This window comes from Ruditapes philippinarum, unplaced genomic scaffold (assembly GCF_026571515.1).
Source record: "Ruditapes philippinarum isolate M1 unplaced genomic scaffold, ASM2657151v2 ctg1538_1_1_1_1, whole genome shotgun sequence".
Taxonomy (NCBI): domain Eukaryota; kingdom Metazoa; phylum Mollusca; class Bivalvia; order Venerida; family Veneridae; genus Ruditapes; species Ruditapes philippinarum.
In genome coordinates, this window is record NW_026863188.1 from 1 (window position 1) to 144,179 (window position 144,179).

General features: G+C 31.5%; 4 protein-coding genes across 6 annotated transcripts in view; 2 read left to right on the forward strand and 2 right to left on the reverse strand.

The window, feature by feature from the left end:
• Positions 1–2,247: 2,247 nt before the first annotated feature.
• Positions 2,248–91,251, forward strand: LOC132721418 (caskin-2-like; the record flags this gene model as incomplete). Its single annotated transcript, XM_060705722.1, is given in 14 exon segments — positions 2,248–2,356; positions 39,823–39,917; positions 49,509–49,620; positions 51,116–51,337; positions 51,739–51,801; positions 60,007–60,095; positions 69,894–70,073; positions 78,480–78,674; positions 80,998–81,108; positions 82,290–82,391; positions 82,898–83,036; positions 83,726–85,855; positions 87,875–87,947; positions 88,489–91,251. Coding segments are annotated over 14 exon segments (3,738 nt in total), but the record flags the coding sequence as incomplete, so codon positions are not given.
• Positions 91,252–97,538: 6,287 nt separating this feature from the next.
• Positions 97,539–103,499, forward strand: LOC132721420 (cysteine-rich and transmembrane domain-containing protein 1-like). The gene is made up of 3 exons (XM_060705724.1): positions 97,539–97,698; positions 97,922–98,101; positions 102,747–103,499. The coding sequence occupies exons 2-3, from the start codon at positions 97,944–97,946 to the stop codon at positions 102,859–102,861; spliced, it is 273 nt and encodes a 90-aa protein (XP_060561707.1). The 5' UTR covers positions 97,539–97,698; positions 97,922–97,943; the 3' UTR covers positions 102,862–103,499.
• Positions 103,500–104,196: 697 nt separating this feature from the next.
• LOC132721419 (uncharacterized) lies at positions 104,197–106,327 on the reverse strand. The gene is made up of 2 exons (XM_060705723.1): positions 106,204–106,327; positions 104,197–105,902 (listed from the first exon to the last, which is right to left on the reverse strand). The coding sequence occupies exon 2, from the start codon at positions 105,697–105,699 to the stop codon at positions 104,380–104,382; it is 1,320 nt and encodes a 439-aa protein (XP_060561706.1). The 5' UTR covers positions 105,700–105,902; positions 106,204–106,327; the 3' UTR covers positions 104,197–104,379.
• A 10,304-nt stretch (positions 106,328–116,631) lies between these two features.
• The window catches only part of LOC132721421 (pro-neuregulin-1, membrane-bound isoform-like), a 53,543-nt gene continuing 25,995 nt past the window's right edge, over positions 116,632–144,179 (reverse strand). Inside the window, exons 1-10 of one of the 3 annotated variants that reach the window (XM_060705728.1) lie at positions 142,728–142,841; positions 139,878–140,061; positions 138,656–138,774; positions 138,058–138,244; positions 137,437–137,555; positions 131,429–131,528; positions 128,933–128,997; positions 123,700–123,802; positions 121,974–122,121; positions 116,632–120,966 (exon numbers count right to left, since the gene is read on the reverse strand). In XM_060705728.1, the coding sequence (XP_060561711.1) occupies positions 119,596–120,966; positions 121,974–122,121; positions 123,700–123,802; positions 128,933–128,997; positions 131,429–131,528; positions 137,437–137,555; positions 138,058–138,244; positions 138,656–138,774; positions 139,878–140,029 (2,364 nt within the window). In that variant the 5' untranslated portion in view covers positions 140,030–140,061; positions 142,728–142,841 and the 3' untranslated portion in view covers positions 116,632–119,595. Of the gene's footprint in view, positions 120,967–121,973; positions 122,122–123,699; positions 123,803–127,858; positions 127,915–128,932; positions 128,998–131,428; positions 131,529–137,436; positions 137,556–138,057; positions 138,245–138,655; positions 138,775–139,877; positions 140,062–142,727; positions 142,842–144,179 lie in introns of those variants that run through there. The other 2 variants (XM_060705727.1, XM_060705726.1) reach the window with 2 other exon arrangements.

Here is a 144,179-nt window from a genome sequence, read left to right on the forward strand (position 1 = left end):
CCCTGACAAATATGATATTGAGACAAGCTGTTTATATATATTTTCAGTCCTGTATTATGTTGTATTTATCTCCATCTATTAATAATATTTCTAAGTAATAACCTTTCATAATTGGCAGTTAAAAGTTGAGACTTGAATGTAATAAAATAGTTGTATGTTATTTAATGATTTACATTTCTGTACTGGAATTATAGTAATGTTAACCATCTGGCAGCTCTTATATTATTTATTTGATTGGCAGACAGCCATACAGCCATCATTTGTTTACACCAGCAAACAATAAGCTAGAAACAACAGCTACAAACAGTTATAAAATACACATAATTCATCAAGTTTAGGTCATAATGTATTAAACATTTCCTTCCTTGAAATATTATTGACTTGTATTTATTACATTATCTCAGGTTAGTAATGTCATTTAACATACAAAGTAGCGGCAACATATAGTGATCATTTCTCCGTTGTCTGTCTGGCTCTTTATTCCAATTCTGTTGCATATCATTCCGTCTGTCCGTCACAAAACATATATATTTTGTGACATGGTCTATACTTAATTTGACAATGTCAAATCCTATAGTATTTTTGCTATATCGTCTTTATGTTTACCTCTTCTGTAAGGTATAAGATTAATGCCCTGCACTTCCTCCTTTTCACACCTTTTCCCCTCCCATTATGATTATGTATACATTTTTAGCTCACCAGAGCCGAAGGCTCAAGGTGAGCTATTATTATCAAAGGGGGATGCTTCCGGCGTCCATCGTCCGTCCTCATGCTTCACAATCGTCTTCTTTCTCTCAAACTACTTAGGCAGATTTTTTCAAATTTGGTCTGTAGCATCCTTGTGACAGGTCACACTTGAATTTGCTTTCATGTCAATCCAATTGGCCCCTTTTAGGGGTCAGCAGAGCTAAAAATAGAAAAACCTTTAAACATCTTCTCCTACAGAACTAATTGATGGATGATCACCAAACTTTGTCTGTAGCATTCTTGGGTAGTCTTTTATCAAGTTTGCTAATATTATTTTGATTGGCCCCATTTTAGGGGTCTCTAAGGGCTAAAAATAGAAAAACTTTTAAACATCTTCTCCTACAGAACTAATTGATGGATGATCACCAAACTTTGTCGGTAGCATTCTCGAGTAGTCTTTTATCAAGTTTGCTCATATTAATTTGATTTGCCTTTTAGGGGCCGCAAAAGCTAAAAATAGAATTACTGTTAAATGTCTATATCTACAGAACTAATGGATGGATGATCACCAAACTTTGTCTCAGTAGCATTCTTGGGTAGTCTTTTATCAAGTTTGCTAATATTATTTTATTGGCCCCATTTAGGGGCAGCTTAAGCTAAAAATAGAAATACCTTTAAATGTCTATTTCTACAGAACTAATGGATGTTTGATCACCAAACTGTGTCTGAAGCATTGTTGGGTAGTCTTTTATCAAGTTTGCTCATAGTATTTTGATTGGCCCCTTTTAGGGGCCGCTAAAATTAAAAATAGATATACATTTTAACGTCTATTGCTACAGAAGTAATTGATGGATGATCACCAAACTTTGTCTGTAGCATTCTTGGGTAGTCTTTTATTAAGTTTGCTCATATTAATTTGATTAGTCCCTTTAAGGGGTCAGTAAAATTAAAAATAGAAATACGTTTAAACATCTTTTCCTATAGAACTAATTAATGGATGATTACCAAACTTTGTCTGTAGCATTTTTGGGTAATCTTTTATCAAGTTTGCTCATATTAATATGATTGGCCCCTTTTAGGGGCCGCAAAAGCTAAAAATAGAAAAACCTTTAAACATCTACTTCAGAACCAATTGATGGATGATCACCAGACTTTGTCTGTAGCATTCTTGGGTACTCTTTTATCAAGTTTGCTTATATTAATTTGATTGGCCCCTTTTAGGGGCCACTAAAGCTAAAAATAGAAAAAACCTTCGAACATCATTTCCTACTGAAATAATTGATAGATGATCACCAAACTTTGTAGCATTCTTAGGTAAACGTCTATCAAGTTTGCTCATATTAATTTGATTAGCCACTTTTAAGCTAAAGCTTAAATACCCCAGGTCATGGCATTTCTTCAAATTATTGTTTAAACATATTCTATGCTCAAATATTAGAATATATTGACATTCCAACACTAAAAAGCAGTTGTTTCTGGTGAGCGACTCAGGGCCATCATGGCCCTCTTGTTAAATTAAGTAATGAAATATAGAAACTATGGAACATTTTCTATTTTCAGTGTGGTGTTGATGTCAATAAAGTGAATTCATATGACCAAACTGCCTTAGATATAGTGAACAAATTTACAACTAATCGTGCTGCCAAAGAAATTAAACAGATTTTAAAAGGTAAGAATACTAAATGCTCTTGTTCAAGGTGACAGTAGACAGATAAAAGTCACATGTTTGAGCCAGAAAATTTGTATTTCCTAGCATGTTCATGATACATAATACAATGGTCAGAGGACTCACTCTTAATTAGATAATATGCAGGTTAGATAATCCATGAGCTAGTATCAAGGTCATTGTTAAAATATTTAAAGTTTCAATGTCTCCTCTATATCTTTTGAACTGCTTGCATCATTGTTTGATTTTAGTTACTCTAGTTTTGTAATGTCCCCCATGGGTGTCATACCTATAGTTTTTACTAGCTTGTATGTATGTCTGACCCCATTGTGATGATTTCTAGCTAAAGTTGAAATATGCATCACTTGGGATCCAAAACAGAAAATCCTTGATGAAGTGGGGTTAAAAATCCTTGAAACATTGGAGGTTGATTAGCTTTGTGCAGTATATACTTATTTGTTGTTGTCAAAAACTTTAATGTAGCCCACAATTCAAACATTTTAACATCAAACTTGGCATACTTGTTTATCTTGACCAGGCACATTTGTTAGACAAGGGGGAATCACTCTGAAAGTAATATTTTTAGGACTAATGTCCCTTTTTATTTTAGGATGTCTATACAAATTGGTTATTGATAGACATTGCCCTGAACACCCCATATTATGCTCTTTTTTAATTTATTCAAACATTAAAACATTATGTCCTGTGTTCCCTCTGTAAATTTTGAAAAGTTTAGTTTTATTTTGGAGGTCTACTTAGGAAGAAAACATAATTGTGTCAAATTAAGATGACAACCTGCAGTATGGCATGTTAGATTTATGCACAGTTTTACAATATAACTGCTATATTATCATAGGTGTGGTGTATGATAATGTTATTTATGATCACATACAACATTTACCTTTGCATGTCTCAAATAGCCGAGTCATGTAGATCTTGTTAATCTTTATTTCTTATTTTATCAAAATACATTTAATTATAAGTTAAAGAAAGATGACAACTCTAGTATTAATGTTAGATAATAACTTCAGAAACTGCATAATTACATTTCAAAATGGGGTAGAATGGGCTGAGATAAAAACTTTCTTAGAATTTAAAACAAAAAAAAAGAATTTAATTGAAAAACGTGACAGATACATTTAAAATGAGATAGAGATTGAGGAAAGGGAAGTAACTGTTATCTGTATGATACAAAATCATTTTCAACAAAACAATCAAGCTTTTATGATCACTGCGTCGTAGTTGCGTAAAAAACTTATATGTAGCCAATTTCAATTACAGGGAAGTACAATTTCATGTTATCACATTTTTATATGTAGAAAATGGTGGTCTTGTTTTTCCTGCAAAATCAATATATTTAACTAAATTGATACTGATATATTAAGTATATGAGTATAATCGTTCATATGGCAACAGTAATAAACTACTGTCTATGTCAGATTGGAAGAGATTCAGTCTACATTAGATGGCTCCATACAGTCAATATCTCATTATTTAGTCTAGTGTCTGTACAACTGTGAGGCATTTCTCTACCAATAAATTGACTTATCTTAATGATTACAGAATTTAGAGTTTCTGTATAAAATCTACCTTCATGTTCTAGTTAAATATGTCAGTCATTTTATAGCTTGACTATACGATATATGTATTTGGAGGACTGTCCTATTCACCCTGGTGTGCATGTCCAGATATCAGATTAAAGTTTTTGTGCAGTGAAACTTCAATCAACTGCATCATATGTTACAGGTTCAAAACTCTTGAAGTAATATTTTCAGAATATTCAATAATCTCCCTTTGAAATTATAATATTTCTTAAAAAAATTCTTCTTTTTCACTCTGACTTCTTTATTTCATAAGGGATTTGAACTTCAGACTAACATTTAATTCTTGTCAAAAAAGTAGAAACTTTTATATATCAAAACATCATTTATTGTAAGTTAAATATTAACTGGAACAATTGAAATGGCAGAAATTTGATTGAAACTGCACTTTGGTATACAATTGATATATTAAATGGAAAGTTTATTTTACAGTACATTAATAGTTGCTACAAAAATGTTTATGTAATATGATATAAAATATGTTTATTGCTTTTGAAGTTATTATCCGTGAAATTATATTATAAATTATATAAGTATTTTATTACAGCTGTGGATAAAATATATACAGTGTTCAGATATATAGGTTATACATTTATAAAATGTTTTGTTGATATTCAAGAGAAAGAATACAAACAATTTAACTTCACAAAGGGAGATGATTCTGTGAAAATATTAAAGCTGCATGCCTCCAGATGAGCCAAAACATTTCAATAAAATCATTATTGAGAAAAATGCACTAAAGTTTTAAGAAAGGTAAAAAACATTCAAGGTCCAAGTTATATTTTACATGTAATGTGCGGTTTAACACTGATTTTGCAGTATTTTATCACCATTTTTCTACTGCGTTACAAATGCAGTTAGGGCTGTTTTTGCATATGTTGGCCACTTTTTAGCTCGACTATATGGAGAGCTGTCCTACTCGCCCCGGCGTCGGCGTCCGCGTCCAGATTTTAGATTAAAGTTTTGGTGCAGTAAAATATTTTTCACTATAACTTTGTCATTTCTTAAGGTATCAACTTCAAACTTCAAATATATGTTCCTTATCATCAACCACATCTTATGTGACAAGGTTCATAACTCTAGCACCAATATTTTCAGATTTATCTCCCCTTGAACTTTTTGAATTTTCCTTAAAAAATACTATTTTTTACTGATACTTCTTTATTTCTTAAGGGATCATACTCATACTTCAAATATATGTACCTTATCATCATCCCCATCTTATGTGACAAGGTTCATAACTCTAGCACCAATATTTTCAGATTTATCTCCCCTTGAACTTAGAATTTTCTTTAAAAAATACTATTTCTTACTGTTTCTTCTTTATTTCTTAAGGGATCAACCTCAAACTTCAAATATATTTACGTTATCATCATCCCCATCTTATGTGACAAGGTTCATAACTCTAGCACCAATATTTTCAGATTTATCTCCCTTTGAACTTAGAATTTTCCATAAAAAATATTATTTTTTACTGTAACTTATTTATTTCTAAAGGGATCAACTTCATACTTCAAATATATTTACAGTATCATCATCCACATCTTATGTGACAAGGTTCATAACTCTAGCACCAGTATTGCAAGAATTATCTCCCCATAAACTTAGATTTATTTACTAGATAAATGTTATTTTTTATTTTAACTTTTTTATTAGCTCACCTGAGCTTGCTCAGGGTGAGCTTTTAGGATCGGTGAATGTCCGTCGTCCGTCGTCCGTCCGGCCGTCCACAATTGCTTGTGAACACTCTAGCGGTCGCATTTTTGCCTCAATCATCATCAAACTTGGTCAGGATGCTTATCTAGTTGAAAGCTCGGATGAGTTCGAACATGGGTCATCTCGGATGAAAAACTAGGTCACAAGAGCTAAAAATAGAAAAACCTTGTGAACACTCTAGAGGTCACATTTTTGACCCAATCATCATCAAACTTGGTCAGGATGTTTGTCTAGGTGATAGCTCGGATGAGTTCGAACACGGGTCATCTCGGATGAAAAAGTAGGTCACAGGAGCTATAAATAGAAAAACCTTGTGAACACTCTAGTGGTCACATTTTTGAACCAATCATCATCAAACTTGGTCAGAATGCTTGTCTAGTCAATTGCTTGGATGAGTTCGAACATGGGTCATCTCTGATGAAAAAACTAGGTCACAGGAGCTAAAATAGAAAAACCTTGTGAACACTCTAGTGGTCACATTTTTGACCTAATCATCATCAAACTTTGTCAGGATGCTTGTTTAGATAATAGCTCAGATGAGTTCGAATATGGGTCATCTCGGATGAAAAACTAGGTCACCGGAGCTATAAATAGAAAAACCTTGTTAACACTTTAGCGGTCACATTTTTGCATCAATCATCATCAAACTTGATCAAGATGCTTGTCTAGGTGATAGCTCGGATGAGTTCGAACATGGGTCATCTCGGATGAAAAACTAGGTCACAGGAGCTAAAAATAGAAAAACCTTGTTAACACTCTAGTGGTCACAATTTTGACTCAATTGTCATCAAACTTGGTCAGGAAACTTGAATAGGTCATTGCTTGGAATAAATCGAACATGGGACATCTCGGATGAAAAACTAGGTCACATGAGCTAAAAATAGAAAAATCTTGTTAACACTCTAGTGGCTACTGTTGTGATCCAAATATTCTGTTAATTGGTCTGAAAGTTTTTTTTGATGATTTCTAAGTCAAGATCAAACATGGGTCATCTTGGACGGAAAACTAGGTCACACCGCCCAAATATGGAAAAACCTTGTTAACATTCTAGTGGTCACATTTTCGACTCGATTATCATCAAACTTGGTCAGGATGCTTGTCTAGGTAATTGCTTGGATTAGTTCGAAATCGCATGTGAAACTAGGTCACCGGAGCTAAAAATAGAAAAATCTTGTTAACACTCTAGTTGCTACTGTTTTGATCCAAGTATCCTGGAAATCGGTCTGAAAGTTTGTTTTGATGATTTCTAGGTCAAGTTTGAATATGTGTCACCTGGGTAAAAAACTAGGTCGCACTGCTCAAATATGGATAATCCTTGTTAACACTGTAGTGGTCACATTTTTGACTCACCTGTCATGAGACTTGGTCAGAATGCTTGTCTAGGTAATTGTTTGGATGAGTTTGATAATTCAGGTGAGCGATCTAGGGCCATCATGGCCCTCTTGTTTTTAAAGGTATCTACCTCAAACTTCAAATACTTATTCCTTATCATCAATTACATTTTATGTGACAATGTTCATTACTGTTGAAGCAATATTTACAGATTTATCTCTCTTTGAACTTAGGATTTTCTTTAAGAAATATAATAACTTCTTTATTTTTTAAGGTATCTACTTCAAACTTCAAATATATATTTCTTATCATTACACAAATGTTGTGTGGCAAGGTCCATAACTCTAGCATGATTATTTCTAGAATTATTCCCCTTGATCTTGGAATTAATGTTAACAAATGTTATTTTTTTACTATAACTTAATACATAATTATACATAATTGATTTTCATTCATAGTTTTGTCCTCCTTACTGCGTCCAGTATTTTATTAGTCGAGCTTCGCTGTCTCCTGTGACAGCTCTTGTTTGTTATATTCGTGGGTTGTAAGTGCCGATTGCAATATGTAAATTACTTTATTTGTTCACCTCACATTATTTTACTTTTAAATACATTTTCAAAATTTTTATGAAAATTAACATAAATCTGGAGGCGTGCTGCTTTAAATATTATTTAATGAAGATCTATGTGATAACAGAAGAAAGGCAACTCTCTCACAAAGCAGAGAAGAAACACATATTATTTGTTTTGACTAGAAGTCCATTAAATCAGGTACCTTATTATCAATAAGTGAAGAATTTGAACTTGTTGAAATATATACACATATATATTAAGATCTTTCAAGGAGATAAAATTTCTATTTTTAGGTATAAATGAAATATTTTGTTCAAATATTTTTTCAATATTTATACATGATTGAAGTAGGAAAAATTTTGTTGTATAGGTAATTGATTATAAGATGATATCATGATTGTAATTGATTTATAGTTGAAGGGGTATACTATTTGGTTAATGTAGGAGGAAAACATTTAATTTGTTTAATATAATTGATTGTATCGAATATTTTGACATATGAACTTCATTATTTTTGTAACAGTTAGAATATAAACTACATTAGGAAATATAACTGATTACACAATAATAATAGGACCATAGATTTATAACACTTTCATAGAAATAAGTCAAATACTGACTAAGGGTAATACACTATTTACATTAATATAGACCAAAAGTCATAGATCTGACATATTATACTGGACCTAGGACCATCATATGATTTTAACATTAACATAGAGTATAAGTTGTAGACCTAACATTAACACGGACTTACAGGCACAAACAAAGACCTAGGACCATAGATTAGAACCTTACACATAAAGGAAATAATAATACTGACACAAACTTACACCAAGATTTCCATTTCATTAGTATTGTAAACATCCTAAAAATTATGTCCCTTTTTCAATTTACCTAAGTAAAACTTCTTGTTATGGTCCAATTTTCTAAAATTTTAAAGGTATTCATGTCAAAATTGGTCAACTTACAACAAAATACAATGGTAAAGATAAACCTAGAAAACAATAAAATCATGATGTAAGAATTTATCCAGAAAACACTCTAAAATGAATAAACCATCTTGACCAAACATAACTGAGTTGTGGGTTATACTTGTGTTTTATTTATAAGGGTCATGTCATGTGACATGGTGACAGTTGTATTCTTGTCTATAAACCTGCAGTTACTGTATTAAAGTCAAGATAACTTGTGAAAACTAGAGGCTTTATTTAAAATAATGGATGCAGTGTAATGTCTGCAAATAGGTCTTGTATTATACTTACTTTGTCATCATTTTGAAAGATAAGTTGCTGTAATATACACAATTCATTCATTCTTTTCATCTTTTTAAGAAAATTAGAAACTACATGTAGTACCAAAGCTATTTTAGATAGTTCGTTATTGAATTATTTATAGGAATTCAATAGAATAAAAAGTTTTGATAAACCTTCATGTAACTGATAAAAGAACCATGTACTAGATATATAATTGGGTAAGAGTTTGTATTAAGATATCCGTAATAGACTAAGATAAATATCATAGGATTATTTCCTGTTGGCCTTTTGTAATGTATTGATGACATGAACTGATCAATGTTAGATTTTAATGTCTGATTTACCTGTAATCTAGGTTCATTAAGTGTAAATCATTTAAACTCCATGTTGATCATGGTTGTCACTATTCAAAGAAGTTGTGCTGGCTACACTCATACATTATCCAACATATCATTATAGTTAGAACTGAGCCTTTTCATTTTTATTTACATTGTCAATGTTGTACTATCATTTTGTAAAGGAATGCAAATAAATCAGTGTAAAGTGTTTTATACCCTTATATCATGATAAGAGATCATGTTATATCTAAATTCACCATAATGTAGTGACATAATTATGTTCTTTATGTTCAAGTAAAATTGTTAACATTTGTTTTTCATGTTGGTTATATGTAAATTAATCAATGTTTAACATTATTATGATGAAAAGCTTTTCATGTTTAGTATTTTTGCAACAGTATAATGTTATTAGCTTGACTATTTGAAGCATAGACTCATCCCAGCGTCAGCATCACACTGGGTTAAAGTTTTTACTTGCAAATCTGTATTTCCAAAACTACCGAATTATGAACTTATTTGAGTGGATAAAAGGCACAGAATCTAACATGGAGTTTGAAAGACTAAGGCCCTTTTTGAATTTTGAAAATTCTACATTATCAAGGCTCATGTTTACTTTCAAGCTGAGCACACTGACCTACCAACAGCTCTTGTTTTGTATTCTGTATTTGAGAAAATATAAATTATTCATTATATGATATGAGATTGATATTTTTTCGTACCAGGTTTCTTTGATAATAGAGTTTATTGGTATTTTTTTCAACAATTTTGGGACCAAAATAAAGCCGAAACATACTTCATTCAAAATTGTTTATTGAAAATTTACAATTGCCAAATTGTAGTTATTGCATAAGAAACAGAGACATTTATATAATGTATTATTTTGTGTTTACCCTCCATATCACAGCAATGATTATCCACATTGAATTTACCATAGCACACTTGTTTAACCAGCCATGTTGTCAATTAGTTTACCGGTATATCCACATTGAATTAACCATAGCACAGTTTAACCAGCCATGTTGTCAAGTAGTTTACCAGTATATCCACATTGAATTTACCATAGCACAGTTTAACCAGCCATGCTGTCAAGTAGTTTACCAGTATATCCACATTGAATTAACCATAGCACAGTTTAACCAGCCATGCTGTCAAGTAGTTTACCAGTATATCAACATTGAATTTACCATAGCACAGTTTAACCAGCCATGCTGTCAAGTAGTTTACCAGTATATCCACATTAAATTAACCATAGCACAGTTTAACCAGCCATGTTGTCAAGTAGTTTACCAGTATATCCACATTGAATTTACCATAGCACAGTTTAACCAGCCATGTTGTCAAGTAGTTTACCGGTATATCCACATTGAATTAACCATAGCACAGTTTAACCAGCCATGTTGTCAAGTAGTTTACCAGTATATCCACATTGAATTAACCATAGCACAGTTTAACCAGCCATGTTGTCAAGTAGTTTACCAGTATATCCACATTGAATTAACCATAGCACAGTTTAACCAGCCATGTTGTCAAGTAGTTTACCAGTATATCCACATTGAATTAACCATAGCACAGTTTAACCAGCCATGTTGTCAAGTAGTTTACCAGTATATCCACATTGAATTTACCAGAGCACAGTTTAACCAGCCATGTTGTCAAGTAGTTTACCAGTATATCCACATTGAATTAACCATAGCACAGTTTAACCAGCCATGTTGTCAAGTAGTTTACCAGTATATCCACATTGAATTAACCATAGCACAGTTTAACCAGCCATGTTGTCAAGTAGTTTACCAGTATATCCACATTGAATTAACCATAGCACAGTTTAACCAGCCATGTTGTCAAGTAGTTTACCGGTATATCCACATTGAATTAACCATAGCACAGTTTAACCAGCCATGTTGTCAAGTAGTTTACCAGTATATCCACATTGAATTTACCAGAGCACAGTTTAACCAGCCATGTTGTCAAGTAGTTTACCAGTTTATCCACATTGAATCAACCAGAGCACAGTTTAACCAGCCATGTTGTCATGTAGTTTACCGGTATATCCACATTGAATTAACCAGAGCACAGTTTAACCAGCCATGTTGTCAAGTAGTTTACCAGTATATCCACCTTGAATTTACCAGAGCACAGTTTAACCAGCCATGTTGTCATGTAGTTTACCGGTATAAGTTGCCAGGAACAGTTACTGATAACTTCTGTACATACCAGAGCAGAGGTACAGTGTGGATGATTGTAGAAATCTCAAGATTACAAGGAAATGACTTGTGCCATCCGGGAATCGAACCTGGGTCGTCTGATTCACAGTCCAACGCTTTTAGCCTATTGTGCTAGCCTGAGACGGCTGTTTGTGTAAAAGTACACTACCTTATCACAATTTCAATTGGCCTCTTGTCATTGAAGGATGTTGCTTAGTGCCAAATTTGCTTGTCATATCAGAATAATGTGTTGCCACTGGCCCATTACCTTTATGTCATTTAAGACCTGCAGTCCACTATGTTTGTTGGGGGAAATTAATGTTTGATAATTTATTTAAAATGATAATGTTGTGCTAATGACATGAACCTATTTATATATACATAAATGTACAGTGTATTTTACCTTAACTTGTATAAATGACTCATGTCCCTGTATATAATATACAAATAGACTTGTGCTACTCCACAGGTATTTAAAAGTGAATTTTAAATGTACAGGACATTTCATTAAATGGTTTCTACCTGTGAATTTTGATATTGAAAGTTTTGCATGAGATAAATAAAATGTTAAAAAATGGACAATGTTCTTATAAATATATGATCAATTAGAGTTGACTGAGGTGTTTGAAATCTTTTTATTTAGTAGATCAAGCATAGCATCATCATCATCATTATCATCATCATCATCATCATAGAATCATCACCATTTTTATCATCATCTTCATTATCATTATTTTCATCATTCCTTATCTTCATTTTCTAATTATTATCATTGTACTTCAAAAAAAGCCAGAGACTGGTCATCAAAATTAATGTCGAAATGTTTATTGTTATACAAAATGCTGATAAAAGATATTTAGCCATTTTAAATTTTGTTGGTAAAATAGTTAGTAGTATTTGTTCTATATTACAATGTACATTGATTTTACGGTCATATAATTTGTAGTGCTTTTTTTTAAGTATAAAATTTGAAGTGAAAATTTATGTTATATCAAAGTTGGTGACATACAGGAGAAACAGAGATTATGAATAGGTGTATACGTCTGGTGTATATGTTTAAGTCAAAGATAAACACAGCTTGTCCTTAAGTGTCCTTGTTCATTTGATATATACAGAAATCTTGTCCAAATATAGAGGTGAGATTTCATCTTTGAGTCATCTATGTTAACCAACAGGATCTGCCTTGTCATCTGGTCACACATTTGACCACCTGGACATAGTTTTGTTGTCATAGTATAAACAATCTTGAGGATTTTTAATGTGGGCATTGACTGCTACATTCAGATTTTATTCATGACTACAAATAAAGTTGTGAAAATCTTGAAACCAAGTCGGAGTCATTAAAGGACAGCATTTATAAAAGGTGCATATAATGATACTTCATCGTTTAATTAGCCGTAAAATGATTTGACAGACAGGGATAGTATCCAAGTTGAATGTTCAATGGACATTATTGTTAGTGTTAAAGGAAGAGGTTAGATCTAAGTTTTTATGTTGGTGTTAATTTTTTGTGTGTTAAAAAGGTCATCTTTTAACTTTTCTTTTCTTGCCTTGAGCAATTGTTGCAGTGATAAAAGGAAAAGGATTAAAACATAGATATAGCATTTAATTGATCTACAATTGTTCATTCTTGGATTTTATTGGATGATAGAGGATTTAAAACATGATTGAATGATTATGGAATGAAATAAGAAAGGTGAGAGGTCATAAAGTGGATTATGTGTGATTAACTAAAATTCTACATGAAGGAAATAAAGCTCTTCTCTTCATTTAAAGGGAAGAAAGGTAATGTTGAATATTTTAATTTAATCTCCAAATACATTTTACTTTCCTTAATCACCTGATTTTGGCAGGACTGATTATCGAGGATTTCAGAAGATTTTTAGGTCATAATTATAAACTAATTAAGACAACTTTAAAATGTGTGACAACTTTTATGTAAGAGATAAGGTTAAACATTCTATTGAGGTCGTGGAAGTATGATAATATTAAACAAAATATCATCATATTTATAAGCTTGACCATGATACAATTGTATATTTAGATAATTAGATGCTATGTCTATGGAAGATACATACCTCTAATGTAACCAGTCCTTGCATCAAGTTCAAATATTGTTAATGCAATTATCGAGTTCGATTACATAAAACATGCAGTATATACAGTAATAACACTGCCAGGGAGCGTCTGCTGCACTAAGGTTATTCAGCCTTTAGTTTCATGCTTTATCGTTTTTCATTAATTGTTACAATAATCACTTTCCTCATGCATTTTATATGTGTGAAGGTATCTTTGGTCCTTCTGTTCCATAGCTATATAAATATCCTCTCAATATCTTGAAAACTATTAGGTATGCAGTTTTGGTTATTGATTGATGGTCATTAGAAGACCCTAATGATTTTCAGGTCTTAATATATCAACAGTGATTTGTCACCTTTTATAACTGAGGCCTTTTAAAGGCAGCTCTTCCAAATTGATTTTTTTCTCCCCAAATTTGAAATTTTACCTAAAATTTTTCATAAAATCAAGAAACTAAGGCCTCTTTCCAATTAAGTAAGAAAAATTGCTGATAAAAGGTCTAGGTCACAGTGACACTTCCTGTAGAATCCTTTTCCACACAGTAACATGAAGAAGGAATAAGCCTAGGCATATTCTTTTTAGGAAAGGACGTTGTCCATGGCCTGTCAAGGACCCATTTGATTTTGAAGTAATAAGGTCAAAAGTCAAGGTCACGATGACACTTAGTGTAAAATATTCTTTTGCTCAAGCTGAAAAAGAAAAAAAGCCTAGGTTTATGAAACTTGGGTTAAGACATTGCCCAGGGTCAGGAGAGAACACCTTCTGATTTTAATGGTCACTGGGTCAAAGGTTGTGGTGACAGTGACACTTGGTGTAAAATTCTTGTCAGCTCAAAAACTTGAGAAGGAATAAGCCTAAAACCTTGACCCCAATATATTAATAGGTCAAAGGTCAAGTTCAAAGTGACAGTTTAAAATCTTTGTCCACTCAATAACTTATGAAGAAAATGATAAATCTATGTTTGCGGAACTTGGTTGATATTGTCTATGGCAAGTAAATGACCCATTATAAATTTTAGGTTATTCTGCCAAAACTCAATATTCTTAATAACTTATTCTGATGGTTTATATTGATTTTTGATTTATACCTGTCACATTTTAATATTGTACATCTTTTTATGTCTGGGAGTATAATTCTTTTATATGTGGTGCTCTTGTTATTTAAACATAAGGGTCTGTATGTTGACAAAAATGCTTGTAGCTTCTTATCATAAAGAAGTGCTGAATTTATGGTTATAAATATGTCTTTTAGTTACAGGCTCAGGTATTTTGTTTTTGGCAGTAACTGTACCATCCTGAAGTTCATTATACCCCCACCACAAAATGGGGGGGGGGGCTATAATGGATTCACATTGTCGCGTCGGTCAGTCAGTTCACCTCAACAAGGGGATGTGCAGAACCCATGTTGCCCATGTGTCAGGTCAAGGTCACAATTGAAGGACAAATATCAAACAATCAAATATTAGACAGTATGTCATGTCCGCTCTGTTAGTCCTACACTAATTGAAAGATTTTCTTCAAACTTGGCTCAAATATTCACCTCAACAAGGGGATGTGCAGAACCCAAGTTGCCCATGTGTCAGCTCAAGGTCAAGGTCACAATTGACGGTCAATTATCAAACAATGAAATATTAGACTGTATGTCATGTCTGCTCTGTGAGTCCTACACTAATTGAACGATTTTCTTCAAACTTGGCTCAAATGTTCACCTCAACAAGGGGATGTGCTAAACCCATGTTGCCCATGTGTCAGCATAAGGTCAAGGTCACAATTGAAGGTCAAATATCAAACAATCAAATATTACACAGTATGTCGTGTCCACTCTGTAAGTCCTACACTAATTGAAAGATTTCTTCAGTTTATCTTGGCTCAAATGTTCACCTCAGCAAGGTTATGTGCAGAACCCATGTCACCCTTTTGCCGGCTTATGGTCATGGTCACACTTGCAGGTCAAAAATTGACTTAGAAAATATTCTTAAATTTTAACATGTATTTGAATATTTCTGAAACTAGAAAAGGTATTTGCTTGAAACTTAAAATATATATGAAGTGTCATAATTAAGATATGCTGGTCAAGTTTCATAACTCTGTATTGCATTTTAACAAAGTTATGCCCCTTTTTAAGTCTTTAAATTTACATACAATCAACACTAGACAATATGATGTGTCCTCTCTATAAATTCTATACTTATGAAAGGATTTTCTTCAAACTTCCCCAACTGGGCAATGTGCAGAACCGATCTTACACTTGTGCTAGCTTAAGGTCAAGGCCACACTTGAAGGTCAAAAATTGACTTATAAACTGTTTCAAACATGATTTGATAATATATATTTATACTATTACCTGTACAATTAGTCTTTTTTCACCAGAGATAATTTCTTTTTATGTATTTGTGCCACTTAAGTTATTCCCTTAACCACCTTTCCAAGTCGTCTTCTGTCAAGGACATTGGTGGGGGTATGAATCGCATTCAGTTATAGGTCTAGTTGTTTTTGTATATCATTGTCCTGGTAACTCAATGTAAAAGACTTCAACATTATTTGTGTTCCATGCTATTTGTCATTGGACCATTTTTATGTGCATGCTTGAGGTCAGGCTGATGATGATGGTGATGATGATGATGGTGGTGGTGGTATTCAGGGTGATCCAGTCTGTACACAGTCATTACAATTTAAACAACAAGTCATTTTATGTGAAAAATACCCTTTTATTAACTACAAGATGTTTAAAAAAGACCTACATCATTTAAATATAAATTATCACAGTTCAATCAATGTCCTCATCCCTTGTTTACCACAACTATTTTAGTAATAGGGTTAGAGATATATCAAATAACAGCCATTATGTGGTACCACCATGTCCTACAAGTTGAGTCTTATACCGGTGCAATGCTCCTAATAAACAGTTTTTTCTGCTCTACCAAAGTATAAAAAGAATTCCCAGAGGACATTTTGTTGGTTCTGCCTATAATCTATAATGATGTCCCAAAATTACATGTGACATAGTGACTTTAAATGATTATAAATGATAAAATTTATTCAATATGTGTTATATACCTTGTTTAACAAGTCAATGTGATGTTTTGGTATGCATGTGAGTCTGTTATAAAACAAAATTTTCATTTTTTTTCCTGCATAGCTAGATGAGTAATAGAATTAAAATGCAGGGAAACTTTAATTTTGAAAGACTTTAAAATTTAGTGTTATAGGGAACTGTTATCAATTCCATTTTACCTTACTTTATAATTTAATGATATGTATTCAGTACAATTTTGTATGATAATTAGTGAGGAGCTTCATTACAATTGCTAATGTTAAACATCACATGCCCTAGACCGTAAAATATTTTAGTGTATGAATGAACTTTGTATAATAAATTATGTATTTCTTGTTATATATAAAACTGGTTACTAATTTAGAGTTTCTTGATTTTGTTGACACGGATAAATTATTGTTACAAATAATTTATTCATCATTCTGATATAAATATAGAATTATAAGATGAACATTGAAGATTAAAATAAGAACTGTTTTACACTTGCATCCTGTTCTTTATAGATAACCTCAATCATATCACTTCACACTGGCTTTAAGGTATTCTTTTGTTAAACTATTATCATTTTAGTAGTTTCCTTTTCACATATTATTTAAAATTCAGAAAGTTTTACATATATTAATTTGCCATGAAAACTAGATTGCATGTCTCATATTTTTGAAAGCTTTCATACATATAAAAAGCACATAAAACATTATTATAACAGTTTCATTTTGAGCCCCTTCCCAGCATTTATTCAAATTATTATAGCTGCAGTTACTTGAGGAAATTAAGGTAGTTCTTGTTCTGATTTAAACAGCACTTATTTTGTAATGTTGACCATGGTTCTATGTTTTTGTAAAAAGATGGAGCCATACACTGAAATATTGTTCAACAGCTCAACAGATCAAGCTACTTGGCCACTAATACATTTTGTTCCAAGTTAGTAAACAGTTTTTGTACCTAGTCCAACTAATTGTACTGCAGGACAGATATTGTGCTATAATTTGTGTCTGGGCAATATCTCCCCTCTGTTTTTTTTCACCACAAAAATGTCTCCTTTTGGTTTTGATGTGAAAGCGAGATTCTGACTCAGAACGAAAATATCTCTGAATCTAGTTTTGGCACGTCAATATATTTTGACTGTTTAGTACCATGAGACTCTCCCCTACTAAACTGAATTTTATCATAATTCAAAATGGGTATAACAGTTGACTTGTCACTAGCTTTAAAACTTCATTGTCCAGTGTAAAGCACCAAAAGTCACATGGTGAGAAAAAATGTACAGTCTTACCGGGATTGGAACCCTCACAGGACAGTCCCTTGGAATACTCTTTCACTCACTCAGTCCTAACCAGTTCTACATCGTAGTTATCCAAGTGAAGGACAAAAATAGCAAACATCTTGTTTTCATGTATATAAGGATAGATTTTCACTTTCTGTTTGAACATTTTAAGATTGTAGAGAGATCTCTTGGGAAGCAAAGAGAAACAATATCTTGTGTATATCTCTTATTTAATGCCACCAAACATTTGCTATACTTCTTTAATGTTTAGTAAATAATACCTACAGCTTAATGGGAAAATGCTTTTATATGGTTTTTATGGACTTTATTGTTGGTTCCCATGATTGTTTTGTGTAATTTACCATAAAAAGAGTGCAAAAATGTTTAAGAGGCTTTATTCTGGATGAGTGATCCAGAAGTTACAGCCTGTCTTACTTTGAAGGAAGCTTACCTTTACCAAATAAAACAAGGCAAGCTGTAAAAGTACTTGAAAATAATTTAATGACTTAAATGTGGTTCTTTTTTGTAGCTTTTGCACTTTTATTTTGCACAATAGGTTTTTATGCTAGTTAAATGTAGAGAGTTATTCTATTGATACAGATACAGCAGCAATTTAACTAAAACCATGTAAGGTATATTATGACCTTATCCTACTACTCAACAAACAGCATCACAAACAAAACAATGTATTCTTTTGAATAACTCTTGAATGGTTCAGGCACAGTTTTAAAACCTGCCAAATTATTTATTCGCATGTGATTTGTTGCAACAGATACTCAATCTTGGATCCATGGCAATAGTAAATCATTCTACATCATTTTGGCCAGCTTTCTAAAATCCAGTTTATGTATGACTGCTCAAGTTTGCTCCATTCATCTCTGAGAGCTCATGGTATAAATCTTGTGTTTCTGTAGCCTACAGTATAGTGCCTGAAAGGGCAGATGTACCCTCATTAAGCCTACAGTATAGTGCCTGAAAGGGCAGATGGACCCTCATTAAGCCTACAGTATAGTGCCTGAAAGGGCAGATAGACCCTCATTAAGCCTAGAGTATATCCTAGATACTTAAGTCCATGCCAGGACCTGCATCTGGGCTTTTTGGCATCCATTCTGCAGGTATTATGTAATTTATGTAACTCACTTTGCATTTGTTAAGAAAGTGAATGGTCATCTTAGCGGAATGACTGGAGGCTGAGTCTTGATGGAATACCATAACATTAGGGCTGGGGCGAGTATCCGAATACTCGGATAATCACGAATCAAAGTAAAAAATCGATTTTGAATATTCGTAATCCCAGAGATCGTGGATCGCGATCTAATTTTTATATATACATTCACTGTTTCTCACACTCTTAAAATCGAGAAAAATACGATTTGAGTATAAATTATATGAAATAACAAGAATAAAGATCAACAAGGCAAAGGCAACGTTCACAGGACGTCGCCCCCGGACACACCCAAGCAGGACACCCAGAAGGCACCAAACAAGTACTTGGAGTGGATATAAGGGCGAAAGGAGCGGGACATGTAATGTGAAATAATATAAACAAAAACAGGCCCATAAGGGAATTAGATGGAAAAGGGCTGTACGGGTGAAAAGGTGGGGGGATTAAAAATGGAGGGGGGGGGGGAGAGAAAATACCTACCGTTAACAACAATCCAACAAGACAGAGATCACAAAACATGTAAACATCCAAAAACAAGTAACAATACAGACAAGAAAAACATGTGAAGGAACACAAAGGGGTACCGCCTTGGAACGGTCAGTGGTAGTTTAACCACTGGGGAGTTTAAACCGGTTTTAGGCGCACCAAACCTCACTCTTAGCCCCAATTTGTTCCTGAATGACAGGAAAATGTATATAAAATTAATCCCCGCCAAGTGAATTCTAACAATGGTCATGTTTACATTAGACGAAATAAATAAAACACATACAAAATTATGTAAATATGTAGAAAAAGTTACTGCCTAGTGACCATTACCAAAGTACTCGATGCCTTAAAGGAAGGCAGAGCAACAAGAAAATCACCTACAAGGGCCCGACGAAGCAAGGCAGAAGATGAACATTAAGACAATTCAGTCCCCAAAGGGCTTTAAGAACTGTCCATCATAGAGTCTCCCACTTGGTCCGTCAGATGTAATCAAAAGAGGAAAGCGTAGCGTCCAACTGTAAAAGGGTTGAACACCAAGCATGCGGTATGTCTTAAAATAATTGGGTCATAACCTCTGAAGTTAACATTCATACAATTTGCCGGTTAAAGACCATGTACCGTGATGCTGAGCTAGAAAGTAATTGGTTTCAAAAAACAAAACAAAAATACTCATCCAAAGAATAAAAACATAAACATAGTTTATATGTTTAATGTTAAGTATTGTTTTTTTTTTTTTTTTTAAATAAACATGTTTTATTTTTAACTAATGTACATGTTTTTATGGGTGTCTTGATAACAAAAGATCTGTGGTTCGATTTGTGAATCGTAAGTGCTGAATCGTGGTTCTGATCGGATCGTCACTTATTCGACGATCCACACCCCTACATAACATTATCTCTTCCAGGAAAAGTTGCGGAAGATCTCTTGAGAGAAATGGCTTTAGAACTTTGTCTATATAATATTTTGCATTGCATTTTACCCCTTTATTGATAAAAATTATGATATCTTGTCCTAGTTTTACTAACCCCAGCCCAAACCTTAAACCCAGGTGCAAATGCATCTTGTTTTACAATCTTCAGTTTGTTCAGGTCTATCATATTAGTTCAATAAATTCAGTATTGAATCTACACTCATTTTAAATCCTCTATTTATTATATTTATTATGATGATGAAGCTGAAAAGAAGCTGGCAGTAAATGTAGATATAGATTACAAGAATAAATAAAGTACTCTAATGAAAGTTAATTGTGAAGTTGTAGGCTAGGTTGGCAGGGAAACAATTGTGTGTGTGTGTGTTAATGAACGTATTATGACAGGAGAATATTTCACCTGTTGATTCCTACAAACAATGATTCTATGTGTATGATATTGAAAGGAAACAATTAGTGGTGTCAGATAGTATTATTTCAGTGTAAAGTTACTTATACATGCATATATAGTATATGAATAATGTTAACAGAAATTCTAGTGATTTTAAATATTGTGATAAAAACTTAAAAGATATTGAAGAAATATGATTAAAGTTTGAGGACTAGAGAGAACTGACTAAATACTATGTCAATTCTTGTGATGTTTCAATGTTTTCAGAAAGCGGTGTATAATATTAATAAATAATTACGAGAATTGTTTTGATTGATTGATTTGTGTTGATATTGTTTGGAACTTCATACATATGTTTGATATGTATTTCTTGTGCAAGCTTATTATAACCAGTGGTGGTAGATTGTTGTTTCCTAGATATTTGCTGAGACAGACATTATATACATGTATGTGTCGGATATAGTGGAAGTATAAGAGTGCTATATATGGGGAATATTGTATCAAGTTAACATGATATTTAATGGTACCCTAGAGAACAATTCCTGCTTTATTGTCCCTTTGTACATTCTCAACAAAATGAATATTTTAAGAAAATCTACACTATAGGGTTTGATATATATATGTAACACAAATTCTCACAATAGTCTACAATAGTATTTTTTAAGTGAAGGGTTGGAAATAGCATTGTTTCAGTATTGAATGAGCATGGTGTTTTCTGTTTAAATATTGATTTTCAATGGTGGGAGGAGCAATGTACAATATTTTCAATCTCCCCTAAAAAGGTAGTTGGATGACTCAACTCAGAAATTGGTTTTTATAGATGATTTTCTGTTGTGATGAAAGTACACTGCAGGGGAAATATTGTGCAGTTATGATGTAGGGAAAACTTGGGTAATTGTTGTGAACGAAGGTCGTGACGATATAATGCTACAAAAATATTGGAATTCTTTCAGTTGCTCTCACATGCTGAAATGATACCATTGTTTGGAATATTTTTTTAGAAACTTAATTTACTTTAGAAGTTGAGCTGTATTTTCAGGAGGAAATAAAATTGGACAATTATCCCTGGCATTTAGGAAACCCCATGGAAGCAAGTGAAATTCACTTTAGTGTATGATCTCTGTGTTGAATTGTTGTGTTCTTTTTTTTTTGGAAACTATTAAACGGATTGCCAATTTTGGATGTGTTTCAAGTAATTTAAAAATCATATGCTTGGAAGTTCATGCAATATTGCAGTGGAATATTGCCAAGTGATTTGAACTGGTTTCAATGTTTTCATGAGAAATTAAAATAGAAAACTTAACTTTGATTGAATGGAGAAAAAGTGTAAGTTTAGAAAATTAGATGCTTATATAAAAATTACGATTGTTTTTAAGCAAGAGATAGATCTACAAATATAGTTCAGAAACAATTATTACTTCTAAAGAGATTAAATACATTGGCAACATTGATTGAATTATTACTTAATGAAGATGAAGCTCTCCCATGTGTATTGTTCTCAATAAATTGATGAAAGATAAATGCAATATTGAGAGATGATTCAGGGAAAAAAAGTTCACAGAGAAAAATAACCAGATAAAGTCCTCCCAGACCTTAAAATCAATGTGTTTGCAGTGATTTAGTTAATATCAATATTAACAGAGATCTATGAGATTGTCATAACTGGTATCACCTCATCAAAAACACTTGGCTTTATAGCACTAGTGCTCCATATAGATTACATGATATTGATGGAGGAAAACAAGTTACATCTAGAATATTTAAGACAATATTTGAGATTCTAAAATAAACTTGTCTTACTTACATGTAAATAATACAAAGTGCTATTTAATTTTTATGTCCTAGAGTGCAAAAATGTCGCTGAAATGGAAAAAAAGGATGGATTAGTGATGTTTGACCACTATTAAATAATAAAACCATGGTTAAGAATGGGATATCTATTTAGATTAGGCTGTTTATCTTGTATTGTAGGTTAAAAAGATGTTTTTAGTATAAATTACAGATAATGATGTATATTTTCATGATTTCTTCAAATTGTGGGAAAGTATTTTGAAATTCTTTACATTAAGTGAAAACAAGTGTCAGTTATTATTTTAAAACTCAATAATTATGATAATAACACAACTGTTAACATAATGAAAATTCTTGATGCACTTACTGTATGACGTCTTTCCAATCTAAAACTGAGATATAAATACTGTGTTTTTATAAGTAAGTATATTGTCAGGAAAATTGTATTAACTGTATGAGGAAAGGAAACTCATATTACAGCTTTAACAAATAAAACATTTGTGATACAGAAAGTGTGGGTCTTTGGACAGAAATAAAGAGTTAGTGTTTAAGACAATATTTCTGTATGGGACTACAATTGTTTTTGTAACAAGTCGTGCTGTTTTGTTGGAAAAGTCAACATAGGATTTATTGATACATTTTATTCTGTGCCAAAAAATGTAGAACCCTTGACGAATCAAAAGTTTTTGTAGTGTTCAAATTGTTTAAAATAATGAAATTTTGTATACCAAATTGTGTGGATGGGAGTCTGTGTTCTAATGGGGCGACCACACCTGGCAGCCAGCAGACCACACCTATAGAAATATTTAATGGTAAGTCTGTATTATACATAAACCGTGTTAAAATATATTGTAATGCTAAAATTGAGCTATTTACTTGTATCACTGCATTAAGTGGCCAGTAAGTGTTTGTATAGAAAACTTGGTTGTTGCATGGGTGTGCAAGGTGGCCAATTTGTGGATCTGTGAAGAAGCTTCATACAAAGTGGTTTGTTGTATATAACGAGTCTGCATAGCTCAATTTGTTACAGCTTGGATTCCCGGGCTGGTCAACTAAGGTTACTCTAAATCAGTCTTTCGGACGAGACTTTAAATCGAGGCCCGTGTATGAGTGCTTAAACATATGGCACGCTTAAGAACCAGGGGAAGCTTCTGGAATTGGGGCATCTTTCTGTATATCTGTGTAATGCACTATCCTCCAAAATCTAAAATGACTAATACTCTTCTGGAGAGCTCACCCATATGGGCAACCAGTGGCGAGTATAAATAAAGTGAAATACACATACACCAGGGGTTTATTTAAGCGGACGCCCGCTTGCCCGCGTCGGGTAGAAATCGCTGCGGGCAAGTGAAATTTGAAAGCAAATTGCCTGGCGGGCAAGTGAATTTTCGTTATGCCTTCTATTAGCTTTGATATCCTTTGCCGATAATACTTTTCTTTCCGTTCATATTACAGTCAAACAAGTGTATTTGTAACTGTTTCTGATTGTATTTGGACTCCTATCAACCAATCAAATTACGTAAAAAAAAATTTTTCAATTTTGCTTTCCTTTCAAAATGGCGGGCGGCGCCGAAAGTTTTCCCATTTTTAAAAGAAAAAAATCTACAGCAATTAAAGAAAAAGCCAAGGCAAAGAAAACATCTGATTTTCTGAATAAAAAGCATAACATCTCAAAAATTTAAGATGAGTTATGTCAATAAAGACTGACACAACTGCAAGATTCAAGAAAGAACAGAAAAATCGGGCCGTAAAAATCTACTCCTTTGAATCCAGTACGCTATTGTTTTCTTCATACAGTCAAAATTTAACTAACTGGCGTCAACTCATTTGCAATAGGACGATAGAATTTTTTAAAAATTCGTCACCAGTAATCTTTTTTACACAAATCTTGACGAAAAATCATAATAGTCTTGAACTGTTGTTAATTTATTTTCCTTTCTCCCCTACGGCAATGTTTAAAAATATTCTTACCTATTAATAAACAGAATAAAATAATCCATAAAATGTTTAAAATCCTTTTTGGAAAATCACAGCATATTGTGTAACTATAAGTTATCTGAGGTCATTCTAGGTCATGCCTAATTTACGACCAAAACAGAAAAAACCTCCTTAGGTGAAACATACAGCAAATGACGTATATTTTATCTGACAGTTCTTTGAACCAGTCAGTGCTCTGAACTGTATGATTACTGCATGGGGTGAGTCCCTTAGATGTGACATAGGTTAAAACTTCAAATAAATTTCAATACACACAGGGAGGATAGGAATCAGACAGATCAATTTAAATTGAGTATAACACATCCTGTCATGGACTTGGAGCAACTTGTTGTTTTTAAAAATGAAATAAATTTGAAAGGTACATTACATAGAGGATATTTGTTTGTTTTGCATGTAAGATTGAAATATAATTTCACTGAGTGAACACCAGGTGCAATATTTTCACGAGTGGCGTAGCCACGAGTGAAAATATAAAAGCTGGTGTTCACGAATGAAATATATTTCAATCTTATATGTAAAACAAATAAATTTTCTTTTTATTTTATGGTTTTTAAGTGATTTTAAGTATTTTTTACTGATTTTTCCGCGTAACGTCGCGCATTTTCCTTTGTGACGTCATTATATCATGACGTTACATCATAAGTTTTGAAATATAGGTCTGTTAAATTTCTCTAATTTTGTTACATTTTAAACATGATGTATGATGACATTGACTTTCTTTTCCTAAATAAGCAAATTTACGTATGACAGCATTTATTTCTGCCTGTTATTCCATTTGGTTATGATTTTCTTTTTATCCGCATTGAGATATAGTCCGGCTACAGTGAAAATTATATTTTATAAATTTCACTAGTGGTTTATCAGAATATAATCATCTGATATATTGTAGTGTACACTGGAAAGCATGAAATAATAGTTTGGTAATGCAAACAAAGCAAACATATTTTTGATATTTTACATTGTTTGAAATCAACAATAAACATTTAAAACCTAGCACAATTTTAACAATCAATGTACTGTTTCCTTTTTAAAGTTGTAATAGGGAATAAATATTTTTAAGGTGTTAGCATAGATCTGAATGTTAATATATTTTAAAAGTCATCTGGAATAGGGCCTAATTATTACCTGTAATTTTTATAAGCCTTAACAGATCATGTCGGACATGACTATTGTTAATCTTCACTTTCATTTTACTATTTTGATGTGAGGAATCCCTGACATTTAGGAGTTTTTGTGCCCCCACGTTAGTGGCGGGCATTTAGATTTACCCTTGTCCGTCCGTCTGTCCGTCCGTCCGTCCTTCCGTCCGTCCGTCCGTTCACTTTTGTGTCGCACGTAACTCAAAAAGTATTTGACCTAGAGTCATGAAACTTTACAGGAATGTTGATCAGCATGTGTAGTTGTGCACCTGGGTATTTTGGTCTGGATATTTTTAGTATTTTCAGAGTTATTGCCCTTGACTTAGTAAAATTTTGCAATTTTCAACTTGTGTCGCATGTAACTCCAAAAGTATTTTGACCTAGAGTCATGAAACTTTACAGGAATGTTGATCAGCATGTGTAGTTGTGCACCTGGGTATTTTTCGTCCGGATATTTTTAGTATTTTTCAGAGTTATTGCCCTTGACTTAGTAAAAATTTGGCAATTTTCAACTTGTGTCGCATGTAACTCCAAAAGTATTTGACCTACAGTCATGAAACTTTACAGGAATGTTGATCAGCATGTGTAGTTGTGCACCTAGGTATCTTGGTCTGGATATTTTTTAGTATTTTTCAGAGTTATTGCCCTGACTTAGTAAAATTTTGCAATTTTCAACTTGTGTCGCATGTAACTCAAAAAGTATTTGACCTAGAGTCATGAAACTTTACAGGAATGTTGATCAGCATGTGTAGTTGTGCACCTGGGTATTTTTCGTCTGGATATTTTTTAGTATTTTCAGAGTTATTGCCCTTGATTTAGTAAAATTTTGCAATTTTTTCAACTTGTGTCGCATGTAACTCCAAAAGTATTTGACCCTAGAGTCATGAAACTTTACAGGAATGTTGATCAGCATGTGTTAGTTGTGCACCTGGGTATTTTCGTCCGGATATTTTTAGTATTTTCAGAGTTATTGCCCTTGACTTAGTAAAATTTGGCAATTTTCAACTTGTGTCGCATGTAACTCCAAAAGTATTTGACCTACAGTCATGAAAACTTTACAGGAATGTTGATCAGCATGTGTAGTTGTGCACCTAGGTATCTTGGTCTGGATATTTTTAGTATTTTCAGAGTTATGCCCTTGACTTAGTTAAAATTTTGCAATTTTCAACTTGTGTCGCATGTAACTCAAAAAGTATTTGACCTAGAGTCATGAAACTTTACAGGAATGTTGATCAGCATGTGTAGTTGTTGCACCTGGGTATTTTTCGTCTGGATATTTTTTAGTATTTTCAGAGTTATTGCCCTTGATTTAGTAAAAATTTTGCAAATTTTCAACTTGTGTCGCATGTAACTCAAAAAGTATTTGACCTAGAGTCATGAAACTTTACAGGAATGTTGATCAGCATGTTGTAGTTGTGCACATGGGTATTTTCGTGTGCATATTTTTAGTATTTTTTAGAGTTATTGCCCTTGACTTAGTAAAATTTTTGCAATTTTTAACTTGTGTCGCACATAACTCAAAAAGTATTTGACCTAGTCATGAAACTTTACAGGAATGTTGATCAGCATGTGTAGTTGTGCACCTGGGTATTTTCGTCTGGATATTTTTAGTATTTTCAGAGTTATTGCCCTTGACTTAGTAAAATTTTGCAATTTTCAACATGTGTCGCACATAACTCAAAAAAAGTATTTTGACGTAGAGTCATGTAACTTTACAGGAAAAATTGATCAGCATGTGCAGTTGTGCACCAGGTATTTTCGTCTGTATTTATTTAGTATTTTTAGAGTTATTGCCCTTCACGTAGAAAATTTTTGCAATTTTCAACTTGTGTCGCAAGTTTCTCAAAAAGGATTTGACATAGTCAATAAACCTTATAGGCAGGTTGCTCAGCAATATTATTTTAGATTTGCACCTGGGGTTTGGCTTGTGGATTTATCCAGTATTTGTAGAGTTATTTCCCTTGACTTAGTAAAAAGATTGACAGAACAGTGTCGCGGTGGGGGCACCCGTGTCCTATGGACACATTTCTAGTTCTAAATTAAATCTCAGGGATTTCTGTTGGATCCCTGGCAAAGGAAGTTGTGTCGACCCCTAGACTATTGTGAATTAGCAAAAAAACATATACAGTAGGGAATTTAGGACTATTTTACTATCTGAGGCAGAAGTTGATAGGATCTGCAATAAATCTTATTTTTACACATAATTTTTGCTTTGACTATTAACAAACTTCACATTTAAGATCGGGCAACCTGTTTTTCCTGGGGGCAAGTAGATTTTCAAAGTTACTTGCCCTTCGGGCAAGTGAAAGTCAAAACCTTAAGTAAACCCCTGTAATACATACATTTGTTGTATAGCATTGTTAATTGATCTTGTAAAAACCCGTCCCTAGATTTGCCACTAAAATGCCACCCTTTTCAATGGTGGAGTATTTAGACAATTTTCCACCAATAATGCCACCAAAACGCCACCAAAACGCCACCCAAATCATGAAAAATGGTGAAAATTTGAGCAGGACTGATGTTATATAATTTTCCAGTTAATTCCACCTTTTTTACACTAAATGCCACCAATGAGTGGAAAAATTGGTGGAGTAGTTTAGACAAAAAACTTTCACCATAATGCCACCATTATGCCACCTTAGGGTGGCAAACTCATTTTCCACTAGATGCCACTTGTTTCCACTTATTGCCACCATAATGGTGGAAAATTGGTGGAGTATTTAGACAAATTTCCACCATTATGCCACCTTAGGGTGGCAAACTTATTTTCCACAAAATGACACTTATTTCCACCTTTTGCCACCATAAGGCGTGAAAAATTGGTGGAGTATTTAGACACTTCCACCATTGCCACCAGATAGTGGCAAATTCAGTTTCCACTAAATTGCCACCTATTTTCAACCCTTTCAAAATTTCCACCTTGTGGGTGGCAATAGCTGGAAACTGCCTTGAAAGTCACCCTGCTACCCTAAATTGGAAACAAACAAATTTTAAAAATAATCCTTTTTAATGTTTCCATATGAATTATATATTGTCTCAAAAAATAGCAAAACATTAGTCCATTTATTTTCTTCAGTTTATCTTGCTATTCCTGGACGGTTTTGAGTTCAGTCCTTTAGGTTGTCGGCAATTTTCGAGCGCACAATCTAAAACAAAGAAAAAAAATTATGAATGATTAATACAATAATTAAAACAAATAAGCTTACATTTTTATATGACTATTGGATATTTCTATATTCAATTTGAGTGCCATAGATATGATTAAAACACTTTAAAAAACAGCACTGCAGACGTGGAAGAATCAGACTTTTCTTATTTACTAGAAGGCAGAAAATATACGCAGAATCAAAAATGATATTTTCATTCAGTTCATTAGTTACCTTCCAAGAACTTAAGTTTGCCTTGTCTGCACAAGAAGGTCTGGCGTCAGACTCTCTGTTCCCTTTCCTCATACCAAACAATGAGCGGCCTTTAATCTCTTCTATATTGAATAGCATTCTGAAGAGCTTTGCTGTACCTTTCTCTTTTGAGGCATATGGCTTCAGTTCTGCCATCACTTGGTCCAAAAATATGATTAACAATATCAAATAAGTAAGACAGAAAATGATTATCAATATCTAATATGTAAAGACAGAAAATGAAACACTTTTATAAGACCTTGGTATATGTATACAACTCTAAAATTTTTAAAATAAGAAAGAAATAAAGAAATACAACACATCAACACCAGTGCAGGTTGAGTAATTAATAATCTTCCAGTTTCAGTTCTTAACGAACCTTCATCAGGATAAATATTTGATAAAATTTTCAAGCTAAAATGTACAAAAACTCTAAAATTTGTAAAACAAAATGTAAATGCAAATTTAAGTGTAATAAAGAGTTTGAATTAAAGTAGGTTTGTAAATAGTGACTAATAGCTATATTTATCAAGAACTGAAAAGTGTCTTATTGGGTACTGTGACACTTCTTTCCTATTAATTCTAAAATAACTTTGAATTAACAAGATACCTTTTTTAAGCCACTGAAGATCAAATGTGTTGCTCCAGGCTGCTCCTCATTGCTTTGTGTCTGCAAAATAATAATTCTTATTTAATGCTTCTTCTGTTATGAACTGTCATTCTCCTAATAGCATGTTACTCTAGACTGTCTAGTTATGGTTATATAATTATCTACTGCACCATGAAAGCTGAATTACAACAATGAAGGAATGAAACTTACTAATAAATCAGTTACTGTTAATCTGCTCCACATGTGACACACAAGGAAAATTGTTTATAGCATGAAAAGTTGTAGTAATAGGTACCTCAGGTATCTATAGTTTGATTGATGTAATATTGTACATAATGATATTTACTTACTGATTAATTTCTATAATTTTTTTTCTCAAACTTAAAATTTCTAAACATATTGTATTTAAGAAATGATGAAGATCTTCCTACATTCTTTATATTCCTACATTCTTTATATGTACATTGTACATGCAGCTTTCTTTTTAGTCAAGTTACAAACAAAACGAATTATAAACAACAATTTTATACAATACCACTTCATATTTTTACTGTCAAAAAAACTAAACAGTTTCTGCATAAATAACAATAATCATTGTATGTAAAAGTTGTTTACCTGAAACATTGACTGGAATGATTCTGCCTGTTTATCTTCTTGTCTACACATTCACACTTCAGTTAAAACTTCTCATTTTCTATTTATCACACTAATAAGACTTTAAATGTTTTTTCTTTGAGAAATCAAAAATATGCACCCTTACATTTTAAACAAAATATCTCCAGAATTGCTACAATATCATAATTTCCTTTGTGTTTGCAAGCTTTTAACTGACCTCAATTCCTTTGAATTCAAACTTTACAACGGTGTAACAGCATGGACAGTCCATTATAATTTTAAATTGTGAGGGATTTTCCAAAAACCATAGCATCCCATCATTTTATTTTTTACATTCATTTGAATGTATAACTATATCTAATACCTAAATAGATTGAGTAGAAATAAGCTTTTGAAAGATAATTTAGCATGCTATTTTAAGACAAATTCTACATAAAAACATGTATAATGTTGCCTCTCCCAAAATAATCAAATGGAACATTCTGGTCAGCATGAGTAAATTACCATTAACCCCCATTCATAGGATTACTAGATAAGAGGCAGTAGTTTTATCAGATCTGAGATGTATGCTGTGTTGTTAAATCTTAGAGGATGCAGTATTTACTAGCTAGTATTTACTTATCCTGATTGTAAGAAATTTATCAGACATTATGACTTATTTACTTTTCACATATTAATTTTTACAATAGATTTAAAGCCTCTGAAAGCATAGCACAAAAGATGTTAGAGACAATAATTTTAAACTCCACATATAACTAAATCTCATTTATGAGAAGTAACAATGCCAAGGAACCATAACTTTTTATTGCATGATTTGGGGTTTTAAATTGCCATTTTTTACTTCTCTATGCTAAATTTTTGTCTTGATCATTAAGCTTAAAAAGTACTGGAGATATTAATTTGAAACTTCACAGATATAGATCTTTTTGAGTAATGTGTTGTGTTTAAGAACCATAACTCTTTGCATACTTTTGGAGTTATTGCCCTTTGCATTTTTCACTTTAATTATTGTTAGCTCACCAGATATCAGTTTAAAGTAATATGGAAGAGACAATTTATTATGTCAATTAGAAGAAAAGACAAAAGTCAAACTTTATTCAAGATTGACATTAAATATCATAGAAGAAGCAACAAACTTTATGCAGAGATATGCATTTTCTGGGCATAGAAGAACATTTCAACTATTTAATTAATGTACAAATTATAACTAAAGAACAAAGTACACTTTAAAAGCCGTAATTTTATTCTACAAGCATAGAATGGAACATAAACATTTTGACTTGAAAGTCAAATTTTACATCCCTAAAGAAAAGTACTGCCATAAAAAATGGGAAGTTAAGTAACCCCATACTTTTCTAATTTCTCCTGATCATAATTATGTGTTTAACGCCTGGAAAAGTGATTTTACGTCCAATTTCTGTGTCTTTTCCTGCTACTTTACAGCTGGAATTATCATACCGTTACTGTGAGGCAGTGACTTTGCATCAGAATTGTGTTCATGGCATTCTAGTATGTTTAAGAAATATGAGTTTCTGATAAAATTTTCTAACTGTTCAACTTCAATAAATTATATTTTTGATAAAAAGTTCACTTGATGCTTTGGTAGAGTACAAACTATAAACAGATTTATTTCAGTTTGGAGCTTTGACTTAAATAAATCTTAAACCAATGCACAATTATTCGATTTCTCAGTTTTTTCCACCAATTTTAATACAACCCAGAAAATAGTTAAGAGTTTCCCTTTCCGACTAAAAGTTATTCACAAAATTTTCTAAGTTTTTTTCCACTATTTTGCCACCCAGAAAATAGTTAGAGTTTCACTTTTCCACTAAAAGCCACTCATTTTCCACCTTCAAAATAAACTAAGTTTCATTTTTCACCAATTTCCACCCTTTTGCCACCATAAAAAAAGTCTATGTTCAAATTTCCACTCAATGCCACCTAAATGCCACCAAAGGATAGTGGCATTTGGTGGCAATTTTGCCACTACAGTGGAAAAAGAGTGGAATTTTGTCATTTTCCAGTTAATGCCACCTTTTTTACACTTAATGCCACCCTTTTCAGTGGAAATAGCTGGCAAGTAGTGGCAAATCTAGGGACGGGAAGGAAATATAAATCAATTGCCTCCTAGGTCAACAATTGTTATATAACATTGTAACTAACATTTTAACGCGTCGGATGAGTAATCTAATGATCGCTAGAGGCATGGGTTCAAACCCCGTCAGGGGCAAGTCGTTGTTTCCTTGAGCAAGAAACTTAACACTCATTGCTCAGTACTGGTTGGTTCCAGGAACGGATTCGAAAGTGTGTCTATAAGCTTATAGCTTCCTACACAATCGAACTAAAATAAATTCTGTATAAACCCCCAACTAACATATTATCTATTTTACTCAGGTGAATGATATAGGCCAAGATAGGCCTCTTTTTTTTGGTGTCTATATCTTGTTATTTTAAAGTTTGCTATTATTAGTTCCACATAGGGAGGTACATTGTCTCAAAAGAAAAATTGTCGCAATACAGTAATATTTGAATGGATGACAATTTTATTATCAGGATATATCAGGAAATAGTTTATGTTGGAGAACAAATCTAAAACTCTATAGTTACTTAACAGTGCGCCAATCCACGATGGATATGATATCTTGATATCACAATGGAAACACATCAAATTACATCATTCCATTTCTGGCATCAAACTGACAAATTGTGCCCAAAATAATGTTTAGTATAGTTATTTTATGATCCAGCATTTGTCCGGTTATAGCCTATGATAAATTGTGAATGTCTGTAATACGTTATTTCCAACGGCAACACAATATTGATTACATATAGTTTTGGACAGAACTCAAAGTGTTGGCCTTATAGTGAGAGGTGGAGTGGTAATTGTAATGTGCATGAAACTGTTACAATAATGTAATTGTCAATACTGATTATAGATAATGCCACAGATGGGATAAATAAGATGCTAGTGTTAACCAAGATATTTACTATAAGATGCTTGTTAATCAAGAAATTTACTTTGAATTATTTAAGTAGGTACATTGTATAAAAGTAAATGAAATGAAAAAATCAATTCACAACAAATTAATTACACTATGTTCTATCAAAAATTGTAAAAATTTCAGAAAGATAAGATTTTCTCAATTCTGAGGTAATCTATTCTACTTGAAATTTCTTTGATTTAAAATAAATGTTATTATCTTTGAATTGGTCACATTTATCTTGATGTTTATATGCCTGAAACAATTTGACATATCTTGTTATGCACCTGTTTGTTTGTCTGTCAGTCTATCTGTCTAGTCCGTCTGTCCTCTTTGAACTGATGATAGGAAAGTGAAATAACTTGGCAGAAATATTATAAATGAGACAATGTGCAGAAAGCAGGTTATAATGGCTTCCTCAGATCAAAATTGGCCCCGCAACTGGATTTAATAGTCTTTATATAGAAAACGCATATACCTCTTATTGTTTGAAACTAAAATGCCAAGAGCTTAGATATTTTACATGTAGCTTTGCCAGTGAACATGTCCCATGGGTCAATATTGGCCATATCCCAGGGGTCACTTATGATTTACATAGACTGGTATTATAAAAAAACATTTAAGTGTTATATATATTGTATGAAACTTGTAACAGTACTCAGAGCTTAGATATTTGGCATAAAGCATTGCCTTGTAGACCTCCACAAAACTGGTATTAATCATTCCCCTTGGATAAATATTGACCCTGCCCCTGGGATTACTTGATTATTATAGACTTATAAACTAGAAAATACATACACTAAGTCTCATTTTGTGAAACTATTGACTCCCAAAGCTTAGATAGTTGGCATATAGCATTGCTCAATGGACCTGTACAAAAGTAACATTGTAAAGCTGGGGTTAAAATGGCCCCACCCTGGGGGTCAATTTGTTTTTATAGACTTATATTATAAACATATGAATTTTAATACTTTTTAACTATAAAGCCCAGAACTTAGATACATGTGTATTTGGCATGTAGCACGAACTTAGTGTAGTCTCTCCGACACTTATATTAACCATGACCTTGTCAAAATTTGCTATACCCTTTTAGGATCATATGCTTTATGTTTACTATTGTATAGGAAAATACATCTTCCACCCCTAGGGGTCATTTAGTATTATAGGAATGATTAAGAAAAAACAAATTCTCTGTAAAGTTTTGTGTGTGTCTCTTTCATAAGTAAACACTGCGTGTGGTGCTGTTGTTCATGTAATGACCCTAAACCTAAATGTTTGACCATCAAAACTAAAATATACTTAAAGTCTTGTATAAAATTATAAAATTGTTTTCCAAACATTTATAAGAAACTTAAATGATGGATTGCAGTTTACAATATTCTCATTCATTTATACAGGACAGCAGTGTTATCTATTATTCATATTATAGAATGCATTATTCATGAATTGAAATCCATACGCATTTGGAATATCTTGTTTTTGTATGAAGATTTGGGAGGTTTAGAATTTTAAATTTTGCTGTTTCACTGTGTGGTATAATGTCAAGTGAAATGTTTTGGTTGTTTTGTATTCCTCCCATCGGAAAACTTTAAAATCTCCTATACATTTGATACAATTGTAATTGGGGATAAATGAATGTTAATTCTAGCAATCTTTAAGTCAAAACATACAAAAATAAACCTTAAGACAAAATAAGTACTTACAAATAGTTAATTACGATTAATTAGATTACACATTTTATCAAATTTATAAATTGAGAAGTATCCTTTATTTTGAAATAAATAAAATCTTACTAGGATCACACAAGAACTAATGAGATATAATGATTTAAGTAGTTTAAGTTTAAGTACTTATATTTGAAAGAACTATTGGAGGGAAACATTTTACATAATAATTAAGTGTTCTTGAATAGTTCTAGAACAATTGTTCTTCAGGTTATAAATTCTTCTCTCTTGGAATAATAAAGATTGTTACATCTTTCATTGTCAGATCCAAAGTGTGACTCATCCTATTTGAATATTCTTTAAATAGGACAAATAGCAACTGAACTGTCACAGGATATAATAGCAACATGATAAACGACTCTCTGAAAGACGAGCAACTTTAAATGTTGAATCAATAACTAACTATATTGTGAATATGATAGAATTTAACAGATAATGACTACCAGTGATATAAGTTATGATTTAAGTGGCTAACTTGTAGTTTAAATATCTTTGTTTGATTACAATTTAAGTCATGATTTTAGTGGCTAACTTGTAGTTTAAATGTCTTTGTTTGATTACAATTTAAGTCATGATTTTAGTGGCTAACTTGTAGTTTAAATGTCTTTGTTTGATTACAATTTAAGTCATGATTTTAGTGGCTAACTTGTAGTTTAAATATCTTTGTTTGATTACAATATGTAAACAACACAATAACAGAATTAATGATTTAAAACATTTGGTCTTCTCTTAATTTAACTTATAACTGATGCTGACCAATTTTGTTGTCAAATTATATTTTTATGTGCTGCAGAAGTTTTGCAAAGGAATAGCTGTTACTAAGACAACAGGAAATATAGAAGAAAATGGCATTATTGGAGAGGACATTTGTTGAATAATGGTTGTAATTATAGACTGCTGGAAATAGAGATTGATGACTAATTATATATAATAGATATGATTGGTTATTGTCTTAACCTTTTCCCTTATATAAGCGTGTTTCATGAGGAATGTTTATTTTGTTGATATGATTTCTGGAGGATATTTTGTATATACATTTTCATGAGGATGTTTATTTTTGGTTGATATGAATTTCGGGAGGATAATTTGTATATACATTTTCATGAGGATGTTTACTTTTGTTGATATGATTTCGGGAGGATTCTTTTGTAATATACATTTTTTCAATGAGGGTTTTAGGATATGATTTTAGGATAATTTGTATATACATTTTCATGAGGATGTTTATTTTGTTGATATGATTTCGGGAGGATTTTTTGTTTATACATTTTCATGAGGATGTTTATTTTGTTGATTTTTGTTGATATGATTTCTTGAGGATCTTTTGTATATACATTTTCATGAGGATGTTTATTTTGTTGATATGATTTCGGGAGGATCTTTTGTATATACATTTTCATGAGGATGTTTATTTTATTGATATGATTTCGGGAGGATATTTTGTATATACATTTTCATGAGGATGTTTATTTTGTTGATATGATTTCGGGAGGATATTTTGTATATACATTTTCATGAGGATGTTTATTTTGTTGATATGATTTCTGGAGGATCTTTTGTATATACATTTTCATGAGGATGTTTATTTTGTTGATATGATTTCGGGAGGATATTTTGTTTATACATTTTCATGAGGATGTTTATTTTGTTGATATGATTTCTGGAGGATTTTTTGTTTATACATTTTCATGAGGATGTTTATTTTCTTGATATGATTTCTGGAGGATTTTTTGTTTGTTTAAATAAATCTCTGAGTCAGTGAGTTGATAAAATTTGTTAAAAATATTTTGAATATTTTATTTATACAATAATTCTGAGGATGTTTATTTTATTGATATTATTTCTGGAGGATATTTTGTTTGTACAATTTCCAGAAAACATATTGTGTATACATTTCCTGGAGAATAACTTGTGTAAGATATTTTGCAATTTTAGGAAGATATTTTGTGGACATTTGGTTTCATAGAATAATTATCATCTCAGTCTGTGTAAACAGAAACTGGCCTCTAAACTGCTCCATATTTTCCTCTATAAACAAGCTACTTTTCTAATGATTCATAATTTAATTGCTCATAAATTTTATATGAAGAAATGAACATGCAGTTATACAAGTTACTGTCATTATATGACTCAACTGTCATATGGGAAATATCATGCACAGCACGTAGCATGCAAGGGCAACAATGATGCAACTTATTATAGATTTTTATTCAAAAGGAAAATGCATGTTTCTACAGGTGAGATATTACATCTCAATTTTAAAATAGATTTTGTATTTTCATTAGATTAACTGGTGATTGCGTAATGAATAGATTTATAAGATACTAAGCCTAATTTTGCTAGTGACGGTGGTGTTCTTTCAAGTTATTATGGGAAATTACCCTGATATATTTTTAATCTGTTGCACCTTATTGTTGTTGCATCTGAGGCTGTATGTGTAATAGGTAAAAAGGTAAGAGTTATAGACTGTATTTGTGTAAAGGGTAGGGTTTTCAGTTATAGACTCTATTTGTGTAAAGCATAGGGTTTTCAGTTATAGACTCTATTTGTGTAAAGCGTAGGGTTTTCAGTTATAGACTCTATTTGTGTAAAGCCTTAGGGTTTTCAGTTATAGACTCTATTTGTGTAAAGCGTAGCGTTTTCACTTATAGACTCTATTTGTGTAAAATATAGGGTTTTCAGTTATAGATTCAGTTTGTATAAAGCGTAGGGTTTTCAGTTATAGACTCAGTTTGTGTAAAGCATAGGGTTTTCAGTTATAGACTCTATTTGTGTAAAGCATAGGGGTTACAGTTATAGACTCTTATTTGTGTAAAGCGTATGGATTTCAGTTAAAGACTCTATTTGTGTAAAGCATAGGGGTTTCAGTTAAAGACTGTATTTGTGTAAAGCGTATGGATTTCAGTTAAAGACTATTTGTGTAAAGCGTAGGGTTTTCAGTTATAGACTCTATTTGTGTAAAGCATAGGGTTTTCAGTTATAGACTCCATTTGTGTAAAGCATAGGGTTTTCAGTTACAGACTCTTTTTGTGTAAAGCATAGGGGTTACAGTTATAGTCCTGTTTGTGTAAAGCGTATGGATTTCAGTTAAAGACTCAGTTTGTGTAAAGGGTAGAGTTTTCAGACATAAGCTCTATTTGTGTAAAGCGTAGGGTTTTCAGTTATAGACTATTTTGTGTAAAGCGTAGGGTTTTCAGTTATAGACTATTTTGTGTAAAGCATAGGGGTTTCAGTTATAGACTCTGTTTGTGTAAAGCTTATGGATTTCAGTTAAAGACTCAGTTTGTGTAAAGGGTAGGGTTTCAGTCATTGACTCTATTAGTGTAAAGCCTAGGGTTTTCAGTTATAGACTTTTTTGTGTAAAGCATAGGGGTTTTCAGTTATAGACTCAGTTTGTGTAAGAGTGTGTGTTAGTGTTGTATACAGGGTAGGTGTTAAATTGTAATGGTTAAAGGTTAGGAACAAAAGTTTTTTAAATGTTCTCTTGTAATTTATTTGACAGATGCATGAACAACCAATGTTTACTAAACAACTTAGATTGAAATCATAAATATTTGAAAGGTTTTTGTGTATGCTGAAAATAGCAAATATCTTCCATAAATCATTAAACTTTAAACAACTTTACAATCTGTTGATCCTGGATCTAATCCAGGAAAATGTTCAAACTTTGTATAATGTTTATGTTGATAAAGCTACTGTATGTTACATACAATGAGAGGTTATAGATAGATACATGGAAACATCAATTTTATACAACACTATCACCATCATAAACACTGGAATTTATGTATGATCTATATTGATATGATAACAACCTTTACAAGAAGTTCAGTAATCTGTTTAATGTGTAATCTTTATTGTCCAAATTATCTTATGTTTTTGAAGAAGAATTTGAAAGAGAAGTAATTTTTGAAGCATTGTAAAGAAAATGAGACTCTTTGATTTAAAAATAATAATGCTAAGGAAGTACCAAATATTTCGAAATATTGAAGAATGAAATTTTAACAATATTATAGTTATGAGACAATGTACTGTGAGAGACTAATCAAATTAGGTTAGTTAAAATTTCAAATACAAAATGCATAACTAAAAAAAAAATGTATCAAGCATAATCACAATTGGTTGCTGCCATGAATAAAAGTTATTAAGGAAAGTTGAAGTAAAATCAACTGTTCCATAAATATTCCAGGTCTCTGGAAGAAAAAAACTTTATTGTCTGATCATATAAAGTTTGAAGTATTCTGTCTAGAAGAAAAGGTGATTTTATTATGTGTATAAATGCTCCTAAACTCTTTGACAAAAGACAATTTGACTGTCTCAGTATGTATATATAATTATACATGTATGTTAATATCTTAGTCAGCTTACTTTGAAAAACCTTGTCTCATCAAATGTTAGTGTGTTGATCAATAGTAGACATTATACACTTTTATAAAGAAAACATTTCTTTAGTTACATTTTTGTCTGAAAATTGTTGATTGAAGTATTTAGTTTCAAGGATATTTATCTGTAGTGAGGCTGTAAAGAAAATTTCATTTAAAAGTTATAAGATAGATGTGTTTAAATTATGATGCAGAAATACAATGGGGCATTGCCATGTGGTACCAGAGGGATTGCCATTGTTAGATATAGTGCTCTAAGGGCCATAGGCCAGATAAATTGCCATTGTTTAAGATGATTGTTTGATGTAAGTCTACTATCCTTAAATCAGAAAGATTGCCATTGTTTGACATTGTGCCCTGTCTTCCCTTTTCAATATTTTTCAATTATAATTATGTAATGTATCATTTCAAGGATATTTAATGATGTTGTTTTTGTATATTACAGAAGCAAGTTTTTGTGTGCAGGCAAAAGCTGTAAGAGACCATTGCAACATCTATGACCCTAACTCTCTGACCTTCAAGGATGGTGATATTATAAAGGTAAATTTTAAACCTGTTATGCTGTTTAATATCAAGATCTAACATATTAGTTTTATAGTGTAACTGGACAGATATGCTGATGACAGCCCCATAATAGCAAGTTGGTATCTCCAATATACTGATAGGAATAAGTTAATACTTCACATAATTGTTTTCTGTGATTATGTAAGAAAGACTATTGACACTGGTCCCATAACTGAGTAAACTTTTTAAAGAGTTATGCCCCTTTATCTTACTAATAGTGAAGCACTTGCTACTTATTACACTTGACAGACAAATGTTGGAACCACATGATGCAGTGCTCTTGTTGAATATGTATTTTACAATGTAAAATTAGTGTAAAAAACTTACTTAGATCAGGGGTTTACTTAAGGTTTTGACTTTCACTTGCCCAAAGGGCAAGTAACTTTGAAAATCTACTTGCCCCCAGGAAAAACAGGTTGCCCGATCTTAAATGTGAAGTTTGTTAATAATCAAAGCAAAAATTATGGGTAAAAATAAGATTTATTGCAGATCCTATCAACTTATGCCTCAGATAGTAAAATAGTCCTAAATTCCCTACTGTATATGTTTGTTTGCTCATTCACAATAGTCTAGGGGTCGACACAACTTTCTTTGCCAGGGATCCAATAGAAATCCCTGAGATTTAAAAACTCCTAAATGTCAGGGATTCCTCACATCAAAATAGTAAAATGAAAGTGAAGATTAACAATAGTCATGTCCGACATGATCTGTTAAGGCTTATAAAAATTACAGGAAATATTAGGCCCTATTCCAGATGACTTTTAAAATATATTAACATTCAGATGCTATCACCTTAAAAATATTTATTCCCTAAAACAACATTAAAAAGGAAACAGTACATTGATTGTTAAAATTGTGCTAGGTTTTAAATGTTTATTGTTGATTTCAAACAATGTAAAATATCAAAAATATGTTTGCTTTGTTTGCATTACCAAACTAGTAATGTACCTTTCAAATTTATTTCATTTTTAAAAACAACAAGTTGCTCCAAGTCCATGACAGGATGTGTTATACTCAATTTAAATTGATTCCTATCCTCCCTGTTTGTATTAAAATTTATTTGAAGTTTTAACCTATGTCACATCAAAGGGACTCACCCCATGCAGTAATCATACAGTTCAGAGCACTGACTGGTTCAAAGAACTGTCAGACGAAATATACGTCATTTGCTGTATGTTTCACCTAAGGAGGTTTTTTTCTGTTTTGGTCGTAAATTAGGCATGACCTAGAATGACCTCAGATAACTTATAGTTACACAATATGCTGTGATTTACCAAAAAGGATTTTAAACATTTTATGGATTATTTTATTCTGTTTATTTATAGGTAAGAATATTTCTAAACATTGCCGTAGGGGAGAAAGGAAAATAAATTAACAACAGTTCAAGACTATTATGATTTTTCGTCAAGATTTGTGTAAAAAAGATTACTGGTGATGAATTTTAAAAAAAATCTATAGGCCTATTGCAAATGAGTTGACACCAGTTAGTTAAATTTTGACTGTATGAAGAAAACAATAGCGTACAGGATTCAAAGGAGTAGATTTTTACGGCCCGATTTTTCTGTTCTTTCTTGAACCTTGCAGTTGTGTCAGTCTTTATTGACATAACTCATCTTGAATTTTTGTGATTTTATGCTTTTTATTCAGAAAATCAGATGTTTTCTTTGCCGTGGCTTTTTCTTTAATTGCTGTAGATTTTTTTCTTTTAAAAATGAGAAAACTTTCGGCGCCGCCCGCCATTTTGAAAGGAAAGCAAAATAGAAAAAAGTTTTTTTACGTAATTTGATGGGTTGATAGGAGTCCAACTACAATCAGAAACAGTTATAAATACACTTGTTTGACTGTAATATGAACGGAAAGAAAAGTATTATCGGCAAAGGATATCAAAGCTAATAGCAGGCATAACGAAAATTCACTTGCCCGCCGGGCAATTTGCTTTCAAATTTCACTTGCCCGCAGCGATTTCTACCCGACGCGGGCAAGCGGGCGTCCGCTTAAATAAACCCCTGTAGATATGACAGTTTGTATTGTGGGATCTAATAAAGTTATGTTTGATGATATTTTGCTCTAAACTTATGATGGAAAGTTTAAAAATCATAATGTCATTTTTCTATAGAAAATATTATGAAGACTTTAATATGGTGACCTGTGATATAAAGTATAGAACATTAACAACTACAAGATAGAGGAGAGTGTGTACATATAACTTTGATATCTGTATAGTAACCATGCTATATAAAAGAATGTTGATGATCTGTAAACAAAATCATGATGATAACATTTAACTGTGAAACCAATAAGTTTCTTCACTGTTTGAAATTTTTGTGAAATTGATATAACAAAAACTTTTCCTGTTTTTAAGAAACTACATCATTGAAGTAGCAGCTAGTACGAAAAGGGAGACAATTATCTGCTCACTTGTTTTCTTAGCATTTGATTATACATTGTAGTTGCTTCCCTTATATGACAAAACAATATAGATATTGAATTAATTTGTTTGGTTTTACCTTTTAAAACCATGTTAAAAAACAAATTTCTACATAAATCTTTGATTTGCTTTAATTAATGATCATTAAAACAACATGAAGTCTGAACTGTAGCTATTAATATTGTTTAATGGACAGTTTTAAAAAAAATCATTTTTTTTTCCAAAACGCTTCATTATTGTCCTATAACATACACCAACATTAGAAAAACATGAAATTAAAGTATGTGGGAAAAAAATATAATGATATATATCATAGCTTGTTTAATAAAACTGATTTACAAGTATGCTAGGTTTTATTACCCATGATAAGGAAATTCAGTTAAAATAAATGATTAATATTAACCCATGTCAATTTATAAGATAGTTAGCCATAGATAGTTATTAATATAAGCAAGATATATATATGCTGATAATTAGAGCAGCTGGCTAATAAAGGTTAGAGATATGAGGAAGAAATCCTCTAGCCAGCCTCCCACCCTGCTGTGATCTCTACAGGAGCAGTGTACATACCTTACAGTAAATACCTTACAGTACATGTGTCCAGCTTGATAAACATCTGTAGAAGTAACCTATCTAACAGTCTGGCAACAGTTTACTGTAGATCTACTAGTGTACAATACAGTAGTGTTAGAGGTAACCTATCTAACAGTCTGGCAACACTTTACTGTAGATCTACTAACCTATCTAACAGTCTGGCAACACTTTACTGTAGATCTACTAGTGTACAATACAGTAGTGTTAGAGGTAACCTATCTAACAGTCTGGCAACACTTTACTGTAGATCTACTAACCTATCTAACAGTCTGGCAACACTTTACTGTAGATCTACTAGTGTACAATACAGTAGTGTTAGTGGTAACCTATCTAACAGTCTGGCAACACTTTACTGACGATCTTCTAGTGTACAATACAGTAGTGTTAGTGGACAGTAAAGGATATAATACATGTATATAGTGTATGCTGGAATATTCACTGTTGAACATATACAGGACTCATATATTAACACATCAACCAGCATCTGTAAAGTTTGTAGACATCATACTGTTCATGAAGTGTTACAGAACAGATCAATGTGGGAATTGTGTTCAAATATCACCTGGTACAGAAAATGTTAGACAAGGATTATCAAGACTTGATGAAGACAAAATGAAGATTCTGTGTACCGGGAAATAACGTCACAGGCAAAAGTCTTCCTTAAAATATTCCCTAACATATTGGCTGGCTGTAGAGATTCTATGCTTGTTAATTAATAAGACACAGATTAAATTGTGTAAAGAGAACATTTTTCCTGGTATTGATGTTCTAGATATTGACACTGTAATTATACATGTTTCTGTGTGGACTGGTGTAGTATCTTGATTAAAGATATTTGTCACAGATTTGTTAAGATGATTTTGTTCTCTGCACAGCATGATATTTTGCTGTTAAAAAATCTGCTGACAGAGAATCAGCTGTCAAAAACATGAGCTTGCCTGAAATGACAGATGTTATTTCCAGTACAATTCTGTCTCTAGAATAGTGAATACACACTGATTGTTGTCATTCATTTTAATAAGTGAAAGGATTTACATGTATTCTTGGCAATTAATTTATGACTGTTTTAAGTTTGATCATTTTACATCAGTGTTACATTGTCAACATTAGTACAGTGATATGCAAGATCATAGATTGCAACATAAAGGACTTGTTTACTTTGTAGAATAATGTTGTGAGGTTTTCACATTCAGTAGACTGTATTTCTGTAGAATAAACAGAGTGACTAATGTTACATATACTGGTATAACTGGTGAACATTTATCTGTGAGAGACATTCTGGAAACATTGCTCACACCTTGATGTCAGAACATTCCTGCTGTCACAATTATCTCATCCTGCCAACATATTCTATGACATTATGTTCACTGTATAATTTATTGACCAATGTGAGCTTTAGAGTAGAAAACAGTGCCTTGTGTCTTAAAACTTACTGTTGCAAGTGTTTCCTTTAAAAATACTTTATATACATCTTACATGTAAATTTGTGTTCAGCTAACTTTACAATCTGGATTTACAAGAAAAACAACAAGTAAGTATAAGATTATTGTAAGGCTGAACATTTTGATATTTAATGATTTATTAAGCTAATGAACTCTTAATGTATAGAAATTGCTGTTATAATATATGCACAATTAGTAACAATCTATGAAGTAATATTTATGTGACATTAATTTGATTGGCTACAAAAGTTATAAACTGGCTTAAGATGAAATGCTATGTTGATAAAATTTTATGTGAAATCAAAAAATCATACACATTTTGGGTTAAAAGAAAGATACCACTAGGGTGAACACTGAACTACCAACAGTCTATACTGGTGGGTAAGGCCCTACAGGTTAAAGGTTTATATATGATATGTTAAAGGAATAAATTGTATCCTTTGCATGCACCTATAAACTTGCATTATTGTTTCACACTAAATTTGGTGTTGATTTTAAGATCAGAACAGCTAATAAAATACAAGCTGGGTATAACCTGACAAACTGTAGGCTGGCATAGTTGTATTCTAGTGGTGTTTTTCTGTTGTTCTTCAGACAGTTTATCAGCTGACCAGCTGTCTATGTCAGATTAACCACCATTTTCTATGCTTGATGCGAATACTTTCCTATGTAAATACACATCTGGATTTGAGATTGGTCAATTGAGTACCAGCAAAACATGATTTATTATCTTCCAAGAAGGAAAGAATTTCCTTAAACCATTTTATTCATAACATAGAACAAGGTAATGGAAAGAAAATATGGTACAAGATGGCTAACACTTTTACTGTTTCTGTTAGTATAATTAAATGTGCCTGGAATAAAGTGAAAACATTTTGTAAGAAAAAAGCTTATTTGTATATTAGTTACACTTTTTTGATGTTGATAAAAAAAAAACAACACATTTACGTTACAAGAATCTGGCTCCACTGATAGTCTTTATTTTAAATATAGAATTGATGGCTTCCCCTGCGAGAATTCCATGAATAATTCATGAACTGTTCATGAACATATTCATGGACAAGTTCATGAATGTGCATGAACAACAAATGAGACTTTTTTTAGTTCACGGACAATTCATGAATCAAGATATTCATGAACATATTCATGAATATATGTTCATGAACATTCATGAATATATTGATTCATGAATTGTCCATGAAAGAAAAAAAGTCTCATTTGTTGTTCATGCACATTCATGAACTTGTTCAAATGCACATTCATGAAATTGTTCATGAATATGTTCACGAACAATTCAAAAACATCTCCCAGGGGTCATAATAATGTGACTTCACTATCAATTTTCATTTAATTCTTAGAGACTGCTGATTTGTACCAGCCATAAAATGCACAATAGACAGTGTTTTAGTACAAATACAAAACACAAAAGCCCATTACACAGGTAATGAAACTTGTTAAACACTGTGCTCATTGATTCCCTATGTACAAATTGAATTGTCATTAGAATTCACGACTTGCCAGTTTGTTCTTCAATTTATTTCTTTGACACAATTTTCCATAAGATTTTATATAGTCCATTAGGTAAATACATCACTTTTTCTTCATTTTGCTAAGTCATTGTTATTTATTCCATTTTTAAGTAAGTTTGCACCGAAAGTTTGTTAAAACACATGTAGAGCTTTGTTTCTGGCGGCCATGTTGACTTTTGCATTATGGGTGTTACCAAGGTCAGCCAACTCTTGTTGATGATCAGTGAGTTCATGAACTCACGAGAGTTCATGAACTGAAATTTTTCAGTTCATGAGTTCATGAACTGAAATTTTTTCTAACAATAAAAAGTATTCACATGGGTTAAAATTGTAAAGACAAATTTGTTTTTAAAGTTCATGATTATTGTCAGCTTGTTCATGAACATACCAAAATGTTCATGAACAGAGCAAGAATGATGCCAAAATGTTCATGAACACATCAACATGATCGTGAACAGACATACATATTCATGAACTTGAATGTTCATGAATATTTGTTCATGAACATTTCTGCCAAGATGATGAACAATTGAAAGATGTTCATGAATATTCATGAACTGTTCATGAAAATTCATGAATTGATGAACATGCTTTCGCAGGGGTATATGCCTTCTTTACAAAATAAATTACTTATCTTATTAAGATTTTAATTTGTAGATAGCAAAATTCAACATTGAATGATAAGTAAATTATGTTAATTTTTTTATCAATGAAAACAGCAACATTACTATTGATATTTAATAGTTATGATGATAGAATAGATAGGGAGGGTATTAGAATGTCATGTCCCAGGCGGGCAATGTTAACTATGATGCTATTATATTGGGGGAATATTTGGACAGATCAATACATGGAGGGAATATACAGCCTGGTTTTCATCTGTTTGTTAAATTGAGCCACTCTAAATTGGAATATTGCTGCTATATCCATACAGAATGGAGTAATGGATGGAGCAAATATTTTCTCTGAGAGAATAAAGCAGGAACATTTAGTTGATGTTGATAATTGTTTTTGGATCCTGGATCAAAGGCACTGTCCATTATAAATTAGATCATGTATTCTTCCATCCTTACTTGTGGTCATCAAAATTGCTTCAATCTTTTAAATAGATTGCATGTAAAAAAAAAAAGAACCTAGTATTTTATATTAGGATAATGATAAATCTTTATACACTAAATTGTCTAATGTTAACACAGTCACAGAATCAATTATTGTGATAACTGCTTTATAATCAATGTTATTGTTTACTTTTCTCTCATCACAGCCTCAGGGTTACACATTTGTTTTACTAAAGTCACTATTTTAAATCTTCAAGCATCATAATAATAAGAACTTGTAAAACCAGTTGTATATAATATAAAGGACCACTTATATTCTCATTAAACACTCCATTAACTTGTGATACCATGTCTAACAAGAAACACATGTATAATATAGGTATAATCTTTATCTTAATTTGTCATCATAGTTAATTATCTTTCCATTGACTTTTTAACTCACCGGAGCACAAAGTGCTGCAAGCTTTGGTGACCGCAAGTGTGTCAGTCCTTCAGGATTGCCAGTTATTATCTACAATTTCTTAAATAACAGCTTGATGTATTTTGACCAACCTTAAACTTACAGAAGTAAAAAAAAGAAGAAAAAAAACTGTTTATAACCAAGACTAATTATCCTATCTCAATGATGATTATATTGGCATAACTGTAGAAGTAAGGCATGCTGAAATAGCACCTGTTGTATCTTAGGAAAGATTAACTTTGAGAGATACCTCTCTAATGATGCCATTAATTAGGTAAGATAATACATTGATAGGATCTTAATGATAATGTAAAAACAAATAAACATTAACACACATTTCTTTTGATGATCTGAATATTATACTTGTATAAATATACTTGTTAATTATTGGCAATAATGTTGGGTTATATATCAGGTTATACCACTTTATTTTTAGAATGATAATAATGAGAGAAAATATATATATTAGTATGTTATAAAGATTACGATGATGTTGTCTTTTCTGTGTACTAGATATATTGCAATATTTACAGACTTATAATATTATACATGTAAATAGTTGATTACTGTGAATTACATGTAGTTGACATTATAAACATGAGTACTGAATCTACCTCCTTCAAACAAGAGAAACAAGTACAGATTTTGATGAACAAGATGATTCTGTCAATGTATTTGTTAAGATACCTTGATCTGTTTCTTAGAGGGTTCCCCCTCAATGACAACCAAATCCCTCCAGGGAGTTTTATTGTGTTGTTAACTAGTGTTAGTCAACCTGATGAAAGTCTTTGGCCACTTTGTGTTTATTATATAGAAACCATATGGTGTAATGAGACTAGCCCTTTAACTAGATACTGATTGATTTGTTATAGTGTTATATTACATAACATTCCTTTGCTCTGTTGTGATTAATGAATCAATTTCTCTCTAAGGATTCTTGGGTTACAAAATGTTTAGGTAATCACCTTGTACAATTTACAGGTCAATAATATAATTGCTAATGAGACAGTCAGTACTGTTTGAATACTAAATGTTTATACAAGAGTTACTGATGGAACAAGCTGGATTGTTATGTATGGCAGCAGTTTTGGATGGCCATACATATTAAAACTTTTGTCTTTTTTTCCAAAGGAACACAAGAATCCAGCAAAATGTAATGAATGAAAATGGATATTTATGTGTGTGTTTATTGTTATTTGATGCTTCTTGTCAACACAGAAGTTTGATGCTTCTTGTCAACACAGAAGTTAGATGCTTCTTGTCAACACAGAAGTTTGATGCTTCTTGTCAACACAGAAGTTAGATGCTTCTTGTCAACACAGAAGTTAGATGCTTCTTGTCAACACAGAAGTTAGATGCTTCTTGTCAACACAGAAGTTAGATGCTTCTTGTCAACACAGAAGTTAGATGCTTCTTGTCAACACAGAAGTTAGATGCTTCTTGTCAACACAGAAGTTAGATGCTTCTTGTCAACACAGAAGTTTTGATGCTTCTTGTCAACACAGAAGTTTGATGCTTCTTGTCAACACAGAAGTTAGATGCTTCTTGTCAACACAGAAGTTAGATGCTTCTTGTCAACACAGAAGTTAGATGCTTCTTGTCAACACAGAAGTTAGATGCTTCTTGTCAACACAGAAGTTAGATGCTTCTTGTCAACACAGAAGTTAGATGCTTCTTGTCAACACAGAAGTTTGATGCTTCTTGTCAACACAGAAGTTTGATGCTTCTTGTCAACACAGAAGTTTGATGCTTCTTGTCAACACAGAAGTTAGATGCTTCTTGTCAACACAGAAGTTTGATGCTTCTTGTCAACACAGAAGTTTGATGCTTCTTGTCAACAAATAAGTGTGATGCTTTTTGTCAACATATAAGTATGATGTTATCAAAGTTAACAATAAGAAATTAAAAATAAGATTTGGTTAAATGAAAAACAAGGTTTATATTCATTTATTTCAGCTGATTCAAAGTTTTGTTGATTGATAAACATAATACATGTATGTAGGAATATTGTTATATATCTACATATATATACAGTATATATAATTTATATTTCTAGATAATTGAGCAGAGACAAGATGGTATGTGGAAAGGTTGTCTAATGAAGGACGGGTGTATGGCCAAGCCAGGATGGTTCCCAGCTGATCATGTTGTGCTTATAGACAATACAGGTAAGCTAGAAACCAAAGGACAAAAAATGTGATACACAGAAGTCTGCATTAACTTATACCATTTTCATTATCAGAGTCATCTTTCGTTACACAGTTTTTGGATATGTTTATTTTTCATCAACTTTCGAAGCACAAAATGTACTCAAACAAAGATGTTTATGTATATATATATAAGATGAAACCTGTCGTGTACAGCATGATTATTGTGTATATATATAAAGCATGTTACTATTAAATCACCATCTGCTTCAAATCTCTCTTATATATTGTGCTGCTTACAGCTAGCTCCACTGAGGTACAAAAGTCTTAAGAACATGAAATTAAAAATTCTTGTTAAGATCAATTTGGACACTTATATGATAATAAAGAAATAAACCTAAAATTAAATTGAACATCACTATAATTCTGTATGATTCTAATCTAAGCCAGATTTGACCTAAGATCATATCAATACTTTATTTTCTGGTCATTTAGCACAATTAAAATGATAATTCTTGAAAAATGAATAGCAAGTGAACAAAACATTTGAAATTTTACAAAGAAATTATTGGTCAAGTCCAACGTTAAATGGTACACAAAATATTTCCTATCCAGTAATATCAAAAAACCTCAGTTGAGTTGTTCTGATATACCGTACATGTAAATTAATATTTCCTGACTTTATGTTAGTATTGTACCAGTTTTTACTTTCTGGTAGATTAGTGAAGGTCAAACTACCTTGTGCTGTTTTATACATTATGTTGAATACTAAAATTGCTTTATAAAAATGATCTAACTCAAAGACAGGAGCATATATCCCAGTTTATGCTACATGTGACATCTATTATTGTACATATATTTCAATCATCATTTAATGTAATATAGAAATATTTCAATTCTAGATGTGCTCACTTGTAGTGTAAGCAGGGTACATAATTATATTGTCAAATAATGTTATTGTTTATTGTTTATTTTAAGTTTTAGCTTGACTATATTAAGTATAGTGGAGCTTTCATTCTCACCCTGGCATCACTGTAACACTTGCTGAATGTTTTTTTGTGTTACTTCTTATCTTAGTAACCAATGAGGGTATTCACATTAAATTCCAAGTCTGTTTTTGGTATCATAAGTGTAAGTCATTGTCTCAGAATACCCAAAGCATAAGTATGAATTTGACTTACCGTAAATGTCTTTTGAATAAAATAAAAAAGCCGTGTCAGTAAAATGTTTTGTATGCACATTCTACGATCACAACCATTTAAGTAATTCATCACAAATACCTTCACTGTAATAACTGAAGTTCAATGTCAGACCAAGAACCATAATTTTAGCATAGATTTTCTCTGAATGATTCCAATTTGTGAACTTGGAAATTTCCTGAATAACCCTCCTTGTACTATAGTCAAGACAGCTGCCGTAAACATTACATTGTTACATATTTTTAGTTTGCTTTATTTTATTTATGATTTTGTTTCTTCAGTTTATTTTTCTTTATTTTCTCTAACACATATTGTAGCAGGTAGAAAGAATGCATTACGAAGTACTTCATCTTATACAACGCCACCTCTAACACCTGACAAGTTACCACCACGATGTAATAGTTTCTCTTACAACGGTGTACATACTTCCTTTACATCAAATCGTAGCTCGTATGGCAGTATAGGTGTAGACGAGGCTTTCCCTCCTCCTCCTTCCCCAACATGCATGTCTAAATTTGAGCATATTAGTAATACACAAGGTGAGTCTCAAGGTCATCGTTTAGTCCTTTGAATTGAAGTGTATCTGACTGACATGTTACATGTATTGTTGATGCATGATTGCATGATAATATATGATATCAGAATTTTTCATTTCTGTTATTTTGCCAACTTTTACTTTATGTTTTTTAAATATAATTGCATGTAAAATAACCATTGTATAATTTAATGTACTGTAATAATGATCATGTTGGATTAGTAGTCGGTCATTTTTGGATGAAAATTGTAATTAAGCGATCCAGGAAAGCCGGTAAGGTTGACCGACTGCTGAGAATTATGACCAAAACAAAAATGTGCAAAACCAAAACAAACAAAAGATTTAAGTCAGAAAAGATCAGTATTAAATAAAAAACAACATTGAAATGATTTGATAATTTTGTAGAATTAGAGTTCCCACCTCCACCAATATTTGTTACTGAGCCTCAAGAAGACTCTGATGTTACAGGTAGATCTTGGTCTTATAGATGTTTATTTGGGCTGTGTTTTACTTTCTGCTTGGGTGATGGAAAAGTACAACTGTCATTGATTTTTTAAGTGATTTTATTTACCTATAATATTGGGAATCCATTTCTTTAGTAATACTGGGTATTTTACAATATATTATATACATTAACGTGTAAAAAGTAATAGTCAAAGAATGGAAGTATTTTAAGTAGGTACAAAACATATGATGCCGACTGTCAGTACATTTTGTAATTGACAGGGAGTCAGCCCACAACTTTTGTTGTCTTTTTGTGTTTGGATGAATTTAAGGTGTTTTTCACAATATTTTTGTCTACGGGACTAGAAATCAGGTTTGAGTGTTCAGTGTTGGAGTGATCTGTTATAGAACAATATATTATAGAGGGATTTTGCCGAGAAAGGGGGGTATCTAAGCAAGCAAATAAATTTTAGCTGTCTTATAACATTTTTCGATTATTTTAATGTCAGGGTAGTTGAGGTAATCATTTTTAAAGGAAAAAACCAGCATTCTGTTTCATTTATTATGTTATATTGATCGTGGTAGCTATTTGCTGGATAATAACATTTATCTTTATATAAAAGTCTAGACACATAAATACATTTGTCTGCAAAAAACTGAGTTTCTCAACATAAAAATTCACACAACATAAAACCATAAAAACTGTTTTCTTAATGTGTATAGTATAGAACAAATGATTTATTCAATAATTAAACTAGTCTGTTTTTGGGCCCACACTGCATGGTCAGACCTCAGAGTGCTAATGACCCTTCTGTCATGATAAATGTCATGAGTAAGGTCAACCATAGAAATTAGAAGCATCTACATAATTTAAATGATGTTAAGCATCTGTATTTTATTTGTACAATATGTCAATATGGAACTGATATATGTTGAAAAGATAGGCCAAAAGTAGATATGATTAGCTAACTTATCATGAATTTGTTTGGAATAAAAATTTTACTTCTTCATTTTAAAAATGTCAAGTGTGAATGAATAATCTTGCAAAACAATATAATTATGTGAAACCTGTTTATGTATGCATACTCCTCAAGGAAGTGTCTAATACTTTAAAACAAAGAAGTTACACTAAAGTGTACTTTGTGATGCTGTTGGTAGTTTTCATTCCGGATCACGGCAGTTAGCCACATTGAATTATCCACAGCACAGTTCAGCCACCGATGTGCATCAATCCTGGGCAAGCTGTCAAGCAGTTTACAAGTACTAGTTGCCTTTACTTTCACAAGAAATTGAAACTTTTGTACATGCCAAACTAGAGGTACAGTGCAAATGACTGTAGAAAAGTTTTCATGATCAATCACAACGAAAGTGACCTGTGCTTGTCCAGGAATTGAACCCAGGTTGTCCGACTCACAGTGCAATGCTCTACCTATTGAGCTAACCAGACGGCTTGAAGTGCACATTTTATGTGTCACAAGTTATACAATAGTCAGCCCTCTACCAAATTGGTACACTGGTCAACTTACCACACAATGGAAATTCATTTAATAATTTATTTAATGTGTGTGTATTTCATTAGTAAATAATTTAATATTTTGTAGAAAATAATATGTGTAGCTATTTAAGATACTAATGTTGTTATGTCAAACAAAGTATGTTGGATGTATGTTTCTATAATATAACTTGTGTAGTATATCTTGGGTAGTGTTATCTTAACTCTGCAAAATTAATTAACTTCCATGCTTGTCAAAGATTCAGATAAAATATTATTAGTCATTCTAGCTAAAAAAGAGAGAGAAAGGTGAAAATGTTGTTCTGGAAAATTAAAGGCACATTCCTTCATGTTTTGTTGTAAATTGACATATCAGAATGTTAGACAGAATGCTAGCAGGGACATTATACCAGTAGACTGTATGTCTGAGAGGGAGCAGTCATTTATGTCAGGCAAGTGTCCAATGGATTCTCCCTAGGGGCCGATAAATGGAAAACTGTAATGTGTTTTATGTGAAGATTTTGGCTGTTGGCATTTTGTGAATCATTGGTGCATTGGATGTTGTTTATCAATAAAGAAAACGGATTATTGCCTTTTATAAGCTGCCAATTTCTTTTGATTTCTTTCATGCACAAATAAAAATGAGAAAAGCAAGACATATTTGTATTGTGGAGCAATAGTTCTAGAAATGGGAGAAAGTGCCTATAAAATTAGTTTCTATTCAAATGAAGATGGAATGGATAAAAAAATTAGGTTGGATTACAAGAATGACTCATACGTAGTGCAGATATTAAATTTTGAAAACAAACTAGACTGGCTTTTCTCTCCCATGAAAGAGAAAAATGTTTGGCATTTTTATGATATCTTTTCCTGATTGTCTCTTGTATTGCTAACTCAATCTTATCTCATTGTTAAAGAAAAAACAAATCTGATTAATTTGTGTTGGCTTTAGCTGGAACTTTAGCACATGTAGTTAGAGGTAACTCATCGACAAGTGCTCTGTTTTAAAACATGCATGCAGATTATAATAATGTCTCATAACTTATCACTGAAAATCTGTGTGAAAAACTGCTGAGATATTACTCTGTAGAATTTTTAATTGGCAAGTTATGGTTGATTCTGTGGCTTACAGTGATTAAAAGTTATGATTAGAATGTTATTGGCACTAATTGGTAAAGACCTGATGAGTATAGCATACAGCACTAGTTCCATGTTAGGTTACAACACAGTAGCTGTCCTCCCACATATGTTATCATACCACACCAAAACACAACATCCTGTCATCATACAAGGACACATTTAACACAATATTATGCCACACATCTACCACACAGTCATGTTATCATACAACACTTTATTTATAGCACTGGTTGTAATACCAGGTTTATATATCACTGATTGTTATAACAGGTTTATATATCACTGGTTGTTATAACAGGTTTATATATCACTGGTTGTTATAACAGGTTTATATGGCAGTGGTTGTTATAACAGGTTTATATAGCACTGGTTGTAATAACAGATTTATATGGTACTGGTTGTAATACCAGGTTTATATAGCACTGGTTGTAATACCATGTTTTATAGTACGTGTTGTAATTCTGGGTTTATATAGCACTGGTTGTTATACCAGGTTTATATGGCAGTGGTTGTAATACCAATAAAATGGTCAAAGGCTAAGTTAAGTGAGAATATAGTATGATAGTGAAGGGAGATAATCTAATCTTGATAGAATTTTGAGTTTGTTCCTGGCAAATATTTTTAAATTCCAATAGTATGTCATTTCCAATGTAGCTTTTGTATTTTTCCTGATATATTTCTAGAATTTCATCAAAATCGTTCTGCATGCATAACAGGGAAAAGTAAAGAGCTACAATGGAATGTACCATTAGAACCAGCAAATGTTTGTCTGGAAAATAGTATATGTTTTTTATTCAAATATTTAAACTTAATAATGAAAAATTTGATAAAAACATATAAGTCATGGGTGTGGCCATTTGCGGTGACCCAAAGTTTCCGTAAACAAATGTCATGTGATCGACCACTGTGTTAATTAATTTATGCTGTTTCAGATATGCTACCTTTCTTCTATCAGGAATATATGCAAATTTAATGGTATTGATTGTTTGAAAAACGCAGTGACATACTTAATGGACACCTTTTATGTAAGAAAATATTTTTTCTGGAAAACAATCAAATAAAGAATTTTTTAATCATGTAACACTCTGGAAAGGTTATTTCAGTTGAACTAGGCTCAAACTTCATACGATTTATTTACTGCAGTAGTTGCTACTTATTCAATAATAATTATATTCTCATTTTTCAAAGAAAAAATCAGGTTATTTATTATTAGCAGGAGATTTTTGTTCAGACCTTGAAGGCATTTCCATAGACCTGGATGTTGTTACATTTGTCAGATTAGCCTCACCAGAGTTTGGCATCAACTTATCTGATTGTTTTACAATAAAACCTATTGCCAGAATTTAACGAGTATCATTAACTAAAATTAAACTTTAGTTTCTGTATACGCAATATACCACCACAGCTATCACCATATCAACACAGTCATCTTTTTTATTTCAAATTTATTATGTTGGAAGTGTTTAAAATCTGATAACTGTTGCAAGTTGAATGGAAATCTCTTCAAAGCATATATGTATAGTTTTGATTTAGATTGGTTTAAAGATTACTGTTGTTATCGTTCAAGTGAGAGAAATCATGAAACCTCCTCTTCTTGTGAGCATTGTATACCGGTAATAAGAAAATGAAGTCTATTTGTAACTTGACTTTATTGATGTATATCAGGTCTGACGACCCAAACAAATAAAAACTGCAACATTACATGTTTAAAACAGATGAAAGCATCAATACAGGATTTTATAATATATTTGAAGAAATGCAAGTTGCAGGAGGAATTCAAAGGGAGAGCATTCATCAAAAACATGCACTGAACATATTTTATGTTAATTGCCCTTGCATCCTATTATATACAAATAAAACATCGACCAGTACATGAGTAAAATTGTCTTTATTGATATCATTATGCATAATGTCCTCTTATTTGACAAACCATCAGTAACTGTTTCACTATTATATTTAAACCAAACATCTCACCCTGTTTATGTTAGTGGTGTTTAGCTTATTATCAGAAACTGTTTTGGCAATTTTCTTCACTTCTTATCAGAACTGGCCTGATAACAACAATTCCAGATAGTAGGTCAGCTTGTGTAATGATAACTTTATTTATTTATCTTCAAGAAGTAATACAGCACCAGGCTGAGGGTAATGAAAAAAAATGTAATTGAAATGTGCTGTAACAAATGCATTACATTTTTCAAAATAATTGCAAGAAATGTATAATGCACAGGTGTACTTGTAATTGTAATATAATCCATTACAATATGTAAATTGTGTATTAATGCATACAAATGACAGTTTCCAAGTAGCTCTCTTCGCTATCTATATCATAAGTTAAATTTGTCGATAGACATTTAGCTTAAATTTGAAATCAGTGACCCCAAATTATTTAAAGATTGATCTATTATCACAGTATAAAGACACCCTGTCTATTTTATCTAAGCTTATCATAGTATTACGCAATACTTAGCAGGTTTGATAGCAACAAACACAATAGTTATCTGAAGTTATTTTCTATACTGACCATATACAGTTTCTACTATTTAATTACAGAACTATAAGGCAATACACAGTTTCTACTATTTAATTACAGAACTATAAGACCATATACAGTTTCTACTGTTTAATTACAGAACTATAAGGCAATACATGGTTTCTACTCTTTAATTACAGAACTATAAGACCATACACAGTTTCTACTGTTTTATTACAGAACTTTAAGGCCATACATGGTGAATCCACTGTTTAATTACAGAACTATAAGACCATACACAGTTTCTACTATTTAATTACAGTACTATAATACCATACACAGTTTCTACTGTTTAATTACAGAACTATAAGGCCATTACATGGTTTCTACTGTTTAATTACAGAATTATAAGACCATACACAGTTTCTACTGTTTAATCACAGAACTGTAAGGCCATACACTGTTTCTACTATTTAATGACAGTACTCTCGGTATAAGGCCATTCACATTTTCTTCTAAAAGCAGTACTAATAGTAAGCTGATGTTTTTCTATTGTTTTATAACGTGAATGATAGTTTACAGATTTGATGAAGCACTACACAATTGTTAGCAGATATGATTACACCATACAAAATAGTAACCTGTGGTTATTCTACTGTTTTAATAACAACACTAAAAAACATTTAATTTTAAATATTTGACAATAGTACTATAAGACAATACACAAATTTTTACACTAGCTTAACCAAGATGATGAGCAAATAGGAAAAGATTTACAAGTTTTTTTTCGGATGTTATGTTTTTGCTGAGTAAATGATTTCAATACCAGGTCTTTTCTGATGTGCTAAATATAAACTGGAGTGAATATTGGTGTGTGTGTATCTATCATCATGTATATTATTGTGCCATCAAAAACGTTTACAGATTCCTCTCTTGATACGCTTTGTAGATTTTCTCATTCACTTTATTTCCAGATTCTTTTAAAGTTCTTGGGTTTTTTTTGGTTCCCATTTTTTTTACCTTGGATTTTGTGTTGATTAAATATTGAATTGTTGTGTGGTATTTATTAAAATTGATAGTGTTTATTTGTGAGGAACAATTTATTAAATGACTTGAATTTGTTCCTTTGTTTGAGTGTTTTTGAAATGTTTGTGTTTGAAGTGATTTTATGGTTGCTGGATTTGTTTATTATTGGATTATTAAACATGTGATTTTATGTGAAGCATGTCTGCTAAGAAATTGGGTAAGTGGTTGATGAATGTTTTATAAAAATTAATATAGAACAGTGATGTGATATCATCAGGTATTAATTCCCTGTACAAAAATGGTTAAAAACAGTTTGTTTTGCCAGTACACACCATGTTTTTAGCTCACCAGAGCCGAAGGCTCAGGGTGAGCTGTTAGTATCAAAGGGGGATGCTCCGTCGTCATGCGTCAACAATCGTCTTCTTCTCTGAAACTTAACTAAGCAGATTTACTTCAAATTTGTTCTGTAGCATCCTTGTGACAGTCACACTTGAATTTGCTCATGCCATTCCAATTGGCCCCTTTTAGTGGTCAGCAGAGCTAAATATAAAAAACCTTTAAATAACTTCTTCTACAGAACTAATTGATGGATGATCACCAAACTTTGTCTGTAGCATTCTTGTGTAGTCTTTTATCAAGTTTGCTCATATGAATTTGATTGGCCCCTTTTAGGGGCCGCTAAAGCTAAAAATACAAAAACCTTTAAACGTATATTTCTACAGAACTAATTGATTGATGATCACCAAACTTTGTCTGTAGCATTCTTAGGTAGTCTTTTATCAAGTTTGCTAATATTATTTTAATTGGTCCCTTTTAGGGGTCTCTAGGACTAAAAATAGAAAAACCTTTAAACAGCTTCTCCTACAGAACTAATTGATGGATGATCACCAAACTTTGTCTGTAGCATTCTTGGGTAGTGTTTTATCAAGTTTGCTCATATTAATTTGATTGGCCCCTTTTAGGGACCACTAAAGCTAAAAATAGAAATACTGTTAAATGTCTTTTTCTAGAGAACTCAAATTGATGGATTATCACCAAACTTTGTCTGTAGCATTCTTGGGTAGTCTTTTATCAAGTTTGCTAATATTATTTTGATTGGCCCCTTTTAGGGGTCTCTAGGGCTAAAAATAGAAAAACCTTTAAAGAACAAATTGATGGATGATCACCAAACTTTATTTGTAGCATTTTTGGGTAATCTTTTATCAAGATTGCTCATATTAATTTGATTGGCCCCTTTTAGGGGCCGCTAAAGGTAAAAATAGAAAAACATTTTAACATCTTCTACTTCAGAACCAATTGTTGGATTATCACCAAACTTTGTCTGTAGCATTCTTGGGTAGTCTTTTATCAAGTTTGCTTATATTAATTTGATTAGCCCCTTTTAGGGGCCACTAAAGCTAAAAATAGAAAAAACTTTCGAACATCATTTCCTACTGAAATAATTGATAGATGATCACCCAACTTTGTAGCATTCTTAGGTAGTCTTTTATCAAGTTTGCTCATATTAATTTGATTAGCCCTGTTTAAGCTAAAGTTTAAATACCCCAGGTCATGGCATTTCTTCAAATTATTGTTTAAACATATTCTATGCTCAAATTTAATATAAGAATATATTGACATTCCAACACTGATAAGGAGTTGTTTCTGGTGAGCGACTCAGGGCCCTAATATTGTTTGTCAGAATTAATGTGAACTATAAAGTTTCTGAAACCCCAAGTGATTTAAGCGTTTGTGTCCAGTATAGGGCCAGGCAAGCCCAGTATATCTATGCTGTCTTCGTTACCAGTGGGTTTTTATTGCTGGCTGATTAACTTTGTCATCTTGCTTCTTCCAAAAATGATTATGGACTGTTAAAAACTGTGATGACAGCTCAAGAACTTTTTATAAAAAAATCATAGCAGATTAAGGGATAAAGATTGTTATATCATTGTTACAAAAGTATAATATATACTTAAAATTATTTCAAGAATAAAAACAAAGTAGATTATAATTGATTGGTGGCTATCACAAAAGGCACAGATAAATATGCACATAATTCATGTTTTATTTGAGTCTTATGCATTAAAATCAGTTTATTTACGAAATGTTGTTATTATTGCAGATGAATGTTGTAAAGAGGTGACAGTGTTACCCCCACCACCTCCACCATCATACCAAAATGTTGTCAACAATTCACCAAGTCACCACCAGGTAAACTTACATTCTTTTATTATTTTAGATAGATATATATAATTATATACTAGTGTAAAAAGTAGAAGAACAATAATATAAGTTCTATAATACTGGTCCAGAAATTGTAATATAATGAATGTTTCAAATATGTTCAAGATAGCTAATTAGCCTATGCTGCCATTATAAAGTTAACACTTATAATGAAAAGCAGGTAAACAGGACTTTGCCAGTAGTACACAACCAGGTCAATGTATTCATGTTGTCTGTATAAAGATAGGTTTGGGAGAGTGTTTATGGCAGGATCCACAACAGTGTTGACAAGTTTTCAGCAGCTTTAACTCCTTGGTTAATTTCTAACCTTAACTCTTTGAAACAGAAGATGGCTATCTGAACCTATCTCAAACCTTACAGATGTTAATCAACTTGTGCTGACTGACTCTATAAAATCTTTAACATTTAAAGCAGTTCAGTATATAAATATATGTTTGGTTTCTTCAGTATTCTGTGTGTAGATGTAACTCCTCATTTTGTCTATTTATGGAGAATCTGTTAACAGAGAGATACCATTTAGACAGATCATGGTTTACTATTGATTAACTGACTTCATAAAAGTAAAAGCTAGTGTTTATATTCATTGTGGTAACTAAATTAGCAGATAATCACACTATTGTCATTTTTTGGCTCCTTTTACCTCCGTATAATTGACAAGGAAATCATTTCACTGGAGACACCAATCACTGCAGTGTCGACTACAATAAGCACGTTCATTGTAACTTCATTTCCTTTTATATTCCTCCTTTAGATTGAATTTTAGTTTCTTTGGGTTCTGTACTGGCAATCATTTTGATGTAAAAGTTTTGAATTATGAGATATGTTCATGAGTCAAGAGTTAGGTAATTTAGTGTCTGGGAAATTATATTGTTATATTGTTATTTCTATTACATTTATATACATTACATCATTATGCAGACATTTTCTCAAAAAATCAAAATTAATATGTTCTTGGTTTAGCTTATTTGTTAATATAAAAAATGAAATATATATCTAATAAGATTGTTATTCAATGATGAAATATTAAAAAAGTTTAAAATAATTCTGTATCCAAAATGCAATTAAAACATTCCATCATTATTTCCCTTTCATTTCATGATTGACTGTTGATAGAATTCATGACTTACATTTTATATTTGTGTATGAAACATGCTTAAATTAGTGACAATATTTGCATTAGATGACATTTATGATGAACAAAGTTTAGTCAGACACTTGACAGTCTTATATATAATATTTCATGTGTAGAATCTTTTTTTGGCCTAGATATTGTGCACTGCATATTTCACAGCCTATTTGGCTTAGTTATTGTGCACTGCATATTTCACAGCTTATTTGGCTTAGATATTCGGCTCTACATAAATTAATTTCACTGCCTATTGGGCCTAGATATTCGGCTCTACATATTTCACTGCCTATTGGGCCTAGATATTGTGCACTGGCTATTAGGTCTAGATATTATGCACTGGCTATTAGGTCTAGATATTATGCACTGGCTATTAGGTCTAGATATTATGCACTGCATATTTTGCTGGTCATTTCAATGAATATTTGGCAGAATATTTGGCTTGATATTGCACTACATACTTCACTGGATATTGCTTTGGATATTGTGCTGCATAATTTACTGGATATTGCAATGCATATTTTACTGGATTTTTTTTTGCTGGAAACAAAAACTTATCATGTTTTTAATGTTGACAGTGTTTGCCCTTGTATTTAAGCTTTAAATAATTACAATCAAATCATATCCTATCAGAATTCAAAAATGAGGTAAGAAATAATCAAAACTGATTTCCAAGAACATAAGGTCCTTCACATATAACAACATCTAGATACTGTAGACCACCTGATATATATCCCTGTCAGATAAATCTTGGCATCTTTGCCTCAAAAACAGGTCAACAAGTCATCTCCGACCTATTTTTGTTTCTCTGAAGGCAATTAAGAATTTTGATTTTGTTGTTTTATTACGATAATTAGTATATACTATGCTGCCAGATTCTGATGAAAGACAAGATACAACCTGGCAGTCTATTTGTAGAAAAAAAGTGTGATCTTTTAGGTAAAATGCTGAAATGTTAATGATTGCTCAAAGGTTTGAAGTCTGTTTAATGGTTTTAAAAGAAGGAATACTGTATATTGCAAATACAGTTTTATCTTTAAGAAACACAACAGATTACAGTATTGACTGATTTGAAATAAACTCACCTGGTTATAAGTAAGCAATATTACTATTAAATGGAAAAATTGAGGTATTTAGGTAATGGTATTCAAAGTTTATGGTTAGGGATATATTATAAGCACATATTATTTTGTGAAAATGATTTTACACCCCCTGAAAAAATTATGGAAGGATATATTATAAGTTGCCACTTTGTCATTCTATAGTTTTGTCTCACTTTCTACAGTTTTACCTAGCATTATGGGCACATTTGGGTCAAGTCCAATACATTTTATAAATTTGAAAATTATTTTTGTTAATACGTATTATTAAACACTAACCTATACTTAAAAGGGACTATATGATATCTTCCATATTTTTGGTAAATACATACTTTGGAAATATGGGTTACTGGGGTCAAGGTCACTGATGCTGAAAAAACATTTATACATTTTTGCTCTTACAGTCTTCATTCATTGACCAATGTCTTTCATGTTTGTGATATATCTAAGTTTGTCTTGTGACATATATGATAAAGATTTAATCTTTGCTTTGTCTATGCTGTGAAATACATAATATAGATTTGTAAGCTTGTTCTATGCTGTGACATATATGATATTGATTCAACAACTTGTTCTATGCTGTGACATATATGAGATAGATTTGTCAGCTTGTTCTATGCTGTGACATACATAATAAAGATTTGTCAGCTTGTTCTATGCTGTGACATATATGATATTGATTCAACAACTTGTTCTATGCTGTGACATATATGAGATAGATTTGTCAACTTGTTCTATGCTTATGTCAACTTGTTCTATGCTGTGACTTTAATGATATAGATTTGTCAACTTGTTCTATGCTGTGACATATATGATATAGATTCATCAGATTGTCCTATGCTGTGACATATATGATATAGATTCATCAGCTTGTTCTATGCTGTGACACATATGATATTGATTTGTCAGCTTGTTCTATGCTGTGACATATATGATAGAGATTCATCAGCTTGTCCTATGCTGTGACATATATGATATAGATTCATCAGCTTGTCCTATGCTGTAACATATATGATATAGATTCGTCAACTTGTTCTATGCTGTGACATATATGATATAGATTCATCAGCTTGTTCTATGCTGTGACATATATGATATATATTTGTCAACTTGTTCTATGCTGTGACATATATAATATAGATTTGTCAACTTGTTCTATGCTGTGACATATATAATATTGATTCAACAACTTGTTCTATGCTGTGACATATATGAGATAGATTTGTCAACTTGTTCTATGCTTATGTCAACTTGTTCTATGCTGTGACTTTAATGATATAGATTCATCAACTTGTTCTATGCTGTGACATATATAATATAGATTTGTCAACTTGTTCTATGCTGTGACATATATGATATTGATTCAACAACTTGTTCTATGCTGTGACATATATGAGATAGATTTGTCAACTTGTTCTATGCTTATGTCAACTTGTTCTATGCTGTGACTTTAATGATATAGATTTGTCAACTTGTTCTTTGCTGTGACATATATGATATAGATTCATCAGCTTGTCCTATGCTGTGACATATATGATCTAGATTCGTCAGCTTGTTCTATGATGTGACATATATGATATTGATTTGTCAGCTTGTTCTATGCTGTGACATATATGATAGAGATTCATCAGCTTGTCCTATGCTGTGACATATATGATACAGATTCGTCAGCTTGTTCTATGCTGTGACATATATGATATAGATTCATCAACTTGTTCTATGCTGTGACATATATGATATAGATTCGTCAGCTTGTTTTATGCTGTGACATATATGATATAGATTTGTCAACTTGTTCTATGCTGTGACATATATGATATAGATTTGTCAGCTTGTTCTATGCTGTGACATATATGATATAGATTTGTCAACTTGTTCTATGCTGTGACATATATGATATAGATTTGTCAGCTTGTTCTATGCTGTGACATATATGATATAGATTTGACAACTTGTTCTATGCTGTGACATATATAATATAGATTTGTCAGCTTGTTCTATGCTGTGGCATATATGATATATATTTGTCAGCTTGTTCTATGCTGTGACATATATGATATATATTTGTCAACTTGTTCTATGCTGTGACATATATGATATAGATTTGTCAGCTTGTTCTATGCTGTGACATATATGATATAGATTTTTCAACTTGTTCTATTCTGTGACCTATATAATATAGATTTGTCAACTTGTTCTATGCTGTGACATATATGATATAGATTTGTCAGCTTGTTCTATGCTGTGACATATATGATATATATTTGTCAACTTGTTCTATGCTGTGACATATATGATATAGATTTGTCAACTTGTTCTATGCTGTGACATATATAATATAGATTTGTCAGCTTGTCCTATGCTGTAACATATATGATATAGATTTGTCAACTTGTTCCATGCTGTGACATGTGAACATGATGACATCTTTATTGTTATTGACCACAAACATATTGAATCATGTTTGACATGTATGCATTTTGTACTGATCATTGTAAAATAATGATTATACCTTTTATTTTATAGTTATTAAGCATGAGATCAGCGTTTCATTTTTACCAGATTTTAAGCAAAATATATGAAATGACAATGAAGACTTCCTGTGGTATAAGAATTTACTTTAAGAACTTACTTATATGTTTCATTAATTGGGTGCTCCAAAGAACTGTTGGAATATAAACAAATATGCTAGAAATATTCCTGCAAGTGTCAAAAAGTATCCACTGTAAGTGGGCAAGATATTTTTTATTGGTGTAAATGCCAGTTTTTGTAATAAATCAAGCACAGCATGGAATCTACCAGGAGTTCTTGAGTAGCAGCTACCTGTGGAATATGTTCTAGTATAAACATTCCCAGATTGCTATACCACCTGTTTATACAGGAGATTACAGGTGATGCTAAAAATATGGTACAAGAAAACTAAATACATAAAATATGGCTTTAGTGCTTCAGTGGCAAAGAGTTTTATTTCTGATTGTATGTCAATGTACCCACATCCTTGCAGTGGTAAATGATTCAGTCCATGGCAAAAGGTAGCTTTTGCTTTAGAACATGTCTCAAGTCATGGCCTTAAGATATTGACATTGAAGCAGGAAGTTGTGATATTTTACATCTGTGCAATTACCATAGAGGGATGAAGTTTAAGCAGAAAGTAGATAACAATACAGTGGTCAACCAGTGACAATAATGATCAGGTAAGGTAGCCCTGGTAAGGGCTGTTGTTGGCAAGTAAAGTGCCTACCTTTCAAGCTGTCACTAACCCTATTACCCTTACTTGTCATCGGCCACTGTCAGGACATTTGTAGTTGAACAGCAGACACAAGTTATGGTTTTCATTTGTCTCAAGTAGTAAGGAGAAAAGAAAGTGACACAAAATTTATTTAAAGAGCAAATTGCCTCAAGGCATGCAGTATTTGTGGCTGACAGGAAGCTCAGCCTGAGCCAAGGCTCAAATAAACAAGGATTTAGTGAACTAATTATTATTTTATGCTAATTTTGGCTTATTAAAGCTCAACTCTTTTTTAAGAAAAATTTCAAGTTGTTGATACAGTCAGGTTGTCTTTCCCGTACAGACACTTTATTGTTGGCTTTTTTTTTATTTATGAATGAATAGTCATTATACTTAGACACAACAACCCTTTGGGCAAAAGCTTCAAGTAGACCAGATTGAACTTGACCTTCTCTCATACATGACTGTGACCTTCAAGGTCAAATGTCTGAACTTTGTTTGATTTTTGCTATAGTTGGCTTTAACCTAAATGTCATTAAAAATTTTCTTCATACTAGGACATGAAAATTTTTTCTAGAACAAATTGAAAACGAAAGTACAGAAAGGGAAACAGGCTATTTTCGGATTTGTTTGGCAGTTTTTGCTAGGTGAATTATGGTCCAAGATATTGAAAATACGCTAGAGTATCAAAACAAATTGGGTACTGATATTTTGATTTGTGTTTTTATTACGCAAAGATTTTATTTTATTTGGGTAAGTTGGTCAAAATTATTGGGTAATTACGCAGATACGCTGCTTATCTGTAGCACTGTTACTTAATATTCTTCCTGACATAAGAAATAAAGAAAAGTCAAGGGTGGCCATGGCTAGGCAGTTGCTCTTTTTGTGTCGCCTCTACAGAGTAGTAACCACATATAGGGATCACATCTCCGTCTTCTGTCAGTCTTTCAGAAAACTTGTGCAAACTCCTCCTCACAAACTATTTGTGTAATTTTATGCAAACTTTATGGGAATGATCAGTACCAAGTCTATTTGTGCATAAATGTCGGCATTTTCCGGGTCAATGATTTTTGTCAGGAGTAATGCCTTTTAAAGTTGTTTATTTTTAAAGTTTGTCCGGACTACTCCTCTTATACCATTAATGCAATTTCAATGAAACTTTACAGGATTGATCTGTAGCTCAAGTATGTGCCCATAATACCCGTTGATTGGTTATGGGCTGAGTTATGGCCCTTGAATAAAAAACACCTTTTGCCCTGTTAATGATTTCTGTGTCTTCTGCTACACAGTTATGCTGCAATATGCAATTGGCTATCATGAGGTGACACATTGTGATCACTGATTGCTCTTGTTTTAGAATAATATAACTTTCAAGTAGCTATACTTTACGTAAGTGTGATAGCAGTCTTCATTTTATAACAGTATTATGTTTATTTAGTTTTGTTATTCTAAGCATTACAACTCAAGGTTAAGTGTCATAATCATTTATATTATTATTTAATACTTGTTTTTTTATGAGCAAGTTTTATATCTAAATACTTTATATTGATTATTTCTATGGCAACCAATCTAACAAAAATAGATTGAAATCTTGCAGAAGGCTCAAGGGTACTATAAGTTTCGGGAAGTTAAGGCTTGGTAAGAGTGACATAGAATTATAGGATCTATTAACTTCTTCCTGCTCTAACATGGGGGGGGGGAGATGTAATGATGATGTGATTGAATAATTGGCAGTGTTTGGATTTTTGTTGTCTTATTGTTACATCTTGTAGATATTTATATGATTTTAAATTAAGCTCATCACAAATTTATAAAGAAAAGTATTATAATGCCATGAAACTGTGTACAATATACTTATTTTAATTGTCCTTATAAAGAATAAGTTATTTTAAAATAGAAGTATTTCTTTACATAATTGAGACTGAATATGGATACTTTTGAAAAGTTTTGTGATTACAGTAACAACCCTTAACAAGTATGTATTCAGAGTTATTGCCCTTAACTAGGCTTATAAAATAACTTTTAGCAGTATTTCTGTAACCAAGCTACATAATGAAGGACATGTAAGGTCATTATAGCAGCAAAACCTGTGTATGAAATAATATCATTTTATCATGAATTCAGGAAAGTAATGTACATTAAAAATATTTGGTACTTAGAACAAGAACTGAAAAATACATCCTAGGTATATATGTACATTAAGATGTACACTGATAGGAAATATTACTGATCTACAAGGAAAGTTTGTGAGCAGTTATTCAAATGCATTGATCTTTGATGATAAAAAGAAACAGAATAATTTGTTACTATTGACTGAGTCTGTTGCTTATATAATGTCACTCCCCCTTGGAGAATCTACTGTAATAACATACAACAGAAAATATAACAGCAATGTGTCTAGACCAGAAACAAAATGACCATTTTCCTGTGATTTATTGATCAGGGAATTTTTTTCAAATTTGTTGCTATGTAGGTTGGCAGTGATAATATAAGTGTTGTATGACTAGATGTAATGTCAGGTTATAAGGATATGACTGACAGTCTGCTATCATGATTGTAGCCAAATGTCTAATGCAGCAGACCATATTGTAGACATAGTTAATACACAAGATAGGAGCATTTTACTGGAAATTGTGACCCAAAATGTCTCTGAATACCAGTTTTTAAAATGGTAAATTTAAAAAAATAACTGAGGAATGTTCTATATTATATTATAACAGAATTTTGTTTCAATTAAACTTTTATGTCTTGTTTTCGTGACTGTCATGCTGGCAGTAGACATTCTTGTGCACTTAAGTAAATTTGTTACACATGTATTTACTGCCAAATGGTGTTTTACACTTAATGTTTGCTTATTTCAAGAGATTGGTGTATCTCAAACAAAAGCAAATTTCAAATTAGTACATGTATATTAAATGTATGGTTATATTGAGTTATTGGCTGATGTTATATAAGGTTTCCAAAGGTATGCATTAACTTAATAATCTCTCCGTTGGTAATACTTGAAATTTTATTGTTTTGTTTATTTTCTTGGTTGGGCATTTCTGATGTTTTTCATGGTGAAATTATTAACAAATATAGGTAAGCAAACACAGTCATGTATCTGTGGTGTATTTGTTTTCCTGTATCTGTTGTTTTCCTGTATCTGATACATTTATAGAGTAACTGTTAGTTGTCACACAGGCAATTAGTATAATGATGCTTTAAGAGGCCTTATATTCCAATTATAGTCCAATTACAAGTGACAATCTAGTGTCATTTTAAGAGTGTATTAATTCTGTGAGTGTTAGCCTCAATAATGACCTGCTGGACAGCCTGTACAATCTTTAGCTGTTTCAGTAGTCAGTATTCTATTAAAACAATTACTTCAAGTTCAAAACACAGTGAAGGCCTGTACACAAATGAATTGTTCACAATAATTGTTTATATTTTATTGTAATTATACAAATGGCAAGCTAGTGTTATAAGTGACTATAGAGGTATGATATAAACCAAGCATCAAGTAGCATATGTTTTATGTTTAAACTGTGATCAAGTACTTAGATATGTTATTGTCAGATTTTATGTTCTTGATGTTACCTTTGATATACTGATATAAAAACTGTATTTCTAATGCTTCCAATAAAACCTATAGAAACTAGTTTCTAATTGTCAGGTAAAAAGTTAGATTGTGCAGTATCTGTTTTATCATTTAATGTTCCTTTGATAATATAGTGAATGTTTACATTCATCAACTGTTCCAGACTTTGACAGACTTGTGTTATTGAATAGATTATGTTGGTTGTATGTGATGATTGTTGCTATGCTTCCTGAAGGGAGAGCATATAGTCTCACCTTGTCTGTCTGTCAGTCCATCCGTTGTGCTTGTCCAGAGCATATCTTGTTAAACAAGTTGCATGTTGGTTGTCTATGTTATGATTGTTGCTATGCTTCCTGAAGAGAGAGCATATAGTCGCCACCTTGTCTGTCAGTCTGTCCGTCCGTTGTGCTTGTCCGGAGCATATCTTGTTAAACAAGTTGCATGTTGGTTGTCTGTGATGATTGTTGCTATGCTTCCTGAAGTGAGAGCATAATATAGTCGCCACCTTGTCTGTCAGTCTGTCCGTCCGTTGTGCTTGTCCGGAGCATATCTTGTTAAACAAGTTGCATGTTGGTTGTCTATGTGATGATTGTTGCTTATTTAATTGTATGAGATGATTGCTATTTAGTTACTTGTATGTTGATTGTATGTCATGATTGTTGAGTAATTTTTACATACGTATTTAAGTATAAGCAAGCTAATTTATAATAATATTTTAATATATTTTCAGAATTTAAATGGGAAGGTGATAGTGAACCATATAGGTGAGCATTGTTATGTTGACAATGTTGAACCAGCATACCAGAACTCATGGGATATGAGGTCATCAAGTCCAGCTGGTAGTAACAGGAACAGTGCTGCCAGTAGTGACAGTGGTCGAGGCCTATCAGCTAACTATCTTGATCCAAAGGTAAGAGGTTTCATTTTATACTTTCTCCTTTGAATTCATTTGTCTTGAAGCTTTAACATGGTCAAATTGTGGTGCTTCAAACATACACTGGAATTTGTTGTTTAATTTTTGAACATTTTAAGTCTCAAAAGTGATTATGATCTATAGAAGACATTAAATACAAGTATAATCAAGTTCATACAAGTCAGATTTTAGAAGGATTTTTATGATGTTATATGTATGGTAAAATACTACAATGTTTGAGGTATGTGTCTTGTTACTTCAGTATAGCTTCAAGACATGAAGGCCACTTTTGTTGGGTTTTTTGTCTGTGCTGAGAGTTTTTACATACCAAAGTTTCTTGTTAAATATTTTTGCAGCAGACATGAAATGTTAAAGTAATTATCACAGTATGGAAGATATTATGAAGTCACCTGGAACATTAGATATTTGTTCTGGCACAAGAAATGTATTAGTCTGAGGAATGTTTTCTATCAGAAAATATCATTTAATTGAAATTATAAAATGTCACTTTCTGTTACCTTGGTTTCTCTGTGCTGAGATTTTACAAATTTTTTATTTTTTCTTAGTCAATAGAAAAAGCATTTGATAAGTATTGCAGGGGTGGTTGGTTTGATCTTTGGAGGAGGCAACATTTCTCTGTAACTGTATTGAAGGTTAAGATTTATGGTCATTTATTGCTCCCTGCTTTTTCAAAAATCATTTTGGATTATTAGAGTTCCCATACATTTTTTTGAAAGAACAGTGTATGCAATAAAAATTGAATGGTTACTGTTGTATCATCATACATGTATATAATTATATGTAAAACATACACTGAGCCATGTTATGATGCATCAAACCAATGCCAAAAACAGTCATTATTCAGACTTAAAATTCCGATCAGTAGGTCTGTAGTACTGTTCTGTAGTACTGTTCTGTGGTACTGTCATGTAGTACTGTCAATATAACACACAGTCCCTTCTTGTTGGCAGTGAAAGGTGTGTGACCAAAAGTTAAATAATATCATATACCCCCAACACCTATTTTGTGTATTAAGTCAGATGTATTTTAACAAGAAGCTTCTTTAAAAAGAATCAACAAAACATATTGACATATTTACATTACAAAAGTTTTATGTCCAGTTATAAAATGACTGACAAATTATTAGATTTCCCAGGAAAAATTGAAAAATTTAAAGTCATTTATAAAAGCATAGTTTGTGTGTTTGAAGTCAATAGTAGGACAATTGATGATTATACTGATATTGGCTGGAAAATATTACACTGACAATGTCTTATATCCTGCTATATATTTATTCATAAAGGCAATGAGCCGTATAGATTTTTCTGCTATTGTAATCTCGCAAAGACTAAATGATGGAATAAATGCATAAGAAATGACATAAATTTCTAGATCCATTTGTACGACAATACATGAGATATAAAGTCCTGTGACTGTCTCTAAAATATATATTGTCTTGCTGAGTGCAGGGGTGTGGATGTTAAAACTTACTAGAGGTTGGCTTTATTTCTGTAAATATGTTTTATTATAGATTATATAGACTATTGACTTTTAAAGGCTGAATTATAATTTGAGGATTTAAAGGATAGAAACTGTGCAGACTGTTTAGAATCACAGGAGGATGTAAAAGTAATGGTGTTCTAATATTGTGTAGGGATTTTATTATAAAATAAACTTTATATTAAAGGTACCCACTAAAAATTTGAGATTTTGACTTAAACATTGTTACAGTACTGAGCCATATGATGGTCAAATTTGTTGTGAGGTAATTGCAAGTTCAAAGTTTACTATTATTATGGAGAAAGATTTTGTAAATTATTAATGTTATATTGATATGGTATATCTTTTTACATGAGGATGTATATAATGTCCATGTCTTGTCACACAAGTGATTTCTGATTTGAACAAATTTTCTTTACTCAATATCATCCGGATATAACTTGTGATAGTTTTACTTAATCAATATCTCTCTCCCTCTCTCTCTCTCTCTCCCTCTCTCTCTCCCTCTCTCTCTCTCTAGTAATTGTTCTGAGATTTCTATACATTCAATATACAATTTGTGTTTTACATCTGACAAGTTACGTCTTTTATTAGAATGGTTGATTGAAACTTTTTGTTGGTTTGAGTTGAGAGTCATCATAACTGTCAAATTGGCGTCTTAGCAACATTTCTAAATTAAGGCAACCAATTTCATGGCATGGAATTAAATCAGATGTGGTAATGATATATAGGTGATAATAATGCTACAGTGAACTGGATATGACTTTTGGATTACTTAATTAAGTCAGATGGATATGCTGGTTTAAGTATATAGACAGTTTCATAGCTACAGATTGTTGATATCTAGTAAGATATTTATTTGACATTTAACATCATGTACGGTACCAACTATTAACAGACTAACAAATATTATAAATGATGTCTAAGAGATGTATGGATAAATATAAGAATTTTATAGTAATATTTTGTTGCATGTTTATGTCACATTACATCACTTGTCTGGAAGTTTTATTTCTCATTAATTTCTATATAAATAAACTGCAAAAACTCATTTCTTTTTAGGTATAAATTATGTCTTTTAAGGTTGATTTTTTGATAAAAATTACTTCTACTTACTACAGGCAAACCATTTTAAAAATTGCCTTATTCACAAGATACAAGTATTTTAAATATTATTTTTGTTGCTATTTAGGAGAATCATCATAAAGGTTTAGAATTTTCTCAGAAATCAACATCTCATATAAAGAAAGATCAATTGTGTATAATCAAGTCATATATTTAAACATGATATAACTCTCTGTTCTGGTTATTTCTGATGGTTTATATCCTGACCTCTTTTTGAACAAATTCCAAACTTTTCCTTGATTGAAATACACAGGACAAGATAGTAGAAAAACAACACATGTTACATGTCTGCAGTTATCTTTGCTTCAACATATTCTATTTCATTGAAAGTCATGTTTGCTTTAAACGTAATTCATGTAACAGCTGATTATATAACCACCAGGTGCATTTTTGAAACATTTAAAGTCAGGTCTGATTGACAAAGCATGTAATTCATTCTTTTGATGAGGATCAGATATTTATAAACCAATGAGCTGTGTGATAACAAATTTATTACATTCTCAGTCTGGATTATGCAAGTGTTTGACTGGTACAGCCAGTTGATGACACAGATTAGTCTTGTGATTTTCTTAAAAAACATCAGATTTGATTGACTTTGTATAACTTGGGGGAAACAAAGTGGAATAAAATGAGACTATTTGTTGATTTTGAGTGATGTGATGGTGTTTATGGAATATTTTGTTCATGTGGATTTTCTCTAGATGAAGTGGTGTTTAAATATTTGTTGAAGAGTTGTAAGGTCTGTCATGTAGTTTTCTGTCTTTATCTGTTGCAGTTCTGCTGGAAATTGTTTTTTAAGGAAAGAACTACTAAATAAAATGAATGTTATAGTTTTACATAAAGTATGACCTTTTGAAAAGTTGTTTTGTGTTACTTCACCCAGCATGCACCATGTTGATTGGTTGATGTAACTGTCCCCAGCATAGACAATGTTGATTGGTTGATGTTACTATCCCCAGCATAGACAATGTTGATTGGTTGATGTTACTGTCCCCAGCAAAGACAATGTTGGTTGGTTGATGTTACTGTCCCCAGTATAGACCATGTTGATTGGTTGATATTACTGACCCAGCATAGACCATATTGGTTGGTTGATGTTACTGTCCCTAAACATAAACAATGTTGATTGGTTGATGTTACTGTCCCTAGCATAAACAATGTTGATTGGTTGATGTTACTGTCCCCAGCATAGACCATGTTGATTGGTTGATGTTACTGATCCCAGCATGCACCATGTTGATTGGTTGATGTTACTGTCCCTAGCATAAACAATGTTGATTGGTTGATGTTACTGTCCCTAGCATAAACAATGTTGATTGGTTGATGTTACTGTCCCCAGCATAGACCATGTTGATTGGTTGATGTTACTGATCCCAGCATGCACCATGTTGATTGGTTGATGTTACTGTCCCTAGCATAAACAATGTTGATTGGTTGATGTTACTGTCCCTCAGCATAGACCAAGTTGATTGGTTGATGTTACTGATCCAGTTAAGACGATGTTGATTGGTTGATGTTGAATATTGATTGGTTGAATTGTTACTGATTTCCAGTGAAGTCGATGTTGATAGGTTGATGGTACTGTCCCCAAACCATGTTTACACTGAACATAATGGATCTGGGATTGTTTATAGCTTTCATTATAATAATTGATCTTGTTATTTTATAGGCTACACACTGATTACTAATTTATTATTATAGCTTTTTAATTGATTTTATACATATTTATTGGAATTGTGTGCATTAAGCTACTAGATTGTTATCTTGGTTATCTGAGCTTTGTATTTACTGAACAAAACTGGTTAGATATTCTTTTGTAAGTAAAATGAAATTTTCACTGACAATAAACAGATTGTTCTAGTGGGACTCTGTGAAAAGAGAACAGGCCAAAGTCAATGTTTGTTTTAGTGGAAATAGAATAGACTGTATATAGACAACATATTGACCAACTAGAGAAGATAAATGAAGGAGACTTCTGGGACTAATTCTAGACATTTTGGCATTCTTGTAAGGTTGAGTGGGAATAATGAACTACTGTAATAACATCACTCATAATTATACAAGTTTCATTTTTGTAGAAAGTTCTGTTAATTATATACCAATAAAAGACAACAGTCAGTATAGTTTGGATGACTATTTTTAAGGTAGAAATAAAGTTTTGATATATAACCTTCCTTCAAAGTCAGTCTGGTCAATATTTTCACAAGGTCATTGAATGTACATTCTTATTGACATTGTTGGTTAAACTTAAAAGGACTTTTCAGGAGAAATCTAGTTTCTAGTTAAAATAATTCAGATAGATAATTAATTATTTAAATGACATGGAGATTGTCTACATAATCTAGTGTGCTGACGTGTGTTTGCTACTTTCAAATTAAAATGAAGTAAGTCAGTATGATGAATATTTTATTTTTTACTTTTAAATGCTTACTAACATAATTATTATATTGTATATATGATTTTTTATTAAAAACTGGTAAGATACAGATAGTGATTTTTAGGTGATACATATATTGTTCATTTATAAATCTGCTGTTTACCTGACAGCTACATTGAAAGTTACAATGTATACATATATAAACTGAGTGTTAAGTTTTTCTAGGACTTAGTGGGGCTTTCATTGACACCAGTTCATTCTTCATCTGCTTCACATTTCTTCAAAATTCACAGCTGATATATATATGTTATTATTTAGTTTAAGGAAGTTAGATATTTGAGGTAAAAGGTTATATGTCTAATTCCAGGGAGACATGGCAATAGCTTGTTCTATTCAAATTGTATTTATCTGAGTTGTATAATGGATATTTGGTGTAGTATTCTACAGGGACATCGTAAATGTTAACTTGTAGTATTCTCATTATTCTTGTAATCTTATTATTGTTGCTTTCTTCTTTGAGATCTCATTAATTAATCTTTCAATCATCGTAATTCTGTTATATCAGTCCTTATATCATAGCTTCTAGAGGCTTTAAATATTCATAAATAATTTCTGACTGTACACTTGATGTTTGGAGATTATATAATGATTTCTCCCTTAATGTCTGTTTGTAATATTGCTTACATGGCAAGAAAAGGGATCATTTATTATTTAGAATTTTCCATGGCATTGCAAATGAATAATAGAGTGATAAATATATAATATTGAAATGACTGCTAGTCTTTGCTATTAAAGCATGTAAAAGATATAAATGTAGGTTATTTTCTTCCCTTAATGTTTGAGAAAATAATAAATAGTTTTGATTGAACTGCCTACTTTATCAGTAAAGCTCAGTTGTTTTTGTTCTCTGGCTTTAACTCACATAAAATAATGAAATTTATGGACACTTAGTTTTATGTCAATAACCAAATAAGGAAGCTTTGAATAAACTTTAATATAAAATCATATTTTAAAATTGTTATATAAGAGATATTGGTTTTGTAATGGGAAGAGTTGACCGTATAGCAATATTAGAAGATATTGATCATAGATAAGACCAGTGCTTTCACAGCTATTCTAGTGCACCAGCAATATTAAACCACAGCATGTCTCTCTATCTATAATATGAGTTTTCTGTTCCTAGAAAATTGAAGCAGACGTCAATTCTTTTCTGCTGGATAATTAAACCAAATTGCCGGAATTAAACAAAATGGTGTATAAATGTAGGAAAAGATTATAGTGCACACCAGGTAAATGTGTTTATTCAAGTGTTGAATTCAACAAAAATTTTGTTGGAAGGATAAAGGATTTTACATAATTTAAAAGAGAAAACTTGGTGTAGGTCTTGCTGAATTAAAGGAGATGCATCATGGGAAATCAAGTTTCATTGCTTATTATATTTTTTATCTGCCACTTCTGGAATTTGTATGATAAGTTTGCATCATAATTGGAATAGCCTGTTGTTTGTTAGAGATGAAAACAACTAATCTAAAGTGAGAGACACTGTTATTGTGGACAAACTGTGCACAAAAACACATTTTATGTCAAGTTTTTGTCTCCCAAGTTTTAGCTAATGAGAAAATAATAACATCCTTGTCTTTTGAAGAATTTCTGTCTGCATTAATTATCTGTTGTTTGGAACAATTATTCTGCCTTCAAATAACAGTTTAAAAGAGATGGTGACTAGGTGATATAAAAGTAGATTTCATCATAAAATAACAGTATGTATTGCATCTTTATTCTTTGATGATCATATTTATCTAAATAGTATGACAATAAAGGGATCAATTAAAAAAACTAGAATGAAGATATCTATTATATAAACCATTGTGAGAACTTACAGTAGTGTATTCTTAGTAAAACTCAAGGAGGATATAGTTATGCACATTTTCATACAAAATACGTCTTATTTTATATGACATCTTTTTGATATCTGACCTAGATTCCAATCAATTTCATGCTGCCACTATGACTCATTTCCTGTTAACTTTGAATGAAAAAGGAGAATATTGATATTCAGCAGTTTTTTCTGTGGATTATTGAAAAATTCTCAAGTAATATTGTCAGTGTTCCGGACAAAATGAAAATAATATTGACATTACTGATACTGGACTCTGAATACAGAATAAATATTGTGTGGGAAGGAATTTCTATGTGTTTATTTTTTGTTAGATATTGGTTTTATACCAATAATGGTGAAATCAATTAATATTGCTCATTTTGAATGTGTATAGGTGATAAATCAACACTTGAAGTAAGCTTTATGAGCTTCAATAGATTAATTATCTATTTTAACTGAACTCTAATACGTTTCTATATTTACATGATGATATTGTCATGTTGAAATGTTACTGGTTAATTTCAACCCCAAAATACCAAAAGTGTGCTTTTACAACAAGGATGGCAGCTGATATAGCCATAAATTAAATGTAAAAATTTTAAAAATGTAAACATAATTTATAATGCTATGTTAGTTTGTCAGGAACAGGTTTTAGTATTGGTTGAAATGACCTTCGTTTTGTTTTTGTATAATGAATTTTTTATGATTTGGTAACCTCTCTAATACTTGATTCATATTAAACTTTTGATATGTTGAAAACATATTGCAGACTCGGCTATTAAAAGAAATGGGAGAGCTGTTGTACTCACCCCTACCTCAATGTCACACTTTGGTTAACTTTGTCCATGCAAGTTAATACCTTTAAAACTACTGGATAGAATGGATTTAAACTTCACACTTATTTGAGAGCATAATAGAAGGTCCACAACTCTTAACAGTGATTTTGACAGAATTATGGCCCTTTTCAACTTACAAAATTCTACATAATTTACTATCAGGCGCTGAGAATAGTTGAGCAAGCTGTCATATCATATTGACAACAGCTCTTGTTATAAGATACAAATTATTTTAAAAAATTTAACAAGCATATACATGTATGCAGAAAGGTCAATTGAGAATGAGTGGATTGCATATATTGAAGCAGGCTTAGAACTATCATAAGAATTGCGAAAAAATAATAGAGGGTCAAACTTGAAGTTTGTAGTTCATTCTGGAAGCTGGTTAGCTGGACCATTGTCAAAATTGGAGACCGGACAGATACATGATTCTGGTTTTATAGGTAATTAGTGTGTTAGCATAACATCAAGGAGAAATGTTTGTTGACTGTTTACTTTGTTTATGGCGATAACAAGGTTGATTGAACTGTCATACCCTGCATACATTAAGTAACAGGAATATAATGTTCTACTATTTGAAGACTTAAAATGTTTTATTGTGACCGAAACTTTATCTAATATAATAAGATACATTATGATATATATTTGTATGTAACTGGTCTAATACATTATGTTATATATTTCAGGTGCACCACAACTATGTTAATGTACAGGTAAACAATCAGTACAGGTTATCAGGTACAAGTTATGAGAGTGGTGTATCATCACGTCAGAGTTATCACAGTACATCAAGCTCCAGTGTGGGCAGTCTAGATAGACTTGAAGAAAGTGGGTACTCTAGTCAGATAAACGTGGCGGAGCTCTTCCAAGCTGGTGTTCCTGTAAGATTTATTCTAAATATAGCTAGCTTATACCATCGTTAGACAGCCAGGCAAACTTCCTATAACAACATCATCAGTATTTGTTTCATTATGACAGATCAGTTCTCTGTATGTAATATCTGACCTGAGATTTATCAGTTATAGTCATGCTTTCTGGAAATTTTAGAAATTCATAAATTCTGCAATGGACAGTTTATAATTGAAAGCTAGATTAGATGTTTCTACAAAAGAAAAAATGTGACATCAGAGTTATTTACTTACATAAACAAACATTTTTTCCCATCTATTGATGTTCACAAGCTCATAGGTTCATCTTTGTATTCATCAAAGCATTTTAAATTTGTTTTATATCTGTCAATGAAAGCTTGTAATAAGATGTTTATCTGGCACTTTTTTCTATCTTTCCTAAAATCAGCAAAAATTATGCATCAATTCATCTCTTAGATAGAAAAAAAAACAAAAGGTCTTGTCTCATGAGAGATTTTATAACAGGGAAATAAATGCCATACTAATTGACCTGGTGGTTTATTGTGGAACATTCTCCAAAAGCAAGTTTTTACATGAAGATCCATCCCTACACTGTATATACAGTATTGATTTTATACTGTTAACTTATGACTGCGAAACCCTGATTATGGAAATGTCTTTGAGCTTAATTTCTCAAGTAATTAAAACAACAGAATTGTCTAGACAGTTGTATAAAGACACTTGGTGCATTGAAGAAATTTTGTGTTATCAAAAACCAGGGCATGACGATGAATCATCCGATAAAGGGGTGTATTTGTTTTCCTTTTAGTTCACTGGAGCAAAAAGTGCTCAGAAGTGAGCTCTTGTGATGGTGGTGTGTCCATCCACCTTCATTTAATATTTGTTGTTATCTACAATTTTTTTAAACAACATCTTCTCTTAAAGAACATGGTGGATTTTGACCAAACTTCACAGGAATGACCCTTGGGTTGCCGTTACTACAAGAGTTATATAAATGGTTCCTGTCTGATGTATATGTAGGTGACAAGAGCCAAAATATACTTTAAAACTGAAATTCATTCAAAACAAATTAATAATCATATATATGTAGTAGCTTAAGATATAGCATGTTGCATTGCCTCAGTTGGACTTACTCTATAAAAGATTAAGCATTGTATTGTTATGTAACAGAGGTGACATAATTCATCATGTAATGGGTATATAATATGTAGAATAAAGTAATGACTCATGACTTGGATTCCACATTCATATAGGATTCATGAATTAATTAATTCATTAATTATTATTTAGTTATTTTGTTTACTTACATGATATATGTAGTTGACCAGTTCTCTCAGAATCTGACTTGACTTTAACATAAGAAAGATTGTAAACCACTTGTGTCTACCTGAAACTTAGGCAGAGATACAGATCATCATGTTAATTGGGTATAATTGGCCTGATATATTAAAGAAGAGTTTTATGACTTGTGTAATTTATTGAGATCATGTCTGTAATCTAGTCTTGTGAATGCAAACAAAGGGGGTTTTCTCAGTTTGGATAAGGAATAGTTTATAGACTTTAGTTTCCAAGTTATTTATTTCTCTCAAAATGTATACTAAAGATTTAGAAAAGATATTTGTTACAAGGCAGAACATTTTTCATTTCTTGTAAAAGATGCAGTAATGTACACAGGCAGTGTAGATCATTTGATGAAGTAACCTGCTATTTTAGCTATATATATATATAATTATTTTATGTGTACATTTGCTGCACAGTGTAAGCTATTTTATAGTAGTAATATAACATTATGTGCTGTAGTTGTACCCCATTTACTTCCTGAGAAACATTGCCAGTGCAGGAAAATCAATAGATAAATAACCTGTAATAGTTTCTTTTTTGACATGAAATAAGTGCAAGATAATTCTAGACTTTATATTATAGACAAAAGCCAGATATTTATCTTGGTGAAGTAAATACTGCTATATTCTAAGAATTTAATCAATTTTCATTGGTTCCACCAAAGGAAGTCTAGTTCTTGATGTATCTAGTTTTAAATAAATGGTAAAGGTGAATGCTTCATTTTCTCCTCAATTTCAATCAGTTTGGAGAAGGAAAGAAAACATAGAAATCCCAGGGTAGGAAACTTTATATCGATGAGGAATGCAACTAATATAACTGAAATAGTTAAATATGATAAATAGCCTGTATGAGTGTGTATAAATGGTAACCGTATATTTATAATTTTGCAGAATTCATATTCACAAAAATATTAACCCAATATACAGTATTGATGATCATTTGACATTTAATGTAGAGGATGAAATATGTAATAATGAAATAATATATTTTAAAGGACCATGAAGTGTTGCGGGCCTGGTTGAGGGATCTCAACTATGAAGAGTATTACCAGAATTTTCTGTCAGCCGGATATGACATGCCCACAATTACACATATGACACCTCAGGTAACATTTATTTCTTTGCTATATAATCACCTATACTGTATAAATAGGCAACTTTGTCAGAAAGTGTTGGTGATTTTTATGATTATAGAGAATAGTATGCATAGATTATCTTGTTATTTCTAATACATTAAAAATTGCATACTTATTAAATAAACTGTTGTAGACATGTGTGTCTGCTAAACTATGTGTTATATAATATGAGGAAATTCCTTTGTGTAAGAATGAAACTGTCAATACACAATTGTGGTTGTGTGATAATATATGCATTAAATATTCGTCTATGTTATAAAGGGAGTCATAAAATGTGTATAAATGCCAGGGTTTATTTTATCCTAGTCTAACACAGTATTGATGTTGTTTATTGATTATTGTTGCTACATTTGCTGGATGTTATAATGCTATTTGGTTATCTTTATTCAGTTTGGAAAATTTACATCATAACATTGTAATACATTGTTTACATAATTGTATAAGTGCATAGAATTGATGACTCACATGCAAACATTCTTTTTATCTCCCCAAACTGAATGTAAAACAAAAACAAATTGAAACAATAGAAATGTGTAAAAGCATGTCATTGGAAAACAGCAAAACTCTGAGCCAGTTTCTATGGTGTAGCCTTCAAAATAGTCACATGTCAATTTCTAGTCTTGTGACATTAAGGAAGCACTGCCAATCAAATCACTGTAAGGAGTACGAGCCAGTAGATGGCCCCCATTGATTTTGTGTTCAGTTGGTCAAAAGTCACGATGACATTTACTTTAAATTAAGTTACCTATAGTATAGACTATGCAGGCTGGCTTGGCTCTATACATTTATAGATAGAATACTAACAGTACATTGATGGTCTTTTCTTGTCAACATTTCTGTCACTACAAGTGGAAAAATATTTAAATCAATTATTGAATTCTCATCATACAATTGATGAAATATTCATTCAATTATATAAAGTTTGTTTTATTATGTATTTGATCATGACACAAATTTTCTTACATAATGACCATGAAATAATATGATTGTGTGTTTAATATTTTCTATTCAAATAAGTAAGAAAAGGTCATAAAAAGTAGAATATGACAATCAGGCAATAAAAAGGAAAGCTGAATTAGTCCACATTGATTTCTAATTATAACATTTAGAATAGCCTGTATATTGACATGAATTTTTATTTTTCAATATAGGATCTCACAGCCATTGGCATATCAAAGCCGGGTCACAGAAAAAAGTTAAAATCCGAGATTGCCAGACTGAATATTCATGATGGCATACCAGATTTTAAACCTGTAAGTACAAATATTTCTTGATGAAAATACTTTTGTGATAAAATCATGTAATTTCATTAGACATCTAAGAGATAAGTTCTCTCAACATTTCCCTAACCTGTCTGTCCACACTTTACTGTATTAAGGTGAAGACAGGCAGGTTAGGAATATATAAGAAATTTAGGAAATGGACAGGCAAATTAGGGTAATGTTCAGGTATAAGGGTGTGAAGTGACAAGTTTTGGTCATGTTTAGGCATTAGTTTGTGTATGGACTGGTTAGATTATTGTTGAAAACTGAATAAACTATAAGAAATGTTTTTGACAATATTGTTATATAATCAGCAAGATTTAGAATCAGCCAAATATAGATCAAAATAGATAAAGTCCAACATAGAAGGTTCTCACATCACAACAAAATTCACAATGCTGCAGGCTCAGTTAGATTGAACCTTTCCACTGACAGCATTTTAGAAGAAGTTCAATGGTTATTTTAAAAGTATATAAAAAAAAACTTGTTTCTTTTAGAATGATCTTTATGACTGGCTGAGAATGTTGAACTTAGAGCAGTATTATAACACGTTAGCCAATCAGGGCTATGATAACATTGATTATGTAACAGACATTATGTGGGAGGACCTGGAAGAAATTGGAATCCAAAGGCTAGGTAAAAAAGATGTTGTTTGTTTACAAACTTTTTATTACAGGTGTATGGACATTGAAGTTATAACATGTAACTTGCTTTTACAACATTATTAAACATGTGTAAGCATGTTCCACAGAAAGATAAAAGAAACAAATCATGACTTTTAAAATCATAAGTGGATCAACGTAGAACCCATAACCTATGATGTTTTTATTTAATTATTAAAATACAGAAAAATTCCGTTAATATTTTTTGTAACTTTTAACATTTTGTAAAAAACTCTAAGAAAAAAAAGATTTTTAACAAATTTACAAAACCCCAAAAACTTCCCGCGAAGATTTGCATAAATGTTTGGGTCCTCAAACCCCTAAGTTTTCATCTGGGCTCCTTTCCGAGTGCTTAATTTTTGACTTCAAACACTTGCCTTTAAACTGAGGTTTTTAGTCTCACACTAGGATTTTCTGTGAAAACTACAGCTAGCTACCCGGTTGTGGTTCACTAGGTGCCCGTTTTCCAATGATGTACAGAGGGGCCATAGGTCTTCCCAAACCCGAAAGTTTTGGGAAAATCCCATAAAACCTATATTCTGTTGGTGTGATATAAACCCAACAATAAAGGTATCTGGTCATATTTTAAAACATTGTGTTAAGTATGTTATGATATAATGTTACATGACATTGACAAGTAAAGATATGCTGATGTATTTTCAGGTCATCAAAAGAAGATCATGTTAGCTATAGACCGACTGAAGAGGATTTTGTCGGGAACAAAAAGATTGTCAACAATAGATGGTCGTGAGGGAACAGAAGTGCTTGAACCTCCAATGGCTAGTATAAGGTGGTCAGGAGAGAGGTCATCACCGCCACCACCAGCACCACCCCAGTATAATGAATTACCACCGTATCTGAAACCTCGCCGGTCATCCTCTGGGGATAGTCTCAGCACTAACAGCAGTGGAGGAGAAATGAAGTCATTAAGCCAGCCACTTGAGAATGAGTATGCTAATACCAGTCATTTACATCAGAAACCACCTGCTATTGTGCCCATAAAGGTCAAAAGGTCAATGTCACAGTCTGCGCCTAATGGGATGGCAGACGGTAAAGATAGTGGAACTCACCAGAAGATGTGTCAATCATTTCATGCACCACCTGATAGAACCTCGGATTATTCAGACAGAGAGAACACACCTACTGGTGATGACTATCAGATGTCTAGTTCACCAATGGCAGGAGCACATCCAGTTGCTCCAGTTGTTGCTGCCAAACCTAAACCTGTAGCTATGATTGTGGCTAAATCCAAACAGCCTAGTCGAGAAGGTTCACCTGATATTATAGATGTAGAAAAACATGAGGCTGAAAGAAATAATGATGGATACAAAAGCCCTGTAAAGAGTCTGGAAGGTTTTAAGTATCCCCTTGCTACAAATGGAAGTTTAAAGCGAAGAACATCAGAGCATATTTATGATACTCCTCAGACGGGTACCCCTAGAACAGTTAGTAATTATGTGAATTATCCTCCAATGTCAGGGCATCAGGTCCTTACTGGACCAGTTAGTCCTTTACATGTATCAACTCAGTTCTCGTATTCTTATCAACAAAGTAATTCACCAAGAAATTCACAACAGAATTCTCCAGGTGGCAGAGCTAAAAAGGCCCCACCTCCCCCACCAAAGAGGAATGCTTCATTACGTCAAAATGAAAGTACAACAAACAAAAATGGCCCAGTTAGTCCGAGTCATAATGTGACAACGTCTACAAGTCCCGGGATGACTTCTGTGTTGTCTCCGCCCCCAATTCAACAAAAACCTCAGATTTCCACTCCTCAAGCACAGGCATTTGTTAATTGTGTTCAAAGTCTTTCAGAACGTTTTGGAAAGAAAAGTGAGGAGAATAGTGCTGGTGATAATTTAAGTTCAGACAATGAAGATTTACCTCCAGCACCTTTAGTTGCCATGGAAATAATTGAACCAAAAATTTCAAATTATGGTTTGTTAGGGAAATCAGACAAAATAAGTTCAGGAGAGTACATGTTACAACAAAGACTGAAAAGGGAAAGTTCTTCAAGTTCAAGTCCGACATCAAATGGTGTCGAAAGTGCTTTTGGTGTCAAGTTGCGTCAAGCTAAAACAGAGTCTCAGTCACAAAACCAGTCTGGTGAAAGTATAGTTACTGTAAACCAGACTGAAGCAGTTGTCTCACAAGACAGTGTTCAGGACAAAAATGGTGTAAATGTACAAAATGCTCAAAATTGTGTTCAACAAACTGAAAATACAAATGTTACCAAAGAATCTAATGGTCAAGTTGATGATAAAGACAAACAAAGGAAAGATTCAACAGGAAGTGGTAAGGGAGAATTACATCTTAGTTCTTCAACATCAAGTTTGGACTCTAACACTTTACCATTTGCAAATGAAAATGTTGGCACAATAAAGCAAAGGGCTCAGCAATGTAAACCATCTCTAGTCATGATATTGGATGATGGTACAACACACACGGAGGAAGATACTACTGAACAATCTTTTAGTGACAATACAGACACTATTAAACGAACACCAAATAAGTTACCAAAACCTCAACAACAAACTGTACAAAAACTGCAGCAACCAAAAGTACTGCCCAAGCCAAACCAACAAGGAAATAATCAGCTGCAACAACCACAATCAAAGTCACAACAACAGGATAACCAGCAACAACAGCAGAAGACAGAGCAGGATAGACTTGCTGCACAACAGCAGAAATTATTAGCGAACCAACAACATAAACCCCAGCAACAGTATAATGCGAGTGTAACAGCCAGTTTTGTACCAGGGGCACAGTCATCCCCACAAAATACTAGCAAAGGTAAGGGATGTGAATATGTTTCCTTCATTTTCTGTAAATTAATCTTTTTGCTTAAAATGGCATTTAAAATATTTTCTGTTTTTGATGGTACAACATGAGTATAGTTTTGAGCAACCAGCAGTACTTGTCAGACTTCACATGGAGCAATTGTCACCACTGAAAGTACTCACTTTTTTAAATTATATAATATTATTATAAAGGCTCATTATGTTTCAGAATTGGTTTTATTTTATTCCTGAAAAGTTTTTTGTGTCCTGTTACAGTTTTCAAAAAATCACTTATTGGCCAATCACCAGAATCATATTTTGTGTCTGTTGCTGTCTGGGACCAAGTTCAATTATAGTGATTTTGTATTGAAGTCAAAATACTACTTTGTTTGCATCTTGTTACTTTGATGATCAATATTCTCACATTCAGTGCTATTTTCTTCAGGTGATAAGCAGCTAACATGCTCTAAAACCTTTATTTAAACATTTTCAAATTCTTGTTTGCCCTTTCTAAATACATAAAAGATTATTTGTTACTGAGACATTATGTGCCTTTAAATTAATGAGAAACTGCAGTTTTGATGTAGATCAGATTTACCATGCCATACTGTTTTGTAAATTATAGTAAAAGAATATTTATCACATGTTTTAAATCTAACTTTGTGTGGTTGTCAGAAATGACATTACTTTTATATTCATAACAAACAGATTAGTCAGTAACGTGATTTTATTTTTCATGCTGTTTTAGAAATGTGATTGCATGTTAAAACGAGAAAAATAAACATTATAACTTGCAGATATTTCAAGTAATGGTAAATCTCTTTGAACTTCTGAGAAAAGCATAATTGAGGCATTTGCTCTTCATTAAATTTTATGATCTTTTTTTTAAACTTTCTGTGAAAAATATGTTGTTGTCAGTTTTTTATCGTAACATATGTGATACTTTGTGTGAAATGCTTATATTATAAACTATAACTCCCTTGAAGTATCAGCATATAGTTTCCTCACATTGACCTCCTATAGAGAAACACTTTAAAACTTTATATATTATATTCTCATGCACTAAACTAAATCTGCTTAAGCTGGGCATTATTATTACATCAGAGGTTTCTAGTATTGTAAGATGCCTGGTGTCAAGTTGTTCTCTCCTGTAAGTTTTCATTGACTGTTGGAATTTGGTCATTACAGAAATAGGTCATTACAGAATTAGGTCATTGCTGAAATAGGTCATTACAGAATTAGGTCATTGCTGAAATAGGTCATTACAGAATTAGGTCATTGCTGAAATAGGTCATTACAGAAATAGGTCATTATTGAAATAGGTCATTACAGAAATAGGTCATTACTAAAATAGGTCATTACAGAAAGCTATCTTGATTAAAAAGCATTTATTTTGTATGTCCCCTGTGTCTGAAATAAAAATGAAGATATATATGTAAATGTAAGTTCAGATTATTATATAGAGGATATTTGTTTGTTTTGCATGTAAGATTGAAATATAATTTCACTGAGTGAACACCAGATGCAATATTTTCACGAGTGGCGTAGCCACAAGTGAAAATATAATAGCTGGTGTTCAAGAATGAAATATATTTCAATCTTATATGTAAAACAAATAAATTTTCTTTTTATTTCATGCTTTTTAAGTGATTTTAAGTATTTTTTTCTGATTTTGCCGCGTAACGTCACACATTCTCCTTTGTGACGTCATCACATTGTGACGTCACATCATCAATTTTGAAATATAGTTCTGTTAAATATATCTAAATTTGTTACATTTTTAACATGATGTATGGTGACATCAACTTTCTTTTCCTAAAGAAGCAAAATTTACGTATGACAGCATTTATTTCTGCCTGTAATTCCATTAAGTTTGATTTTCTTTTCATCCGCATTCAGAAATAGTCCGGCTACTGTGAAAATTATATTTTATAAATTTCACTAGTGGTTTATCAGAATATAATCATCTGATATATTACAATAAAACACTGCAAAGCATGAAATAAAAATTATCTCTTTGTTCTAATTTCAGATATTGTACGTCCGTCTGTCCCCCAGAAACCCACTGTAAAACCAGCAGTGTCACCTAAACCACAAGCTAAAGGGTAAATTACTTCTTATTTACTAACTGTTACTCTTTATCATTTATAAAGTATTTTACTTCTTTGAATGTAGAACTGTTTGTTTAATGGATTTGATACATAAATAACTAAAATTGAGCTACAGACAGTACTCTGTGCTTGGAGTTGATCTGTTAGTTAAAGTAAGAATAGTTAGTCTATACAACTTACATGTGCGTCTGTGTAGGGGTAAATTGTATGCTACTTTCTTTCCTATTAAATTGTGAAAGTATTTAGTTTTAATGTCACTCCTGTGTTTGGAATCATAAATCATAACTGAAGAACTCTTTTTATGTTCTAACATGAATTATCAACTTTCCGTAATGTAGGATTTAATGAAACTGTAACTATCAAATTTCTAGTTTGTTAAACCTGTTTTCTTAGCCTTGTATGTAACTATTATAGTTGAGCATTTCTAGTTTGTTAAGCATTGTGTATTTAAACTGTTACTATTATAGTTGAGCATTTCTAGTTTGTTGAACTTGTATATTTCACTTGTATATTTCACTTATTTGTATGTTTGCAGACAACCAGTAGCTGGTCAGAAACAGAAGTCGGGAGATGTGCTCAGTGAAATTGATAATATGTTACAGGGCCTAACAGATGAACTTGATGCTATGTTAGAATTTGATCTGGCAGAATGAAGATAAAATATGACAACTTGTTGTTGTTTAACTTATTCTGGTAAACTGCTGAATAAACTGTCATCAACTGACTCACAGGTCAAGGTCATTTTCTAATTATCATTACAACAATCACAAAGGACTGATGTGAAATGATCAGTAGATAATCTGCTGTATTTAAATGACCTTAAAATGTAAAAAAAAGTGCAATTTTTGTATTGTATGATGAACAGAAGAAGTGCATTTCTTATCATAGTCATATTACAGTGATATATGGCATTATATAGGCAGTACTGTGATGTATCTGGAAGGATTGTGCTAGTCAGGGTAAAGGAGGAGAAGTTCAAGGACAAAACTGTCAAAGTTGAAACAATCTCATAATAATAAATGGTGAAATTATCTCATTGAATTTGAGTGGCCAACTCCAATTGGTATATATTATTGGAGTATTGTCATGACTATGATCTGATGATAGAGAATGATATTGTAACCGGATTACAAGAATTTATAGGAAAATAATATTTGCAGAACAAAAGTATACATACTGTTTATTTTTACTATAATTATAACGGGGAGAATTGATTATGAGATATGACTGAAATTAAAGTAGGTGTTTTATTTTGCTTCCTCTCTAAAGACTATTATTAAGCTCTGTTATTAAGCTATCATTTTGTTTTAAATTATTTGCTTTACTCTATCACACTGCTTTTTTTAACCTGTGTAATAGCACTGAGTCTTAGTGTACTGTGATAGTTTAATTTACCTCTGTCATAAATGAAGTGTACATGTATATACCTATATTTACCTGTAAACTCTTGTTGCTGTTTGAACTAAGATTGTAGGTTAAGATTGTGGGATATTTTCTGGAGCCTATTAAATCTTATCTTCTTTTATAGATAAAAGATGGAAGTTAAACAGGAAATGGGGATTTTAAGATAGTACTATATTTTGTTAGGAATCTGATTCACTACAGACATCAGTCCACAGGTCTCTGTTTCCTTTCTCTTTCATTTTAACAGAGTCCATAAAGTGGAACTTTGATGGTCTCATTATTGATCCTGCTACTGCAAAAATATAACACAATGTTTCTTGTGTCCGCCTTTAAAGGTTAGTTTATGCCAAAACTAATGTAGAAAACAATACCTTGGTATGTCAGTGAACTTAAACAAAGATATTTTTGCACCAGTATCTCATGTTGAGAATAATCTGGAAATTTTAATAGTGCTTAACATGAATGTTGTTTTTTTACACATTTTATAAATATGTAAATGACTTAGATGAACTTTCCAGTTTGTTTTTTTTGCTATTTAATCAGCAACATATTTAAAATGGTCTGATATATACATGCTAATTTATCAGATGCATCTTATTATGTAAACATGTTGTTATCTGGGCTTACTTTTATTTTAGCTTAAGTTATTATTGTATCAAAGTTGAATAACCTATGCTCACATAATTAAGGTAGCACTATAAATCCATGATTGTCTTAATGTCAGGATTTATACTGTATACAGCCATGTTATATACTGTCAATAACTGAAAGAAACTTTAAGAATCAAAGCAGACGAAATTACATATCTTTAGACTACATGAGGGAAATGCTTCAAAGAGTACATATTGCCCTGCACATCAGTTGGTAGTGATGATTTTTGTATGAAGACAGGTGTATGCTGGTATGGTATCATACTGTACAGAAAATATTCCTGATTTTATCAAAGATGTGAGGATTCTTATCTTTCAGTTTAAATTAATACCTCTTAGTCATATGCTGATTCTTCTTCACATACAGTTTCCTATCTTTGACAAGGAGGGTATTAACTTCATTTTCCAAAGTTAGACTAATCATTTACCTGTTAATGCAAGGGAAACAACTTCAAATGTATCAGGTTGTCAGTGACAATTGAGTAACCTTTCTTGAGTTTTTAATAATTATCTGATTTCTAGTTAATAACTGAAAATGTTTGTCAGAACTGTTAAGAGAATTGGTCATTTGCTTTTCTCAGAACTATGCTCATCATTGTTTGTCTCTTTTCGACTTTCGCACTTTCATTTTTCTGCACAGTCTCAAATTTTGACTTTTATTTATCAGAATTCTAGCGACAAATATCAGCAAATTTTGTCATTTCAGGTGTTTGCAATGTCATATACCTTGTAATGTTACATGTTGTATAAATATTTAATTTCATTGATAATTTGTTCAAGAGTTTTAGTTAATGTGAATAAATTGTTAGGTAGTTTCAAAACAAGATTTTTCTCTTCTTCAGTACTCTGTACCAAAAATTATTTGATATATCAAAGAAAAATATTTATGTTACTGTTTAATGAATAACAATAGTGTTTCTAAGGTGTTTTATCCATAACACAGACCAATTTATGTGGAATAAGGTAATCAATAAAACAATTTAAAGTTGAAATGGAATACAAGTTGGATATAAAATATTTTGTAGTTTAAAGGGACTCCACTGAAAACATAACATTAGAATTTCTTACATAAATGAACTGGGTGCTTTAAACAGAAGTATATGCAAAGATAGTAAAGAAATTTAATATACTTTAAAAAAATCGAAAATCGTAGTTTTATGCTTTTCTTAGCCTAATTTGAGTGAAAAGCCTTTAAACGCTTTTCATTTTGGGTCATTTTTTTTTACAATTTGAATAATTATTCTTGAAAAACAAAGTGCGCAAATGATCTGAAAGTTTGCACAAAGATTTGTGGTCTACACCTACATCAAATGGTACATTTATCTGGAAAAAAATATTTTCAATCCCCTTCATGTCAAAAAACCTCAATGGAGTCCCTTTAATCAACCAGTGAGAACAAAATGGCCAGTGACATAAATGATTATTTTATACAAAATATTATAAAAATGTACTCCTTTTTCATGAAGAATTAATTGTGTTAAGAGGGTTTTTTCTTTTTCTTTGCAGAATAGCCATTTGGGTAAATATATCTGCATATGTTCTACTCTTTTAATTATAAATTTTACAAAATTATCACTTCACTTTCAAACATAATATTTACATTAATGGTAAATTTAGCAAATGTATTGACGATTTCACTGTAAATTATAACAGTCACATCTCTTACTTTTTATAAACTATGTGCACAAAGTTTTTCAATATAATGAATGAAAAAACATGAATCTTGTATTTTTGTCTTTATCTTATCACTGTATTTTCTGTAGCAGTAATTCTTGCTATAATGCCTTAATGAAAATGCAATAGTTTATTTGAAAGCTGTGATGCCAGGCTATTTCTGTATCATTTTAATTAAGTCAATATGTAAACTATTTATATATAATGTATATGCATGAATATTTGTGTGTCACCATGCAGGTGGGAATATTCTTACATTTTTGTATTTGAGAAAATGAAAATGAGAAAGAAAATGCAATAAAATATCTTAGAAATTGAAATACAATATTTCTTGTTATTATTAATGTATCCATCTTCCATCAGACATTCAGATATATTTCAAGGTTATATAACGTTACTAGTCACAATTTGCTTAGGATAACATTTTATAAGTTATATGTTTTGTGTTTAAAGGAGAAAACATGAACAAATATTTCTTGTATGGGAATCGTTAGTATACATGCCATTGATTTGATGTAAAAAAATCGTAGAAATGTTTATTGATGCTAAACATGGTAGAAAATCCCTGGGGAAGAAAAATCAACATATTAAGATGACATCCTAAAAATATGGATGTCTGGTAAAATTCAACATTTAAGGTATTGAGCTAATTTTAGCGTTTATAGTGGAGGCAGGCATCGTTTATGGCCTGGCATCGCCGTCGGTTGCTGCTTGTAAGCCTTCTGAGTTTATGATTATGAGCCAATTCCTCTGTCAGCTCTTGAGAGATGCTTGGATTTAACGGGTAGAAACTGCTTTCTATAAGGTTTCCCAAGCATAGGATTTAGGTCAAGGATCTTGCTAGGCAATCCCTCCAGACAATTGTAGCGTGTTCAAGACACTGCACTATATGCACTGGTATTATCATACACAAGAATGAAATCATCACCTACAGCTCCTGCATATGGTCGTACCTAAACATAAAAAAATTCATTAACATATGCTCTTTTAAATGACTTGTAGATCAATTTTCCCCTGAGCGCTTATCTGCACCCATACCATTACTGAACCTCCGCCAAATTGATCATTTTCTGCAATACAAACTGGCTGAAAGCACTCATTACGCATGCCAACATGACAGTGAAGTCCACATAGAACCTCGACTCATCAGTCATTTTTTAGTTCGATTTTTTTTTCAAAGAAAAAGAATAGAGATACTGTTACAGTCATGGCAGCGTTGCCGTCCTCAAAACTATAAAGATGATCATAGCTTTTTCAGTTCTTTTTGTATTGTCTTCATACTTTGCCACAACTACCCTTCGGACAATACCTTCAAGCAGACCAGACTAAACTTTATCTTCATTCATAAATGACCTTATGTCTAAATTTTGTTTGATTTTTGCTGATTCTTTAACTAACCTATCACAAAGTGACATGATGAGCTTTTGTGATCGCTTTTCGTGCAGCGTCGGTGGGGCGTCCGTCCATAAATATATCATCAACCGCAAAGCCAATTTCATCCAAACTTCACAGGAATGTTCCTTTGGTGGTCACTTTTAAAAAACAAAAGTAAATACAATACAATATTTATCACATTGACCTTAACAGCGCTAGTGTAACTGAAAACCAAACAAAAATAATACAATATTTATCACATTGACCTTTACAGCGCTGGTGTAACTGAAAACCCAACAAATATAATACAATATTTATCACATTGACCTTTACAGTGCTAGAGTAACTGAAAACCCAACAAATATAATACAATATTTATCACATTGGCCTTTACAGTGCTAGTGTAACTGAAAACCCAAGAAAAATAATACAGTATTTATTTAATTGACATTTACAGCGTTGGGGTAACTGAAAACCCAACAAATGTAATACAATATTTATAATATTGGCCTTTACCGTGCTAGTGTAACTGAAAACCCAATAAATATAATACAATATTTATAATATTGGCCTTTACAGTGCTAGTGAAACTGAAAACCAAACAAATATAATACAATATTTATCACATTGACCTTTACAGTGCTAGTGTAACTTAAAACCCAACAAATATAATACAATATTTATAGCATTGACCTTTGCAGTGCTGAAGTAACTGAAAACCCAAGAAAAATAATACAGTATTTATTCAATTGACATTTACAGTGCTGGCGTAATTAAAAACCCAATAAATGTAATACAATATTTATCACATTGACCTTTACAGTGCTGGTGTAACAGAAAACCCAACAAATATAATACAATATTTATCACATTGACCTTTACAGTGCTGGTGTAACAGAAAACCCAACAAATATAAAACAATATTTATCACATTGACATTTACAACGCTGGTGTAACGGAAAACCCAACAAATATAATACAATATTTATCGCATTGACCTTTACAGTGCTGGTGTAACAGAAAACCCAACAAATATAAAACAATATTTATCACATTGACATTTACAGCGCTGGTGTAACGGAAAACCCAACAAATATAATACAATATTTCTCACATTGACCTTTACAGTGCTAGTGTAACTGAAAACCCAACAAATATAATACAATATTTATCGCATTGACCTTTACAGTGCTTGTGTAACTGAAAACCCAACAAATATAATACAATATTTATGACATTGACCTTTACAGTGCTAGTTTAACTGAAAACCCAACAAATATAATACAATATTTATCGCATTGACCTTTACAGTGCTTGTGTAACTGAAAACCCAACAAATATAATACAATATTTATCGCATTGACCTTTACAGCGCTGGTGTAACTGAAAACCCAACAAATATAATACAATATTTATCATATTGACCTTTACAGTGCTTGTTTAACGGAAACCCAACAAATATAATACATTATTTATAGCATTTACCTTTACAGTGCTAGTTTAACTGAAAACCCAACAAATATAATACAATATTTATCATATTGACCTTTACATTGCTTGTTTTACGGAAAACCCAATAAATACAATACAATATTTATCGCATTGACCTTGACAGCGCTAGTGTAACTGAAAACCCAACAAATATAATACAATATTTATCGCATTGACCTTTACAGTGCTTGTTTAACGGAAAACCCAACATATATAAGACAATATTTATCACATTGACCTTTACAGCGCTAGTTTAACTGAAAACCCAACAAATATAATACAATCTTCATCACATTGACCTTGACAGCGCAAGTGTAACTAAAAACCCAACAAATATAATACAATATTTATCACATTGGCCTTTACAGTGCCTGTGTAACTGAAAACCCAACAAATATAATACAATATTTATCGCATTGACCTTTACAGTGCTTGTGTAACTGAAAACCAAACAAATATAATACAATATTTATCGCATTGACCTTTACAGTGCTGGTGTAACTGAAAACCAAACAAATATAATACAATATTTATCGCATTGACCTTTACAGTGCTGGTGTAACTGAAAACCAAACAAATATAATACAATATTTATCGCATTGACCTTTACAGTGCTTGTGTAACTGAAAACCAAACAAATATAATACAATATTTATCGCATTGACCTTTACAGTGCTGGTGTAACAGAAAACCAACAAATATAATACAATATTTATCACATTGACCTTTACAGTGCTGGTGTAACTGAAAACCAAACAAATATAATACAATATTTTCGCATTGACCTTTACAGTGCTTGTGTAACTGAAAACCCAACAAATATAATACAATATTTATCGCATTGACCTTTACAGTGCTGGTGTAACTGAAAACCCAACAAATATAATACAATATTTATCGCATTGAACTTTGCAGTGCCTGTGTAACTGAAAACCCAACAAATATAATAAAAATTTTATAGCCTTGACCTTTACAGTGCTGGTGTTACTGAAAACCCAACAAATATAATACAATATTTATAGCCTTGACCTTTACAGTGCTGGTGTAACTGAAAACCCAACAAATATAATACAATATTTATCATATTGACCTTTACAGTGCTGGTGTAACTGAAAACCCAACAAATATAATACAATATTTATCGCATTGACCTTTACAGTGCTGGTGTAACTGAAAACCCAACAAATATAATACAATATTTATCGCATTGACCTTTACAGTGCTGGTGTAACTGTAAACCCAACAAATATAATACAATATTTATCGCATTGAACTTTGCAGTGCCTGTGTAACTGAAAACCCAACAAATATAATATAATATTTATAGCCTTGACCTTTACAGTGCTGGTGTAACTGAAAACCCAACAAATATAATACAATATTTATAGCCTTGACCTTTACAGTGCTGGTGTAACTGAAAACCCAACAAATATAAAACAATATTTATAGCATTGACCTTTACAGTGCTGGTGTAACTGAAAACCCAACAAATATAATACAATATGCATTGTTCAATTGCCAAACATATATTATACAACATGTGTTGTATTCAATTACATCAAAACTATTTAGGTCATCGTTATAAATATTGTTTTATATTTGTTGGGCTTTCAGTCACATTATGCTATAAATATCGTATTACATTTGTTGGGATTAAATTTACACCAACACCAACAAGGCCAACACTTTACAACTTATTGTTTTCTTAAAGTATATGAGAAAATGTTAATAACTTGGCAATTGATTTGATAAATATCTATCCTATTATATTTGTTTGGTGTTTACGGAAACGTATAGCGACCACCCCTATATGTAAGTAAAAACAGAATTTTTGACAATTTATTTAATACATATTATTTAACTAACCAATTTTTACAAACTTACTTGATCTGAAATATGTATCTAGTAATATAAACCGTCTTTGAATGTTAGTAAAACAGAATTTTAAACAATTTATTTAATACATGATATATATTTGACCGATATTTTAATTGTTATTTGATATTGAATATATATTTTTTACCCGATCTGCTGTTAATATTGCTCGATTAAAATTTATGTGAGTTTTTTTTCTGTTCATTTATATGTATTAGTTATATATATTTGAGGTTTTTTTATTATAATATAACATATTTTACAGTTTAAATATAATAAGGACAGAAAAATCCCACGCAATTTATAAAGGAAGCAATTAAATCAAGTTATGTTGTAAATCATATATAATACGTATTTTTTCGTAATCTATAGTACGTTTTTTATCTTATAATGCAAGATTAACTTCTTTTAACTTTCTGACGAAATGAAAAAATAATACACTTACATCTTTTTGAATATGTATTTCTTTCCTCAAATCATATTAACATATAACAAACATACTATAAAACTATGAAAAAATGTCGTTTGATATATATCATATAGGGGTGGTCGCTATACGTTTCCGTAGGTGTTCAATCAGACAATCACACTTAAACTATAAAAGATCAATGCTATAAGTTGCTATAAATATTTTATAATACTATTTTTGTCACACTTAACTGTAAATGACAATATTACATATATTTTATTATATGTGCTGGTGAACAGTCATACTGTAAAGGTCAATTGTGATTAATATTATATTTGTTAGGTGACAACAATATTAAAATATTTATATCATTCTCTTTTACCGTGTTTGTGTGATTGAAAACCCAAAAAATATGATATAATTTATGAAATCATTTGCAAAAGTTATTTTTATTTTTTCATATAGTTTAAGAAAACAATTGATTGTACTTTACGTCTGTACAATATTTACCTTAATTCCTTAAAGCTTGTAATACTCAGTTTTATATATTTAGCAAGATATGATAAATACAGTGGTTAATATTCAAAATGATTACTTTAATTTCAAACCTTTATACTAACTAGCTCTGTGAAAACGTTAAATGTCAGAAACACATAATTACTTTGTTTGACCTTACGGAAGATATTCAATACTCATGTGAGATTTTATCTTTGTTTTAGTCATGTGACATTAAGTCATACTATATGTTAAAACGGATGTAATGTTGAAATAAATTAACTTCTTTGTGTTTAGCTTATTCGTCCATTGTAAAACAGTGACTATTTGGAACATATTTCTTATCACTATATACATGTACACACATTGATCGGTAAGAAATTTATTTATAATATTTCATGTAAAGTACTTCCTCATCTGTAACAATATAATGATTATTCTCCATACTTTATGTGTTGGATTAAATCATATGCATACTGTACATGTATTGTTTATCTTGTGTATGTTAATTAACTGATAAGCGTGTATAGATCATGTTACATTTATATATAACATACTACATTTTACTCTTCGTTGAAATTGTACCACTATTTTAGTGAGAGAATACTTATAAGAAAGATGAGTTACACAAATCCTTCGGCACCATACCCCCAGCAACCACCGCCATACGGAGCGACCGGACAGTATAATAATGGACCCTATCCACCGGCAGGGGCTTATCAACCAGGATATCCTCAACAAGGACCATATCAGCAACAACCACAACAAACAACTGTGTAAGTTCATGATGGTATAGTTACATTCATAACTAGTTCGTGATGGTATACAGTCAAACTTGTATTATGCGACCGCGCAAGGGAAACACCCAAAACGATCGCTTAATAAAACGGTCTCTTAAGACAAAGCATGATATAAATTAAAAATTTACACATGACATCTTTCTTTTGTGGTGGGAATGTTTTTCAACTTCATTTATATAAATGTTTAATAATTAGAACGCTCCGATAATCTAAATGGATGCTAAAAAAATAACTTTCTGATATTCATTGAGAAATCAGTTTTTGTTATCAATGTGGACAGAAACAAGCCAGAATCAGAAACCGTCAGCTTGAAAACACGGGAAGATATTATCAAATAATACATACGAGTAAATGCATATATGATTTCTTTGATCAAATTTAATATTGTTTACACTTCTTGCGCAATCACTCCTTGAAACTAAGTTTATCATCATGTCGCATAAACAATGGATGTAACTGATGCAGCTAGCACGATATCTAATGTTAGTTACGCTGTATAAAATTCTGTTTAAAAATTATAGATATACCAGATCACAGATATGTTAAAAAATGTTATAAAATGTTGTTATATTCATATAAGTATAGGATATCAAAATTGGGCAGAAATGGTTTTGGATATGTTTGGGAAAAGCAATATGTTGCAAAAAAAACTATTTTACTTATAGGAGTGGGCAGTAGACCAAATGCAAATATTATTATCTATTTAAATCTGTCTTTGGGTAAGAACATTATCTTGATATAATTGAAATAATGCTTTAGTAGCCGTCCGGTTGGCTCAATAGGTAGAGCATTGGACTGTGTATCGGGCGACCCTGGTTCGATTCCCGGACGGCAGAGGTCACTTTCGTTGTGATTGATCATGAAATCCTTTCTACGGTCATTCGCACTGTACCTCTGCTCTGGGAACTAGTACTGGTAAAAACTTGTATAAATGTTATAAATGTATCTTTAAACCAACTAGAAAATTTTATCTTCCTGTTTTGATAATCAGCACTGACCAGTCCCTTCATGGTCTGACCATGAGTGATATATGATTTTGTAAGACATTTTTTATTATGCGCAATAGTGCCTCATTTACTAAACTCAGTATTTTAATAACGAATACCTTATGGCAGATTTTAAGTTGAGGGCAGTGGTTGTTACCAAACTTTAAGATTGTATAAAGATAAAATATATTATGTATGTATAAATGATTTTAATACATTTATAAGGAGACAACCATTTCGGGTTTAGTAAAGTAATGAGATTTCATTCTTCCATCTTAATATTAACAACCATAATGTTATTATTCATACAGTTAAGTTGTAGATATAAATATTCAATTCAATTCAATTCAATTCTTTATTAAGATGATTCAGGCCACCAGCCCATACATCACAATAAACATAAAACATAATTACATATTATAATACATAATCACAAAAAAGTGAAAATTTACAGTAATTAACACAACAAGCATGACTCATAATCACAATAAACACAAAACATTTTTACATATTATAACACAAAATCACAAATACGGTGAAAATATTAGTACATTTTAATTATATTAAGTTTAACATTCAATGCTTGGAATATGCTATTTTACTTATAATGTCTTAGAGATGTTATGATGTGTTTATATTAACATGTAAATGGGTATAATTATGTAAATAAGGGAGGTAAATCTACTGTGGAGTTGCCCCTCTTATAAACTAGAACAGTCTGTTATAACTCTTAAAATAATGGCTGTACAATTTACTGTATGTATATTGTTTTAATTGTATATGTATGTATAGATCAGACTATAATAAAGAATAAATAATATAATGGAAAAAAATATATGTAGGTATAAATGTTTATTGTGAATATTGTTGGTGTATTGGCTAGTGGCCTAAAAAATTGAATTGAATAAGTCGCGTCATGCTATCATTTGTGTCCTATGCTATCTTTGGTGTCCTATGCGCTGCTCTGACTTTTCTCTTAATGATAGAAAAAAATCAATTTTGTAGGTATTACTTTTTAATATACACGTTTTTAATCTTGTTTACTAACGTAACTTTGAATTCCATCTGACCACAGATCCACTGTTAATGTAAACGTCGTTATCATCATTTGACACATATTTACCTATTGTCAGAATCTAAATGTTATACACTAGCACTGGCTTACATTAAATTTAACTAAACGTTTATGAAATTGGTTGCAGAACTGTTAGTTTGTTTCACTGATGCAAGTGCATGCATGACAATGAAAAGACAACTGACTTATATAGGACAGCAAGCAAATATTGTATGATATTCATCTGTGTACCAATAATTATAACAATTAATTGCCTATCTTCAAGAAACCATTGTTCTTTTTTTTATTAACAGTGACCTTGATCTTGAACCTAGAGATCCAACAACAACCCAAAGCTAGGAATTTTCATAAGTTTTTTTTTTTTTTTTTTTGATAAATGCCAAGATTTATTACAATATCACATTCCCAACTATATTTCGTCCATTTTTCTATTTTAAGTAATAGTGACCGTCCCCTAAGGAAGTCTAAAAGCAATCCCAGATAAGGGATCTAGTTATCATCCGTAAACCTTTTTTTATTTTTTAACCACAGTGACCCCAGGGGTCCAAAAACAATCCCAACTGGGGTCTTCATAAAAGCTTGCTAAATATCAAGTTTGATTGTAATATCTCATTCCTAACCTTTGTTATTGTCCAGATACCTTTTTATGCCACCGCAGCATCTGCGATGCTGTGGCATATAGCGATTCACCTGTGTGTGTGTGTGTCTGTGTGTGTTCTGTAGATTATATAGTGAACTTAAAAATCTTCATATGAAAAACCACTAGTCCAATTTCAACCACACTTGGCAGGATTGATCCTTGGGTGAAGGGCTTCCAGGTGAAGGGCTTCCAAATTTGTTCAAAGAATTTCATTCCATGCAGAAATCTGGTTGCCATGGCAACCAAAAGGAATTATCAGAATAAATTAAAAAAATCTTCTTGTAAAGACCCAAAAGGCCTAGAGCTTAGATATTTTGCATAATGCATTGTCTGGTAGACCTCTACCAAGATTGTTCAAAATATAGCCCTGGGGTCCAAATTGGCCCCGCCCCGGGGGTCAATGATTTTCAAAATATGTACATAAAGTAAAAACCTAAAATACCTTCTTGTCTAAAGGTACAAGGCTTAGTGGTTTGATATTTGGTATGTGTTATTATCTATAGGTACTCTACCAAAGTTGTTCAAATTTTGCCTCTAGTGTCAAAATCAGTCCCACCCTGGGGATCATAGGTTTTTTTATATAGTAAAAATTTAAAAAAATCATCTTCTCTAAATTCACAAAGGCTAGAAGTTAGATATTTTGCATGAAACATTGTGTAGTGAACCTTTAGCAAGATTGTACAAATTATACAAAAATTGGGCCCACCCCGGGGGTCATTGATTTTCAATATGTACATACAGTAAAATTTTTAAAAAAAATCTTATTGTCTGAAGGTACAAGGCTTAGAGCTTTAATATTTGTTATATGATATCATCTAAAGGTAGTCTACCAAAGTTGTTCAAATGCCTCTAGTGTCAAAATTAGTCCCTCCCCGGGGGTCATAGGTTTTCCTTATATGTACATAGTAAAAACTTAAAAAATCATCTTCTCTAAATTGACAAAGGCTAGATATTTTGCATGAAACGTTGTGTAGTGAACCTCTAGCAAGATTGTACAAATTATAGCCCTGGGGTCAAAATTGACCCAACCCCCGGAGGTCATTGATTTTCACTATGTACATATAGTAAAAAATTAAAAATCTTCTTGTCTGAAGGTACAAAGCTTAGAGATTCGATATTTGGTATATGATATCATCTATAGGTACTCTAGCAAAGTTGTTCAAATTTTGCCTCTAGTGTCAAAACTAGCCCCGCCCCGGGTGTCATAGGTTTTCCTGACAATATATATAAAAACTTTAAGAAATCATCTTCTCTAATTGACAAAGGCTAGAAGTTAGACATTTTGCATGCAAGATTATTCAAATTAAAGCAACGGGGTCAAAATTGGCCCCGCCCCTGTGGATCATTGATTTTCTGTCATTATGTCATAGCGTAGTCATAATGTAAAAAGTTAAAAATCTTATTGTCTGAAGGTATTAATCTGATAATAACAGATAGGTAACAGATCTATGCATTATGGCAATCTGTAAAGAAACAAAAAAAATTGTGTTCCTACATAACTATTTAGTGTTGTATTTATGCGGTGGCATGGCATTTTTTACAAATGCAATCTTGTTTCTATCTTTAGTAACACTAACTTTGATCCCAGAAGGTTCAAAAGCAATCCTAACAGGACTTTATATAAGTTGTGTACAGTTTGATAAATCTCATTCTAACTTAGTATTGTTATCTTGTACACTATTGACCAGTCAAGCAATCTAACAGACTAAAAAGCTGTTGTAACAGTTGATAATAAAATCTCATTCCTAACTTTAGTTATCGTCCGGAAACCATGAAGTGGAGGGACGGACGGACGGACCGACCCACCGACCGACCTACCGACAGCCTGACTCCAATCACTTTTCTAGAAAAGATTATTTTACTTCAAATTTATTTTACCATAATTTTATTTAGTTAACAAGTGTATGACATACATTTCAGGTATGTATATAACGACGACAGGGCACAACAGCGACGAGATCAAGAGTTAGCCGAGGATTGTTGTTTATTGGCGTGTTGTTGGGCAATGTTGTGTTGTTGTCTTGCAAACCAATGAGTCAGACACATTACCAAAGTCTTGAAGTCTTCCTGTGGTGCAACCAATGTACTTGTATGGTTTTCTAGAACCATCAACAAACAAATTTTGTTAAATAGCTTTATCATTTGTAACATTTATCACCGTTATTATTAACATTCCAATTGACGAATATATACTGTGCAAATATCTGTTAATTTTCTTTGAAATATCGAAAAGTGGACAGCTCTGACTTGATCATATAAAAATCATCAAATCATGTTTTACGAACATTCTACAATAAAAATGGTGGATCAACGTTATCAGTATAAAGAAAATTACAAAAAACAACATTTTTCATTGACTCGCCTATAGTGTAACGCTAACATTCAGTGCTTCTTTACGCTATGTTTGTATAACGAAATGACGTCACGTAAAAATATATGCACGGCCGTGCAAAACAATTATTACGGAGTCGAAAGATCGTCAAGTATATGTGATAAATCTATATCATGAGTAACAACGGTATTTATACAGTTATAATAGAATAGGCGGATAGTTTAAAATTATTAAATTGTCAAACAGTACGTAGTGCAATAAATACATTCATGTTTATATGTTTATAGTTTTCACATAACGTATTGATTTTTATATGAAAAATTAAATCATTTGTTACTATATATTTCTTTTTTCTTTATTTTTTTATATTTTATTTTAGGGGATACGGGTGGGTTTATGTCACAAATGTACCCGGACACAGAACACTGTTAGCTTTCTTAGCATTTTTAGAAGTCTCTTTAATATATCTTAAACTAACTGATATTGATAAATAGATTTATTATACAAACTCATTAGCCCCATGTATATGTAGGTTACAAGAACTAATAGACAAAATGAAATCTTAAAAAGCTTCCTGGCAGAAACTACAATCCTCACAGATTGCATCACCTTGTGGTCTTCTACAAAACATGTATAAACCATGTCCTTTGGATCAAAATTGGTCTTGTCTTTGGGTTCATATTTTAATCTTCGCGTGGAAAATGTATTGCCTAGGGCTTGAATTTTCAAATTTGTAGCAAATCTGTGGTCAAAAAATAACTTTAAAGGTCACTTAGTTTACATGGCTTTATATAGAAAATACCTTAAAATCTCCTAAACTGCAATGCCCAGAAATTCTCGTAACAAAGTTGGCTGTCATGACACCAGGCACAAGTTGTCTCCCTTAGACTATAGGTGCGAAATATAATTAGACAATATGTTTTATTAAACTATAAGACACAATAGTACATAATTTACGGTGATATTGCCTTTTGACAATTCAATATTTACACTAAAATCAATGGTGTGCCAAACATGTATCTATAAAGTGCATATAAATAGTCAATATTAGGAGAAAATAAAATTACAGATTTTGAATTTTTATATTAAACAATTTTTTCTTTTGTTTTTATGTTTGTTTATTTGTTGCATTGATGATGTTACAATGTGACCAGTATAGATATTTCATGTAGAATTTAATATACATGATAATGACACGTATTCCAATGTTGTCTCGTTTGTTTATAAATCAACTCTTTTGATTTTCCAAAAAAATGTTTCATCACCGTGCGAGAATGTCGTTGTTATAACACGGTAAGTCCAATCTACGCACATAAATTGAGTACTTTCTGATGATACTGGGCTGAACATGTAACATGGTTCATCACCCGGTGTGTCACCTTCAACTAGAATTACCCGCCATTTTGTTGCTGTATTAGATTTGTAGGACCCTTTCACCCACAATCCATCTGATAAAAGCATCTCACTTCCAATAATTTCAAAAGTGTTATTCCCACCGCTTTGAAGTTCTAATTTTGTTTTAGGATCGTTCGATTTTTCAGGTGTACACCGTGCACACGTTAAGATTAAAGCATCCTTTATAAAAAGTTTTGTGTCTGTATATTTTTCTGATATAATTTCATACCTTTGCCCATCTAGAAGATAAAAAAGTTTCTTTAACATTACATATGATAATCCTCGATGCTGCAGGAAAGCCATTGTTAGCGGATAGTTTTTCTCGTTAAATTTCAGGAAGAATCCAACTACTTTCCTTGTTGGCTTGTAAAGAAATGCAAGGACGTTTTCATGGTTCTGTCTGTTAGCATACAACAATCTCACGAGTCTTCCTGTTTGTCTTTTATGACTTGCAAGGATGGCAATACGATATAGAAGAAGAATCTCATGTAGATTAGTCAAAGAACAATATAACTCAACCTGTGTCATCAATTTTGAAAACTGATCTAGATCACCCTCATGTAAAATATCCTCTATTTTTGTTTCCACTAGAGATATATCCTTTATTCCAGCCATTACAGACTCTTCATTGCCTACATCAGCGAGCAGTTTATCAATTTCATGTTGTGTTTCAGCGCGTTTAACATCGTCCACAACTCCTTGTATGTAAATCAAACGTGTCTTATAGTCATACAGCCTTGTTCTAGCGTTTCCTATGATCTCATGGTCAAGAATAGTCTGGAAACCTTGGACAGTGTTCGATATAATTTTCCTCCCAAATATCAAGTTACTGATACCTAACAAGACTTTAAATACGACTTTGATTGGAAATGAAAACGGTGCAAAATCTGCAATTTTAAGAGCTACGTCGGCTATAAACAGTGCTCCTCTTATAACATCAACAAGCGTGATCCCTGAGTCTTCAAGACTGCAACTTTCTGTTTCACTTCTAATGAAAGCTGATATTTGCTTCACACTCTCTAAAAACTTAAGTTTATCTTCAACTGTTGGTATGTCATGTTTTTCCAACATCGATTCTAGCTCAGTAACTGCATCTGATCCGTATTCTATTTCCATTATATTTGTATTTAAATGTAGTTTATTCATCAATTTAAGAAAATAAATCAAAACGCTATTCGAGTTTTATTTGGTGTAAATGTTTCTATAGTTTCCATTCACTAGTTTCCATTCACTTATTCATTATGTATACATATTTACCCGTATGTTTTGTCATGCGTTTACACTAACGATGGATGAGTCGTGCTAGTACCCGATGTGTACCTTGTGTTTACCGATGTGTTCTTCAGTATCTAAAACAAGCAAAAATAACTATGTTATATTGACATTATAGATTTGATGTCATAGTTTGGTGACAAATTTGTTTGACTTTATATTTTGCTTGTTTAGGGACTTGCTATATCATTACAAATGGGTTTTGTACAGTGTTGTTTGCATAGCGGAAAAAGCATGTTTTGAAATGAATATAACACATAATGTATATATTTACAGAAAATGTCGAACATGCCGAATACAGTGATAGACTGAATTTCACAAGTTCGACGCTATGAATAGTTTTAAAAATATATATAAAACTCTGGCGCTAAATTTTACCTTGTAACGTTGACCATATAAATATGCAAGCTATAGTATGAACGTTTCACAAGCCGACAAAACAAATGAAATATTGTTCATAAAAGTGTGTCATCTGCCGCCTCAGCGTTAAACGCAGTGTCATTAATTCTCCATATTGGTATCAAGTTACCAATTTGTAACGGATAATTTCATTGGCTGTTAGGACTGACTTCCTGTCAATTAGTTGAATGCACCCAAAGTAATAGTATATCAGATGTTATTAAAAGCACCTGTCGAGTGTACATTTATTATTATTATATATCAATGTTGATTTTAAAAAATTTCAAACAAAATTTGTAGATGGAGATCAATGGAAAATATTTTATTATGTGAATATTAGATTCACACTTGATTATTGGTTCCATTAGTGATTATTGGTTTTAATTGAAATTATTGGGTTCAATGTGATTTATCGGTTCAAATGTTAAGACTGGTTACAAATTGACAAATTCACGTTCAGAGGAAGGGACTTAATAAACGTGTTAGGTTTTACGTAATTCTCTTGAAATAAAATGAGTAAGTTTATAGGACTCTTTCATCAAATAATAATGTAAAAACGATTTTAATTATTTTGATTTTGTTTATAAAATCCATAATAATCACTTTACACTTTTAATATCACACTCATACACTTGCGCCCTTCAAAATTACTGACAGTACACAAATAATTATTGTGTCTTGTATATCTCAAATCTTATCTTAGCATTTCTGATTATTTTACGATCATTTTAAGACCTATATTGTAAATATAGTAACTTACATCTTACGTTGATTTAAAGGGTTTGGCTTAAACTTAATTCTTGCTTTGTCCAACTAATATAAGGTTGACACCACAGTAATTGATTTCTTGGACATGTTGGATATAGTGACTATTCTGGATTTTAATGACTTGTTGTCTTTAAATACATTTTCAGCATGAAATTTGTTTTTGTGACATCTAATATGATCACTGGCAAATTCGAAAACATGGCCAGTTGATTAACGATGTCGCTTTTTCTTTGTAAACATTGCTTTTAAACAGCATGCTCGGTAAAAACAAGTCAATTTTAAGGAGGGTGTGGGGACAAACTTAAGTAATAACAAAATCTATAAGGCGAGGCATCTGTTTCTTTGTGAAATTTTGCATGTATAGGGAATTTCTACAGCAAAGACGTGTTTTTGTAGTCTTAATATGTGCAGGTATTTTTGTCACAGAGACGAAATGTGTTGTTTTGGGTCTCGGTCTAGGACCACAGTAGATTTTGGTCTTCAACGGAATGAAATGCAACATTTTTAACAGCCTGATTTTTGCACACGAGATAATTTCAGTATAGGTTTACAATATTATGACATATATGTTCTCAATACAGCGTGGTTTCGTTTTCCTGGTTGTGTAGTTTGGGGTCAAATTATCAAACATAATGTTTGTAGGGCTTTGACGGCAGGAAATTTGGTGTGGAGTGCTACCTAACAGTTAACACTTTAACTTGATTATTCTATCATTGTTTTTTTTAGAAACGATTCAGAGACCTTTTATGATCTGTACTCGATATTTATTTATTTTAGTACATTTACTGTATACTAGTAGTTTAGTTTTCTGTTATGTTCTATTGCCGATAAAAGTCGATCCTAACTTTGATGAACAACCTAATTTACTTATTTCAAAATTCTCCCAAAGCAATTTTCGTAGACTTAACGTTTTATAGACGTATTTCAAAAATGCTTAATATAGTGCGATATATAGCGTTTTAACATATGTGCTTATATTGTCTAATTGATTTAATAATATATATGAAGGAAAAAATCAAAAATAAGTTAACATGCTGTTATCTTATATACATGTATAACGATTTAAGCAGCTGTACCATATAGTTCAACACCAAACCCTGCAAACATAATGTCAGTCACTGTTGTTGCCTTAGTTCTGTTCTGTTCCATAACCTGTCAGACACGTATTAGGATAAGATGATCAAATTATTTAAATAAATTGAAAACTATACTAAAATGAATTTGATGAAAATGCTACGGGCTTCGTTATTAAATATCTGTAATACTGTATAAAAAAATGCGAAAATTATTGATTATTAAATTTATTTTAACATTTTGGTCAGATAATACAAACTCTGAAGTTTATAAATTTATGTTGTGATCACGCAATACTTTACAGGATGTAAAGTAATGTAATTACCACACCTCACAGTGGATGATATTAAGTAAATGACTGCTCATTTAAAAAAACTGGATACACCTTAATCACGATTCTATTAATCATAATCAGTTTAACCTGCACGTAACACACGAGCTGGTTATCAAAGTAGGCTCAGTTTGTTTTGCATGATAGCTGTTGGCTTTCTTGAAATTGAACAACATATTTAAGACATATTCTTGTATATATATGGAATAAATTTGAATAACATATTTGATAAACATTTAATTAAGACATATTTGATGTTACGTAGCCTTATACTTTAGACTGTTAAAATGTTAAACTCCTCAACAATAGAAAATAATTGCTTGTACATGTATTGAATCTAATTAAATTAAAAATAATAGGATTGTTTTTGAAAAAAAATCAAAATAAACGTATTTTGAAAATATTTCATAAAATAGGATAATGTATGCAAAAAGTCGTATATATAAAATCTTTAGTGAACGAAAAGGAAGAAAAGAAAGAATTGGAGATCAAACTGAGAGTAACAGTGGACATAAGGATTATAACGACAAACAAATGCTGAGACAAGGTTTGTCAGATATGAGCTTGCGAGAGAGTAATGAGGTCACGCGCAAGCCCTTTTTTAGTTGTTCTAAAGCAGTTTCTTATATAGGATAAAAGTTTCTATTGTTTCCTTTTTAGGTATCAGTCTGATGATGCATATCGCATTGACCCCTCCTGGACAACGGTAAATTTGCTCATCCCCTGTCTGACAATGCAATGCACGTACTAACTTTACTCCAGTAACGAATCTGGTTTGTCAAGTTACTTGTGTATTCTTAATAATGATAGATGGGTGTAGTAGTTTGTTGTGTTTGCGTGTGATAATAACTCCACTTAATTATACTCTATTTCGCGTGGATTAAGGAAATTCTAGTAATCTATTGTTGTTTCAAAGATTTGATTTTTGAGTTTCTTAGTTATCCAGATTGGCATCAGTGACAGGGTCGCGGATAGGAGACAATATGCTAGAAATAATATCGTTGTTGCATTCCAGAAACAGAAATGTTCCCAAAAAGGAACATTGAGGTGAGATAGCAACAGTGTCCGAGAAAGAGCAAGTGAAAAAACTACAAACTGTTTTCTGTCAGAATGATAGGTAACAAGCCATGTACAATTTGATCAATAATTTAAAGTTTAAACGGATTACAGGGGTGTGTCACAGTTGTTTGAGCTGTCATTTATAACTGATCAGTGAGACGCATACAATGTCATAAATTACTGATACATTAGACATATACATGTACCCTATAATTTACTGAATGACTAATTCATAAGTCGAGACCTATACAACTTCGTGTATTACTGGTTGTTGGGCTTTCTTTAGGGATTCTGTATTTATCTATCTTATTAACTAAAAACGTATATTTTGTCTTAACCTATAGCTCTTCAGCGCTTCTTATGTAAAATTCTTCCAAGTATAATTTCCAATAACCGTAAATTATACCATACCCAGACTATGGTATAATTTTCAGTTTCGAAGATCGAAGGAGTAAGTGGACACATTTGTCCCTTATTATGTTATCGCTATTAGCGAAGACCCCCTTAAGGTATCTGTTCACACTTTAAGTTAGTAAAAATATGGCACTGGTTATATTACCATGTTGATCATGTTGAGCATAATTGTTTATTATACAATAATTGTAATATCTATTAATTTTAATAAAAAAAAAATACAAATTTTATGAATATTGTTTTCTTTTATTCTTTTTTGTGTTTTATGTGCTATTTTAATACTGAGTTTTACTACTCTTTTTTATTAAAATTGTAAAATAAATTTTTAAGAATTCAATTGTCATATTGACCGACGATTATAAGTCAAAGCTTAACTGGAAAAAGTCAGTAAATTATGGTTTATCTTTCAATATATAATATTGTTTATTCTTAAACCATGTACATGTACATTGTATTTTTCTTTATCATTTTTTAAATTATCGATCAATTGAATAATTCATAAAATCTAATTTGTAACTTTGAATAATTCCTCGGCATCTTTACTAAACACGGATAACAAATTAAATAATTAAATAAAATGTTTCAAAGTTGATAATGTCATTTTAATACCATAAAAAAAATGTACCTTTTTCTCAATTATTGTACATATCACGGATATATTTTACATATAAATCCGTGTACATATTTATTGTTTTTATCTCATATAGATAAAATGAAACATGCTATTGTTGTTTTTTTTTTCTAATTGTAACGATATTCAAACATCTACTCCAAAACCGGGAGAGACCGGACAATAAACCTGTGGTACTATTCGCCGGTCACTAGTAAATCCTGGTCAAAATAGACCGGGAGAGACCGGCATTTACCGATAGGAGTGATAAATAGATATATCCATAAATAGGTTTTTGGAATATTTAGGTCATCAACTGATCATTCTAGGATACATGTACAACAATAACATACCATGATAACCGACTGTGTACTACAAAATGATAAATAAAAAACCCCGAAGAGCGCGATTTATTGACGGAAAAGGTTATTTCACTTGAAAATGTTTGCATTGCGAAAATTCATTGTAACATATCGCGACATTTCATTCTTATTCAATAATCAAGCACCCTCATACCGATCGGAACTTTCGGCTTTTATTATGACCGACTAAAAGGCTCGAGAAGTTGCTGTCGCCCTTTCACAAAATCTGATCTCATTCCATAAGAGCGCCGCGCTTCGGCGCGGACGCCAATGATATATGCTATACATGTTATCCATAAACTGTCCTTCGTCTCGTGAGGTTAAGGCATAAGAAAGGTCACGTGATTATGGTATAATTTACGCAAACCCAGAAATCGTCAACGCAGCAATGGTATATCTGTTTTAACCTATAGCTCCGCCCAGAAACACTTACTCCTTCGATCTTCAAAACTGAAAATTATACCATAGTCTGGGTATGGTATAATTTACGGTTATTGGAAATTATACTTGGAAGAATTTTACATAAGAAGCGCTGAAGAGCTATAGGTTAACATATACATACCCTATTATATACACTGTATTTATAACATGATTATACTGTTTAAGTGATTCATTAGCCAAGATGGACACCCTGACATATATATTGTGTAAGTGATCAATTAGCCAAGGTGTATATAACAATGTTATGTATATCGACATATATATTCTTATCCATTAGCCAAGGCGCATAACCTGTCTTGTACTGTTTAAATAATCCGAAACACATACATGTACTCTGTCATGTCATAAACGTAATTGACACATTTGTAAAGACGCATACCTTGTCATATACTGTTTAACTGACACATACCCGTTTCATATATGATGCATGAGCAAAACACATATCCTGTTATATACTGTTTAATTGAATCCATTAGCCGGGACGCATACATTTTCATTTGTATAACTGATCTGAACTGATCCATTATCGCATACTTTGTCATACACATGTACACAGTTTAATTGAACAATTAACAAAAACGCATACCCAGTCATATACTCTGTAACTGATTAACTGGTACATTAGTCGTTACGCATTACCTGTCATACATAACTGATCGATGACTGCATGCTGATATTTTTTTCGTTTACGATTCCATTAATCATTCTCAATATAATATGCATAGTGAGATGATTGAATAACCGAGAGGAAAACAAGCAGCATCGATTTGTAACTTAAGTAACCACGAAACTAGCAAGTGTTTGCTTGTTTAATTTTAGAATTTTTCATTGAATTTAGTAAGCAGAGCAGTCAGCGTAATATCTCTAACGATTGTTTTATATTTAGTGTAGGGGATATCATCAACCTCATTTCATATTATTTAGGAAAACGATATCAATTTTGAGTGCATTGTTGTAGACTAACGCACTATTCGAGTTTAAATGCACAAGAATATAATCACGAAGGCCGATAGGGGAAAGGGGAAATTTAAGTCTTGCTTTTGTGTATTTTTCTTTTGTTTGTTTTATGTTTTAACAAAATCTCACTGTTTTCAAATTTTCTAGCAAAAATAGCTTTCTGATGTACAACATGTCACTGAGCTTTAAGGAATTAAAATAAACGTTTAACTGAAGTGATAGTGCCTTGTTTGAGTATCATATTAGACGACGATATATACAATTGACAAGATTTGAACAGTCCTATCTGTACACCGCCTGCCTTTAGCCAATCAAAGCGAATAATTCAGTATCACGTGATAAAAAATGGACGTCAAAAACTTCAATGAGGGGTGCTAAAATGGACTCGCCATACCGCCATGTTTTGTCAGGTTACTTATTCGTTCAACTGTAAAATACCATTATCAATGTACGAACTCAATACCAGTCTTTAGTCTCCTGCAGGATTAACACAGCAAATTGCAATATTTTTGCTACATTCTCATTTCTGATTAGAGAATATAGTGTAAAAAAGAGTATATTTTGTTTTCTTTCCAAAACTTGCACTTAAAGTAAAAAAACAACTTTATAATTGCTTTCTTCCGGGCGAGTTATATACAACGTTGTTATTGCATCATTATCGCATAAAGCAGGTCAGCAGAAAGAAAAAAAAACTTCGCAAAGCAGTCGACGGAGTATATAACGTCAATTCCATTCATAGCATGTTCACAGACATCAATTTTAATGTGTAGCAAGTAACTGTTGTTAATTACACAAGAAGCTAATTCTTTTTGCCTATTGATGCACATACTTATTAAAGCTACAGTCTCACTAACATCCAGGCAGAGCCCCGGTAGAGCCCGGTAGACGTCCGGGAACGACCTGGGTACTACCGGGAACAACCGGAGTACATCTTTAAAATATGATAAACAAGATCTTAACTTAACTCTGCCGGCAACGTCCGGGATGATTTGGGAACTTCCGGCATTCGACCTCGGACGTAATAAAATATTTAATATCACTGGGATGGTCCGGGATGATCAGGGAAATATAGCTTTGCCGGCTTCATCTTTAGCTCTGCCTGGAACGATCAGGGTTACATCGGGGAAGCACCGTTGCTCTGCCGGCACAAACCAGGGATGGTCCGGGGCATGATATAGCCGGCAGAGCTACGGTAGAGCCCCGGTGAATGCTGGCAGAGCCCCGGTGAAGGTCGGCAGAGCCCCGGTGAATGCCGACAGAGCCCTGGAAGATGACGATGGAGCTACGGTTGATCCCGGTAGAGTCCCGGCAAAGCCCGGTTCATTTCAAAAGAATCACAATTTGCGATGATTTCACTTATTTTTATTAAAACCCTTCCCATTTCCCTTTTATCCAGTCTTGCATAAGGATTTTCAGAAAATCATCATGAATTACTGTTCTGGATCAATAGATAGAATAGTAAAGGAGGCAGTACACAGTTTCGGCTGTTTAGTTTCGAATTGGCCAGGGTCAAAGTTACAAATAAGAGACAGTTTTGAAATTGAAGTGGATATTTGAGGTTCTAAATGTTTATAGTTACTATATTTCAAGTTTCAATGACTAGTATTGTGTTTCAGTTATTTAGTAAAATTGAATTTAGTGGCGTTGACCCTTGTTTTTATGAGAGAGTACCTGTCGGATGCGAACGTGTGGTTTCTGGAGCTAGCCGGTGAATCAGCTCTTCAATTTAACGGGTATGCAGAAGACTTAGAATAGTGAAAAAAGTAGGTGGATGGCACCCCGTTTGGATGTTATTTTCAGATTGTGCATTGTTTAAGAAGGAAGAAACACTATAGCTTGTGATTTAATTTTTTTACGTTAATATATTGTTGTATTTTGCGAATAGAGGTAATCCGCTTATTTTGTCGTTGATTTTCGCGACCAAAACAATGAAAAACACAGGGCTGTGTGCCAGAAAACTAGAAGGTGGACATGTATTTTTAATTGTTTGCTGTGAGATACATATATATATATGTTAAATATGAAATGCATTTATTTCAGGTGTGTGATTACAGACTTGTGTGTGAGGTTTTGATTGTGGCGCAGTCAGTTGTTTGCCGAGAAGCCTTGAAAACTGTGTATTGCCCCCAAATTAAAATTATGTATCAATGTAATCATTTTTGCGCGTTTTCAATCCACCGGGGTTCTACTGTGACTCTGTCTGGATCGTCCTGGGCTCTGCCGGGACTCTGTCTGGATTGACCGGGACTCTACCTGAGTCAACCGGGCTCTTCCGGCGTCATCCGGGAACAACCGGGGAAGCACCGGCATAAACCGTAGCTTCACCTGGGCTCTGCCTCGATGGTCCGAAGCACATCCTGGGTGGTTAGTTGGGAATTACCGTAGTGCTGCCAGGGCCAGGACCGCAACAATAATTTCAACCCGGATCGTCCCGGATCATCCCGGATCGTCCCGGTAACTTATCGGTCCTGGGCTCTGCCGGGAGACCGCAGCTTATAGCGCATGTAGTCTAACTTATTGTACTACGAGTCAAGTTATTGTTATATTTTTTATGGGCAATATTGAGTATCTCATACATTCCGACCCAGCAGATTCTAACTGAGCGCGTTAAAATATTTTGACAAGGAAGGATTGGTAGAGTAAATCAAGTATGTGTGTTGGCTTTAAATGTTGACCACATACAAAAAAGTATTAGGCAATAAAGGAAATATTATTTCTATATTCATGACTGAACGGCGATTCCAAGCATTTTTGGAAATGCTTATACTTGTAATTTTTTTATCATTATCTAATTTCATCTATCTAATAAATAACGTGTCAATCAGCGGGGAACAAGGGGTATGACTAAAATACGCAACACATTTTTTTTGGCGCTACAGGCCCTACGGAAATATTTTTTACAAAACATGCAAAACGTATGCTTATTCATGAAAATAATTAACATTTAAGTAATAAAACAGATTAACTGAGTGAAAAAAGTAAGTTTGTTTTAAAATGTACCACAAATTTTTGCAATAGGTTATTTTGAATGATTCTGTGACGATTATTCTCTTTTGCCTAGAATTATTATTACATTTAGTGGTTCTATACCTAAATTCCGGGCAAATATGCAATCTTCTGTTCTTTAATCAAGTAGTTTAATCTTTTATGAATAAGTAAATAACACGTAACTAAGAATTGATTATATTTAACAATTTATTCATAACTATTATTTGATATTATAGACATAGTTTGCTATTTATATGATAACAGAACAGTTCGTCCTCGAAATCATTCGAACATAATGCAATTCGAACTAATATTTAAATGAACATATTCTCGGCGCAGGTATACCAATCATTTCATTTTAACTTCCAATTGATTTTGCTTCGACCAGACCTTTCAATCTTTGCCACAACAGACAAACATTTCAGAATTTCAAAATTGGCAATACTTTGTGAATTTATGCATTGGGTTCTCCTTTTTCATCACATAAAGTATATTAATTGGGTTGATATTTGTTATTGTTTTGTGTTTTTTGTTGTTTTTGTAGTTGTTGTTGTTGGGTTGTTTTTTTTTTTTTTTTTTTTTTTTTGGGGGGGGGGGGGGGTTGAGGGAATGTTTAGCTACGACAAATGCTGGCAGATGATTTTGACATATGAACGATACACGTCTGGTTCCAATGATATTGTGTGCTCTCTGTTACCTAGAAACGACTCCTGCAAATTGAATCGTTGTTTAACTTTAATTTACCAGATGCCTTATCTGTTTTTGAATGAAACCTAAAACGGTCCAATAAATCCTAAAACATTAACAATTGTAAGTCATTACAAGTATTTGTGATTTTTCCCCCTTCTTCATGATTAACAAAAAGTATGCTGCAATAATATTCAACTAAATGGCCAATTAATACTTAAACTTGGAACCTAATTATTGTATATAATTGCGTTTATTTTGTTAAAGATCCTGTTTGTTGTAATTTAGGTTGTATACCACATTTAAATGAAATTGTATATATATATTTTTCAAACATTGAAGAATATGTAAAATGTGTACTGCAAATATTTATATATATTATATGTAATCAAAATATATGCATTTATTTCTTATTGAAAAATTGACTTATTCTTTATAGAAAATAAATATTTTATTACCTCCCTTTATTTACATGATGTGTTAAATTCGGTAATATCTTTATAAATAATGCTTTTTGGAACTTACCTTAATTTGAGCATCATATTTATGATATAAAACCATAAAAATTGTGTTACAGGATCTTTAACCTTTTTTATAATAGCAAATTGACATTTAATCATAATGAGCACTGTAACAATTATAGTGGAGGAGAGCTGGCTTTATTACCACCATAATTGTTTTATATTTTGGATAAAATCAATTGAGACACAAGATAATGACGTTTAACAGAAATTAGTTTATTTGCTTAAAATTCTACCATATGTTTAATGTAGAATTTATACGTTAACAGCCACAATGAAGTAGAAAACAAAACACAAACACTCGACTAGTTTGTTTTCAATAAATAACCATCATACATTAATATAAACATCATTCTCACACGTGTCATACATAAACTTAACATTTCTTTTTTTATTAAACACAGTTGAATATATACCGACTGCAAAAACTTCCGCAATGCTTTGAGTTAAATACTATGTCATTTACAAAACTTAACAATGTCATAAAGACAGAGAAAATTAGTAACATATCTCAATAAATAAAAACATCATAAATCTATATAATTAAATATAGAAAGAAAAAATATATCATTTTATGTCCATTTGTAATGGGAAAAATAATGTTTAATTCTCAGCCATTCAGTAGAAGCTAAGTTAATCGTAAATGATATTTTGAATAAAATGATAAAGTTGAATTGTGGTAAAGATTAATTATGTATTTCTGCCTTAAAGACTGTCAAACTACTAAAGTTATATTTTATACATCTAGAAATGTTTGAAATGATGTTTAAAATAATATAATATAGATTTGTATATGATAAATGTTTTTTAGAAATAAAAATTAAAATCAAGTTATTGCATAATACATATATCATGTATTTCATTTTATTTTACAGTCAAACAAATAGAAAGCTGTTTGTCAGGATCAGACTCTGTCTACTATATGATGAGGTAATTAAATTATCATATATACTTATTTAATCTATCATCATTGAATGTAAGATCATATTAAAACTTTTAGAGGTATAGTTTACTGTTACATAACGTAATTTGTACTGTTAGAAAATAATTTCCTCACATTCAGCAGTAGTAGTGTCCCTTTGATAATAATATAAAACAAAAATTTGTACAAACTTTGCATAATAGTTCGGGCTAAATAAAACATCAGCAATATATACAAACAAAGTTATATATGATTAAAAATCTGAATGATAAATATTGATATCATATGCTATATATACATAATATAATTTTGTATTGGCAGTGTGCTTTATATTCACGACATATTGATGTATTATAATACAATAAGAAGCTGCAACAATATACATATATAGGTAACATCTAGACATGTACAACATTGTTGATCATTTATTATTACACTACTTAAATATTGTTTCATATATCAAAATGATAGTAATAAATGGAAATGTTAAATTTAAGGCTATATATATGACCACACTTAATATGAAAAAAATAGCAATCGTATCATAAATTCTTAAACACAAGAAAAAAACACGTTTGCAATCCAATATTTGCACATCAGATGCATTTTCATTCATTCTTTTGTTCATTTGTTATCACTGGTAATATTGCAAACGTTCTACAATCAGAAATGTGTTGTTCAAAAGTTTTTTTTTGTTTTATTTTTCATTTGGAAACAGTTTTGTATGGATATCAGTCACATTCCTAGTTTCATAGTTTGATAAAAAATTAATTTACTTAAGCCAAAATACGTACGAAATTTCCGAATATTACATCAGTTAAATATTTCTGTAATCGTTCAATTAATATGTTTAACCTTTGACAAATGCACCTTACGTTAAACAGTCGAATACCAGTTAGTATATTACACAATCATCCTAATTTAGATGATACCAGAATATATTTAGATCACAAAACTAACAAAACATTTATTAACTTCAAACGTTCATCCAGAAATTACTTTCCTGTCAGAACATATCAAGTTTTAAACACTGTTATACTATGAAATGTTTCACCTTTCAGCGGTATTTTTTGCCCGATTTAAACATAGTAACATCGCAGCACCTTCAAAAATGGAATGTGTGACAACCGTGATAGTGAGCAGAATAAATGCTTTAAGGTGATGTAATTACACCAAAATATATAAAAAGCCATTACATATGTAATCAAACATCGAATAACTGAATATAAACAATATATACACAAAAATAACACCTTCAATAATCACAAATATGACAAACTGGCAGAACAAATTGAAATCTATGTTTTTGATATTTGAATAAAGTTGAAAAATAAAATTCATGTAATATTTTGGTCGTACAAGAAAATATGTGAAAATCCAAGTTGGACTAACATTTTTGTCTTTAAAGTGAATCTTTTATTTTGCTGGACTTCGTTTTAGTAATATCCTTCATATATTATTGGTTTAGTGTGATCAATAGGGTTCTTTTAAAGAAAGAAAAGACATGAAATACCGAAAAACATTAAGTGTTAAATTATGATTTACAATTTCATTACTCAAAATAAAATATTGATAGTGTATTCACAACAATATTCAAGACTGATCAACAGTCAAACATAAATAGAAAATGCGTATTTACAAGGAATGATATATAAATGGATAAAATACACAGTTCAACAATATCAGAATTAATATATTCCAAGGCCCTGTCAACATTTTAAAAATTACAGTTACATCAATGTGATGATATGTTTTCTTGTTAGAATGTCTGTTTTGTATGTTATGAAATAATTTAGATATCTTAACAACTTAATTCTGGACCACCTCGTATCAATGTTCTTTCTCATTACTAATATAATGTTTAAAATTAAACAGACACTAATCGTAAAAACCGTGTCGTAAACGGAACTTGTTAAATAATGTGATACTTTTTTCAAGGACCAATAAGTCTGATATTCTTGTAATGTGTATGTGTATAATCGTCAATGCATAACAGATGAACTCAACCAGTCTCACGAAAACAATCTCTTTTTTATGTTTCGAAATGCAAATGTTTAACGCAAACGCGTTTATTAAGCCACCATTTGTACCTATTGTTATCATTTTTCTTTAAACAGAAAACGATTGCGACAAGAATGCACGTTTCTCTTTCAAAGTTATCCAATTAATGTATCCGACCACCGTCATTCCGTACCTTATGCATCTAATAGCAAATCAAGTTATTTTATTATTTCATTCTATATAGCTATTGAAAACTTATCTTTCATGTTTGTTCTTACTTTATTGTTTCTCCTGTCATCATCTCGTGGGTCAGATGATGTATATCTATGGCCTTTGTTTGCAAATGGAGCTTGTCTTACTTTATCTTGTGTTATATTATAATAAGCAGGCGATATTCTCGACGGAGGTTCAGGTGAACCTCTCTCGTTCCAAGTCTTTGGCGGTGGTGGTGTAGGTGACACATCGGAGAACTCTTGTGAATTCGCCCAGGCTGTTCCTGGGGAGTCACAACCTTCCGTTGTGGTACTACTATCACTTTCCTCATTGGCACTAGAACTGGATTTAGAACGCTTACCTGGCGTTTGTACTTCACCATTGGTTGACACAGCAGTATTATTTTCAGGCGAATGAATCGGTAAAGTCATATCTTTTTCTTTGGAATTAGATTTGGGAATATTTTCCTGTTTTCTTATATGTCCAAACGGGTGATTCTCTTGTTTCCTATTATATCCGAAAAGCTGATTTTCTGGTTTTTTATTTGGACCGAATGGCTGACTTTCTTGTATATCTTGTTTTCTATTGGGCCCTAACGACTGATTCTCTTGCTTTTCTTGCAATTTATTTGGACCGTATGGTTGACTATCTTGCTTTCTGTTAGGTACAATTGGTTGGTTATCTTGCTTTTTGTTAGGTACAATTGGATGGTTATCTTGCTTTTTGTTAGATCCAAATGGTTGGTTATCTTGTTTCCTGTTGATTCCAAACGGTTGATTTTCTTGTTTTCGTTTAGGGGGACCAAATGCTTGAAGTGCTGTGGCCTTTACTTTACACTTTTTAAATAGTTCAGCATTTTCTTCTTCTGTTCTCTTTGGCTTGCACTTTTTAAACAATTCAGAATTATCCTCCTCTTCACTTATATGTAAAGGTGTCAATGGCGTTCCATCTTTTGGTGGTTCGTCATCACTATCGGTATCAAGATTCAATGCAGGTGGCCTAGCGGATTTCGGACTTGGAATATTAGGATTATGATTAGCACCTACAGGTCTATCCGACGATTTTTGTATCGGAGTATGTCTTGGACTTAGATCATTCATTCTATCAGGAATCCCTTCTACATTTAGATGCTTTCCAATACTGCCACTTTTGCTACCTAGATCATTTTTATCACTTTTGTCAGAAGGGTTACTTTTTCTAGATTCATTTCTTTCATTTTGATCTGTATTTGGACTTTTCCTTCTTCTTGGGTCTTCCTCAAGAGAGACGGCTGATTTTCTTGATCTGGAATTATTCCTATCACCACCATCATTTCTAGTATAACTTTCCAAAGGATTAATGTAGAGATTTGTCTTGTCAGACGTAAGGAAACATGTCTCCGTTGTTTGAGTCTCCTAAAAGACAAAGTTTCGGTAACTTCATTACTACATTATTTGATAAATTCAACTTAATTCAATGCGGTGGGAGATATATGCGCAAGAGACATCATTCAATAAAATTGTAAAAGGGAATAAAATTTAAGAAAAAAAATAAAATGACCTAGCAAGGTCGTATAATTTTATAAAGTAATTTTTCCCCAGATGTTTTTATAACTAATTTCTGCTACTACTTTGATGAATCAATGTATCCATAATATGTAATTTTCTTTTTACATCACATTTGTACAAATGATTACAAAGTACTTAGTACTCATTGTTAAATTTGTCATAAACTTGTGAATTGACATAAAACATATTTGGTATTGCAATTAGAATATCTTTACATATACAGGCACTTGACTCATATTTCATGTTAAAGGGACTCCACTGAGGTTTTTTGACATGAGGGGACTGAAAATATTTTTTCCAGATAAATGTACCATTTGATTAAGGTTAAGACCACTAATCTTTATGCAAAATTTCAGATCATTCATTTGCGCACTTCGTTTTTCCAGAATAATTATTCAAATTGTGAAAAAATGACCCAAAATGAAAATGTTCAAACGCTTTTCACTCAAATTGAAATCGTGTTTTTATGCCTTCCTTAGCCCTAAGGAAAGCATAAAAATACGATTTTCAATTTATTTAAAAGTATATTTCTTAACTATCTTTGCATATATTCCTGTATAAAGTGCCCCAGCTTATTTACGTAAAGAAATTCAAATGTTATGTTTTTATGTTTTAAAACCTCAGTGGAGTCCCTTTAAATACGTGATTTTAAAACTTGTTTTTGCACAATGATATATTTTAAACATTCATCAAAAAGATGAAATGTTTAGCAAAATATATAGTTAGAAACAAAAATCCCTTTCAAACTTTTTAAATGATTTTTTCTCCGCGAAACATATCAAATCTTTCTGTTTAAAAGTGTTTAGTATGAACGACTTTTGAAATAGTAACAGTCTCCTTGAGAAAATATTTACCTTATGTATCAGAACACCGTTCATTTTCTTCGTGAGTCCATCTATATCATCACAGCCAATAAGTGGTCTATAAACCTGTGGAATGTTGTCTTCTATGTTGCCATTTGCCCTCTGACGCCGCCGGCGATGGAATTGGTCCCGGCGTCGCCTAAAATACACAATGGTCATAGTATTAGTCTTTTTTAATGTTTTATGTATATCATATATAAGTCATTTAGATTCTTATAATAGCTAAGAAGTAATGTATATATATGCGAGCGTATGGATATCATTATTTCTAGTAACCAAACTCAAATTTAAGCCAGTGAAATAAATGACATACAAAGACAAGCATTCCAATGCCATCATCCAGTACTAGGTTTAGTCAAACAAACATATAACAATTTATTACTGCTGTGTAAGTCTATCCGAATGTATCGCTTCACATACATGTAAGCGCTTTTTTCTTTAAATATCATATCATGTAACTAGAAACTTTCATTTTTCCATCATGTCACATTTTCATTTTTGTTGTCTCTATCAGTGTAATGATACCTTCAGTGTGCGGATGTTTCTAAATTCAAAATTTTACCATTTAATGTTTAAATGTTGAATTCTGCTTAAGCCGGTGCTAGGGGGCGTGGACGGTACTTTGCACTTGACAGTACCGTCCATGATCAGGCTAAATCAAACCGAGCCTGCAACATTTTCAATTTTGACGTGTTGGGCTTTCTTTAGGGATTCTTATTTTCTCTATCTTTTTTTAAATATATCATTTTGAATCATAAAAGTTTTATATTCTATATTTAACATTGTCTCACAATATACACCTACATGTGTTTGATATTTAACAAGTGAACAACAAATAACGTTTAAGTGTAATCAGTGGTCTTATTTCTTTCAGTAAGTATCAAATTTGAGACATTTTGAAAATGTGACTGCACAATGGCAATGACTATTTAATAGGGATGTCACTAAATAATTGGACATATACAATTCTTAAAATTGATCATTTTAACAAAATTTACATTTATTTACAAACTAAGTTCTCGACTTGTTGATAAACTATAATAATGTACGCATTTAGTTGAGAATATCATCAGTAAAATTTACTGTCAGGGTGGCAGACATTATTTCTTGAAGTGAAGCCTGGAGAAAAATGTGATTACGGGAATATTTATAATATATAAACTGATTTCCAGACTTCCTCAATGCACTGATTACCTAGGATATAAATACCTATATATACGTAAACACTGGAGAGAATCTTGAACTGACATTTCATAAAATTGGAATAGATATGATAAAACGAGTAAAACATAGATATGAAAGAGTAAAAGGGAACGAAAAGGTGGTTATGTTGTGACTATGTCATGTTAACGTAATTTTATTATATTATAATACTTACTTTTATATTTCCATGAATATTTTATGATTATAAGTTAGGGTAACATTTATATCCATGTCTATTATAGTTATTGTAAGACAACACATTTCCAACCACGTTTTATAGTATAAATAGTCACGTGACCAAAATCATTGGTCAAATAAATCTTCTGTCTGATTGGTTACATTCAGTCCGTAAGAAAAGACCAACTGCTGTTAGTAGTCCGTATAGTAGTTCGTATAGTATATAGAAAACGAAGAAACACCGACAGTATCACCTTAACTTGATCTAGCTTCTACTTGAGACACTGTCCATAAAATACTTTCCAAACAAACATGTAGAAATAAAACTTATACTTACTTAGCGAGGAAGTATGAAGCCACACAGATTCCAATGAAGAGTAAAATGCCACTAATGATTCCTACGACGATAAATGTCCTATCTTGGGCAAGTTTATCCTCTCCTACAATAGCACATATAACATATATTCGTGGACACTGCAACAAATCAGTACATAGTGTAGTAAAGGCTATATAACAATGCCCTTATTAATTATTAATTAGTGTCATGTACTTTTTCATATTGCTAAATCTTACATCTTTATGAATAAATAATTTCTGATCTCCTAAAATGATACGAACTTTATAAAATGTTATTTTTATATCATATATGAGGACTGTCAAAATTGCAATGAAAACTATAAGAAACATTGAATACGAGGAAATCATGCTGCTTCATCAAAGAGATCACAGAAACACAAGAACATTTATTTGATTGTTGAGACGATAAGCAATTTTATGAAAATGTGGTTTATGATAAATATATGTGCTTAATACATACATGTTTTAAAGTATATTAAACTTACTCAAAGCGAAAACCAAAGAAATAAACAGTATTAATGATTTGAATGCAAACTTTGATATTCGATACGATATTGTAGGTTAATATATAAATTAAATGTTACATCATAAATTGTTCAGTGTAATTTATATATAACGTTTGAAGACAATAATATTTTATATGATCCAATATATTGTTCACACTTGCGTAAAATATAAAACACTTTATAATAAAAAAAATATGACGAATATGAAACTTTAAATATTATTCTCAAAAATCACTTTATTCAATTAAATTTAAAGATGTTCATAACTATAAAGAAACCGTTAGCAATTCTAAAATTTCTCTATAATCAGAAATGTTCCGTTACTATGGTTATGTTGGTTATGTGTAAAGTGTAATATCCTGATGAAAAAGTTTCTCTTAAAATGTGTAAGTGTGTTTCATGTCCCGTAAAACACGTTTCTGTTGCAATGTCTTAGTGGTGATGGTTATCTTGATAAAACATTTCTCTTATCAAATCTTAGTGTGTTATCCCGATAAAACTCGTTTCTCTTAGAAAGTCTTAGTGTGTTATCTCTCTTAGAAATTCTTAGTGTGTTATCCTAAAAATTCGTTTCTCTTGTAATGCCTTGTAATATTTTCTTCACATCAAATAAATCATTCTAAGTCTTTTCAAAGATGATAGTTGGCTAGTGCTATGTGATTTAACAATGATTTAAAGATGTATCAAATTATACATTGTAGATGTTGATAAAAAATAATGATGAAAGATAATCAAATAAGTTAAGAGTACTTTCATTAGCTACTTCATTTATTCTAGCTTAAGATAAGATGGTTTTTTATTTATGGATACGACATTTTTCTATAGCATTTACAAGTGCTGATATTTTCTATATTTAGTCGTTCAGTCATTGAAGTAATACTAAGAATGGCTCATTGTTGTAAATTTAATCGTGAAAACAGAACGTCTTTCATGTTAATTATAAAAATGCAAGCAGAATATGACTACATAACAAAATGAAATATCCACGGATATTACTTAGTTTTTGTTTTACTAAGGTTACTTCGACTTTAACATGAATTTACCTATATATATATATCCTAGTTAATTTGACAACAGTTTTAATACAGTTTTGTTTAAGTTATTCCTACATTGCAATTAGTTCAGCATAATTATGCTTTATACTTAAAGCAGTATCATTTTACTCTAAAAATCAAACACATTTTATATCGTTTTCAAATTAATTCATATTTATTCAAAGAGAAAGTTAGGCACTTCATGTCATTTAAGTTATATATTTTGTTTTATTGACGTATGACTTGAATACTAGTGGTGACCTATAGACATCAGACAGCTGAAACAATGTTTTCGTTTTAAGGAGAAATTTTTCCAAGTAATAAATCACTATAATACACAATGTTTGGAGAATAAAGTTTTATTATGATACAATGATGTATAAAAACCAGCATGGTTTCCTTATGTTTCTTTCAGCCAAACTTTTGTGATGATAACTGTAATGTCTCAAGACCATAATGTACTATTTTTGTTAAGTTATATTTTATACTTGTGTCTAGAAATTAATCCTGTATGTATAAATTATTACTTTATTGGAAGGATGATAGCCTATACTGCATAATCTGTTTGATCAATGTTAAATCCTATATGAACAATTATTAACTCTTAAACATTATTGAAATATACGACTATATGAAGCTTAAGCCGGTGCTAGGGGGGCGTGGACGGTAGCTTGAAAATACCACTACTGTCCATGAACAAGTTCAATCAAACCGAGCCTGCAACAATTTTAATTTAACCGTAGTGGACTTTCTTTAGGGATTCTGTTTTTCTCTTTACTGATACTCTAACTTATGAAAAATCATTTGAAAAGTTTCCCTTACTGACATAGTTTTGGAAATGCTTTACTGACATAGTTTTGGAAATGATTTACTGACATAAATTTGGAAATAGTCCAATTGAAGAAGAGGATATAATACGCTTCCGGCTTTTTCAGAATTTGTTAATCTCAAATTCTTCCTTTTGGTGACCTAGGTTTGGTAGAGGTCCAACCCGAAACAGCATATAAGCATAGTATCACCCCAGCTGAATGATTGTGTTGCTAGAACAGTAAGATTGATGGTTGCCGGCCTCTGATACTTGATAAGGAACGTGATACTGTTAGCGGTTATACAAATGAGAACCTATCACATTCAACGTGGGAACAAGTGGCCCATTAAATTATAAAACTGATATAGCTATTAAATATTGAAGCTGGATCGTATATGAACAGGGATTCAACAAGTACAGTTCAGATAAACACGCTGATCAACTATTTGATCATAACTGCTGACGTACAAATGATAAGGTAAAGATGTGTAGATTTTGTACCAAACCTTGCCCTACTCATTTCTGAAGATAGATCGTTCTATAATACATGCTATTTTATAGCCTGGCGTTATAATGTTATGCGTGAATTGCAGGCATCAGATAAAAGTACATTCAAGGGGATAATACATAGTCAATATTGACCACTACACTGACCTTAAAGTCGTAAAACTACTCAGTTAATGCAAAGAAATTTATGCCATTATATTCTAAAATATTAATGACGATAAAACAGCTATATTTCCATGAAAGTTGTTGTTTTTGTATCTTTTGTTCTAAAGCATTGCAATAAAAGAATGTGTTTTATGCAAGAATGAAATATATTTGTTACACTGTATTAAATATGTTAAAGCTATATTATTTGTATCTCTAAATTATTTCTAATACTGTTCTAATTTTATCAGCAGTTGTTTACATATAATATTACAATTATAAAGCATTTTTGGTTTGGCATTATATAATAGTTAATGTTTTATTCATAGATTATACAATAATAAATGGTCAATATCTGTACTTAATAAGAGAAATATAGATATAATAATCAGATAATATCGTATATAATAGCTATCAAAAAGGAAGAAATTATCTAAGGGTTTTCCATATTGAATCTGAAGTAAACTAACCATGTCACAGACAGATGAACAAAGCATAAAAGACCATGTAAAGGAATTATATCAAAAAGTGGAATAATGAGTAAAGTAAATAAAGGACGCATGAGGGTAAGGGATAAGGGTTATAAAAGATCTGCAATAATAAAGGTAAGAGAGAGAGATAAAGGTTGAATGAAGATTGTTTATAATACAGGTTATAAATAGCATATGTAAGCTTCTAAAAGCTGGCTTGGCCATTTCTTTTACTTTCCTGCTATAAATAACTTTATTTGAATACATTAATCTGTCACTTAAAATCAATGAAAAAATGGATATGAAATAACCAAAACCAAAGATAAAACCACACTCATGTCGTGCATAGTGAAACCAAATACATCATTCAAAACACCACAATCATAGAAATAATAAAATCTTAGATTTTTATATTACACAAAAAAATACAAACAGACGTTCTTACATTGAAAACTGAGTAAACATAAGAAAACATGAAATGATTAGAAAACAAAAAAAAATATAAATAAGAAACACGCTGTCTTGACTTTAAAAACTAAATAATAGTTTACAACGGAAAATAACATTGCATTACATAAATTGACAAAATGTAAGCAATGACTTTCGTTTATAAAACAAAAAAGGAAACTACATTTTTAACAACGTTTAACATAACATTGAATATACATACTGGCTTTATCGAAGCTTAATTCCATACATCTTGTTCCGTGATAACCAGGCTGGCACCTAGCGCAGATAGAGAGGAGATAGGTGAGCAAATATAGATGGTTCCCATTGTCACCAAAATATAATGTATACTCTCTGGGTAAAGCATCTAAATCTGAACTCTGGTCGGCATATATATTTGTAATATTTTGTTACAAAAATGTCAAAATAATAGCACTGCATTAAGTCTTCATGAATAATAAATATATATCCATATAAAATATGTTTGTTTTAAGTTCAAATAGAATTTTTATAAGTGTATATCTAAATTTTTAATAATCAAAAATTGAATTTCAAAATGCATTTTTAACTGTTCATGCAGTACATGCATTTGTTAGACAATGTCTACATGATTTTGTACTAACCTATTAGAGTTCAAATTGGGATGCGACATAGAGGCGTCTACAGAAGATTCCCAGTACCAAGAAACTGTAATTTCTGACAGTCATTGAACTATAACTACCAGCACATTACAGCAATATTGTTTTATAAGTAGCCAGTGTGTCATATTTGAGATAATTTGTAATGCTCTAATAGCTAATCATTTGGTATCTATATATTTGCGATATATATTTTATTGCGACGGGCATTAAATGGCATTAGTTCATGCAAGCTGCACTCTGGCTACCTTTTATAATGGTCATGCTAAATACAAGAGGGTTAGTAATAAGAAGAAACTATCCCATGGAAACTGCTTCCAGCACCTATTGTCGTCTCTAGAGAGAAATCTACAACAAGGGCAGGCAATTATTTGAAGCAACGACTTCTCAGCATTTATCAGTTATTAGCCACATTCTTACAAATTCATTTACATTCTATATGTTAAACAAATTTTCATTTATTTTCCGTGTGTTAAACAAATAAGGGTTATTTACATGCAAATTATTCAATTAGGTACATTATTTTCTTAATTAAAAAGTAAAGTTCTGTTATAGTGTTGATATTGTTATTGGCTCGTCAATTTGCTTTAATTACATGCCCATGCTGTAAAATTCTTTCTATGTTAGATAACTCATGCCCAAAATGTAGATTTTCGTACCAAGTGATCGCTTGACATCTATGGAGAAAACTTCGCACCGTTTACCTTTATACTCTCGTGGACATCTGTTAAACCAGCACCAAACATAATTATACACGTTATAGATTATATATAAGCAAAATCACAGCTTTAGTCAAATAAAGATATTATCAGTCTTTTGATAGGCTTTATACTTTTTCAACCATGCAAAGCTTTCAGTTTATTTTCTGCCACGTAAAAAATATGAACGTATTGCATTTACACAAAATGCTGAATAATTTTCAGGCATTCTTAGTTATATGTATTTAATTGACCAACATAAAATAAACAAGAAATCTTTCGAACTGAAGTAAAGCATACAAGAAATGTTTTACAATATGATTATTAAAAGCTATTAGACAAGATGACATAAATGTAATTTAAGATATTATTCATATCATTAATCTGATATCATCACTCAATCATTTTATATATAATAAAACAGGTGAAAAGTATAAAGCTTGTTCTGTTATTCTATGTTAAACAAAAAGCACGTAGCAAACAGGTAATTAATTATTTAAAACGACATGAAAATAGACTACATGACCACAAACCAAAGACCTACAAAACGCTTATATATCATATTATCATTATTTATTATAGATTCGAATCAGTAATTACCATAATCCTATGAAAAAAACTTGCAATATCTACGCCTTTTCATTAAAATCAAATTTCAAACAAGATTAAAGACAAATCTATAGACATTGCTACAATATCTACTAAAATATCTAAATGTGTGTTATCTAAAAGAAGGTAATGATGTTCTGCTGATAGATGAAACCTGTATTATATCACAAGAATTCCCACTAAAGTTCTGCAGACAAATTTATACCTGAACAAATAAATAATTGAAGATTTTAGCAGAACAGTTATATCTGTGATTTAAATATGTAACAGGTAGTGTCGTTATGCATGTAATTGCTAGTGTAATCAATGTACCGGCAGTCAGGTAGAAAGAGAGCATCAAAACTCCTGTGATTTCATCCTGGATAATCTATCAGCATATAAAGTTCATACAGTTTTACTCTATCAATCTTTGTAAAAATCTATCAATCTTTGAAAAATTAGGGGAGGTAATTTACAAATAAAAATCTGCAAAAATATTTGATTTTGTTTATCAGTTTATCCTTATCCGAGAAATTACTGAAACACTAGAACATGTTCAACAAGGCAGACAATTTACTGGAGTTTATTTATCTCTGAATAAAGGTGTCGACATTATATAACAATCTATAAATATCCCTGATATAAATCTTGTAGATATTATTTTAGTTAGAATATTATGTTTACTCTGAATTGTTGGATAAATTCACTTTTACAAAGCACATAACCTAAGGTTCTGATCAGTGCCTATATAAACATTGTTTTATGTGCTTAGGTAGAAAAACCGACCTTAGGTGGACCACATCAGTTGCTTCCGCTAAAGCATTAACAAAACATTAATTCGGACTCACAGAGGTGGAGAAGAAGTGAATTTTAAGTCACTTCCCTAAACTTATTGTCATTAAATAAGTTAAAAGTATAACAATGATTAATATAATATATAATATATATTATTTACCATAAATTAACGTAAAATGTATCAAATAATTTCTTGAAAATATTAAGTTTTAAAACTACTTTAAAATCTGTCTAAGGTCTACCTTAGTCTCTTTCTAGATTATATAACTAAGATGTTGTTGCCTCATTTGTTTAAAACGTTTCCAGGAGTAGTGCAATTTTTCACAAAGGCAAAGAATGGGAAAAAAACTTTGCATCATTAAAGAGAAATTAATTGAAAACATTGATGAAAACAACTGTAGGTCGTCATTTTACTTTTTTTCTTTGTAAATGTTTGAGCTCTTTTAAACCATTTTCGAGAGAAGATAATTCAAACCTGTGACTATTAATGCCTCATTTCATTTTGAATATATGTTATTTACTTTATTCTCTGTTATGGTTTAAAAGTTGTTGGAAGTAAATGCGAAAGATTTTATTCTATAGTTGCTTTTGCGAAATAATAGAACATTTTCTTTTTATCATTTTTTGAAAATTTCAGTATGTTGATTATTGAAGCACAACAAAATATCTTTATATAAATTAGGATACCGAATAAAAATAAATTACAAAAATAATAATTTATTATAAATATGGACGAAATATTTTACATTTTGATTTATCAGCTCCCGAAAGTGACCTAAAGGGTAAAAAGACTTATTTTTAGGAACAGGCAATTAAAACGTAGGATGGTGCCGCCAACTGTTTTCATTAATGTATTTTAATATTGATTCTTTTTAATCGTGCAACGTTTAGTCCTTCTTTCCATTTATAAAATATGCACTATTGCCAAAGAATTGTTGAAACAATACAAAGGAAAAGATGATCCCACAATATTTTCTAAATATGTGCACATTTGATATACACTGTATGTGTTTTAAATAATTACTTATTATGGTGAAGTAAAGGAATCTAATTATTCTATCTAAAGATACATACGTGCAAAATGTTTCATTAAGAGATACGTATTTTGAGCAATTGCCACCATTCAGGCAATAATTTTTATGTTCTGGACCACACGGGACTTCTTTTTTTGGCCCTGAAAAACAATAGTACAAATTACAACTTGACAAAAGACAACTAAATAAATCCTTATTTCAAAATTGAGGTACATTCTTTATCACTTCTTATATATATATTCAATAAGAACTATTTACTGATGCATACTTACGTCTCTTAATTATGGAGAAATGAAATCAGACCATTTGTTCAAATATAGGAACATTATTGGTGTAATATCTGACCATTATTATAGACATATCTGACCATCATTATAGAGATATCTGACCATTAATATAGAAATATCTGAACATTTTTCACAATGTTATAACTGTTAACATTTTGAAAACAGTTGTTTAACAAAAAATGTTTGACCATTTAAAAAGGTAAAACATGATTATGTAGTCGTCGTGTAAATTAGATGACAAAGACCTTCATACGATACAGTTTATGTAAATGTGTTATCAGCTCATACCATGTATGTAGGCAACTGTTTAACTTAAACATGTATATGAGAGACTTATTTGCATGTGGAGTAAAAAATCTCAATAAGTCAATAAGTAATGTTAAAATTTACAAAATATTGTTTTCACGATAATAAAATAATCAGATGATATTATGGTATTTGATAAATTCTAGTAAAGTGAAACAATCTAAAAAGAGGCACACTACTAGCAAATTACAAAATTTAGATAAAACCACAAAGCATATCCTCTGATATAATAGTCGATCTTTTTTTCTGAGACCACACAGCACAAAACAAAAATACCATTTCCTTTACGAATGTTTCTGTCATGAAATCTTGTACTGGATTAACACTTTTGTATTTGATAGAAAAATTTATATAAGTTATAAACACTGTGATGACGTGTCATAAATACTGAAATGACGTCATAAACACTATGATGACATGGATGCATTGTCAGTAATCGTCGAGTGCTTAGTTTATATTGAATACATTTAACTTAAACCTTTCAATATAGCTACGATATAATCATAGTACTATATGACTTATGTTACCAAGTTTGTTAACCGACACACAGATTGGTAACAACATTTTAAGATTTGCTTAAACAACAGAGCGCTGCATCCGGCTTTCAATTTCGTAGTGATCCGTTCATTGAGAAACTATAAAATTCTCATTATCTTAACATAACAAAATGTCTTTATTTTCTTGCACCTGTTCGCACTCTATACAATAAGCTGTTAACTTGTTAATCCATTGAAAATTAAAGGGTTTTATCTTTGTTTCTAATAGCAACAAATTTCCTTTTCTAAAGATAAGACCCAAAATAAGTACTGTTAAAACTGCTGATAAACATCTACATGCCGGCAGCTGCATATATCTTTTTTATTAAAGTGTATTTCCGATTATAAAAGAATAGAGAAGACACACCCTATGTTTATATTCATTAAAGAATACTCCAAGGAAGTTGTATTTACCATTAACAAAGATTCTCCGCAATGATATAAAAGCGGAAAGAAAGACAGAGCCCTAAATATTACCACCAGTTCTATATTAAAGACTTGTATATATTTAAAGAAAACTGTGTCAACTATAACACTCCAAATAAAATAAGAAAAAATCTATCCCCAGACTAGAAACTACTTTGTGCGACTCCATCATCATCACATCCTCAAAATACCATATAGCAAAAGCATTGATGAATTAAATATATACCATTTCATCATCCTTAAAACAGTTATACGCAACCACAGGCTTTCCTCAAGCATAAAATATATCCCGGGTAAATATACATATGTTTCAAGATTATCGAAATATTTCAGTAGAAAATAAAGGAATAATAATATTCAATTTAAAAAATTACATAAAGCCATTACCTTAGAAACAATTATCGAGGGGTACCATCATTATGTGTAATCCAAGCTTTATCTTAAAACGTGAAGCAAAGTGTATAGTTGTTTAGGCTATAAGCCGGGGTAAATTTCGCATGTTTGGAGATTATATTTTCAAACAAAATTGTAAATATGGGTTTAAAACAGGGTATTTGTCAGTGTCTAAGAAATAGCAATTAGATTTATAAAACAGGGTAGCACCACGCCTGTTATAATAGACGTATATTACACACTATTTGTCAGTGTCTAAGAATAGCATTAGATTTGGGATTTATAAACATCTACATGCCGGCAGCTGCATATATCTTTTTTATTAAAGTGTATTTCCGATTATAAAAGAATAGAGAAGACACACCCTATGATTATATTCATTAAAGAATACTCCAAGGAAGTTGTATTTACCATTAACAAAGATTCTCCGCAATGATATAAAAGCGGAAAGAAAGACAGAGCCCTAAATATTACCACCAGCTCTATATTAAAGACATGTATATATTTAAAGAAAACTGTGTCAACTATACACTCCAAAATAAAATAAGAAAAAATCTATCCCCAGACTAGAAACTACTTTGTGCGACTCCATCATCATCACATCCTCAAAATACCGTATAGCAAAAAGCATTGATGAATTAAATATATACCATTTCATCACCCTTAAAACAGTTATACGCAACCACAGGCTTTCCTCAAGCATAGAATATATCCCGGGTAAATATACATATGTTTCAAGATTATCGAAATATGTCAGTAGAAAATAAAGGAATAATAATATTCAATTTAAAAAATTACATAAAGTCATTACCTTAGAAACAATTATCGAGGGGTACCATCATTATGTGTAATTCAAGCTTTATCTTATAACGTGAAGCAAAGTGTATAGTTGTTTAGGCTATAAGCCGGGGTAAATTTCGCATGTTTGGAGATTATAATTTCAAACAAAATTGTAAATATGGGTTAAAACAGGGTATTTGTCAGTGTCTAAGAATAGCATTAGATTTAAACACATATGAATAACACGTGATTGTTTAATATTCTACACACGCCTGTTATAATAGACGATATTACACACTATGTTGTCACGCGCTATTTTCAACTACTGTTATTGTCCATTAGGTTTCTATAAGAGACATAATCGTGTTTTTGCTGTTGCGTTTAAAATAAAGGAATGATAAATGATTACTCAGCTTAGGTTATGGTAAAGATTAGTATTTACATGAAATTAGTATATATTCTAGGATAAATACAGTTGAGAGTGCGTCGCTTAGACAAAATAACACAAAAATGAAGCAAAATAGAAACGCACTAAAATGCGTCCTTACCTGATGTTACTAGTATCGGAACTAAATATAACAGAAAAATGCCATGTCAACATGCTTCAAATGGAAACTTAACTCTCGTAAAATGTTAATATCGAAACCGAAATTATTTCAAAGTCATATTGTTTTTATGTTACAAAATATATACACACAATGTCGCCTTCACAGTGTTACAAAATACATATACATAATTAACAAAAATGTTAATATATTAACTGAACTTTTTCAAATGCAACAATCAACAAACATATTGCAATACGAGCATTAATTTTAGTCGTATATAATTATACCTTTAGTACCTTCCGTTGCAAAAAGCAAATGATAAAATGTGATGAGACGTTGAAGTAGAACATCTAAGTAAACCTGACTCCTATATCAATGAGTGTGCGCATGCGTGCTTGCAGCACCATGACATATTTTAAAGCAAATCGTTTTGTATCTGGCCTATGAAGAATTTTATAAATACAAAAATATCACGTTTAAAAATATACTCTTCGTTAAATAAGGATATCATGAAACAGAAAACAAGATATAATCTAGCAAGTTCAGGACAACATTAGAAAAATGACTTTCCTCTGCTTTAATAACGTTTATATAAATAGTAATGTACTGTCTCTAATATCAGTCTAGTTATTGAATATGTAACATGAAACCGTCAATTTATTGTTTACAAGGTCAGCAATTAGATAGCACAAATAACTATTTAAAATGGTCACAATGTCAGAGAGTACAAAGTGTTAATCGCAGTATCGATTTATATCAGACATTTTGAGATAATATGCTTAAAACATTTTAATCTCAAAACAATAACCGAAGTTCCCTGTGTGAAATATGTTAAAAATCTTGCTGGCATTTTTCAGTTAGACTCTTTGCAGGTGGTCTTAACATACGGCGCACATGGCCTCCTGCAATGTTTGAGGCAGTGTAACGTTCATAGCATGTTAAAAAGGAACTAAGTTCGTTGTCAATTAAACAATAACACTAGCAATTACTTTTGTTATAAGTGTGCTACCCCACGAGGAAAACGAAAGTATTACAATAGAAGAAGATTTAAGATATAACGCTATTGGAATTGAAGGAAAAGTAATTTGTAATAGCAACCTTATAAATGAACATGGTACCCTTTTTGTTTAAAATTGTTGTATCATCATCGTTAAAATAGTTCTCATTCCGTGATTACCAATGTTCTTACCTTCTTTCCCCCCTTATATTGAAACATAATTAACTGATTATACATAATTGAATTTCCGTTTGTCTACATTAATTATGTGAGCATGCTGGGGAATGGGTATTATCGTCCATGGAATATCTATATTCTTAACATTCTTATCAACTAAATAGTTTGGACCATTTGGCATTTGATATGAAATTATCATTTGATGGGTTTCTAACTCACATACTTTATCTTTAAACTTAAACTTCAAAGAAATAATCAGTTATGATTTAATTCACCGTCCCTTATGTCCCGGATTGTTGAAACTCAAAATATACTATATTCTCTACGAAAATGGGATGCATATACATTGGTTTGATGTGTATTCTATGTATTAACCATTGTGATTAGAAACCTTCATAGATTTCGTGTTATTCATTTGTTCCAGGACGACATCTAGTTTTCAATTTAGTTATCTTAATTACATGTTTTGTGAAACATTACCACACAATATAACATTTGAAATGATAAGGGATTTGTTCTTGTCACCATATATATCAGTCATCTATTCTAATTCAGAAAAAGATAACCAATACAAATTTTCATACTTGTCTTGTAGTTTTTTTCACTTATAAGCGAGAAATGACGGTACAGCAAACAGCGCAGTGTCCACATTATGTACGTAAATTGAAACCACTGATCATATCAAATCTCACAGAAGGTCTAATTGGTATATTTAATCCCTAATTATCGGTCCATATTATTTTTTTTAACACCGAACAGTCAGGAGAGGTATGTCACACGAGACAATTTAAAACTCTACCTACTATAAAATATGATATGATCTAACTATGCAAAATTGACATTTAAAACAATTTTGCGTTCATGCGAAGGAAATAGGAAACATTAGAGATTAATTGAATAATCATTCGTGTCAGCTGGCAATCAATTCGTAATTCTATAAATGAAATTCTTCCTATACTAGACTAGAAAATGACCAGTCAAAGTGAATAAGGATTGCATTACAAAGATGTGGCACAGACAGTGTTTAACCTTTCAATGCTTTAGTACATCAAACTTTTTTATAACGCCATGATGATTTCGAAGAGTTTTACCCCTCTTTCTCAAGGAATTTGCTGTATATATAAATCTTTTTTACACTACGTTCATAAAAAATTAGCACAGCAAACTCCTGCATTAAGAGGGGTTTAACCTCTTAGAACGTTGGAGGTTGATTAACTTTGTGAAATAGATAGTTATTTATTACTTGTTTCCAGAGTAATTTCCACATGAACAATATTTAATGCATCATTTAAACATTTCTAATATATTAGAGCTAATCATATGAAATTTACCTTTCACAGACATGGCTTATTTAAACACTTGTTAATTAGGAAAGTGCAGAAAAATGTTGCAAATTTAAGATGCATATTTTTATGTTTATGTTATTTGCCAAATATACTGAGTTCATGTAAGCAAGCGCGTTAAAGAACAAAATAACGACACGTGCATTCTGATAAATGAAAACATACGATTAGTGAAGATGAACTTGATTATTATAATGATATGATATGAATATCTACAATCATTTTTATTCTATATAACACAGTGACTATACGTACCATCAATGACAGTAACGTTAGATTTCTGGATTGTTGTCCCGCTTGACGTCCTCACAATACATGTATATACACCTTCATCTGACAGCAGAGTTTTGGTTATTTTTAATTTTGATTCGTCACTAAAATCAAAACAAAATCGTTAAGATAATGATTGATAAGCATGTTTTGTATGTTTTGTACTAATTATCAATTTAGACAGAATAAGTGACAATAATAGAAACATGTGTGTTATTCATTTTTTCAGTTATTCTATCTATATAAACAGTAACACGAAACGTCTCTATAAACATGAAAATAAAACATTTATATGAACAATAAAGACTTTTCATAATTCATTTATTAGTATTTACCACTCAAACTGATTCATGTTCGGTGAATATACAGTTATTTACTCCTGATGACATGACAAATTAACAAGTTGTATCAAGTCTATCAGATAAGCTCGACATGTAACCTCGGCTGTTCTAAGGTCATTTCCTAAAATAAAGTGCTAGAACGGTTATTAAACAATTTTCCCGACGCCGATGCCGACATACTTCAGTATTTTGAGAAAGTATCCGATATACCAAACAAAATGGTTTGAAACAAAATTAACAAAGAAGATAACAATGGCTACTGTACTCTTTATAACGGATAGTTAATCCCTCCATATCACCAGTTTTTATTTCTTTCTCTCCTTTTTTCCAAGTAAATTTGGCGGGTTGATTTGAATTGGATTTAACTTTACAAGTCAATCTTAAAGTTTCTCCAAACTTTTGTTCTTTATCTTGCATTCCACGAGAACCTGGCTCCGGCATAGTTGTAGAGCCTGAAATGTGTTGTATATTTGTAGAGTGAAAATGATAACTATAACACGTGCGTTGTATGCGTATAGAGCCTAAAATGATAATAATAACACATGTTTTGTATGTTTGTAGAGCCTGAAATGATACGTGTTTTGTATGTTTGTATAGCCTGAAATGATCAGTATAACACTAGTGTTGTATACTCAACTTCAAATAAATGATTTAATACTGCACTTATTTAATTAACTATCATGAACCGCACTCAGGAATGAAATGCTTAATTGAAAATATATAATTGGTGTAATAATTTTGTTAAACAGTTTTCATCAATTGATATTTGCAGTACATGCACACAGTTTACGCGAGGTAGCCAATATAATTAATGGTATATAAAGTTATTGCCTATTTGTATAAATCATATTTATTAAACCTACCATCTTGTACTTTTATCACAGCTGCTTGTTGTACATCTCCTCCAACATTTCTAGCTATACATACATAATTGCCCGAATCTCCAGGAGAAGCTTTCCGGACAGACAGGCGAGATCCTTTCCTACAATATTACACCAGTACTAATTATCAAAATCACATGATGAATAAAATATATCATATGCATAACACGTGTTTGGCAATTCTGAAAAAATGATTATATAATTTAAATCTACTTTACCGGGTAGTTTGATATATTGTACATTCTGTATTAGATAAAGTTTCTGGTTCACTTACATGCCACATATTGGCAACATTTGACAAGAAACGCCCTGCTTACGGCATGCTTTTCAAGATGATAATTTGCAACAAATCTAATCACGCTTCATATATCAATGCGCGGAAATTTTAAAATACTTGAAGTGCCACGTGCTGGGGCAAAGCCTGTGATAAGACCGCGCCAGATTTAAAAGTGTCGACTCAACGGTTTTTCTGGTAAATTCTGTATGCTGCTGTATAACAATCGATAATTGTTGTGTAAAACGTGATTGGGAAAGGAACAGAGAGATAATGTTTTATACTAGTATATTATATATGACAATATTAGAGAATAACCACACATGATACAATAAATTACTGTAAATCACGTGACTTTGTTACCATTATCTGTGCAATTTTATAATATCTTAAATGAATGATAGAAGTTATAATTGGGAATCTGATAAATTTTAATTACAGACTCCATAACTATAAATTTCATTAAATCATGATAATATAAAATCACCATCTTATATTTGTTATTCGAAAATCTATTCAGATGTTTTTCAATAGTATTTTATTCGTACTGATTATTATTCTTTTAATTTGGACAAGACCATGCGGTCAACAAACTGATTTGAAACATAACATTTCCCTTCATAACATTTCCTACATATAAAACTACGTATTGATGTATAATGTAAATGGAAATATTTGAAAATTGACATGCTAACGAAAGATATTAAAGCATAGACAATGTAACGACAAGTTCAGCATTTGAAAAAGGTTGATGCCACTCAAAGGTGTTTATTCTTCCTACATTGAAATATAGATATAGTCATTCCTCAATAAATACAAACATGTCATTTCTATATCCAGTCAAACAATCCGTGCCAATTAAAAAACGTTATCTTTAATAATAAATGATTTTGTTTTGTTTGTATTATAATCGAAGTAAAGTCAACTTACTTTGTGGTTCTTATTCGGAATCTCTTCTTAGATAAAGTGTTGATATCCTTCCCGTCCTTCAACCATGTAAATACTGCATTTGGTAATGGTTTTCTTTTTAATCTACAGTTTAATTCTAATTTTTTCCCAGCTTCAATTGTCTGATCCCTCATTTTCTTTCGAGGATCAAATTCCGGTATTTTAACTGAAAAAAGACGATCACAAATTAAAAAAAAAAGACAAAAAAAATAATAAAAAAGAATTAGAAGAAGAATATTTATATTTATTAGTATTTGTATTTATTATACGTATATATATCCCATATCCCGGATTTAATGAAACCTATATATCTATATATATTGTATATTAATAAGACGTTTGCTATCTGATAAAACACAGACATATATTTTTTTTCAATGTTGTTATTCTTTCTACTATTTTCTTCGTTTTCTACTTATTTCCTGTAATCACAATTAAAATATATCAATGTTTAAACAAGTTTAATATCGTATTTCAAGAATATAAGAGCACATTAAGAGGTTGAAACATTGTATGTATCTTTCTTATTGTTTATTAAGATAACATAGAAATGTTAAATCAGAAAATTAGTGAAATTACCATAGAAATAGGGGGAATTAAAACCATTTGCATACATATTGCTATTGATTACACGTTTTTAAAGACTATATATCGACCTACAGTTTTTCCGAATAATTATAATGATGCATTTTTATTTATTGTCACATTCGACAACCCGTGGATATTTGACAGATACACAGCTAAACAGGCGCTTAAAGTAAACATTAGTACATTAAATACTTTAGTATGGATTTCTCCCGCCGTTTTTCAACTCGTATATCTTATTGACTGGGCCTTTCTCCTAGGACAGAAGTAAAACAAAATATACTAGTTATCAAGGTGTGTAGCACATGTCACTTCTCAATATATAGTCTATTGTATGATATTGAATAGCTTTGATGGATAATTTCTAGAAATATAATATGTCTGCCATTCAATGAGATACCACATTAATTGCTATTATGTGTTAACACCTACATACAATTACAAATGTGTACACATATTAATTTATTGTGGTAATAACACCTTTGGAGAATTTACAGTGAAATACAAGATATATTTTAACACACAATAAGGCCCCTGTACTTGTCAGATATTGATGTATTCAATCACTATATATTCGCATATAGCATTTCTAATTATGTCAGATAGTTTAAATAATATGCTATTGAATATTAGAGAGTTAGATAAAATAATGTCCTAATAAAATCATGTTTTCTTACTTCATGTTTTTTTTTATTATTGCTTATGATCAATATGGAGAAGATTAACAAAATCGTAAATTATTTTTCATAAAAAATCAAACCTTCTACAATAACGGCTGTTTAGATTACATATTATGTTGGTATATTTAACGGATTAGTTTTTGTTTTATTTACAAAATGTTTAAATACTGGACTAAATCAATAAAACTGTTAGTCATCAGTGGCTGTGTTTTTATTTTGTTGTTACTATTGTAACGTGGGAACAACATTTACATACTTTTCTTTTATTGTAATTTATTATATGATATTGTTTATTTAATATCAAAGCTAAGGCTTTTGATCGTTTGTGTTGGACATCGTTTACACGATAACATTTAAAGATTATCAGTCGTGTTAACAAAAGTCTATCGCGTTTCTAACACAGTGGTTATCTTTCAGTCAACAAATCTAACGAGCCGAAAAATTGACAAATCTCAATTTTACGACATAACACCTGAGTGTCATCATTAATGAATGAAAATAGCTTAAAATGTTTCCGCCTACGCGAGTTTTTCCTTAAACCCCATTGCGCATAATCGTGCGCTATTGCGCTTGTCCGTCATTCAAGTAACGTAAATCGATCTGAATGATTTAACATACCTTAAATTCCTGCATTTATAATGTACTTACATTATTATTTATTGTATTAATGTATTGTGGATTTAGTCTATAAATACCTTAATGTTAATAGATGATCTTATCATTTATAAAGTTAAATAATAACGCATCATTCTGTATGGTATACCTTGTGACATGACTAACGTCTACATTATGATCTAACAGTTTTATATCCATTCATAGTAAGGAACAATTCGGTCGTAGTTTAAAACCGCACAAACTTGTGGTTTGTCATTAATGCACACAGTCAAATCTTACTGTAAATGTTTAAAGTTCATTCATGAAAATAAAGATTAATGGATAGAAACAAACTGCAACTTTGACTATAAAGACGAATTAAATGTTGCAGTTTATGTACTTTATGGATGTGAATAATCCACCTGTATTTCTGAAACTAAAATATGTAGATCTTTATGCAACAGGTACATCTCGTATAGTCATGAACGTTCAGCCTAACAGACTTCTTACTTATTAAAGAAAACATAATTAATATGTGTTCTCTGATCTGTTTGAATAGACCATACATATAAGAAAGATATTATGTCAAGTAATGTTTCTATAAACAGTAATCAGACAAACACAAAACATAATTGGCTATCAAATGATAAATTAGCATGAATATGGAGACTTGCTGTTTTAAATAAAATACAATTTAGTGTCGACAGAACAGAACTGTACTGCCTTTGAATAATTTGAATAAAAACTTGCCTCTTTCTAAAATCGAACCAAACCTTACACCGTTAACTAGCACTTTAGATACCCCTATATATTCCTTTAAAATTCCTATATATCACTGTAAATAACCTTAAATCACCTTAACACCACTTTACATACCCTTATATAGGTATGCATATCCGTATATATAACTTTGCATACCCTTATATATCACTAAGAATACTCTTATATCAGTTTAAATATTCTAATATATCACCTTTAATATCCTTCACTGTAACTTCAATATCACAACAAAATATAATGATGCTTTAGTGGGATTGTCCCATATCTTCATAAAAGATCACTTGTTTCTTTCGGATGCTTTTCTATTCTGACAGATATATCAAATCAAAATATCTGAAATATTTGGGCTGTAATATACACGGAAATTTATTTTGAAAAGATAGCTATTTTCTACACGTATATAAATTTCATGCTTATTTGACTTTGAAAATACTTGGGTAACATTTTAGGATTTTGTATTTTTTATGTAAATGACGCCCATTTATATTATAATTAAATTTTGATACATTATTTGTAAATTTACCAATCATATATTGTTATATAGTCAACCTTGACTATATTTTCTCTATATAATTAGTAGAAAAGAAAAAATGGTTTGTGTCACGTGATTATAATAGTATGCCCTATTGTTACAACTAGTACAATCATTTTCAATATTTTCCAAAATGAATATACAAACAAAACTTGTCGAAATGAACGAGTATTTTTTTAAAATAATGTTTGAATGTAAAGTAGAGATATCAGTAAAGTTTCATTTAGGAAGACATGACACTTTAGTTCACATATAACATTTCTACATCAAACACTACAATATCATTACATGTGTGTGTTTATCAAATGCAATATTCATACAGTTATATTACCTTTTGATGACATATTTATCAAAGCCATGTGTGCAATCTCTAAACCTAACGTTCTAGTCCTTCTTTATTATTACACAACTGTCTTTTAAATAAAAATACAAGTATGTTTCAGTAGATGAACTTATAATACTGTATGTGATTATAGAAAAGTATTTAAACCTATAGAAAATGCAACATCTTAAGAGATAACAGATTTAGCAAATGACTAATATATACAGCTATTATTGTTGTTGTCCAGCTTAACCCGATGTGAAACTGTTTACCCGAAAAAATAAGTGCACTTAGTAAATACTTAGTCACACGTAATTCAACAATTAATATTAAAACACCCTTAGAGTGGCCAACCATTGTAAAAGAACTGTTGTCTCTGATTTCTAATGGGCACTTAACGGCCGGGGTCTTTACACTTTATTACCCTATGACCGTTGAGAGCTGTATCCACAAGGCACTAGTTGGAAAACAAGAGTAGGTATACCTGTACTTGTGTAGGTGTGTAAAATGTACGTATATTCATTGTTACATGGCTTACATGACTGATTTCTATTCTTAAAGCGAGGCAAAACGCAAGAAAAAACTAAAAAAGACATTTAAGTTGATGAATTTATTCTTTACGGATGAATATGAATTAAACGAAGTTTAATCATCTTTATATTACATGAGAAAGATGTGTAAATTTCACATTTTATTTTTTCAATTAATGAATAAGTAGCTTAGATGTTGCCGCTCCTAGGTTGGACAATGAGATTTTGATACAAGCGGATTGCTTTAAAATCTGTATTTAA

Excerpts from the sequence above, each read along its gene's own strand:
- LOC132721420 (XM_060705724.1), top strand. The coding sequence starts at position 97,944 with ATGAGTTACACAAATCCTTCGGCACCATACCCCCAGCAACCACCGCCA. Across the intron at positions 98,102-102,746 it reads CAACCACAACAAACAACTGT|GTATGTATATAACGACGACA; the intron begins GTAAGTTCATGA and ends CATACATTTCAG.
- LOC132721419 (XM_060705723.1), bottom strand. The coding sequence starts at position 105,699 with ATGAATAAACTACATTTAAATACAAATATAATGGAAATAGAATACGGA.